We start from the raw sequence: 144,179 nt of genomic DNA on the forward strand, positions 1-144,179 counted from the left end.
AGCCTGAATAAAAAAGCTGTTTGCAATCAGTTACAGCTGAGTGCAACAAAAATTACTTTCTAGGGATCAGAGGAAATTAATGATTGACCAGTGTAACCAGAACATCCCACAGCATGTTGAATATTTAATGCCATGCTACTTCTGCCCAAAACAATCTGAGGTTTGGCATATATCCACCAAAATAGCTCATCGCTAATTAATTTGCCATGTCATTTTGCATAAAATTAGTAATTTATACTAGTCACCATGCACTATAGAGAACTTTTTTCAGTTACAGATTCAATCTCAGTAGTTTCAAAAGCTTGAGGAAATGGTCATTTTTTTATTATTCTTAGAAAAGTGCTTGCACATTGAAAAAGGTATTGCAGTCAGAAGGAAGGATATATCAAAGTTTATAGACCAAATATATTTGAGGTTGTTCAAGGTCAACGAATTTTTCCCTCCACTTGCTTGAAATTATGAGTAATAGAATATGAATAACTGGTACTCCAGCTGAAATGAACTACAGTGATGTGTAACACTATATTTAGCTGTCTTTTAAACTGTTGCAGTCTCATTTAACGGGCTCCAAATTACACCTCCATTCTCCACCATTTTAGAGGGAACATTTAGCCTGAGGTTTTGCAAATTGATTTGAAGAATTTCCAGCAATTATTGCTTGAGATGCAGAAAGAATGAATTCTTTGAAGAAGCACTTAGGGTAAGCATTGCAAGCAGTGGTCTTGAATAAATAAATTTAAAAAAAAAAAGTATTTTCATAAAATTTGGAGTTTGCTTTGTGGGAAAAAGAGTATTACTATATAGAAGTTTGGGTCATTTTCCTAATCTGCTTATTCTCCAAACAGATATTTTTAAGTGTAGTGAAACACCGTTTATTCTGAGCAATTGTGCCATACCAAACCCTAGGAACTGCAGTCCTACAGTCAAAAAACCTAGAGAGTCATTGAAAATTAATATTACTCTGGGAGAGTCTGCAATGAGCAGGAACAGCCTTGTAGCAGAAAAGTCAGAGACTGGCAGATCACTGGTAATGAAATTAATAGCATTGAGCCCAAGGCCATGTTTCTTCATCTTCTGTTTCTCATACTGCCTCTCATTTTTTTCTGTGATAATCTTTAAATGTTTCTTATTCCTAATTAACACTTGTTAACACTTATTTTTTTTCCCCTTTGGCTTCTATTGCTTTTTAAATTCTTTCATATAGTTCTGTTTTCATTCGTGATATCTGTGGCTTCCCTGTTGGCTTATCTCTCAATTCATTTTTTCTGGTTCTCCTTTTACCCTCCCACCTTTACTGTTACCTTGTTCATTTGCTTACTGCATCCTTTCTTTCATTGTGCCACATGTCTGATTTCTCCTTGTTTAACTGCAATGGTTTTCTGTCAGAAAGCGCTTCTGATAGTGCTTTCTAGTTACATGTTAACCATTTGAGTGATGTCTATCCAAGAACTGTTTTTTGCTTTTGCACCAAAAATTGTCCTGCTATGAACTCTGTAGTTCAGTCTGCTCTAAGTACATATTTCAGGGTTGTAGCTGCAGTAAAATGTCAAGCCAGCAACCTGAACAATAGCAGTAATATTATATAGAGTGTGAAGGGTATACACTGAGTCTAAATCTCAGTGCAGTTCAGGATGGTTTTTAGTAACTAGTAATCCACGTGAGGCTTCATCTGTAGTGACTTTACAGAGGATGATGCAATGTACTGTAGTGATATGCTGAAGTTTTTCTAACCTAAACATATGTTACCATGCAAACTCCCAATCTAAGTTATTTTTCAGGGGTGGAATTGCTTTTTCTTACAATGTTATCCCTTCAAGACAGGCAGCAACGATCAACATATTTGAAAACTAGGACTTCTCACACAGAGCAAGTCTTCAGGACAAGGTTATGCAGTTTCTTAGCACATATCTTCTGTCGCTGGACCATTTCTTTCAATAAGGCTAAGCAGTCTCAGCCTTTTCGGGTTTCCTTTGTTGAGGAGTGCCCTGGTGCAGGTGTCAGGGCTGCAGTTCAGGCCGCAGGCCGGGCCCCGGCTGCTGACAGCAGCGCCGAGAGGCCTCGAGCCGCCGGCCCCTCGCAGCACAAAGGCCCGGGGCCCTGCGGCGCTGCCAGGCGGGCACCGGCACACACGGCAGGGCCGAGGGATCGGCAGGGACAGCGACACCTTCGTGCCCTTGGCCTGGGAAGGTTTAAAAGCCCAGCGGATCCTTTGTTAGGGATCCCTCCTCGGAGGCACCGGCTCGGGCTGCTCTGTGCTACTGCGCCGTGAGCAAGCGGCTTTAGGGAACGAGCCGTGCGAGTGTGAGCCGTGGGAAAGGCGGGATGGAGCCGGTGAGAATCCCGGTGTGACTGAGAGTGTGGGGCGTGCGGGGAGGCGAGCGGGAACCCCTCGGGTCACTGGAGCCGCCGCTGTGGAGGGGGATCGGCCCCAGCCGCGGAAGTCTCTGGTCTTGGGAATGTGACCGAGAGAGAGCCTCGTGAATGGTCAGACTGGCAATTTTCCTTAACACCCCCACTACCATCGAGGTAAAAATGTTAGTAGGTCTTAACTTCTAGAAATAGTGATGGTAGCAGATTTATTTATCTATTTATTTTTCCCTCCCCCTGCGAAATCATCATGTAACTGTTCCAAATGGCTGGATGTGATTCTCATTGTGCGAGAAGTTTTTCAGTTGGCAGGATGTCCTGGTTTAAAAGCCATGGGATAACACAAATTCTGCCAAGGTTTGGTTTTAAACAGAATGTTTTTAAGGGACAGTAAATTGTAATGCTCTCATATGAGAATTTGGACAGGGAATATTTATCATTTCGTTTTTTACACTGTTGTAGGAATGTTTTGCACAGGAGTATGGTATTGTGAAGTGCACTGTTACACAGACAGTGACAAAGAAATTTCTTTTAGAACTTGTTATAAGCCTTCTGGTTCAGAATTAAAAAGGAAGAAAAGAAAGAAGGCCTATCTTTATGAGTCAGAGGATGCCAACGACCAGCCATGAGAAAAAGAAATGCAATCACTGCATGAGTTGAGAAGATATATCCACTACCAACAGAGAGAAAATAAATCTGTGCATTAACAAAGAATTTTTTATTTTTTTGTTAATAAAAAGTACAATGTTTTCAGTTGGAAATCAGCAGCGAGTTTCTAATCTCTGAGAAGGAGGTGTAGAATTGCTTTCCATGAGGGTAGGGTAGCTAGAAATAAAGATGAACGCATGAGTTTGATTTATTAGCTCTGGTTGCTTCTTATCTTTAGCAATAAGCTAGTGATCTCTTCAGATCTTCCTATGAAAATAATGTAGAGGTGGCTAGAATTATTCATGTTCCCATTCTCATTATTCTTGGTTATTCACATTTTACCTTAATTCTTACAGTTCACTTTTGGAGAAGATCTCGTCCGTCTCCGTTTTCTTGAAGCTTTAAGACCATGACATAAAATCAATGGACATAACATTCCCTCTAAACTTAATAGCACACTTTACTGTGAGAGGGAAGATGTGTGCTTAAGTCTTTATAAACAATTCCATGGGTGAAGGTATGGGTGTTGACATTGTTGAAATGGGTTTTAATGTCTCTACTGGCTCCAAGCAGCAGGTTTGTTACCGAGCCCCGACAGCTTGACTCCTGAAACAGAACAGTGGGTCTCTACAAGCCTGAGTTTCTGAGCTTTGGGGTAAAATGGCAGGGTCAAGGGGAGATATGTGATAGGTGGGACCTTCCCAGTACCTCAGCTGGTGGGGAAAGGAAGAGGGCACCGTGGGGCCGGGAGTTTGGGATGAAAGGAGGCTGCACCCTCTGAAACGCCGAGAAAACCCCGCGGCGTGTCCTGGTGGGCTCTCTCCCTGTACTCAGTTAAAGGTGTAGGACTCCTCTGTCTCCTTTTTGGACACTGGCTTTTCATAGCCTGATTTTCCGTACTACTTGGATGAGGTAAGAAGCAGTTTGTTTTGTCTTGCTCCATGGCTGAATGCTTAGCAGTGGCAACAGCCTTCTAGTTCCTGATAGTACAGGAAAAGAAAAAAAACCCAGATTTTCATATCTCTATAATAAAATGTCCCTCTACCACAGCTTGAATTGGCAGGACAATGTGATGTTTGGATTTTTTTAAAAGGAGACTTCTTTTTTAAGCTTTGGTTGATTAATTATGTCACAATACGTTATGAGTGCTTTATTCCTGACTAAGCTACATTCTTATGGAGCCATTTTACAAGTTTTACCTGATGTTAAGCATCACTTAACATGTAACTGTTGGGGGTTAAATTGCTTTCTGTAGCCTAAATGTGAGTTTACAAATATTTATCAAGAAGGAAATTTATGTAAACTTTCCTAGTGAGCTGATGCAGTTATAGATTTATGCTGAGCTAATAGAACAGTTTGCAACCTGGGATTTAAATACTAGTACTGCTACTAAATTATTTTTGTTTTATGGAAAAGAACAAATGGAATTAAATCCACCAATATAGATGCCAAATACATATTAATAAAAAGATATTAGAAAAAATATCGTAAATATTCAGACACGAGTGGCATTATAGAATTACTTAGGTTGGAAAAAACATATGACATCATCAAATCCAAGTGTAACTCAGAACTGCCAAGCCCACCACTAAAGCATGTCTCTAAGTACCATGTCCACACATCTTATCTGTAGGTCCTCAGATCATCTTTCAGCCCCTTTTGTAGATGGGTATTTAAATAGGTGGATTAGTGACAAAAAAGAAAATTTGATAGAAAAAGGACATTTATTTTTTAAAAATGTGTATGGAGGAATTTGCACATTAAATATTAAAGAATCATTCATAAAATAACATTTTCTTCTAAAGAGTTATCTTTCTTCACAAAAGATTAAGGCATTAAATCATAATTTAACTGGTCCTGAAAAACAATTCTATTCCTTATCAGTCACTATAGGCTATTTTTTTTTTTTTTGACTTCCTATGTTCTAAAATGCTTGATAGGAATGGTGCAAGATCAGAGCAGCTCTCATGGCTATGAATCTTATATACTACTTATATGCTTCTTTGCCATTCTTTCAGTTGCTGGCATACAAAGATCTGCTGCTGTAGAACTTTCATGGCAATTTCTTGATTTTGGAGTAAGTTACATGTGGCTTTTAAAGAGTAAGAGGGCAGTTTAAAAGCATATCTGCATTTTCAGATACCAAAATTAAATTTACCAGTGAATACTCTAGCTTTAAAGTCCTTTTGCATACTTTAAACTTTTTGCTTGATTGGTTTTTTGTTTGTTAAAGGAAATTATTGTCTTAGAAAAGAAGTGGAATATGTCCATAAAGGAAAAGCCCTGTGTTTCACTCCTATGAGCAATTGAAATCAAAAGTAGGAAGCTATGAAAGGAAATTAAGTCCAATACTAAAATTTTCTCTTATGTCTAATCCTACCCATCCTGTAGTGTAATACTGAAATGTTTAAGTAGATATATATTCAAAGCCTCCATGGTTTATAAAAATAAGTTATATTTAGACAGGTACATTTTCTTCTAAAATGTATTTCCTATTCTCTTGATTTCAATGCATCCAGTGTTTTTAAAATGTCTTTTGTTTATGTTCACTATTGAAAAATGTTTCATATTTTTCTTAGTCTTCCATATGTTTTATATGTACTCACATAGTTCATTTAGACCACAGAATAACTTCAAAGCAAGTATTAATATATCTGAAGAGAGATAACCATAATTATGATTATGAGCTGCCCACAGCTCATAATTATAAGGTGGATCATTCTTTTTTGTTTATATTGCATTGCCCTGTGAAGAATCCATGATTCCCTAAAAAATAACGACGTTCTATAAAGGCAAAAATTGTTTATTTGGAGGAGTATTTATTTTCTTTTCTTTCCTGTTTCTGAGTCTCTAGGATACATTCAGTTCATTGTTTCAGTAGTTTTCCTCTCAAACACAATTATCTTTACTTCTATTTTTGCAAAAATTGAAGATGGCAGGTTGATCAAGGAAAAGTGTTTGTGGGAAAGCAAATCATTATGAATCTACTGAAAAAATACAAAAGTTTGCTTAAGAGTTATAGCTTGCCATAATCAAGTATCAAACAAATACAAAACTACTAATAATATCACTGAAACGTACTTTTGCTTCAGCTATAACTGGGAAAAAATGTTTATAGTCCTTCACCTCAGACAATGGAAATAACAGATGATGGAATGTATCTGACCTCACTTCCTTTGCTACTTCTACCAAGAAGTTTGTGTTCAGAAGAATTGCTTGCTAAGGAAAAGTACTCCCAATTCTGCTAATATTTTATTTTTTTTTTTCTGCCAAATATTTGGTGTAAGATAATTTATAGACATTAATTTAGTATTTGTCTCCAGGCACAGCCAACATTTAGCCTCACAGAGTGTGCAGTATGAAACATAGAATACATAAAAGCATTATAGACACAAGTATGTTACTTATTTTATAACAAAAACATTTTTGGGTTTATTCAGAATATACTCACAGTCCCTATCATGGCTGAAAGTTTGACTCATGATTACTCTTCATCAAAACAACTTAGATCAATTTGCACACTTTTAGTTCAGGAAGGAAGTCACATGAAAATGAAGGCACCAAAGCATAAAATAAGATTCATTAACAAAGGCTCAACACAGAGGTCAAAAAAGCAAAATGGAATCATACACTCTACTGTTCTGTAGAGACAGCCATTGAGAAATTACAATAGAGGCATGATAGAGACGTCACCAAGATGTTTAATCGTTGTATATCTATGTTTATACGTATCTTTAAAGATATACATCTTGACATATAACTTTCAATAAGGCCTCTTAAAAGTCTGGCCCATTTATGACCTGGTAAGAGGAAGGGAAGGAAAGGACTGTCTTGTCCTTAATAGTCCTCAGCACTGATGCTTCCACTGGAAGAAGCACCATGACCGTGCAAAACAGTCTGTGAGGCACTTACAGATCTTTAGTGGCCTTGGCATGTGGAGAGGGTAGATGCATCCCCTACCCGTAGTATTTATCATCATAGTTTAAAAGTCTGGTTTCCAAGACAACTACCTGAGTCTAAAATGGAGAGGTGAAGGAGGTTATAACTTTTGAATCATTCTTTCACCTCAGGCTTGCATGTGTTGCCCTTTGCTCATCTTGACTTGAAACAAGTGTTTGCAGATTAAAGCAATATTAACTAGTCTAAAAACAATGATTTTCCTTTCTTGAAGAAGGAGAAGACAAGACAGGTGCCCAATATTTTTTTTCACTATATACAGTGCTCAAAGTAAAAGAAAAACTGAGGAAAAAATGTGCCTATAAATAACTACACCTAAACTGAAGCAAGATCTTGCTGATCTCAGTGGGAGCACTGAGATACGGAGTCCTGTGTCACATCCAGCATTTAGTTCTGAAAACCTTCCTTCACCTGAGAGACAGCAGTTTCCTCTCATAATTGCAAGATTTCACTTACAAACTCAGCAATGTCTTGCTACTCTGACAGGGAAGACCTCTCAGCTTCCACGTCCATCTGAGCTGTGGGAGTTGTATGACCCTGGGAGATCAATCTTCCCTGAATGGCATGACCCCCAGGCTCCCCATGAGCTCAGAAGTCAGGCGGATCTTGCATTCTGCAATATTTTGTACCAACAGTGGCAGCTGGATCACAGGTCAAGGAGGAAGGTTTCTTCCCCTTTTGTTATTTTCCTTCTTAGCTCCTGTCTGCTACTTTAGCAAGAATCAGTCAGCTAATTTGAAGTAGCTTCCTCTTACTTCTGCAGTAAGCTTTAAAGCTATCCATAGTGCTTAGAATAGTTGAATGGAAGCAGAGATGGAGGAGCCCAGAGAGAGACAGCACTGTTTTTAATGAACCAATGGTGTTTGTAGAACGTAATGAAAAGGTACAGAATAAGCAAGTGATGTCCCAGTAATAATCATATATATATGTATAATAAAGCTATCATTTTCCTTGGAGTGTCAGCCATCCAAAACTTAAATCTGAGTTATGAGGTTATGGTCTAAGTTCATAACTAACTTAATCTAACATTTGGGATTCTATTATAGAATTAATAAGGTGTTTTTAGAAATTATCTTTCTCTCTTGTTTGTTAAGTTGAGGCATTTTCAAATCCATTGCACTTCTGTGAACCTTTTCTTTAATGGCTAACTGCTGAGTTTTTATAAGGTCTAGATTTTGTTCCAGGGATTTATGATTCATATTTATTCTGTCATGTTGTATTTTAGTACTTACTATACAGGAATTGTCATAAATAACAGGGCTAATTATCTGAAGTCATTTTAGAGAGTGTTGTTTGTTGAAATTCCCTGTTTTCTCTAGAGCAGACATCCAACTGTCCTAATTTAAAAAATGAAAAACCACAAAAACCCTCAAAAAAATAAATTTAGAACTGAAACCAGAAGCCTTCTAGAATTAGATGTCATAAATGACAGAATTATGAGGAAATTATTTGCTTGCATCTGAAGGTTTTTGGGTATAATAGTAATCTAAATTTTTAATGGAAAACTTTTCACAGTTGCCCTGTAAGTTGTGAATATTTTCAATGCAAATCAGATTTTCAGCCTCCAGCATCAGTCTAATGATGTAGGTAAGCTGCTGCAGATAATGATCGTCCTATAGGACTTGTATCTGTGTATCAGTAAATAATAACTTTCTATTTGAATGGTTTAGATAATATGTTTAATCAGCTATTGATGGCAAATATAACTTAAATTCGGCTTTGTATTTTCTTTGTTTTCTGTGAAAGCTGTGAATTTTATATTGCAAGAAAAATAATACACATTTCTTAGCGAGGATATCACTGGCTAAAAGTCTTAAGCAAAACCTTGTGGAGCCCCACTGGTTTCAAACAATGTAACTACTGTTTGTTGAAGTCGTTAGAATTAAGAATTGGTATCTTAGGTATATGTCAGGCCTCCTATAGGCCTATGACATTTAGAAGAAGTGTGTTGAAGAAGGTTGTAATGACTGCTAAAATAAAACCTCCAAGTGATAAATGAACAGATTGCTACTGTGAAAGTGTTTAAAGGTTTAGGACTCCTACTGATAAAATCACCAGAGAGAGTATGTAGAAAATTACTCACTTCTCACCTTTAATTGCATTATTTAACTTGAACATTTTCTTCACTGAAGAGAGTGCAAATAATAAAACCTTTTCATTTGCTATGGAAAGTCCTTTACAAATAAAGTATAGGGACTATATAACTTAGGCTTTCTTTATTGAATTAAATAACTGGCCATCTACAATGAAGTTCATGGTGGAAAGGAAAATATAAATTTGGCTAAACCAGCAGAGTGTTAGGACTTTCTCAAATAGAGATGCTGAAGATGTATTCAAGTGGATACAGATGCAAAAATAAGCATTTCCACCAGACAAACAAAGAAGCCTCTTTTAGAGAATGAGCTGTCCAGTTCATTCAAGCACTAGAAGATGGTTCTGCTGAGAAAAGCACTGAAATTCTTAATGCCTTGTTTTGTGCATCATTGATAGTACTGTCTGTACATCAGTTTTATTTTTTTTAATGTTTTATTGAATAATGGAAAATACTTTTAGAAAGGAAGTATTAATTATGAAAGAATATAAAATATTGTTAAGGAAAAGCACATAACAACAGAAAAAATATCTTTCATATATGCCTATAACCTTATTTATATCTTTTATCGTATTGATAATAGACATAAATTGGAGGATATTTTTGAATTGAATGCAATTGCTTCAGAAAAATAAGATTCAGTAATGACATTTTTTAAGCCAGAGGAAACATCAAATGAGCTTGAATGCACTTTTCATTTTTTTTTATTTCCTCCTACGTGTACCTCATGCCATTTTGTAAATATTTTGACACAGGAAATGATGTACCTTACATATAAAAATGTAAAGGTTTCTCTGTGACAAGGTCTATAAAAACACTTGACACACGTGTAGACAAATTAATGTTGCTTATAATTGAGAACATAGCTTAATTTTTCATTTCTTATGGCTATTGCACGGACTTTACTTTTATTTAATAGCTATTCAACATTAACATAAAAAAAAATTGAAAACCAAGAAAAAATCAGAAAAAAAAAATTCTGGCTTTTTAAACTTTTTTGTCAATAACTGCTTTTTGAATCTCAAAGGAGAAACTGATAGAAGTGTACTTTGTGAGGAAGGGGAAATTCTTATTGGATACAGAGGGCAGAAAATGGTTACAAAATGTAACAATATACAGAAAATTCTCCATAGATTGATTAGTCACACTTCTCTGTGCCATAGCTTGCACAGCACAGATTTAGTTTATTTTTTTCTCTATAATTGGAATAAAATGGTGCTCTTAATCTTTCAAGTTATTGCTTCTCAATGTCAACATTTTTTTTTTCCCATTATGTGATGTACAGTTGGTTCCATTTCATGACAAATATTCTTTTTCAGGTCAGAAAAATTTCCAGAGGTGATATTTTCACAGTGAGATATGTTTGTCCATCTAGATAAATGACAGCAGAGTGAAAGTAGAGAATGCTATAGAATTAAATGCAGTTAAAGCGAAATATAGCATCAAAATCTTCATACTATGAATAAAATCAGAAAATGCCAAAAAACCTGAAATCAAAGGGTGCTAATTCTAAAATGGGCAAGATCACACACACCGGTGAAGTGTAACAATTTTATCTTTATTTAGAAAATGGTTTAAATATAAATATTCTTGTCTTATACTTGCTTTCTTTAGTTGAGAGCTCAGTACCTCTTCTGCAGCTTCTGCTAGCCAAGATCCTATGTCCCAAAAGGGATATAAAATTTCTAGGCTTTCTCAGAATTAAAAGTAAGCTAAATATGGAAGCAGTTTATCTTCAAAAATTTTAAGAAATGTATTTTCTAAGAGCATATGTATTATCTAATTTCATTTCATTGTGCTATCTAACTTCACAACCTGGTATGTATGTCCCATGTATCAGTCAGCTTTATCTGTTCCCGTATGTCTAAATTACCAATTCTCTGTAAATTGTCACTACAGGTGGAAAGCAAACTATGTGAGTTGGTAATAGTCTTATAAAGGGATCAGCAGAATTAAATTATTTGAATTTTTATGATTTTATATAGATTTTTGCATATTAATGCATGCAAAGATTTCTTTTTTACGTTCACTGAGAAAAGTTATGTTTTCTACATGGAGCCATCACATTCTGGCATGCTAACAGTCAGCTTGCTGTATTCCTTACTCGACCAGGCACAATGCTTGGGACAATCCAGTGTATTTCTTGTCACAGTACCTGAATGTTATTTCACTCTTTAGAAAGTGTTTATCTCTTAGTCTTTATTTTGAGGACAGCTTAGCTTGTAAGCCAAGATCCCAGATAAATTTAAAAGTCTGGTAGCAAAGCATGTGTCCTCCTCACCCTGATTCCGCCACCAGCTGAGAGCCAGCTCCTATCTCTGCCTATGGAGCTGTGATAGTAAAAGCTTTCACTAATAAATGAGGGTTGTTAGTGGGGCATGATATGTGCAGATTGCTAACTGTAGTTGAGGGTTGGTGTCCAAGTGTGCTGATGAACCCTAACAGGCTTTAATTTGATCTTGATGAGACATTTTAATCTTTTAATGAATTAGTACTGTAACTTATATGCTTGTTATAGGTTTTCCCCCATGCAAATATTAAATTGCTGTTTATATACTTGAAGCAATTATAGATTACCCAGAGCTACCAAGAACAGTGCCTCATTTTCCAGGCTTCTCTGTGTGTTTACAGAGTAAATAATTATTTCTGTCCTTGAAAATTCCTGAAAAAATGAACTATTATATACTATATATATATGAATATTATATCTATATATATATATATGAACTATTTTTAACAGAGGTTCACGACCTTTTCAGCAAATAGTGTTATGTATGAGGAAAGTAATCTTTCAAATGCACACATTCTTTAAAAAATGTGCCAATTGATTTTATCCAGTAGTCTTATTTTCAAAGAAGGCCATTTCAGACAAGTATTGTGCAACTGGAGGGTAAAGAATAGAATGAGACTGTGAATCTTCTCTAGTCACATAGCTTTGGATTTTTCCTACTCAGAGAATATCTGGACACTAAAATGATGGTATAGTTATCTCCACACAGACTGTGAAAACCTTCTTGTATATTCTGGGTGGAATGGAACTACAGAGATGCTTGGATTATGTAAACAGCTTCTTGAAAGACATCAAAGTTTCTGAATGTTTGTAACATGTGGCATATCTTAATAAGGTAACTGGTCATCAGGATCCAAGATCTGAAGCCATTCATACTTTAAAGCACAAGTCACTGATCACACGTTATTCATCTATTTTCACACCTGCACTTGCTTTACCTTACCTTTCGGCTCCTAGTAAGATGGTGAATGCAGATAGCAAAGCCATTGAGAAGTGAGAAAGGGAATTTCTCTCAGCTCTAAGTTGTTCTGCTTCCTTACATTATGTTGTGCCCCATAAGGGAACCAGAAGGAATATAAGGCCGTTTTATGCATGCTGCTTTTGTCACTTGCAAAGGCTCTAACAAATCATGTAATTTCTATAACTGAGTATTTCTGTATTATTCAGTGTAATTGACAGTGCCAGAAACTAGCCCTGAGCAAATGAAATGCAACACAAAATCTGCTGTAAGCAAGTTAATCACAGTCTAAGTGATAGAAAGCTTGCACTTCATTTCTTTTCCAGGATACATTTGTAACAGAAAAATAATTCTCTTTTCTCTCAAAAGACTAGGGAAGCTGTCAGGCGCTTTGGGGCAATCAAAATAAATAGTTTATGCCTCCCGTAAATAAAGATATGAAATGTTTGTATTTGTGAACAAAGGCCAGAGTAACCTCATAAATTTGACATTGTAGGCTTTGACTCATGGGCTTAGACCACTGACAAATGGGTCACTGCCACAACTCTCTGCACTTGCACTTCTCATGAAGGCACTTGCCTTAATATTCTATGCTATATTTTAAGGCTACCTTGCTAGTATCATTTTTGAATATATCTGCTTAAAAGATTCTTCTATTCTTATTGCCTGGAAACATATCTTTTTAATTAATATCTATGTTGCTCAAGATTTTTATTAAGAAGGAAGTCTCTTGGACTTTATACAGTAGTGCCCCTGGGCTTGCTGTTCAAGAAAGTTGTTTAGACACATGATTTTCTGGATATTTCACCATCCTACAATTAGATATTTCATATCCTTGCCAGTCCTTATTTGTTCATCTTTAAACAATGTCTCAGTGCATCTTACAAATATATTTTTCACTTTGAATACCATCCTTTAAATTTCAGAAAATGCAATTAATTGTTCCATTAGGCTAATTTTATTTTGATGGCTATTTTTTTTTTTTTTCCCACAAAGCTGTCCAAAGCCTTTGGTCACTGTGACTCGCTTTTCCTTCAGATCAAAACTTTGAAATGTCATCAGAAATGTAGTTTCCAATGGGAAAGTCAGGAGCCAAGCACATGACAAATAGAAGTCTATGAAAACCATAGTTTCCAGAATTAATATTTGCTATGTATAGACCATGCATATCTTGCTGAGGAGGATGGTAAGAAAACTGAGAGCTTAAAAAAAACCCCTTTGCTAACAAGATATATCACCGTAATTTCCTCTGTGTAAGGCTAACAGCTTTTTCCAAGCAGCAAGCACAATTGCGCTATCATGCAAATCCAAAAGATTTTCTCATAATTTAAAAGCTTGAAAAAACTCAGCTTTTCTAGAGAAAATTAAAACCTAGGGTGGCTGTACGTTTTCTACACTTTTCTATAGTAAGTATTCTACAGCACTTCTTCACTTACATTCACTGACTTTGTTTTCAAAGACTAAGTTCTCTGAATTATACCTGTAGCTGGTCAGACATTTAAACCAAATGAGGTACCTGTTTTCATTATATCATTGCAAATCTTAACTTTTCCAGTTTTCTGTTTTCTGATTATTTTATGTCTATAGCAGAAATAAGGTCATAGTCCTAACTGTTTGTCTTTTATTAGATATTGCTTTCATTTTGAAGCTTTAATGCTCTTTGCTGTATTGAATTTATATAAATAAATATGAATTTGTCACGCTGGTTTAGTGTGGTTTTTTCCTCTATATTTACAAATATTTATCACTTATATTTCATATCCAAAGGTTCAAGGTTGTTTTCCAGAGGAGATCAGTTGTAAACTTACGGATAGATTCATGTTTTCTTCTCTATGTCCTCACTAAAACTATTTTTTCCTTCTTTCTTGCCTGCATAGGACACAACAGTTAACAAAATTTTATGCTTCAGTTTTAATGCTTTACTCTGTGTTTAAACCTATCAGATTACTTCAAACTATAAAGTGAATCAGAATCACTTCTTACAAAAATGCATCTTCCTAAAGCATGTGCACACATAGGCACACATTTTGTGTAGTTGTAAATTGAGGAACAGCTTGAATTTCATCCAGCTGCCTAGACAGTTTAAGTCTTTGGAGCTAAAAGCTGTTTTATTGTTCTGCTCATTATTTTTGTTCTTATTTCTTAATTAATTTTGGTGTACTAATGGCTAGTGTTCCATAATCACTCCTCAATCAGAGAAAAATGGAAAGCTGCTCAAATAAAAAGCATCTCAATTCCAGTTTTTCCATTATGTGACTTAAAATTGACATGCCAACAGCCCTGGTCAGCCCTGCAGCTGCTATACTCTGTAGGTCCATGTAACCACACTGGACTTCATGAACTGCTGCAGAACAGAAGTGCTACATAGTGGCAACAATTAATTTGGACATGGTGTTTACTGTTGTAGTATTTACTTCAATCCAATTTCTGAATTTATTTCTCAATGTTTTTTTCACTTGGATACTCTTTTGTCAGACTTTCCAGAGTTATTAGATAAAATACAAGTTTAATGATGAAGCCATATGTACATGTTCACTATAAGCCTCTTGAAACTGTTGGTGGGAATCTACTGATTTTAGTTCTAAAGTAGTGTTTTTATTTTAAACTGAGAAATAGTCTCATATAAATGTAAAACCAAATTCCTTCTAAAAGTGATGGAGTATCTATCAAATGACAGATTACCAATCAATGGGATATTCCAAACCAAAGTCTGGAGATTGCTTGCTGTATTTATTTCTGGAGTTTGATCAGAATTCATATTTTAATCACCTTCAAGATATGAGAAAATAATAAAATATTTCCAGGTCTGCTGCAACACCCTGAATGAGGATCTAATTAAATTTAATATTTAACTTTTTTTTTTTTTTTCAGCTCAGGGGTGATAGGCACTTTTTTTTTCATTGAATGAGGACATAAATCTTGCCACTGCACTTTGGTGGCAGAAGAGCATAGTAGGCAGACCTGTGCAGGGTTCAGTGAGAAATCCAATCTCAAAGTGATAAAGGCAAATCACTCAACCTGCAGGTCAGGATGCAACAGGAAAGGCTGTAGTTTAGCAAGAGTCTATAAAAGATAAAAGCTCTCTTTGACCACAGGCTACTTACATTGATTGGAATTCACCACAGTCCCAGATAGGTTTAAAAATACATAGTTTAAGTGTAAGTAATTTGAACTATTAGAAGTGATTAACTTTCTACATTTAATATTTTATATCATATTTTTTCCTTCTGCAAGTTTGTTTCCTCTTTTCAGCAGCATGCTTTAATGTGAAGAAAGCTCCATACTTTGTGAACAGAACTCATATTTTTCTCTAAACAGTTGCTTTTTCTTCCTCCCTGGAGTAATATAAAAACATGGGATCTGATTTTACTACTGTACTGCCTTTTTACTCAGACCTTTTATTTGAAAGCTATATTTAACCCTTTAGATTTTATACTTGATATTTTTCTCAATTGCCTGGGGGTTTGTTTCCTCTGTTGAGATTAGAGAATGCTGTAATAAAGCCATCAAAAAATAACTTCTTAACAAAGACAACAATAATTTTGTTCTCAGGCATAAAGAAGACTTGAATTTCAATACTTTTATCATTGCCCTTTAAATTGAACTTAACCTTAAAACATAATTTGATGTCCAGACTATCTGAAATGAAGCTATCAGTGAAATTCTACATTAACTTATATCTATTTTTATCTATATATATATGACTGATTAGAAACTTCATTATTCTGTTACTGAAGTAATGGTTACAGAGTGTGAAGGGGGCTCAGAAAAGTTTTCTTGCTGTTCTCAAAAGCAGTAATGAAAAAAGGAAGTGTTAAATTCAGGCTAAATCAGATAAAAAACAGTAATACAGCAATAAGCACCAAAAATGATAGCTTTGAGTTCAAAAGTTATGTTGTAGCTGATATCTCCCTGCTATTATTCTTCTCCTCTATCTAAGATATTTATTGCTACTAGAACATCATAGTATCAAAATACTTAAAAGATTTTGACAAAGTATTGAATTAAAGAGGCAAATGAAAAAGGCTGGCAGGGATACATATCTCATGAGGAATCCCAAGCAGTTTTATTTTTGAAACTTTCTGTTACTATCTTGCAGTATTGACAGTAGTTCCTTTTACTGAGGTAATTTCTGTATCAAAGAATACATCAAAGCATCACAAAATCTCCGTGAAAATGTTTTCAAAAGGCTGCACACAAAAAGTTGTAATTTCAAATCTTTATTACTTTTAGTCTAAATAACAATGCAAGTTATAGAAATTCACAGATTAGAGAACAGTATCATAATTATAGTTGGCTGAGAGACCAAATAGTCATAGTTAGCAGTAAATTTGGAGGGAAAAAATACTTCTGCAGTTAGAGTTGTTTAATCTTATCCATAAACCCCGCAGCTGTTTGTCTATAGAAAAAACATAGATGAGAGAAAAAAGCTAAATGTATCACTGAGTAAAACTGCAGTATATAATTCAATCTGTGGCTCTCCTTTAGACTGAAATCAAGGACAGTCATGGCAGCTGTACAAAGTCAAGGTTTGCATATGCAGAAAGTTCTTGTTAATTTGCTCTTCTTCATTGTGTTTGCAAAATCTACATTTTCCTTCTGGCATCATGTAATACAAATGGAGGAATTGTGTGTTACCTATTCTCTAATAATTAACTATTGCTCTTGGATATTGCATGAACATTTCCAGTGGTGTCATTCTTCCTGAGGAAGTTAGTACAATCCTCTCCCACTTAGTATAAACTTAGAGAAATATTCCACGTAAGTTCTTCAGGTTCACTCCCAAAGCAGTTGCACTTGGTCCCAAATAGCCTGTTGTGGACAACTTCTAAGCTCTTTCTGGTGGGCTCTGGGATATATATACACACATATATGGTGTTCAACCCAACCAACCATGGTTCAACCCAAGACAGTGACTAAATGCCACACAGCTGCTTTGCTGACTGGCACATTACCACATGTATGACCCCCCACCCAGTGGGATGGGGAGAATAGGGGATAAAAAATCTAAAATTTGTGGATTGAGATAAGAACAGTTTAATAATTTAAATAACAGTTTAATCATTTAAACTGCTACTAGTATTACTACTATGACAACTAATAGTGATAATAATAAAAAGGAGAGGAAAAAAGAGAGGAAAGACAAGAAAAAAATAAGTGATGAGCAATACAATTGCTCACCACCCACTGACTGGTGTCCAGGCTGTCCTCAAGCTGTGACTGACCCTGTTGAGCCCAGTTTATACACTGGACGTGACATTCTACAGAACAGAATATTCCTTTGTGCAGTTCAGGTCAGCTGTCCCAATATTGCATGGAAATGGGAAAGTCCTAGAGTTAGGGTATGGACTATTTAAAAATAACCAGAGCATTTGTGGATTATCAACATTCTTGCATTGAATCCAAAACACAGCATGAAGTTAGTACTTCTACATGAAGCTAGTACTACTAGCTTCTAAGAAGAAGAATAAATTCTATGCCAGGCAAAACCAGGACAGGTGTATACAATTCAGGCACACTCAAGGCTTCTGCAAATGGAGCAGTATGAGACTGGAAAGGTACCAGCATATAGTCCTGATGGCCAGTTGCAGCTAGGACTCAAGGGTGCAATTTTGGTGTGTCTGTTTTGAGGAAATGCTCACTCCCCTCTCCTAACACAAGGCAGCTGTTAGCTAAGACAAAAGGAATTTAGTAAATGGTACAAGGTAAAGTATGTCAAGGTAAGAGACAAACTAACGTTCACAGTGAATGGGAAACAGAGTTGAAAGTTAGCTGTTTTTTATCTTCCTCCTGGGGAAATGATCTTACATCCAGTATTTCATTCTGGGCAGACTGAATAATCTGTGTAGTCATTGACAGGAAACAGTAATATAATAGTAGACATTGCAGTATATTCTGCTTGAAAAATTCAAAGTATTTTCTATTGAGGATATAAATCTAAAGTACCTATCTTTCTTTTCTAATGCCTTAGGTCTAAATATGTTCTGTTTTCCATAGAGAGCATCTATAATTTAAATGATTTACTCTATGCATAAGAGTGTGAATTCTCCAAGTGTTCCTGCTTTTATTTCTCAAAGAAAGCTCTTAGAAAAAAAAGCAACTTAAATATACAGTCATTCAAGATGTGGGTAGAAACTGAAGCAATGCTTCACCTTAAAACTATCAGCATAGAAACACATTTTGAAAGCAACAAAGTGACTGCTGACTATATGAACAATATTGAGATTGCAGTGCAAGATCAGTCACTTCTCGCAGGTCTTCAATATCAAACCAAAGACAGAGTTTGACTGAGATTAAGGTTACCACAAATAACAAGATACAAACATTTGTATTTTCAAGTGGTGACTAAGTCTGTGTGTAGAGGTTATATTTTATATCCACACTATGTTAGAGCACTAGTTTCTTCTGGCGTTGTGCTGCACTCATTTTTCTTGTGACAGTTTTTTTGGGGTACGTGCAAATCCCTCCCCTTATCTATAACACAACACTGCTAATTCTGCAAAATATGCAGATGCTACAATTTCTTGACTTCCAGCTATAAATTCACTAGTAACTGGGGAGAGGGGTGGAATAAGAAAATTATAAGTAGAGCTCTATAAATTGCATCTTGCTATATTATATTTGTTTGTGGTTTTTTGTCCGTTGAACCTTGCCCAGCTCTTTTCTTTCCCCTTTAAAATGGGACTGCATGGATATCTGCTGTTTTCTGAGAATTAATTACAACTCCCATAAAAAGAAGATTGTTTCATCATTAATATACATTAGGATGACTTACTTTACAAAATGTAATTTTTAATTTCTCCTATTCTTTTATCTATGTGTTCATATCTTATTTGAAAGAATGTTCTGAAAATAAGTGGTTAACCATTTCAAAGCATTTTGGAGGAAGAATCCGGAGGATATTGAAGTAAAACAAATGGTGTCAATAATGAACTCTTAGGACTTGAAGCAAAAGTAAAGACCAACTTATCTCCTGCTGCAAGTCTCAAATAGAACCTGATATGATCCACACAAAACCTCCTCTAAACTGGGGATAGATTACCTTGAACAAAAGCTAATAAAATCATTGAACCTAGTTTTAAGCCCTCAGTATTACAAGAGGGAATCTGTGTCCCATTTCTCCTTCATAGTTTACACCACCATGTGAAAAGAGGCAGCTTGGTTTCTAATAGCCAGTGTTTCAATGGACTCTATATTACTTTCTAATCATTTAGGGAGCTGTTGCAATTCCTATTTTGCTCGTTACCCTTACCAAGACACTGTTAGCCCACTGTATGTACACTCTGTAGTAGATGTGTGCTGGTTTTATTAATTGCCTGGGGAACTGATATGTACAGAAAAGCATTTTTTACTAAAATCAATTGTAGCAAATTTCATAGGAACCAGTGAGTGGAGAAAACTAGGACATTTTGTATGCAGGCAATGGTCTTTGCAGTAGAAGATTCTATGCTGAATGGACTTTCATTTTGTGTCTCATTTGTCTTGCAGTACACGTGCAAATGCTGACCTTTTGACAGAGGTATACATATATATTACATGAATATGAGAAAATATGATAAAATTTCTCTTTTAATTTCTTTGCACAAAGCAGTGCTTATAATTGATTTTCTTTTAGGAACACAGTATCGAAAGCATGCATTTGAGTTCTACACACAAACTTTGCAATTGAGCATGTAAAAGACAACATTGCTCAGGAAAATATGGAAGAAAACAATGGCCTCAGGTTTTTGAATTGATTAGGTTTTTTAATATTTATTTTAACTTCTGAGGCAAAAATATTGTGTAGTCTTATAATTAAAAGTAATATGAATTTCTGCTGCATTTTCACCATGAGGTGGTTTGTTATAGTTATTCAAATACAAAGAAAGGCAAGGAGGTGGTGCCTTAAAGACTTCCACATAATTCACAGCCGGTCTGTCGTGTAAAGGAGGGGCTTACCTGACAGGCCAGGTGTTGTGCACAAATCTATATCAAATGTGCAAGGATGTTGCTCATTACTCAGTTTTTATTAATTTCTGCAATGCATTTTTTTAAGCTTTAGGTTTTTAATTTTCTGGGTCATATTTCATCACTGCTTTTACTTTTCCACTTATAAAGTAAAAATTCATTAAGCATTTTTGTCTGTTAATATATATTTTTTCTTTTGTAACTTCATCTGTACTTTTCTATGATTAATAGGCTCTAACCAGTTATTTTTAATAATGAGGTAAATCTTTCCTCTGCCATGTCTGTCTTGTAAAATGGAACACACTAAATTAGGCTTCTTTCTTTGCTAATCATTCATATTCAGCTATTGACATGTAAAGTCCGGGTGGTTGACTTCCTGACTATCCTAGTTCATTTTTTTGAATAGCAATAGTTTGCCTTTTGTCATGTATTTTCTCCATTTGTAAAGGCTTTTGTTATTTATCTGCATTTACTGAATAAGCTTACATATTATGGCACTTAATGAGTTCTACAATCTTTAACAAATTTTTTTTCAAATGCAGCAGTACAGTACCTGTGTAGGAATCCCATAGGTAATTCCATGAATATCTCAAGAAAATTTGATGGAATAGTACTATTTCCCTCATTTATTTACTTCAATGAAGCCATTTTAAATATTAAGTCTGATTAAAATATTCAGAATCTATTGAAAAAAGTAATTAGTGTACTTGAATTTTACATTGATTTTATATTCCAAGGAGATTAAAGGGTGGCATAATTATAATTTAGATGCAGTGCAACAACAATTACATGTCCATTGGTAATAATAATGTGTGGGTGGTTCTTCTGTAAACTTATTTATGGCCTTTTTTGTTGTTTGGTTTTGCATATTTTGTCATTTACGTGATGCTGTGTCTCTTATTCTTTTATACAGAACTCTCAGTACACCTTTAGTATGAAATATGCCATAAATCTAAAGCCATTATTGGCTGTCATGATTTTACAGAGTATTTATCTCTCCTAAGAGACTAAGAAGAGTGTGGCAACAGAAAAATACATCCTATGATAGCAAATTCTGATACCAACAATCACAGTGGTTTCCTTTCCTTTTCATGGGTGAAAAACTTGATGTTGTCTTTGAGGTAATTTGCTTAAGTGCTAAATCACAGTGTACACATTTTCATAAGATACTTCAATAAAAAGTACAGAATGTATTCCATAATCTCTAATATACTTCAAACTTACAACCATGGTGCGATGAGTAGAATTGCATTTTGGGAGTTCTACATCTGGGAACACTGTGTGAAAAGATAATTGCGGGTAAATGGAGCATTTTTGATACCAAAGATAGCCTTAGAATGAGAAAGAATAAAGAGATAGCCTATATTTAGTTTCTTCAAATGAATATTCCATTTTATAATGTAAAATGATGGTGGGAAATTATAGTTTTAAAGTGACTTTGAAAATGTCCTTGATTATGAATTCTGATTTTATTTAAAATTCCAGTGTCAAAAAAGGCTGTTCATATCTTTAAATGTTAATATATAAGAATCTAATTCTATTTTATATTTGTCAGTGTTAAATTACAGAAAATATTCATAATAAACTTCAACAATGAGAAATCATCAAAATGTTCATCACAGAACTTAAACTTTGGTAAAGATAGTTTAAAGATAACTTATTTTGTGTCATAGTCTTTGTTGTTTATTTGCTTTTCTTGTTTTTCCCCTGTGAGATTTCTAAAATGTTTGTTGCTGCTGCCATAAAGATATATAAAAGTATATGAAGTTTAATTCCTAAATGGAGAATGTTGTTTTCCTTTTGATGTGTGAGCCTCCAGATATGCTTTCCATCCTGAGTGGGATTTAGAGCTGTCAAAACACATCTGAAAAAATGAATTTGTTCTCACGTTGAATTTTTATGAAACTATTGGTTTTGAATAATGTAAACACAATCAATAACTTATTTATGGCACATATTAGTGGTGGTCCAGAAGAATTCATAAATACATGAAAAATGGTTTTGCAATACAAATTGTAGATTCTATTCTATTGTTTAATAATTTTTAGAATATAATAGGTAATGTTAAGAATCCACAGATAGAGTTATTGCTATTTTCTGTCCTTTGGGGGAAGAAATTATCATCATAGCTAAAATGCTGTAGATGTAGGGGAATTATCATCATGGCTAAAGTTTGCTGATGCATTTTACAAGCCATTTAGGACAAAGCAGATAATCCTTTAGAACAAACTCTTATCACTTATGACTGCACCAATTGTTTCACATAAATATATTTAGGTTTCTAAAAATCAGGAAAAAGTGTAACTTACTTGAGATAGGTCTTTTAAAAGAATATTTTCTTAGTCATATTTGAATCAAATATGCACAAAACACTATAAAATGATGTATTTTCTAGGAAAAAAAAAAGGAGTCCTAGTCTGCTGTTGTCTTCCTCAATAGGTACAGATGGCATCAGTACTGATGGCAGGCAGAGATGCACTTGTAGAAGCATAAGAGCCTGATCCCTAAACACAAGGAAACCAGTGTCTGTAAATCCTCACACTTTTGCTAAGCTGCTTTGAATGAGGCTTGTCAGTGATTCTTGTACCCTTCAAATAAAGCCTTGACTCAGTTTAGGCTGACAGTATCCTTCGGCATGAGCACATATTCCAGGAAGCCTACAGCTAATGTGAAAATCTTGTTTCCCATTTGTTTTTCAATCACTCAAGCTTGCAGTCAAACAACAGAATTATTTTCAAATGTTTGCTGACCAGGAATATAAAGGTCAAGTAATGTTTAAAGACAGGAAAAACAACTATCTTGTTTTAAATTAATTTGACTGTGACTTATTAACTCTATAAAAAAGTTCATGCAGGAAAGATCTTTTTTTTAAATTATAGAAAATGTTATGAAATAAATATTCTTGTAAGCATATGTCAGTGAAAATTCATGTATGAAAAGTTTTGTCTTCCTTTCTCTGTACCATTTGCAGACTATCTGTATTAGTACAAGAAGTAACATTTAATTCACTGACCTTTTTAATTCATTGCTTTCAGGTTTGTACTTTTTTTTTTTCCTACAGTAAATGTAATGTTATGAAAGTCAGCAGTTCCAGTGGAAACACTGGTGAACTCATTAAGTGCACTGTCAGGTGTTGCCAACCCCAGATGTCAGCCAACTGGATCATGAGAAATAAATAACTCTTTACAGAATTGCAGTCTAACAAATTACACATCTTGGACAAAGCTAAACTAGTATCCTGTGATTTGGTTTGTTACTCACTAGCTGCTAATGTGTGGAACAAATGAGAGGAGCATGTGCCCCTTCTTCAAAGATATAAATCAGATTAATGACTGCCTGACTCCTCGAAGCCTGTTCGACAGGTGTCCATGCAAAATAGAATTTAAATGCAAGAATGAACTCCAATACTATCTTCCTATTTATTTTCTTTTGTATCATTCCTTTCTATAACCAAGATATTTGCAAAAACTGGGATTTCTTACTTACTAATTTCTGCATTCTCTGAAATTTCTGTAGTATTTCCTGTGGATTTTGAGGAGCATCTAAGTGAGAAGTAATACAGAACAATAGCAAAAAGTTCACATGCAGCAACGGCAACAAAGTGGGAGAGGAAAAGAGGTGAGAAAGAGGGAAGGTTTTACTCCCCTTCTTGTGAGTCAGGGTTTTGGAACATAAAAGTGTTGGAAATTCTGCTGTCAGGTATGGATGTAATAAATTTCATTTGATAAGCTTTTAGGACACTTAGAAAATTGCCACCATTATGACTTTTACTACTCTTTTGTGTAGTACATACTTTTTATTTACAACAAACCTATTTCTTCTGAATTCTTTTGAAGGTTAGAATGTGTCTCCTATATTTGTATTTTTATAGTTTTACAGCTAAAGTCTGAATCTTACCTTGACTGACACAGCCCTACCTTAAATGTAATGCAAGAACACTGAGTTTCAGAAAGAGAATGTTTTATATCTACTGTGTGACAGATGAATGTGGATGTTCTTGGCTAGCATGATCTTGTAACAGAGAAAAGCATGAATGGCAGTAAAGTTTCGAACTTTGTAGAAAGGTGAAAGAGTTTATGTTACAAGTAGCCAGATGATTCAGTTAATTTATGAAAAACCTGGCACAGTGTTCTATAATTAAATATTCATGTAGATTGGAGGTATGTCTTACCTTCATGCCTCAGAAGTATGTCTTCTATTGTAGAAACCATTCACATACACTTGGAGAACTGTGATCACACTGAGTTACAGGTGTTGGCAAATTATTTTTCCACAATTTGTTTCCAGAGTTCTGTGGTATTAGTTTCCTTTCCAAACAGAAGAGTTGCAGACCTTCTTTAAAGAGTGTAAAGCACTCAGACATGCAATGTCTTTGAGATAAGAAATTCTTGACGGAGTCAAGTCTGAAACAGATGTTGGTGTGGGCTTTGGCTCAGCCTAACTCGAGAAGTATTGGTGTTAACTATACCCATGACTGCAGCAAGCAGCTTGGGGATGTTAACTGAGAGCTGAACCTCAAAAGCAAAAAAGGGGCCAAGTAGATCTAGAGTAAACAGTTTTGATATAATAAGAAATAAAAAGGATAAAAATAATTAAAATCCTTTAAAAAGAATAATATTAGCAGAAATGTTGAAATAGCTATTAAGAGTGTTATATTCACTTTGCATAAATTGTGATTAATACAAATACTGCTATCCCTCCTATTGACATACCTCACATAGATCTTATCTAGTAGTTCTAGTGTTTGACTGAGTTGTAACTCCAAGTGTTCTTTTGAGAGTTAGGTTTGGAAGGTGCTTAACTATGTACTCTGTTATTTTGTGGTGATTCTTGTTCGAGTGACACCATAGGCTGTTTTTGTCTCAGTGTTGTGAAAATTACAATTATACCTGAAGGTTAAGAATGGAACTTATACATAATGTAAGTGGGGAAAAAAATGCTAATACCGGTTGAAGAATGTAATTTTGACTATTGTTGTTGTAGAATACTTGTAATTTACTTGCAGAGAGCTGGTGAAAAGTACCATAGGTGGGATGGGACAAACCCCAAAAATCTAGGGAATTTTGATCTTTAAATTACATCTAGAATCACGTAAGTCTTTAAAGAAACCATTTCAATTTGTCCATTGACTTATTTATTATAAGGAAATGGAAGCTCTTTCTTATGTGGAAATTAGGATCAATGCATATCAGCATTATTATCTGATCCTTAAGATGTTCCATGTCTTTTGCAGTCTCCCTGTTTTACAATTGATAACCTACTTGCCTTTACCACATATTGTCATGAACTAGTACAGGAAAGTAAAAATATATGTATTTTCACACTTCAACATCAAGGTTAGTTTAACTTTGAGATTGGCATTTATTCTCTGTTGTCTTGGCTTGTATAAGCTTCCTAAATGTTTTTGAAAATATGCTGAAAGTTCATGCAATTTTCTTTACCTTTCTTCTGAGAACACTGCTCTTTAATGGCTGTTTCCCTGACCAGGAAAGTTGTGGAGCTCTAAATCCTTATGTCTAACCCTTGCTGCATCATCTTTTATATGAGTGATGTGATCATAAATACTGTTTTTTTCTTTCTTCCAAATTAGTTAATTTTTTCATTATGTTTCAGTCGACCATCCATCTTTATGAATGACAGAAACAGCCCTTGTACAGTGCAGAAACAACAACTTTTAAACAACTTAATTCAAAATAAATACAATCGATGTGGTGTTAACATGACAAAAATGTTTTCATCTTGGAATTTCAGTTGCAGTAATTTCTTGGAAATACCTAAAGATTTCAAAGCAACTGCTTTGCTTGCAAAGTATGATTTGGGTGAATGTTTTTCAGTAAATCTCATCCCAGATGTTAACAGAGAAAATTTTCATATCTTGGATTTAAACTAGGTGTGTTTTCTTTAAGGATTAAACTGTGTAGTTAATGGTTAATCGAACACGGAGTTTCAGATTTAATACATTGTTTAAGCATTATAACCTTTGAAACTTTACTAAAAATACATTTTTTTGATTATTCCAGTTATCACTGTGATGTGAACTGTTTACATGTTATCTGGTAAAATACAGTTTCAATTAACAGGCAGGCACTAATAGACTGGAGGGGTAAAATAAACTTCCATATTTAATTCATTTTTGTAGCAAATTCTACTGTCTGCCTTGCAGAGAGTGTGCCTTTAGGAGACAGTGTATCTCCTAAAACAAATCATAGAGACTAGAATAAGTAATTTTGTATCCCTGACTGGTTTCTGCAGCCTGTCTCAGAGTAATACACCAGAGTATCTACTCACCGTGCAGAGATGTGAAGTCAGGAAATGCTCAGCACTAGGATGTGTTTAAATTGTTGTTCCTGAGAAGCATTTAGTGACTTCTCTCATGCAGAATCTGGAACCTGGAGTGTCTTACTGATGACAAGCAGCTGTGCATGTTCCTTGAAAGAGCAAAGTAAGTATTTTAAGAAACAGCCATTAAGACAGGTGCTATTCTGATTTATACTTTTGTTGCATTTCAGCAATTCCAGCTTTTAGCTGGGATGTGGGAAACCCAGATTCATAATCTTCTTAACCCTAAGGTTAAAATTTGTACCTTTCAGCTCTGTAGACATATATGGTATCACTCTACTAAGTTTTTCTGCTTAACAAATACTTAAATCTGATTTTGAAATAACCAAATAACCAAAAGAGGGAATTTTTTTTCATCTCTGTTTCAGAAACCCACATTATAAAATAGTTTTCAGAGGAGTTAATTAATTATTTGAATGCTTACATGGTAAACTTCATGAGGTACCAAGAGATTGGCAGTTCTGTCAGTGATGATATAGGAATTAGCATTTTATATTGGATTACAATGTATGAAGGATTTCAGCTGGAGAAATTGAAATTTCGTAACTCAGCAAGCTATTGCATTTTTCTGGTGCAGGACATAATGGTTTTGTTACAGCAGAACTAGGTTCTGGCCATAGAAGACCGACAGAACCTTTAGTATCTACAGCTGTAGCTTTGACTGTTGCAGAGAGTTTAAACATTATTTTGGACACAGACTAATTTATTTGAAAGGAGTTTTAATATTCTAATACTTACAGAGATGGCTGTTTCATTCACATGTAACTTAAGAAAAAATCATGAAATGTATTTAATTAGATTCATTATTGTAAGCAAAAGCATATAAGATTGAAATTCACAAATTAACAACTCACTTTCACCTGCCATCACCTGGTGTTATTGGATAAACCAGTCTCAGTAACACCTTTATCTTTGAAAATCAGTTTTTTTCATATATAGTTGCAGCTCAAGCTTAGCAATGTTGCTTTCAAGTAAACAAAAGATATCAAATGTAAAGTATAGTTTATATAGCTGTGTAATATGTTATATATTATGCTGAATAAAGTTGGTGATGTGTTGATACTTTGTTGTTGTTTTTTTTTTAAATTCACACTTAATTCTTTAGCTTATGTTGTTTCTTTACTCTGCATGTTGTTTTAGCTTTCATTCTTTCTGCTTTATGTATTCCTGTCCTCAGAGATTTTCTCCATATCTTATTCAGCTAGATAAGAAGGGGAAGTACAATTAGGGGTATTGGAGAAATTTTTTTTTTATCTTCAAAATACATGCTGCAAGGCAGGGTTAGTCAACTAGATGGTGTCACCCATTTCAAATATGCCCTGAAGTGAAGACCTTCTGGCCCAAAGAACACTTAAACACTGTATGTATGTAGTTTGTGATTATTGTAACAAGTAAGTTTAATATCTGTTTTTAGTGCAGTGTTGTCCTTACTATCTTTCTTTAAATATACTTGACTTCAAATAAATATGAATTTTTGAATCCTATTAAAAAGATTTAAGACTGGAAAGTTTTACCACACTGTGTACACATGTAACTGCAGGTGAAGAGCCATGAACCTTTTCCTTCTTTTTTAACTGGCTCCAGACATCTCAGGAGGTTCAGCAAGGTTCCCAAAATGAGCAAAGGCACCCTCCTGTTTTGGGTGTGTGCAGTTCAGAGAGACAGCAGCACTCCTCATGATAGTGAAACACAGAGTGAATTCTCATCTTTCTTTTGCTTGGGCTGGTGTGTTTGATCTCTCATGTAGAATTCAAAGCAGATTTTACCCAAATTTTGATATGAAAAAGCATTGTTTGCCATAATTGGTTATTTTAATACAGAAATACAAAATATCTGAGCATTCTTTTGTCAGTTGTATTTAGATCCAAGTATCCTTTCTAATCTGTGGACTGCTATTTGAAGACACTACATAGTGATAAGGCAATACCTCATTATGATGTTAAATATGAAGTTTGGGAATATCTAAGCTGCCAGAAAAATGTCAATATCCTGATGTGACATTCGCAGAGCAGTGTCCTGTTTGAATTACTAAGCAGCTGTTTGCACTGTCCATGACACAGTTTAAAATATTTGACAAAAAGAACTTCAAACTCTTAATAAAAAAAAAAAAAAAATGCACATGTGCCTTATTTAGGAAGTATCGGCATGCAGTAATGAAATTGTTCATATATATTTTAAAATCACCTTTCAAATATCAGTGTCAGAAAGATAATTCTCTCCCTCTCTTCCCACCCCCTGTTCCCCTCTTCTGGAAATGGTAACTGATGTAAAAATGTAATGTCACCCTAATTTGTCATACCACAAATCTCATGAGGTAATATGAAGTGATAAAAGTATAGTCTGTGTATTTTTATGCTATTTTGACATTTTGTCTCAGTGACTGCTATTTTAGAGCAGATCTCTTGCAATTCTTATTGAGCATTATTTTTTTGTTTTTCTGAAAATGACAGTATGATTTCACTTGTTAAGAATTTAATATTTTCTTACAACACCAGATGCATTGCCTTCTGTATGGTGGAAAATCTGTGTGTCTAGTTTCCCCTATATTGATTTGTATCTAAGCCTTTTTCAACACATTTTGCTTTAATTTTTATTATAACAGCTTGCAGTGCAATCAAAAGACATGCTTGTAAGACATTTTTACCCTAATTTGAGACAGTCCAAACAACCCCAGTCAATAAATAACACCAGCTTGGCATGAACTGCAGAATATATGGAGAAAATACGCACCACGGTTTTCATGTTCAGCTTCCAAAAGTATTATGTAAATAGAAAAAAAATAAAATAAACTGTATCATTGGATTGCAAAAACAATAACTTTAACATCCTGCAGTTCTGAAATTAACTGAATTTAATAAAAAGCTTTAACAAGCTTCACAAATCTGAGATCTAAGAACTCTTCCACTTCAAACACATGGGCCTCTAGCACTTGATGTAAAGGGAGAGCTTGTTAGCTGTTGGCAACAGAAGTCCTTTCAGAGCTGCGCCAGTCAACAGGGGACAATTTATGCAGACAAGCATTGTGCATAAGCCTAATGCCACTGGAGGCAAGAGCAAAACACTGTTGTGGCATTATGGTGATCAGCACAGGGCACAACACGATTGACAGAAGTGGTTGCTGAGCAATTATCTGTTTTCATGGGTTTTTCTGGCTTGTAAAATGAGAGAGCATTTGAAGAGATAGTAATATCCTTGTAGTGTGAACTACAGCAAAACAAAACCCTGTTTGACCACGTTAGAATATCACATTGCTTTTATATGTGTTTTCTTCATATTTAGACGTTACCATCAAAAAAATTTTTATGTTTTAGGAAAAACAAGTTTTTCAGCCCAAACACAAATGTAATACAGGATTTCTTTATACATCATCGGACATGAATAACCAGTCAGGCAGCATAAAGCTTATAGCTGAAGGTCGTGGCTAAAACAGAGAAACAGTGACACCAATGTTAATACACTCATATTAAAAGAATAGATTTGAAGTCAGGGTACAACTACTTTTATCATCAAGTGAAAATGCAAAACTTGTATTTATGTTATCAGAGGTAAAGTGGTGAACACTTTTAGTGAAAGGGTGATTATTCATATATCTTGATTTGGAATGTATCTATTTACTGATAAAGCATCCAAACAGTATCCTAAGTTTTAGGTAAAAGCAACCACAAGTGGATATAAATCCCTAGTTTCCTGTCAACAGGTGAGATCTATTTACCAGCCATAACTGGGTTAACTCATGTTATGAGAGGATGATTCACAGTCGTATTTACTTGCTTTCTAAAATCAAACCTGAAGGTATATTCAGTAAAACTAGATAGAATAGCAGGTTGGCATGTTCAGGTTTGCTAGTTTATTCTTCTCTCCCTTAACTACAAATTATATTTTATAGCTTCCCACTAGTATTTTTTATTTTGATAAAACATAATTTTAGAGACCAAATTTCTCATTCATCTGTTGAGTTCATTCTGTATGCTAGATAAACATGTAAGTAACTAGATATAGACAACTCATTTTATTTGTCCTAAGAAAAAAATTATACATTATTGAAATTTTTAATTACTGAGGTTTTAGATAGCTTTTATATAACTTTGTATTTATATATCAAAATTATGTTTTAGCTGTATGGCAAATAAAGAATTCACTGTGATATCCATGGTGCTTTTTCAATAGTGAAGCTCTTCATTGTGTTGAAAAGCCATTGATAGAATTGACTGCTGTTTTCACTACAGGCTTTTTAAATTAATTTAAGAAATGAATGAAAATCTTCATAGGAGAATAGATCATTTAATTAAGTAAAATGTGAACTTACATATTTTGAGTATATATTAAAGCTTGAAAAATACAGACTATGTTGGACACAGAATTGCTGATGATGCCAAGGATATACTTGGATATAAAGCCAAGGATCCAGCAGTTGGATTTTGTTGAAGTATTTCACAATCTGACAGGTTTAAAGTGATTGAAGCAGGCTGGAACCAGACCCCCGATGGATTCAACTGCCTGGCTCCTGTGGGAGGCTCCAAGGACTGGACTTGGACCAAGGGCTGGCAGTGCAAAAGGCTGGGAGCTGGGCTTTTCCACAGGCAGAAACAGGACAAAAGAGCAGTGGGGAATCAGAGGAGAGCAGTGTAGCGTTATCCACTTTTCTTCTCACTCAGGGTTATTTTAAGTTAGAAAGCTTCCTCTCCGTGGTTTGTTGTTTTTTGGGTTTTTTTAATTTGTTTTGGTTTTTTGTTTTTTTTGGTCACAAATTAAAATCTGAGTATAAACTAAACAGGGATTGAGTATTCACAGGGGCTAGAAGACTGAACAGAAGACACATAAATCATGCAAACTGATGGAGAATGGTTCTTTTTGTGAATCCCAATTGGATGTGATACTAGGCTAAAGATTTTTATTAGATGCATCTTTGAAATAACCATTCATGGCCTGAAAACTTTCTAGAATTCTGATAGAGGTAGTGAAATCACTTTCTTTTTCTGCTTAAAATCTAATTTCATTTTTACTGGTGCCAAATGCAGAAATAACTGCCACAGATACATGACAGCAAAGAGGGACCTAGACTATGTGTCTTCCTGATTAGGATGAAAGAAGGAGTTTTGGTTTTAATTTGTGTTTATGTGCTTTGCCTTCAAGAGAAAATGAATAGAACTGTTGATTTTTGAGAGCCAAAAATCTCTCTGCGGATTGGACTCATTGCAAGGCTAGTCTTCCTACTTTGTCCTCTTCACCCTATCTCTGCAGTTTCAGATCTTGTAAAATAATTTTAATGGAAAACATAGCCAAATGCTTCCACAGTTTTGTAGAATAATTGAGTATGGAAGGAAGCTCCAGAATTTTTGTTCAAGCTCAGTGCAGGTCTTATTGAATCAAGTTTTTTACATCCAGGTTCTCTTGATTCTTGAACAGTTTAAGGGTACTTCAAAGCCCCTCTGGGGAAATTGGGAAAACTGATATATATATATATATATATATATATATATATATATATAAACTAGAGCAGTTTTCCCAATAGTGTGTATATATATATATATATATATATATATAGTATATTGTTGCTGCTTATTCTATCTCTATGTAAAAACAAAACAAAAACAAAAACAAAAATAAAACCAAACCAAAACCACTAAAAAACAATCAAACAAAACAAAAAATCAGAAGAGCTTTAAGAAAACCAGAAAATGTGTAGCTTTAAAAATAAAGCTATAATTGAGCAAAGAAATGTGATTAAGCATGAATGTGCCTGTGCATGCTGTTTTGGTAGCTTAATACAGTTGGTATGGGGACAAAGTAAATTCCAGGTTTATACAACCAGCTACATCTGTCTGCTGTTGCTGGGAAAAGGAATGAGGAGAACAGGCTGAGAACATGCATAGTTAAAAGAATTCCTAAACAACATAAACTTTCTATTGCTGTGTACCTGTTAATACCCTGACCACCAGCAAGAGTTTGGTTTGATTGGAGCTTTGTTTTTCCTACAGACATGGTCTTCTGGTGCCTTCTGAAGTTCCCCAAGTCAGAGACACATGGAATGGGCAAAGGGCAGTTAATACTTTGCAAAGCTGTCTGGCTTTCTGAGGGCTCGTTGAAAATAAAAAAATAATAAACTGTAGATACTGATATGTTAAAATTCACTTTGCACTTACTTTATAGTATAACCTGATAACCTGATGATGCCAGCTAGGTTTATTTAATGTTGGGACTTTGTTCAAAGCCACAAAATTGGTAAGCTAGAAGAATAACTTCCTTTAGCAGTTAACAAGAATGTGCACTTTTGCAAAAATGCTTTATAGCAAAAATGATTATGGTTTGGTTTTTTTTAATTTTAAAATTGCCTATGAAGTGTATTTCCTAATTACTTTTAAGTATTTAAAATATATGTACAAAGAAATTAGTTTTTCTAGAGTAATAATTTCAAAGCAATCAAATTGTTTCCTGAAAATTACCCAACAAAAAATGCTAATGCATTCAATGGACTTTTTTTTTACAACTTATGACGGGAAAGTTCTCTTCCTAGGTCTTAGTTGCATAGATGCCGGTCTAATTCTTTTCTGAGGACAAAGACTCCTAATGTAATTTATAGAAAGGCAAAAGAAGTGATGGGTGAGGGATTACTGCCAGAATATCTTTCAGGAAAGGAAATCAAAGTGGGCATTTGGTAACAGCTCCTTAGCTGGGGAGTAAGGCATGTCCTTCCTTTGACTTGCAGGCGATCCTCATCAAGGGCAAATGTATAGTAAAGAAAATTTAGAGTGTCCAAAACGCAGCATGTTTTGCAGTCCCTTTTCCAAGGCAAGTTCTAGGTCAATCAGCCCTGCGTTGCATTCTATCTCTCCTGTCCCTCTGCAGAGGGAGAGCATCCCATGCACACGTGAACAGTGGATGAGGATGAAAGGACTGCCACCCATTCTAGAAATCTGTGTCTCCAGGAACAGCAGGATCATCAATGTTAAATGCTGAAGAAGAGCAATTGGTGATTTTAACTTTTTTACAAACTTACATCATTATTTATGTAAAATGCATAGATATATAAGTTTTTAGAACCTCTTTTGATATCCTCAGTGTGACAAGAAATATCTTCAGACAACACTTCAGTGGAGTGTTCTATACACCAGAAGAAGTTCAAGGGTTGATAAGATACCACATCACACACAGCAGATGAGAAATAAAAAGAATATAAATGACTGCCTGAACTGAAAAAACCCCAAACCTGTTTGATATATCAACTACAATAGCTTTTAAAATAATTTTATGTTAAGTCCACTCTGGTTTGGGGTTAACTTCCTGATTAATACTTGTAAGCTAAAGCAGAGAGGATGAGAAGCCAGCTGGAGAGGTAGTTCTGGGAGTCAGGTAGGCTAATAGCAATGAATGCATCTTTTAGAAGGCCATTCCTTAGCTGTAATAGAGGACTAACAAAAAAGAAATATTTTCAATGATCAGAGACTTTTGAAAACTACAGAAGATGGGCAGTGTGACAGGTATTTTCAGGGAAAAATTTAAATATGTTACCTTTGTTCTTTGTGATTCAATTTCGAATTAGATTTCTTTCACGTTGTATTTTCCTTTCTACTGCTTTTTTAGTAATCTGTTTTTCACAAAAATACTTTTTTTTTCATGTCAGCTGGAATTAGGGAGACAGATGTCAGGTTAGGATATTTACTTCTGCAAGACCTGAACAGTTGTAAGGTGACGTGATCTCTGTAAGAGGGAAAACCAGAGCCGAACTGATGGCACAAGATCTCTCTCAGGAGAATGAAGCCACTGTGCTCTCTTGGATGTATACTGGGGCACAGCAGCTGTGTGTGTACAACCTTAAGCAGAAAGTAAAAAGTATATTGCTATCCCTTAGTTGCCATCTAAATTAGCTGGATTTGCTTTTCATCTGCTGTGCACACCGTTCCCACGGCTCAGCTGGTCTGTCATGTGTTGTTAAACCAGTAAATTATTTATGTACCTAAACCTGCAGGCAATATATTGTACAAAGAAACAAATTTACCCAAGTTAGATTTAATTTTAAAATAATGTAAAGGTCTGGAATTCTTAGCATAAACAAGCTGGTTTTGAGGCTGAGCATTTAGAAAACATCACAAGAACATTGTCACAGATTATTAAAAATTATCCTGTGGACTACTGTGTAGGTTTGCAGAACTCTGAATTGCATTGGATTTTAATTTCATTGCATGCCAATAATTCTGTTGTTCTTTCCAAAAAGATCTGTAAAGAAGAGAAAAAAAATAGTGTTTCATACTAATAACATACTAAGGTACTTATATATTTATAGACTAAGACCTTGTTTAATATTCCTAGGTATGTTGTGGGAGAGATCCCTCTGAATTGCAAGGGAAAAACAAATTTTTTTCCAGTTGAAATGGCACAGTACTCAATAACTTTTAGCATATTCATTACTATGAATAAATGCAGAATGTTCACAAATGAAAAGACATGATTTAAGTCTCAGTCTTCCCTATTGGGGTGTATGTACTTGGCAGATGACTTCCAGACTTCTGTGGCAGCTCCACAACTCTTTGTTATGAGTCTTGCATGTTAATTCAGCATTTGAGAGTACATACAGGAAGAAGAGTCACCCCATTTTTTTTTTTTTTTTCCAACTACTACAAGAGCATTGTCAAAGCAAGTTCAAAGTGATATTTCTATTACTTTTTGTCTTCCTGGACAATATTTCTGTCAGTGTATCACAGAACAATTGAACATAGCCTTTTCCCCAGGCTAAAAATTCCATCATCCAGTGCATATATATATATATATATATATATATATATATATATATACATGTATATACATATACATGTATATGTGTGTGTGTGTATGTATATATATGTTAATTATTTTTTTTTCTCATGTCCTAGGAAGATCAGCTTATCAAACTTACTACTACTTTTGGGAAAACAAAAAAAGATGAGCTAAACATGATTTAAAAACAAAAGAAAATACAAACCTTTTCTACCTTTCAAATATTTCAGAACCAATTATATAGACATTAACTAATTTTTAAAAAAATAAAAAAGCCTTTTGTTTGTTGGCACGGTGGCTGAATAATGTTGTATTTTACATCCTCAAATGACATCAGTACATACAGATATATTTGGGAAATTACCTGATTATCTTGTGCAAATAGAAATTCTTCCATAGCTAGATAGTGTACACATACATAAAATCTAAAAATTATATTAAAAATTTGTCATATAAACTTTTAAAATAATTTTTATCATTCAGTTATTTAAATAACTATTTTTGCACCGAAAGAGGGAGAATAGAACTTAGTACTTAAATTCTCTGGTTTGTTATATTTTATGTTTTCATAGGGTTACTCATTGTCTCTGATCTCTATTCCTAAGGGATTTTTTTACTTGGCAGCTGTCCTCATAATTTTCTGAACTTTATAGTTTGATTTTTGAAATTGGGAAACAATAACCACTAATGCTGTTTTAAATTAAAGATTAATATACATAATGGTATTGGAACATTTTGTAAACTATTCTTCATTTATTTTTGCATGTTTTGTGTATCTTGTTTGATTTATGGCAGGATATGAGTATTGAATTAAAATAATCAGTGAACTTTTTCCAGATATTTTAAACCACTAGATATTCTTTGGATATTTTATTTTTCCTTCAATTGTGCATTAATCAACTTTGAAGATTATTTATTATTAACCCTATAATTCACCTTCTTTTCCTCTGTCTTTAAAATTCTTTGTGGTACACTTCTCTTGAGTAATTTGAAATAGAAGTAACAAGAAACAGATGAAGAACTGTTGTTTATAACTTTCTAGTTTTGTCTTTTGGTCATTTAATATCTGACCAATTGAAAGAGTCTGGGAAACCTTTGCGATAGAGAACTGGTAAACTGATGTACCCAGTTCATTCCACACAGTGACCTGGCTAATGATTTTATAAAAACAAATAAACCCCACCCTGCTGTCAGCCTTTTGAAAAGCAGCTAAATGTTATTCTGTCATTCTTCAGAAAAATATCAAGTTGTCTTCTCACAGAATGCATACTCTCAAATTCAAACTGAATAATTACCTCTGCATGTCTAGTTCTATTTAAATAATAAAAAATATTATATTTTGTTTGATGATTTTGCAAAGGAGAAATATTTTTTTAAAAAAAAAAAAAGTAATACAGAGAATATCACTTTTTTTAGATAGAAACTTCTATTTTGTTGGAGGAAATCTGGGATTTGCCCACGAACTGTTGTTACTAGAGCCTGAGAAGAAGCAGAAATAAAATTATTTCACTACCATCTAGTCAGTGTATGTAATAGATCAAAGATACGTACAGCACCCTTGATGTAATTTCTATCTCAGCTGTATGAATCCAGTGGATTTATCTGCATTTTCTTTCACATTGTAAGATATATACAACTCAGGGACAATTAGTAATAAAGAAACATTAAGTACCAGAAATTAATCTCCTCAATGTTTTTTGGATTTTTTCTTTTTTTTTTTTTTTTGCCTGGAGGGTTGATTTTATGGCTTTAGAGCAATTACTATTTATCATCTCTTGGTTTACGGGAAAGAATTAGAGTTATTAGCTATTAAATTATCCATGAAAATTTGACACTATACTAGACCAAACAAACCCTGGGGCTTGCTGATTTTCCCAGTATGAAACATCTGTGACTTCAGCTAGAGAGAACTTAACATTGTCTAATTAGATTTCTAAGATTTATAAGGCTCAAATGCTCTATTATTAGAAAGCTGAAAATTGGAGCAAAAGTTGAAACTTGCATTTACTGAAGATTATTTAAAAACATTTTTAACAGCTCTGTGTGTTGCTAAATACTACCAGCTTGTAAGCGTTGAAGATTACCAGATAATGTATTATAGTCCATAACAACAGGAGTCCAGGAAAAAAATGTGCTCCCTATGATTGTAGATAAGTCTCACCTTTTGACTACAGTAATTAAAAATACTTTATTTTAAATGCTGTACTAATTATATGCTTATTTTTATATTCCAGTTTAAATATAGTTGATATTCCCTTGTGGTCCGCTGAAGCAAAGAATAGAGTTTGTGTGTTTTCTGTTCTGCAATATTATCACTCATGGATGGTGAGAGATAATCATCAGTCATCAGCATAGAAGAGTGGGTTTTTATTGGCTCTGATTCCACATCTGACAGTGAATTAGCCACTATCTCTTTCTGTGGAATCAATATGGCTTCTTAACATAGTAATTAGATATTTCATTCTATCTTCAATTATTGGATCTAAAAATGGTTCAGAAATTTCAATCTGTTAAAATAAAAATAGCATTATAGTATAATCATTGCTATATTGAAATATAAGAGAACATTATTATGTTTGTAAAGAGCTTGGAAATCAGGAAGGGGAGGAATCAGAATTATTACTTACTCTTAGTTTGTACCTTTTGAATTTGGATTAGAGCAATCTTCAGTTACAGGATCCCTTTCTTATTGAATATGCACAGTAAATACTGCTTGGATAATAAGCAGCTTTTCAATATTTTCTCTTGTCCTAATTGTTCATTGCGTTGTCCCATATATTATTTACTCTGGTCTATTCAGTTCCTGCTGTAAAGAAGAAATGATTCATTTCCTCAAGTGTTCTTCTGCAGTGTGCATCAATATACTATCTGAATTTTTCACAAACACTAATTAATCTTCATTACATCCTTCTGGAGGAGGGGTGGAATTAACCCCAATTTGTAGAAAGGAAACAGAATTACTGAGGGTGAAAGGTCACAGACATCCATAATGTGGGTAACGTTTACTGCTTAGTTTCTGAGTCCTGAGTCTTACATAAGGCTTTCTTTATGGAAAATTTCTATTCATTTCCATTTTTCCTCTGTAAGAAAGAAGCTAGTGGGTTCACTTCACTACATCAGGTAATAGTAATGAAAAATAAAAGAGACTGCAGTAATAATTAAGCATGAGAAATCTGCTCTTCTCAATTGCTGAAGTCAGGAAACTAAACTGTTTCCATAAGATAGAATTCAAGAGTGTGAGCCAGGAAGCCATCCTTTTCTTCTTTTTTTTTTGTGTTTTTTTTATTCGTTCTGTTGTATTTTATGTATTATATTGTTTCCATTTCTATAACAAGTCAGACAGAGGTCCTACAGCAAACAACTCCCTTCATTACTGTGCTTTGATTCTATGGAAGATCTACTTCCAGTGTCCTGGAAAAATTTAATAATTTAAGAAACCGTGTATGTGATCTTGTAGTTAAGATATTCTGTTTTAGCAATGTAGATCAGTTAATTTTTGTGCTGGCAGCCAGAAACTCAGCCTGAGTGCTTGACTTTATGATTTCAATAAGTTACTGCTGATTTCTTTGTATTCATTCCTTGACTTGAGGATGTGTGGAGAAAGGCAAACTATAAAAGGCCCAAAAACTCCAAAAAAGGAATATTTTTTCTTTATAATTTTTTCTTTATAATATTTCATCAGCTTTGTGGTGTACTCAAGAGTCACAGTCCTCTAGTACCAGAATTTTCCAGTATATGGCTCCTCCCTCAGTGGGTGTAGCTGAAAGACTATCATGGGAAGTGTCATTCCTATGGGCTACAGGATTCCTCCTAGCTCTGGGGGATTCTGTATTTGTACTTGTTGGGTGTGGAAGGATTTTTGAAAGGTCTGAAGGCACAAAAATAATGTTTTAATCTTTTGAGAAGTTAAATGAAATATTCCTATCTATGAACATTATTTTTTTAAAAGCATGGGACATAGGTAAATTCTGTAAAAAATTTGCAGGCCAGACAGCATAAATATAAATTAGTTCACATGAAAAACCTTAGCACAGAAATTATCTGCTGAGTTAAAGTCCTTGATTCAAAGCTTAGAGGTCCTAAATTAAATAACATTTTTAGAATAGGCACAATGTTTTATACCTCATTTTTCTGTGGGAAAATTTGTAAGCCTTCATGACTAATTATTTCCAGAAGTTTTAGCTTAAATAAAAGCCTGGCTATATGATATTTTCATACAGAATGAATTATGATAGTAAAGCTTGAGGGAATTGAACTGACAGCCTTACTAAAGGGAATTGTATGATTTTAATGTCAGGTGGTAATTCTGGGTTTGTTTACTATTACAGTAATGAATACTGAAAAATACTACGGAAGTTGTGCAGTTTGCTAACACCGCATCATGAGTCATGCTGATTCTTAAGCTGGAGTTCAGCAGGTCATTTTCTAAAATGTAACCCCATTGCTTAAAGAACTAAGCTTTTTTTTTTACTTACAAAATGCTTTTGCCAAAGTACACTTCCCAAACAGATAGTGATGTACCATTCAGACTGTGTGTACTTTTTTGTAGTATTTTTTATCTACGTCCATCAGCTGAAATAAGTCACATTCTTTGAGCTCAACTGCATGCAGTGGTCTTTGGCACTTAGGACACATTTTTAGTGCATAGGTGTCTTTTTGACTATGTTAGAGGGTACCTGAGAGTGTGGAACACTCAGACTTGTATTTTCAGTTCAGAATTCTGATTCCCATGACGTTTGTAGGCTTGCAAGTCAGAAATAACAAATATAAATGGTATCATTTGCCTTAAAATTTCACACTTTCTAACAACTTTCAGCTACCAGGATTTTGTGAGATTTAGGTGGTTTGACGATAAGCAAGTAAGGATGTCCTAATCTTTCCATTACAAAGCCATTTTTATGTTAATTATAATGATCTGCGATTGCATAGTTGTACACTAATGTTGTGCTATTACCGTCTAGATTTATATGCAAACATCTGTAAAATTACTTTCTTGTTATCCCTCTTTAATGTGATATTAAGTGGCACAATTTAACATAATTTCAAAATCTTGTTGCAAGCTCATAGTCAAGAGTGGTCTATCCTAGGAAGGGGAATTTGAATGGAAGCAGTATTTTCTATTTTCATAAAAAAACTAAGGGCATAAGTGCTAAAGTTCTTTTCCATTTTCACTTCTCTGCTTAGTCTTGATATATCTGCTTTAGAGCAGAAAATATGGCCAAAGTGACTCTGTGTTTGCTTCCACCGCTGCCTCCTTTGCTTGCAGACCTCTCATATGTGAGCTGTGCTGAGCCATGTGTCTGATTTCCCAAATTTTTGTGTCAAATCTCCACAATGAAATATGTCAGTTATGCTTCAGTTGAAGACCTTGAAGAGATGAAGCAATATTTGCATTACATATAGATCTTAAAAGTGATAAATTAAATGAACAGGTGATGCTCTCTGCATGCTGGCATGCAACAGGATATGAGAAGATGTAATAAATACAAGACAATATTAAGTTTTTAAGTTTTACTTTATGAATATGTTTTTAAGGAAATCTATCATCTAAAGCATAGTAACTTGCATTTATTATTTAAAAACTATTTTGCATGATTCCAAGTAAATAACCAAGACATTATTTTAAATTATTTAGTGTAGCCTATTGCACTTAATCCATGTATCCCTTTTAGGATGTGTTAGTTAAACTATTCCTTTTTAAATTGCATATCAAATTTAATTTTAGGAGTAACTGATGTTTTGTTTGATTATAACTGCTAAATTTGTAGCATCTTGATGCTGCCACCTTCAGGCACAGAGGAGGGCAATAGAAAACAAAAAACCAGATCATTTGTTCTAACTAAATCTGAACTTCTGTTTTTCATATTAGGGAATATCCCCCACCACCTTGTTTCTAGATGAAAGCTGCTTCAAGATCTCTAGATTCCCAGCTCATTTACAGAGTGTCTTGAACAAACATGTTTTCAGGCATTTGCTTAACAAAAGAAGTTTCAGAGAAGATTTTGTTTACTCGGGGAAAGTCACTTCCTGGGTAATTTGTGATGTGAATCTCTTGAACAGCATAGGCCTTACTCCTTACTCTTGTGCAACTCAATTAGCAATACTCTCCTCTGTGACAGCTCACCATTACTCCATACTTTCTCTTGCCATACTTTCACAAAATTACTGTTCCACATGAGACTTTTTTTCTCTAAACAACAGCCTGATCCTGATTTTCCTTTGATGAGTTGTGGCTGAGGAAGCTACACATCATATAGAAGCCTAAGTAAACCAGATGGGATGGATCCTATGGTTTGTTCATTCCTTAAAATGTTCCTGTCAATCTGGGGGGCATTCCTTGCCTTTCAAAAGCTAACTCTTGTCCATAACATTTTATTTTATTTGGGTGCCTTTTAATACTTTTCTTCGGAGTAATTTGCACTAGTTTGTTTGGTACAAATGTCATCTTCATGGTCTGCAGTTTTCCAGGTCTTCCTTGGAGTTCTGCTAAAAATTCTCACCTGGTTAATTATTCTCAAAGCCTCTGGTATGGAAACAGTGTTAAGTGAAAATTAACACACTGTCATTAATCGTTAAGGTCTTTTGTCCTTGGGTTCCTTTAGAACTTGAATAAATACTGTCCAAGGTAAGTGATTTGTTACTACTGATTCATGTATTTATTCTGTGATCTCTTCCATTGACCCTTACCTTCACTTTTCTCCTTTCCAAGTTCTCTCTAAAAGGATTTGGCATATATGCAGCTCCCCAGCCTCTGGGTCACCTGAGATGCAAAACATCCATTTAGCTGTTTGTGCTTGTTTTATACCTTAATCCTTTGCTGACCTTAAAGGCATTGTGATGAACTTTCTGCTTCTGATGTGCTTTAAAAAGGATTTATTTCTGGGGGTTGTGCTTTTATACTTTTTCTGCAAACGTTTTAATGGCCTGTCTGATTTGCATTTCTTCACTGGAAGTGTAAGAACTTACGATTGTCCTTTCCTAACCCAGACAAAGCTTCACTTTTTCTTCTGATTTCTCATTGTCATTTTTATCCTTAATTTATATCCATATTAGTTTCATTTTGGGCATTCCTTATTTCTTTGTGGCACTTCTGCAGTTATTCTGAATCTTGAGAATTTTATTCTTGTGCGTGTTCTACAACACCTTTAAAAATTCAGCTTTTAACTTGTATTTTTTTCCTTCTGAATAAGTCCTCACATTTTACTATAGTGTCCTTTTTTTAAATCAAGTATAACCATAATGATTTTATTACTGTTGGTATTTACTTTGGTTTTGTTCCTGCAAGGATATATTGAAATGTGTGCATCATGATTACTGATAAAGAGCATCTGTTCAATAATAACATCCTCTTCTTTCTTACCTGTACACCCTGCCTCCCAGTACTAATGTCCCAATGATTGCCATCCTTTCCTCCAGCCTCTGATCTGATTATTTTATCAATAGCCTTGTTTAAGAACACCTAATCTCATATTATAGTTCTATTTTTCTGTTTCTTAAACTTCACATGTATCATTGCTTCATTCTCCTCTATTTCACTGTCAGTGTATTCTGACAATTATCTGTTGCTTCTTGCTTGAATATTTTCAACGTGTCCTAACCTTTACTTTAGGATACAGAATATTTTGACTTTGTGGTGGTTGAGTACATCATGAGTACAACAAATTTCAGCATATCTTGGTTGAAGAACTTCTAAAATATACACTGGTGTTTCTATTTTTTAACTTTAAAATCTTGATTAACCCTCTTGATATGAAAATTCAGCAACTTGGATTTCATAATAGTTGAAGGGAAGCCTGACCTTCCTGCATGTGCTTCCTCCCTTCCTTCACTTCCTTTCCTTTATCCTTTCTGATAATCTTCATAGTTCTTTTTTCACTGTATCAATCAGAAATACATTTCTACTTTTCATCCTCAATAACATGTCTGTCTTGTCTGGTTTTCTGCATTCTGGAGAAGTTTCAGGAATCCTAGCATTGGGAGCCTCTTTTTAGCTTTCTAAGCGGCTTGACCCAATTTTGCTCTGTAGCTTCTGGTTTATTTTTTTCTGTAATGGACCATGGACCATGGACCGTGACTCCGTGGTTTTCTGGAAACACATTTAGACACATTGTGTAGTCCTGTTCTTTTGTACTCACAGCCATGTCACTGTGCCTTTCTTTGAGAGATTACCAACTAACCTAGAAATGTAAGAGAGGAATTATTCACCCTTGTAACCAGCCACCTCTTTTCCCATGGGTTGCCCAGCTCAGCAAGGCTTTCCTTTCTAGAAGGCACACATGGTAACATTTGAGAAAAACCTGCCACCATTTCCTGTTCCTCTAGAAAGACATTTTCATGTCACAAGACAGCAGCTCCTGGTTTGGAAATGGGACTTTTCCACAGTGCTTTGGAAAGATTTCTTTATTCCTACTATTGTATCTGTGTTTCTTTTCCTTGATATAGGAGGGAAGGTAGTTGCTTTATTTGTCTTGCAGCTGAGGTAATTTGTTACTTTCACTTTAACATTTTGTCCCTTTGGTCTTCCCACAGCTGAACTTGCAGTATTGTCAGCTTCTTTCCGTCTTTTTGCTGACCCATTCAGTTCTAGGGCTTTGCTCACCTTCTTTGCAGAAGTACCCAGAGCCTCAGGTGAAACTGTGATGAAGGGGTCTGGAAAAGAAGGCAAGAGATATTCTTTCAGACTGCCTAAAATATACTTCTGAAACTTCTTTTACTTCTCAGGCACATAAAGACATTTGAACAAAACCAGAGTGTAAATTGGCATGTTATATTTGGGTTCATGAAAGAGAAGTGAGAAAATGACTGCTTTTGAACCTAGTTTTATGCCTTTTTTATCTTCTAGAAATGATTGCAAAAATGCTAAAAGCCAAGAGATGAAGGTATGAGGAAAGTAAGTAAATAAAGGAGTGTAGGATCCAGTTGTTAAAATTATCCAATTCATGACATTTAAAATTCCTTTTATCATGTCTGGCCTTGGGCTTCTGCTGCAGAAGCATTTCAAAATTCACAGTTGCTAAAGTTAGATACTGTTGACATGAAAACACCTTTAGTAGTTTTAACAACATCCCATCCATCTTCTCATATTTTAAATATTTCAAGCTTTTACTTCATAAACCTCTTTAGGGTTTGGGTCATCTGTACTGCTGGGACATTTTCCTTACAGCAAGTTTATCAACAGTTTTTCATCTTTTTTGATGTAGTTCTCAGTCGTTTCATCTTCCTGTCATAAAGACCAGATTTAGGTAAATACTTATGGTAAATACTTAATAATCTAGGCCAAATGTATGGTTATGAGAAAAAGCAAAGAAAAAAGTCTAAACAGAATGATAGGTGTGGAATTTATGCATTCTAAATCTGGATCACACTTTTCTAAACTTTCTCCATCACAATGTTTGAGATATGTAAAAGATAAATCGTGATAAAAGCTTGGAGCATGATGATTATAATTTTATAAACTTCAGACTGTTTATTCCAATGTTTATACAACAACTTGTAACACTATGATGGCAGTTGGCATGTTGTGAGAAGAATTGCTGGTGATCTAAGAAAAACATGCACCTTAATGTTGTTTAACATTTTCTCTTCTTTGGCTGCCATACATGATTCATTTGTTCAACTGCACTGTGATACTGTCTCTCATGTTTTTTTAATAGGGAGTTTTCTTTGGGGTGTACCCCAAAACAAAATTTTAAGGATCAATGATATTAATTAATAAAGCTAAATGTAATAAATATAAAAGGTCATTATTCTGTGGCTTTTGATTTTATTACCCACCATTATTTCAACAGTATGGTTAAATAATAATAAACAGTATCTTCTGTATAAACAGATGTCATCAATTCTTTTAATTTAGATTAGGTGAATTAAGGAGACAATTGTTTTTCCCCCTTTGCATGTCATAGTATTGCTGAATGGCTTTTGTCTTTCTTTCACCTTTTGTTTTTGTGTATTCATTCTTTATATATAATCCTTATGGAGAAAGTTGATAAATTGGTTGTTAACACAAAGTCATTTGTGAAGTTGAATGAGGTTAGATATGTGTCTCTTCAACATGTAGGAAGAATTTAATTAAAATGAAATTAAATTCTAAATTAAACTCAAGTAATAAATGGATGTTATCCAATATAGTAAGTTATTCTTATAAGAAATGAACACTTCCCAATAAACTGATTTTAGGTCTTGAGGCAAGGTTTTTTTAAAAATAATTGCATGAATATCAAATAAAGAAAACTAAGTTTTGGAAGTGTTTAGATTTATTTTTTTGAGTAGTGTAAAGTGCTACAAATAGAGAAAAACGAAATTCTTCTCCTAAATTCTTAGAGAATTACAAAATTTAATATTTCTTGTAAAAGATGGGATTAAATATGGTAGCTATAAAGAAAAAAGACATGGTCCATGTAAGTGGGCAGCTAACTTTGCAATCCATTTACAGAGTAAATGTTTCTTCCAAACATCCCATTATATTTATTTCCAGCCACGTTTTTTTTTTAGAACTAGCTATTAGTCTAAAAGCCATGAAGTATGAAGAGCAAGTAATACATTACATATGTTTTACATATGAATCCTTTTAATGTTAGAATGCGGAGGCAAGAGAGAAGTTGAATTCTAATGCTGTTAGAAGTAATGTAGAAAAGAGTAACTGTGTCATTTCATGGTGAAAAAATATTAAATTTTTACTCTTTTCATAGGAATTTCTTGGGAATTATGGAATCAAGGTGGGAAAACAATACATTTTCTAGAGCTTGTATTTGCTATGAAGTTAGAGCACTTTGCTGAAGTGCTGCAAATACATTTATCTCTTCCAGCCTGAAAGTACTAAAATTATTACACTCTATCTTTGTTCTGCAAGCAAAGACTAATTTACACAGCCTTATTTTATCCTTCAGAAGGGAGTGGAAATATCATTGAAAAAAAACCCCAACATTATGCATTTGAGGTTATTATCATCAGTGTGCTTCAGTTCAGACTGTGAAGTTGAATTTTGCAGAAGGTAGGATGTTCAGGGTAGATTTATTTTCTCTTAATGAAGTGGCATTTAAATTGGTACTTTCTCTTGTTTGCTTTCTGGATAAATGGTATCAGTACAGGGAGGGTCATGTTTGGCATGTTTTAAGCCATATTTTATTTTATGTGAAACATGTTATACTTACATCTTTACATTTGTACTCTGGGAATTGTACATAGAATAAAATAAAAGATCTTGCTGTAAACAACAGAAAGGATTAAAAAAACTTACAAACTGAAAAACATTAGGTAGATTAGGTAAAACATTTTCTTTACCTTTTTTGAGTCTCGAATACTTTATATTGACTGAAAAATGTGGGTAGTTCTCCTCTTAGCTGATACATGTCAGGAACACATTCAGCATTGTGAAAAATATTTTATTACTTTGAGCAACTAACAGCAAAAGTGTATGTGTGTCCAGCTGTCTGAAGATTTTTTTTTCTTCTCTCTGTATAAATAAATATAAAGATTTGGGGACTTTAATAAGATGATATTTTTTATTTTTTCGTGAGGGACCAAACTGTTAGACACCAAGATTTGATGAATTTAAGTCAGGGACTTCCACAACCCATGTTTAATGTCCAAAAATCATGAAAATTATATGAAATCATGAAGCCTTCTCTCTCAACAGACAGAAATTCACTTATTACAAATGTCTGTGACTAGTTAAACTAATGCTTATCAAATAAGGAGATGTAGACTAAAAAAATGACAAAAATTATGCTGCTGCAATCTGTTCCTTGTAAAGAAACAGAAAATCCCATAGAAATCAAAAGTCAAAGTCATGGTTCTCAAGCCTTACTACCTGCTAAACAAAGTGAAAAAAAATTAAATAATTAATATAAGTTGTGGATGCCTCCATCCTCCAAAATTAATTTTTAGGTGGTGTATTTTCTGCATTTTCTTTCTTTTTTCTTTTTTCCCTGTATGATGCAACTAGAATTGTGAAACTTCAGGCTATTTCTGTTCCTCTAATAGTGTATATATAGTACATAATATCTACTCAATTTAGAATATTTACCCAAGATAACATCAGAATTGATATCAATCATCCAAAGACCAGCCCTTAAATTGACAGTTTAACTGATCTCTCCACGGGAAGTATTTTGATGGATTTTATTCAGCTTCAAAGAACATCATGGTAGTTTATAATGACAGACAGTAAAACAAAACCAGTATGCACTAAGATTTCTGTTCTGCTAGAAAAGCTACTTTGGAGATGTACTTTTTGTACTAGTTTTCTTTGATCTGTGATAAATAATGTCAGCTGTATGTTTAAGGTCTAAAACTGAATCCTAATTTTTTATCTCTTGAACAATAGTCTGACTGGAGAAGGTACTAAATACAGAATAGACAAGTTTCAACTGTATATGCCAGAACCAAGACTGTGGTTATCTTTTTAATACAAGATTGATTTATGAAAAATTTCAGTGCCCTCAAACTTTGCAGACTTAATTAATTTCAATGGGTGAACCAGATATCCCTAGTCCTCTTCACTGATAGTTAAGTGTTTAAATGTATGGATGTCTTCAGGTGCCTTGTCCTACTTTCCAGTTAAAACGTACTATTCCCTTGCTCAGATATATATCAGAGAAAGATTTTCCATTAAAAATCAAAGAAAGGGATATGTTTTTAGAGAGAATTATTTGCTGTAACATTAGATGTATTTCCATGCAAGTTCAGAAAATGGACTTGCCACTGGTAAGTGGCAGTGCTGGAAGGATATGAAAGTGCACATGAATCTAAAGGGGATAAAAGAAAAATAAAATTTCTTTGAGCATTATTACTATTTTTAATTCATTGTGTTCACTGCTTAGTGGTGCAACTCCAGATTTCAAACACAAATCTTAAATGAAGATCACTTGCAATCTACAAATGAATACAGGGTGTAAAAGAAGTTCTATAAAATATGAGAAAAGAACTACCTTGTAACCAGAATGAACCTTAAATGAACCTTCATTAAGAATATTAAGCCAGTTCCTAGTAGACACAGGTATTGATCCAGTTAACAGGAAGTGCATAGCTGAACGAAAAGGTCTGACAGAATAAATCCTTTCATGTTGGCACCATGTTGGCACAGAATTTAGGCAATAAAAAAACTCTCAGTATCGGTATCTCCCATGTGTTCTCCCCACCCCCATCCCTAAACACTCTCATTTATGATCAAATCTCCTGGAAAAGCTTTTCAGCATGCATATGGTAACACTGTGCTTTCATTGTAGACTAATTTAGCAGGAAAAAAAATAAAAAGAAGAAAGAGACTCTTACAGCTTTAGGTTGTCTTATGCTTTGAAAACAAGAAATAAAACTTAGTGAGAGAAGGTGCACATAAACCACATTTTTCTATGTATTATAAGTAGTTAAAAAAGATAGAGTGTCTAGATTTTTTTCACCGCTATAAAGCAGGGCAAAACCATCCATTTCAGTGAAACTACACTGCCAAAGTGAGTTTTTTACCAAACATCTTGTTCATCTCTCAGACAATATGCATTTTATTAATCAATCATCCATTGTAAGGACTGAAAGACCATAATATACTATTTATAATGTACTAGTAAACTCCTATTCGTATAGATTGATGGCTCCCTGTATTCTTACAAGTTAGAAGATTAAATAACACTGTTTTTTTAAAATTGCAGCTTTTGTCATAATAATGTGAAATATGCTTTTAGTGTTTTTCTTTTTTGGACTCTCACATTCCTATTTATTTCTCTGATTTCATATTCAATTTCAAAAGAGTATTTTATGTTAAAAATGAGAGATACTTATTTTTAAAGTTTAACTGATGGAATTGTAGGTAAGATGTAGGTACTGGCACTGCAAAGTACATACATTTTCTATACACACCTATCCATATGCACACCTGCATGTACAGTGTAGAATACTGTATACAGGAGAGGCAGACACATATTTTTGTGGAGTATGTACTGAACTCTGGAACTTGGGTGAAAATGAGATTAAAAGGTTTACAGGTGATACACAAAAATAATTCCAAAGTTTGTAAGTCCTATAAAAGGATTTCAAAGGCTTTGGGAATCATGACTCACAAGAGAAAGTAATTATTGTGTTTGCTCCAAATAATGTTTGCTCATATAAAAATGTATTGTGAAAATCTTTAAACGCAATCAACACAAATAGATAGGACACATCCCCACTTTTTTATATTCAAAACCCTGTTTGAACTCAGAAAAAGTAAGTGTAAAACACTGAGAAAGTGTATGATAATGAGTCACTTGTATCTTGTTCTGTCAAACCACCTACATTTCTGATTATTTCTACCAAAATGTTTCAAGGTCAAACATTGTAACTGCATGTTCCAATTAGATAACATACTTGTGCATGAATTATTTTTAACTTTGACTCCAGAATTAATTGTAAGAAAAAGTCACATAGCAATTTACAGGAAAGGCTTTAGAAGTAATTTAAAAGAAAAGAAATTAAACAAAACAGATGTTTTTTGTTTGTTTTCTGTGTTATGGTCCCAAGATTACATTTTCTCTGAGATACATTTTATATCTCTTTATTGCCACTCGTTTTTCAGCTTTTTGGAGGTATTGTCTCAAAATTATATATGCTCAATGTTACTGGAATTCTTATCCAGATGTGGGTGATTTGCAATGTAGATGTAGGTCTTCACAAATCAATTGTGTTTTTGTTACAATTTATAGTAAGCTTGAATTTCCTGGCTTATATTTTTACTTAGAACTGATCAAGATCCTACTTACACAAGAATAATTCCATCCACAGTAAGGTAACTGCAGCCTTCAGTGAATATTTTGTCACTTCAGTTTCTACCAAGAAAAGAGAAAGCTACAAAGTTTTATTTCTATGCATGCTTTTGGTCATTCCACATTGCTGATGTATAATAGTCATAATAATTATGATAGCACATTTGAAATAATTTTAATTTATTCATAGCTAGACATTACTGTCCTCAAAGAAAACTTTCATGTCTAATGAACTCAGCTTGTTTACTTCCCCTTCGCGAACCTCATTTCAATCTCATTTGAAAGTTAAGAAAGTTCTTTCCATTATTTTAGGGAAAATGGGAAAACATTTCTAAAATAAATATTAATAACAGACTTCACTTCTAAAAATATTGATTTTTCTGTCTTCTGTACATTTCAGAGTAAATAGTGTCACACCTGTAAAACAGTGTATAACATTAATGCATAACGTTGAAGGATGACTCATTAACATAATTTAGGCCTAGAGTATGAAATCTACTAGCTTCATGTGTCTGTATATATCATCTACAGATGTTTCATTTATAAATGGAACAGATTTTCTCTTCCTATATGAAGATTTTCACTGAGTCTATTAGCTGTCTAATGATGATTTCAACTAAAATACCGTTGAACAATTCTACTCTTATATCTGTCAGATGAGTCAGTGGCCAACCTTTTTGTCTTCTTGAGAAATGCTTCCATTGATGTGAGGTGTGTGTGAGGTATTTTTGTAGTAGATTAAATTGAGATAAAATACTAAATATCCAAAATACTGCTTGTAGCTCATTAGGGTTGTATATGTAAACTTACATTATATCTGTGTGTCTGTTTTGTAGATAAAGCAATTCCATCTCCTTTCTAAACCTTGAGGTTTTAAGAAGCATTCTGTTTCTTCCAGGAGTAAGCACACAAATACAAGCAATATAAAAATATAATTTAAGATATCATTAACTGTGTGAGGTATCACTAATTGTGTATTTAAGACCGTATGCCACAAGAAAACCATCAGTGAAAGATTATCTGTCTTCACAGCTATCCAAGTATACTGAAAAATACACAACATTATTTCCTAGGGTTTTTCTTCTGAACTGCTAAAATTGTTTTGAGTCACTTCTCTGGCTGATGCTGGATCAGTGCAAATGCTGTAAATAGATCAGTTATTTTTTCTGTGTGCTGAAAAAAATGTAGTGGATCTTCTGTTTGATTAATAAACCATAGTTCACATAATTCATTAAAGGGAGGATGGCAAGATTCAAATTTCCCCTCTGATTCTGATGGAGGTTGTGACCTTGCATAGGCTTTGAAGGTCACTCATCTTTTAAGTGATTTGAATTTTCCTAAGGAGGTAAAAAACACAGGAGAGGGGACCATTCAGTAACTCATTCAGAGGGATGCTAGTCTGTAGGACCTCTGATACCCCTAGCTACTTAAATGATAGTAGGTTCTTTATGCAGCTCACTTTGTGGGTACTTACATTATAGCCATAGCACAGCACTTAAACCCACCTCTTCCTCCACATTAGAATCACAGAAAGATAGGATAATTAAGGCCAGAAGGGGACTTTGAGACACTATTCAAAGCAGGGCTAATGGCAATGTTTGGTCAAGTAGCTCAAGGTCTTTCCCAGAAAGTTTGATTGTATCCAAGAGTGGATGTGGCAAAGCCTCTCAGATACACTGTTCATTCCATGCTTAGGAACCTTTATGGATATATTTTGTTTCCCTTTTTCTATTCATATTTTCCTTTTGTCTTGAACTGCAGAAATTGGACTTCTAGGTATTACTCTGAAGCTTTTTCCCTGAATTTTAAATAAAGGTGATGAGAGTTGCTTTTCAAATCTCATGAAACTCAGACTATTTTTTATTACAAGCTGTATTCCTGCAGTATTTGCTTCTCAGATACTATCCTGTACTTTTCAGATGTTATTTGACATTATTGATTGAAACTAAGAAATATTCTGTATTACTTTGGGCTATTCTCGCTAATTCTGTTCTTTCAAATTGTAACTGTGAGAACCTTCATCCTTTGTGTAACGGAACAGTGGCAGTTTTTACACTGATGATAAAATAAATTCAGAGAGCAAGGGCATGCAAATTTATGAGGGAAAAATACATATTAAAAAAATCACACAAGTGTTACATTATTGCAGTCTATTCTATTAATTGTTGTCTATAGATAAGTAACCTGTATATCAGACAGAAATGGGTTCTGAGAGAAATAATGGACATCTATATCTAGCTTTGAAACATACAATTCATACACAGGAAAATTAAGAAGAATCAATGAGAATATTCTGTTTATGATCCAGGAAGACATTTGTAATTCTTGTTTGGTTTTCACTGGTTAGTGTACTTATCAGAAATATTTTTGGCCAAGGCTGAGCCTTAAGGGGTTGTAAGTTGGTATAAGCAATACCTTGTAGATCTAGGCTGTTTCTGTAACATTGGCACTAGTTATCTTAGAAACAGATTTTCCACTTTTCTTGATAATTCTTTGACATTCTAGTTAGACACAGTGGGTCCTGAGTTTCCCATACCACCTGAGGTAGTACAGACAAGAATATTCTACGCAGGGGAGATAAGCTGACTTTTTAGAAGATGATACCCAGACCAGTTTGTCTCATCACAAGAATAGTGCCTGGAAAACTGCAAAAACACTGAGCTTTAAAGAGAGATTCAACTATGTTGCCAAAAAAAGCCAGAGACACTCTGAGAGATTAAGGTAAAATGTGAAGCTTTTCTTCATCTGAATTTGTAGCATTTAAGTCATCTAGCTTCCACCATCTACAACACACTACACAAACACTGGGGAAAAGATTATACAGCACAATATTGCATGATCTGTCTAATGTTCTGAGTCCCTCTTACTGGAGAAAGCAAGAATTTAGACTACAGCTCATGCAAGTCAATCCAAGTCAGGCTAAGGAATGGGTTGTATTGGTTTTAGAACTACACTGATTTTGGCCAAACACATTAAAAAAGTATATATTCTATTGTCCTGATGAAAACACTAGAATTTTGGAAAAATTCATTTCTTATTTTTAGAATCTTTGCTTAATTAACAATAAATTATAAAAACAGAAATACTTCTATAGGAAAATTAAGAAGGAAAAAAAATATTAAGGACTATGATCAGAGTATCAAATTCCCTGCAAGTATGAAGTTTCTATTCTAGTCTTACACAAGTAAAACTTAAGTATGAGATAATGTTGTACAACAATGAAGTTTATTTACAGTCTTCAGTGATTAAACTGTACTGTGTTGAAACTCTACAGAAGTGACTGATGAGGTAAGTATCTACAATAAAAAATTAAAGGAATTTTACCTAGCTGACGTTCCTACTGCCTACACTTCAATAAAAGATGAGTTAAAAAAAAACTTTCTGGGGCTCAGATCACAGTTGTAGAATTCTCTGGATGAGAAGTTTCTGCAATAATTTTTACTACCTTGACCCTTCCAGCCTCTTGACCAGTTTGAAGAGAGGAAGTCTGTGCAAAGTTAGGTGTTTTTCGTGGGTTAGAGCTTCCATATAAAAAAAAAAAAAGTGAGTTCATTAATTTCGTGACTGCAATTTCAATATGGTTTCTCTGTCTATGCTGAAAATTCATCAGCTGTCCTTCAAACACCCAAGTCACTGCTGAAACTGTATTTTAATTAATTACAGATTTCACAGGAGTCCTTGAAAGTCTTCCTGTTCTCCTTAGCTCATTATTGGTCTTGGTATCTGACACCCCCTACAATACCTGGTATACTTTTATGAACTGGAGATACTTTGTCCCTTAACTATGCCACATCCTTTGGATCATTCCCTTAAATTCCTTTGGAGAAAGATAACTTTTGCTCTGGAAGGAGAGGAATTGTGCATGAAGTCATATTGCATGGGAGTCTTACCAGATTTGTTTTGAGATATAGGAAAAAATATGGCATTTTCTCTGAAGAACTAAAATTGGAGAGGTGTCAGTATTTTTGGTTAGGTTTGTTTGTTTTGAAATTGAAACGGAAGGGAGAAAAGGGTTTTGTTCCTTTTTTGTTCCTTTGTTTTTGCAAGGAAAATTCAGAACTGGGCACATCTGAGATGGTGAGGGTTCTGTATACTCATCCTTTGTTTTTCTTGTCCAGCTAATGTTTGCTACTATCCATCCAGACACCTTTATGGATGAAAATCTTCCAAATCAGGTTTATGCAAATGCATTTCTTTAATTTTGGACAATAGCTCAGATACTTTTATTTTACATTGTGTTTCAAGGTAATTAATTTTAAAACTTATGGGAAATAACTTCAGATGTTATCACTGTGTACATTGAAATCAGAAGGGTTTCTTTTAATTATTATTTTTATTTTTTAATATCCCTCATACTAGCATTTGACTATTGTGAAAAAATTCAACAGACTTTTTTTCAACTCTTATCTACAGGTAGAACCTGATAGCAAGTATTAGACTGTCAGCACATCTCTAAATTTACTTTGATGCAGGCTGGCAGAAGCAATAGGTACAGCAAAACTAATCTTTCCAATAACATATGTCTCCTAGAAAGAGACAGGGCTGTATGTATTAAAAATAGCTTGACTGAAGGAAAAAATATATTGACTAGGATTTTCTTATCTGATATTTACTTCTATGTACCAGCAGCCTACCTTCTTTCTCTCTTTTCTTCTCCCATGAGGAATGAAAAGAGGCCTGTGCTCCTTGTAGATCTCCTTTTTTTTTTTTTAATAGTATAAGTACAGTCTTTTGAAAAGGAAAAAAATAAAAATTCTGCCCCCTTCTAATTTTTGAGATCAAAAAGTGAGCTATACCTAATTTTGAAACAATTTCACTTCTTTCCACCTCACTGTTAACTAGTATCTACCTCCAGAGTAATACGGTGAATATCTCCGTAGAACAAATATTTGACTTACAGCACATTCCTTTTAATAATTTTATTAAATATGTAGTTTAGCTTCCAGTTATTGTCATATCAATTTTTTCTCATTTATTAATATGAATAATGATCTATTTGTGATTGTATTTTTAAATAAGAAAATCTTTCTTAAATATAGAGGAGGAATTTCCTGGATCAGGGGTTTTATTTTAATATGAAATTAGACTTGACTAAAATGGAATTATAAATAAAAGATTGGTTACAATGTAATTATGGAGACAAGTGAAATTTTTGGTTATTAGAAGGACAAAATATTACTATTTAGGAGTCATTCATTCAATTATACTGTTTAATTGTAGAGATCTATACTGTAAGCAGGATGTTCTTGTATGAATGTTTCATGTTCAGATACAGCTCTTCCAGATTTCCATAGCACCCACATCCTGAGCTGGCTGAGTGGGAAGGCATCTGTCTTCTTGATAGTACTTCTGAGATACCCATGTTTCCTCTTAGCTATTGAAAATCTGGAACTCACCCATAGAAGGCAGACAGCTGTTTTCCTCCCCCTGCAGCTCTCTCTGTGCTTCCTCCAAAGTTCAGCAAGCCCGGTTGTATTCCTTTATTTGTCAGATGGCTCTTGCCTGCTCCAGTTATTCCCTCAGTTGAGATTCTCATTTCCATCAAAGCGGAAAATATATTAAGTACTTCAAACTGGCACTTACTCCTTAAAAATTACTTCCAGAATTTGTTTAATTACTTTTGTGTTTTTACATCTATTATATATGCTGCAAATGTTGTTGCTGGTGCAGTTGCTGCTGATTCTGCTTTTTTTTCCTTCTCTGAAGCAATGTAACAAACTTAACAATGACAGGCTACTCCAATTCAGTGACCGCATTAATTCAACTTCTAAAAATGTCTGTGAAGTAGCAAAATATTATTCACATATATAGAGACAAGCACAAGAGAGATAAAGTGACTTGTCATAACATTTGAAGCAGGAAAGAAACAAGCTCTTGTAATATGTTTCTTGTTTTGTGTGGATGGTTTTTAAGCTCAGCTGTCCCCCTTTATCCTGAAGAATTATTCCTATTTTAAAGCAAGTGTCTGTCAGGCACAGACACTTTTTGTGGTTAAACTCCTTTGAGAGGTAAAAATGAAAAGATTTTCTCTCCATTCATGGTTTCTCCAAAGTAGGCTGCATCTCCAAACATGAAAGCAAACTTGGAGAAAATATTTTCTCAGAGTTCAATAAAAAATGTGCCTTTTCCCCCTCTCATCGCTGCACCAATATGTTAATGGATTAGATAAAAATATGGAAAAGCATTATGCAGAATTCAGGGTGAGATTGATTGCAAGTTGAGAATAAAAGCCAACACAGATCTCAATAGGTCATGAGTGTAATTTTCTTAAAATGTCTACTTTTTTTTGCAATCAGTGGAAGCTTCAGTGCAAGTGGTATTCCAGGCTTGTGCATACTTCCAGTGGTCATGGTTGAAATACTTTCCCATGAAATACTTTCCCTGTAAGTGAGGCAGTTCTTGACTGGAGTATCAGGACCGGGGTCAGGTGTTCCTCACGTACGGTATATAGGCACTACACACAACCACCGCACAGTGTGCAATGCACTTAAACTTCTCATCTAGTTAATGGAGGAGAGAACAGACCCTGAAAACCTGAGGTTAGCAGAGGAATTAAGTCTACCCAAATGCTTTCCTTCTCTAATTTACACTTAAGTGATACACTGCTAAGGTGTCTTCCACTGAAAGTAGATGGAGGTAAAAGGAGTTGTCACTCTCTTTTCTGTCTCCATTTAGACATCCCCTGGGACTGCGACAGGCATTTTGTTCACTTCATTTTCATACTAACCTAGCAGCTGGAGCTAGGAGAATAACCTGGCATGGGGACCTGAGCTCTGAATGCTTCATAGCCCAGAGCAGACTGAATCCAAATTGCAAGGGAACACCAAGGAGTGTTCTGGTTAAAAGTATTTCTGTCCTCTTGCTGAAGCTGAGGCAGACAAACAAATTTAAAAGTCAGGAGGAGAACAAGCAATTTCAATCGTGATTCTTACCTAACTCAGCTGGAAAGAGAACAAATATCTGTAGTTCTTTTGGGTTTGTTTTTGTGTATAGCTGTTTAGTTAAATTCAATGGTAGTGTAATGTAGCATTTACCAGAAGGCTGAGTCCAAAGCCTCAAGTTTACCTTTCTGTTAGCTAAGTATCAAAAAACCTCAAGAGCACACAGCCCTGCCTTGCCCTTGTGTACTCCTTTGATAACACATCTTTGATAGCAGGGAACAGCCATCATCAGGGCCCCACCACCCTCTACCTGGTGGAGAGATACAAGGAGATGAACCTGGACATGCTAGCTGATATTTATGAGAGGGTTTCAAATTGAATATTGGACTCTGGCAATGGCCAAGACATGGTTGACTTTTCACAGGATCAACCTAAAACCACCTCATAATTTTTGAGGCTTATGTGACCTGTCTCCAGTAACACCGATTTAAATCTGAGCCAGCAAGCTACAGAACTTGAGTAGTCACTGGCCATCACTGTGTCTCAGATGTGGGACCATCAGGCTTTTTTAATGCAGAATTGCTATAATACTATGGTCATCATCAGCCTCCAGCATTTTTCCACATAAGAACCTGTTTCAATGAATCAGTCCTGGGAGCTGTACAAAACCGAATAAAAAGTTCTGACAGACAAGCCCCAGTTCAATTTAGAGGGACATAGGCAAGCATTCTCATCTGGCCAGCTGTCCTGGTTTCAGCTGGGATGGAGTTAATTTCTTCTCAGTAGCTGTTACAGTGCTTCAGATTCAGAATGATAATGGTGTTGATAACACACTGATCTTTTGGTTTTTTGGTCATTAACGTTTATCATAAATCAAGTACATTTTTTTTCCTGGTCTCATTCTTCCCCAGCAGAGGTACACAAAAGAAACTGTGAGGGAGCATAGCTGGGACAGGTGACCCAAGGGGTGTTTCACACCAGAGAATGTGATGCCCACTATATAAACTGAGGGGTATTACCTGCAAGGTGGTCGATCTGGGTTCTGAAATGGGAGTGTGGTATCAGTCAGATGGCAGTGAGAAATTGTGCATCATTTGCGCTCTTTCCGCTTCTTACTATCATTATTATTCTTTTTATTAGTCATTATTATTGCATTTTCAATTATTAAACTGTTCATATCTCAAAATGCAAGTTTTACTTCAGTTGGTAAAGTTCAGTTTGTGGGGGAAGGAACAGTGGGAAATTGAGCAAGTGGTTGGCTGGTGTTTCATCTCCAGCTGGGCGTAAAACTGTGACACCAGTGATAATTCACTGTGCCTCAACTCTGTGCTGAAGATGCCAAAACTCACTAAATCACAATCAGAAATTATGTCCCAGATTCATTGGAGAAGAAATAAAGGCAACTGAAGAGTCCACATTGTGTTTGCAACTTATGTGGGTTTTAGAAAATATGAGGACTAGACTACAGGATACAATCATGAGGAGTTTTTCTACACAGATTGTCTAGGAATGCTGTTTGGTAGTGTATAGCACAGAAAATTCAGCACAGATAAGTCCCCTATGTTCTGAACACAGTGATTTAGGATAGAATTCAATGATTGTGCCAAGAACTACCTCAGCACTGTGCATTTGGAGTTTGTGAATGAAGCAGAATTCAGTGATCTGAACACCAGGGCTGGATAGGCAAGTTATTTAGCTTGCATCTTTTTACTTGCTTCCCTGGGAGAACTGTGGAATGAGCCTCCAAAATTCAGTGACTATTAAGGATTTTATAAACTGATGTTTGTAAATGAGTTTGTAAAATTTTGTGTGTTTTGAATGTATTTTCTGTTAATTTCTGTAAAAGATAATACAGATTTGATAGCATGAAAATACTTTAGTAAAAATGAATTGTCCCTTCAACTAGATGAAAAAAATATATTTATTTTGGTAGAGAAATTATATATTTAATTGCTTTATTATATTCTCTGTTAAAATACTACCTTCTATATATAGGTGGTAACAACTCTGGCAATCTAGCAGAGATATAATGTGATCTTCTTCACCCACTTGTTCCTTATAACCCTGTGGAAGTGAAACTATAAACAATATTGAAGCATGTTTATAAAATTACATAATGGAGTAAGGAAAATTCCTTATATTCAAGTATTGGGTGTTTTCAAGTCAGTTATTGTGACACTCAAGCATTCTAGTTTCATACATTCCCAGTAAGCAAATTGTCTCCTCAGAAGGCAAATACTAGTGTTTGCACAAAGCCCTTCTGATCTCATTACTTAAGGTACACTGAAAAACACAGTTCTCCTTCTCTCTCCCTCCTCTCCCTTCAGGAGGCTTTAGAGCATGTAAAAGGAGCACTTTCATGGATGTTTTTGGCTCAATTGATGCAGAAATATATTATTAGCTTAGTGTAACTCTCTCAAAATTTTATGAGGCTTCACAGAGTAGTTGAAATGAACATAAGTTTTATGTTCCATACCTAACAGATCATGCAAGTTTCTGACATTATCAGTTGAGGTATGCTTGATCAAGTTCTGGCAGTTGACAAATGATGAGGTATTTTTTCTTCACTGTGATGCATCTGAAAGTCAATAGATTATTAAGGGGACTGGTTCCCATTTTAAAAATACGGAGTGATTATTGTTACGAAAGCTAGATATGTTTAAACAGTAGAAAAAACAATTGTGGAAATTCAGAAAGATATTAAAAAACCAAGTCACATGATGTAAAAAAACATCCTCAGTGCATTTGGTTCTCACACTGGAAGGTATGGTGTCTTCAAAGGTTACTTTTGCATGTTACTACCCATTTTGACTAACATTCTAAAACCTGAAGGCTCTAAAGTATTTTTTCAATAAACATTCTCATCAACTTTACTTTTATTTTATTTTTTTTAGAACTCCTATCCTCAGAAGAGGTAGAGTGGTATCACTGGATCAGAGAAGGAAGAACCTTGAACCTAGTAAGTGAGTTTAGACTAGATTTTTTCCAGAGGGAAGTTTATGCAAATAAAATAGGTCATGGTGTAATTATTTTGTTTATCACAGATCAGTGTGTTTATTTTTCATAAAAATGTTCCTGATTTTTCGATACCTTACATTGGCATTGTGTTTTGGGGTGATAGCTAGCTAGGGAATAAGCTAATCCTGTCCAAGCCAGGTGAGTTGCAAGCTTTAGCAAGCTACACTTCTATACATCCATCCTACTTTTTGAGATCCTGACAGGACAGAATGGTTTATTTGTTTGGTCTGCTCTAGAAGATGAAATAGTTCCCTTTTATAATAGAAATCAGGAAAGTGACACATAGGGAATATTAGGTCATAAGCTGCTATTTGCGTACTAAGATCTTAATTATAGGTAAGAGAAAATTTCTGAAGGGATGTTAATTTCAATTATATGCTCCACTTGGTCCACTTAAGACCCCATTACTTTGTTCACTCAGTTATCCCCATCATGAGGATAAAATTAGGTTGTTCTGTGTTGAAGAAACAAGTGTACTGTCCTAGTTTTCTGTGAGGCAATGGGGAAGACTCAGCCTGTTTTATCATGGAGAGTGTAACAGTGGCAGCACTTCATTCTGTGTTGGAAGTGGAAGTACTCAACACGAAACATGAAACACTGCTCTGTGATCTCATACTCTCCTTACTCTATAACACTGGTTTCCACTAGATGAATGTACACTAAGGTGTGACTTCCTCACAGTACAATAATTGTACAGGACAGAATGTTATTTACTGACACCAAATTTTTCATTGTTGCCTATTTTTATATGCCTATGGTTAGTAAAATACAGTAAAAAAATCCTCCCTCTTTTTAATTTCCCTGGGGTTTAAATGCATAATAATGTAATATGAATTAATATATTTAGATTAGGCTGATTGAAGTTAGAATTTTATTTTTTTTTCAGTCTAGATCTTGGTTTATACTAAACTTCAGCATAAATGACCTTCCCAAATGTATTAAACATTTGAAGGACTGAAAACAAAATTAATTTTGCCTTGAATATCTGACTGCTTGCATGTCAGTGGCAAACATACCTAAGGCAAGTTTATTGTTAAAAAGGAAACTCTTATGCCCTTCAGACAAGGTACCCTCCACTACATGCATTTACATGAAGCAGAGCATCCCATGAGCCTTAGGAAACAGCCAAGGTAATAATCTTAGTTGTCCTGACCAATATACTATTTCTGAATAAAATAGGAACAAGTAGTTAAGGTCTTTTAGTGAATAATATGACCTCCTTCGTGTGCCTTCATAAGGAATGGGCAAGACATATTTAACTTAGTGAGGTACATGGCAATAATGCAGTGAGCCCAGTGTAAGAAATTTTTTTGAGATAATACATTTCCTGAGCATTTTAATCAAGTCTGCAAAATAAAACAATCCTAAGAATTCATTCATAATTTGGTGTTATTTTTCCTTGCTAATATTTTAACATATATAATTATGATGTAATGAATTATGGTTTTAAGAGGATCATATTTGCAACTTTACACATAAGAGATAATATCATCTCCCTGATAAGCAGTTAAATAGATAGCTTTCTTATTAATAGCACAATGATACAGTCAAATGATGGGTAATTTCTATTACCCTTACAAATACATAAGAAGTATATAGATGTGAAAGAAGCGTTGATGTGGAAAATGTTAAAATAACAATTCTTATTAGATGAAAGAATTTAGAAATAACTTGTCAAGAGGGTAATGACCTCAATTAAATTTTATGTGGAATTATAATTGGCATTTTTAATAAAGGAATACCGTTGCAAATTGCATACTTTATACAATATAATAGGGCATCTTATTTCCTCTGGCTCAAATTTATATTAAATAAAAATCTTTGAGATAATCAAGGAAGATTCATAATTTAGAGTTTTGAGAATCTGCTCAGATGATATGTTTCAAATGGTTTCAATACAAATGAGAATTGAGAAAGTTTTCTGATAGTGATCCTTTTTTTCTTTTTACCTAAAAGATGCTGCTATTCAACAGCTTTTCTTGATGTGGTGTGTATTGTTAGATGTAGTCAAGGTTGTAGAACTTTCAAGTCAAATAGAATCTTTTATTATTAATACATCTAATTTGAGTCAAGAAAATTCACTGTGTGTAAAACTATATCATTTCCTGAGAAGGTTCTCAAAATGACCCAGTTTTCATCTTTTGTGCATGTAGCTAAAAGGAAAGTATAATGCCTTACATTATCATTCTGGTCATGTGCTAGTTTCTAACCCCCAAACTAATACTAAAATTATAACTTCAAGGGAGCTGTGCAAATATAATCAATTATGTGTGTTGGTTAGGAGGAGGGGCTGCCTGTGGTGTCCTCCCTCCAAAACACTACTCAATATAAGCTTCTTACTGATTTATATTGTCATGTAGTTTTGTTTATATTCAACCTAGATAGACTTAATAATACTGGAATTGTGCCAGTTTCAAATCTGGGAGAATATTACAAAGAGAAAAGTCATCTTAAACCTTCTCTCAATGTTTCATGTTTCTCCTTACATAACATGGTAGGAGAAGAGTTGCGTTATTAAATGTAGTAGTAGAAGGGATGAGTTTAACTGGTGCAAGAAAAAGCAAAAAATTACGACTACTGAGCTGGGGATGACACAGCGAAAAATGAGCTATAATAGTTGTTAGGAAAGTACTTAATAGAAATTCTAAGCAAAAATAAATGGTGTCTATAGCATTTGCAAATAAGCAGCTGGTACCATTCTCAGTCTACCCCAATTACCTTCTGTTAATCTGGCACATCTTTAAAATGAAACACTGTGCATAATTTTTTATGGTTCAAATACTGCAGACTTTTCTTCAGGCACACCAAGAAAAGCCACTATCACAAGTGACCTGTGTAATTGAATGTGAGTTATTTTAGAAACAGATTTCCACAGAGGGAAGGAGAGCTGTGGCCATGGGGAATCCTCAGCATTTACTTTTTAAATTCTGAGCTGATACATGAATGTAAAAAGAGATAAACTGATATTGTTGAAAAAAAAAAAAAAAGGCCATTCTTTAATGAAAATTGTATCATTTGCATACTGTCATATGTATGTAGATATATTTGTAGATACGCTTGGGATTTCCTGTAACCCAAGGACTAGATGCTGATGTAGTTTTGAAGATGAAATGTTTAATGGATGAAGAGCAGAGCACTGCTCCATCAAAGCACGTTTCAACAGAAAACTCTGGGGAAGGACTGCAGTAACTGCTTCACAGATTAGGTGAAATTTGGACAGCTAAAACCAAAAGCAACCCATAAATCCTGTGTCTCAAGTAGCTTTGGGATAGCCTAAATTGATCTTATATCCACATTTTGGACTACAGTTTTTAATTCACCTAAACTGAAGATCCTTTCAATCCTTGAGGCTAATGCTTAGCTCTCATAAAACACACTTGGGACCCAGTATGATATTGAGAGTTACCTGGCTCAAGAGTGACCTTCTGACTGAGATTAACTCAAGAAAGCCAGTTATAACAAGGATAAAATTTATATCAGCTGAGGTTGCAGCTGAGTATTCAGTTGGTTTACCTTTTTTTCATAAATAGTAATTATTTTTAATTCCTTTACAGAAAAAAGTAATCACATTTCTTAAGGTACTACCAGTGGGATTAGGTTGTGTTTGCAATCCAGAGGTCTGAGCTAATCACCACAATTCACTGGAAAGTGTATTCTTACAGTTTTACAAGGGCAGTTTTGTTTCTTCTTTTTTTTCAAAATTGTCCCCAGAGTCCCATTTGAAGTTTTCATTTATTAAATACAACATTTGAGACTAAATATACACTTTTTGCAGCCTACATTTTTGACAGGTGGGTTTTTTTGCTGTATAAAATTTGCTGAATTCGTCTGGAACAAGCAATCTGTAGAAATCAGTGTTTCTGGAGACAAGGAGTGCAGGAAACTGATACTAGTAAGATACTTTGAAAGTTGTTCTTTTGCTCAGGGAGACTTTTCTCTCAGCAACAGAAAACACTTTGTTTTGTGCAAACACAGAAAAATAAACTGCTGAACAGTACCCTTTAAGTTATTATGTTGTGCTGTTAATTCATAAATATACTTTATTTTATAATCAATTTTTAAAATTTAAAATATCTTACTGAAATATTTACTGAATTATTAATTTTTGAAATTATTTTTATTAATTTTTATCTAGTACATAACTAGACAGATGTTCACCAAAAAGATATGTACTTTATCCATGTCAGCCAATGCTTGTCTACTTGATTTATTGTATTAGAAAATTCATTATTGCATAACATCAATTAGCACAAGGGAAATTAGCACAAGTGGCAATATTCTAAGTAGGAAAAATTAGTTCCTCTCCTATATCACCCTATCATCCCTTTTTGTAGCTCAGTGCATTACTGTTAGGTCTTTTTAATATTTTAAATATGAATAGGAATATGAAGCTTATCATAAAAGCTGTCTTACAGCCTCATGACATACCTGTGATGATGCACTCATGATCAAGTTCCCAAATGGAAAGAACCAAAGGATGGAACCTTTTGGAAGAGACCATTATTTGCTATTACTACATCCTACAGTTTGTGGAGTGTTTGGCAATGAAGCCAGCACTTTCTACTGGTCCAGTAAAAAACTTGTCTGATGATTTTAGTGCTTGAAGCAGTACATGCTGCTGTGACAATTTTGACTATCCAACAAAATCCTGACAGATGTTACTGTAACTGGGAACTTGTGGAAGATGATTTAGCATCATCTAAATGCCAAAATTGCACTTCAAGCTGAGAAAAGACTAAAAATCAGAGGATGAAATTGTAAATCAAAGAATTTCTTATTATCTCATGTTGATCATCACAGTTCAGTTATGATGTAAAAAAATGTTGGGGGAGAGAATGTCTTTTTATGCAAGAAGAGTAACGTACTTGCCTCAGTTTGCATGAAGTTAATCTGATTTCCGAGTGGCTGAAGTGTAGGACCACAGGGTAAGTGCTGTATTATCTCTTAGAACAACGCTGTAACAATGACAATACTGTACTTCTAAAAGAAATATAGTTCTTGCATAATAAATAAACTTCTCTTTCCCACATGGATAAAAAGGCCTTAACTCTTGGCCTTTTCTATAGCTTGTAAACTCTTGACTATTTCATGTCATTGGAGTGTAGATTTTCATTACAAGATTTCTGTTAAACAATACCACTTTCAACCAAAAGAGTGCATAGTGCTGCTGTACCTGGGATTTTTTTTTGCAATACCACCTCACTTAAATTCCTGGTTTTTGGTAAAGTTTTTCTAATTTGATTATATTTATGAAGAAAAGATATGTCAGATACCATACTAAAGTTGTGGTGAAAGTAATTTCAGATTTAGATAGGGCAGAGATAAGTGTAGAGAGTTGATAAGTTAACCAGTACTATAATACACTATGAAAAAATAATTTACAATATTGCTGTTTATATTCCAATAAAATATTGTAATGTATACAATTCCAATTGTTTGTATTACAAATTACAAATTTGTAATACATTGTTTGTATTAAAAATGTTACTAAGGTCAGCTAGATTTTGTCCAATCAGAGAGCACTTAAGTCTGTAAAGAGGTTCTCAGTCAAAACAGAATAGAAAGTGTGGGAGGGAAAGAGTTATTTAAATCTCTTCTCTTATAATTATTTCTAGGATTATTTCAGGCATGAGGAAAGCTAAAGCATCATATTAACATTAGTTATTTCTCACATGGTATCTGAAAGTATCCTTGGGCTGCTCTTTAATAACTCCCCTATTTTGTCTGCATCTCGTAAGCTGTGCTCTGAGGTCTGGTTTGTGATCCTTAAAACAAACCAATGTTAGTGAACCACTCAGGATAGAAGGCAGGTATTAAACTATGCCTTATGGTATTACCTGTCTTCATTGTCTGACATGACTGTCATTGATCTACTGAAACATTCCCACTGTCAAATCTGTGTCTATAAACATGGTAACAGAATTGGTGGTACAAGTTTCCCTACTCTTAATACTGTCTTCCAGTTTCTCAAGGTTCACCTATAAGAATATTCTTGTGGTTTAATTTTCATCCTTATTCTGCCCTGTCTATTCACTAAGTCTGCTTGTAAGTAAGAGCTTTGCTTTTGCTTGTTCCTTGCCTTTAGGAGCTTAAACTGAGATAATTCTCTCTTTTCATCTAATTTTCTAAATAACTATTAGAAAATTTACTTCTTTAGCAGGATGGGCTAGAATTGATGACTTCTATCCCTGGCATTGAAGGACAGTACTGAAAAATCCCTCCTACTCAGTTAGTCATAAGCTGTTTATGTCTTGTTTCACATTAAATGTGTAAAGAAACACCAAATTTCAGAAAATTTAGTTTTTCAATCAATGACATTTTATATATTGTGTCTAATTTAGAATGTCTAAGAAGTATATAAATAAATGGACAGTCCCCTCCCTGAACAACTATAACCAGGAACTAAAAAGTAGAAATTAAAGTTTCCTTCTGTAAGAATGAGTTTGTTTAGTGCCTTGTTTAGTGCCTATGAATAAAGTACTTTTACACTCTGCTCAGCTGGTTCTGAAACTGGTGCAGAGATATCAAGAAAACGATCATATTCATGGAGTCACATATACTAGAGCAAAGCTGAGATTTCCTCCCATGCCTCCTTTCCCTGAAAAAAAAAAAAAAAGCAAACCTGAAAAATTTTATTTTGTTTATAATAGGAGCAATTCTTAGCAAAGTTTTCATAAGTTAATTGGCAGAAGATGCTGACTTATACAGAAACACACATGTGTATATGTATTTCTTTTTAAACATTGTCGTAAACCCATAGACTTGAATGAAACTGCTGACATAAATCCATGTTCAATACTTTGATGAATGAGGAACACAGTACTGTTTTTTATTTATGCTGTGCCATAAAGCCAAGCTCAAATTTAGAAAAGGCAAAAGATGAAAGAGTTTAAAAATAAAAAATACTGTTCTTTAGTCTCTATAGAAGCATAACAAAATATAGTAAGTGGGTTGTTGCTATTGTGTTTTCTCCAACTATTACATAATACATTTTAATTTGTCTTCTTTATCTGAGCTGGTGTCTGCTCACTTACTGAGTGAAGTGTTGAAATAGAAGCAACATTAGGAGATCTAAAGTTTAAAATGCTTTACCTGAAGAAGGCTGTAGCCAGGTGGCACTCAGCCTTTTCTTCCAGGTAACAAGTGGTAGAACAAGAGGACAGGGAAAGTTTAGGCTGGATATTATAGAATTTATTCACTTATTCACTGAAAGAGTTGTCAAGCATTGGAATAGTCTTCCTAGGGAAATGTAAGTTTCACCATCCTGAAAATGTTCAAAGAACACGTAGATGCTTTGCTTAGGGACACTGTTTAGTGGTGCAATTGGCAGTGGTGGGTTAACTGTTGGACTCGATGATCTTAGAGGTTTCTTCCAACCGTGATGATTCTATGATTCTGTCTTTTTTGAATATCATTGCTGTGTTTGACTGAGGCATCTTCAAGATACCCTGGTAAAAATTAGTATGTTCACAAAGGTTAGGAAATAGCTTCAAACTTTAAATCAAATTAAAGCTTTTCATATAGTCTTGTGCTGAGTGAAAAAAAAAACAACCCTCCCAAAAAACAACCCCCCCAAAACTATTCATAAGAGGTTGTGAATTTGGGCATAATCATATTTAGATCGTATTTAGTATGGGATTTTTGCATTATGATCTGCAGGTTTTTTTACAGAAGCCTACATTTCTGAGTCATATTTTTCTATGGATACATATTTTTTGGATATTTGTTTTAAGCTAGATGAGCAAATCTCATCTTTTCTGCCCCCATCATAATTTCTGTATGTTAGTACTAGAGCAGGTATTTTTACATATTGTAGTAACTCTCAAAATAAGTGTTGCCTCTTTGGATACCCTAAAAGATCCATAAATTTCAAAATATGAATCATAAAATAAGTGTATATATACACACACATAGATGCATGAAATTGCACTTGCATGTTTTTCATACCTGAATTCTGTGATACTTGCCAGTTGTTTTGGTTTATGTTCTGCCATAAAACCACTGAAATGATAGACACGTGACATACAGTTTTAAAATGAAAAAGAATAACGCTTTCAGCCATATCTGGGTTTAGACCTGGAGACCCATCAGTAAATTGCAATAAAATGAGTTTATGCACACATCTGTATACACAGCATTTATTTGAAACAATTTCTAGATGAGAAAAAGTGGATAGATTTTGTCAATGCAGTTTTCAACAAAACATTTATTGTAGTTATGCCTCACTGAACACAATAAAAGTATCTGCTGATAGAAAATTAGTAAACATGCAAGTTAAAGCAACTTAATATAGAAAAAAAATTGAACTAAAGAAAGAGTAAGAGCTCACTCTGGACTTTTGTCTTACACTGAAGAGGAGTTAACAAGCAGACTATCCAAACACTTTGATGGTTGATTAATATTTTCATGGAGGATGATACAAGAGCTAGAAGCAAGCTTGTAATGTTTTATAACAGCAGAAATTTCAAGATATTCCTTAATAAGGAACAGGATTAAAATGTTATACAGGGTAAAAGGAATGAGTTGAAGAATTGGACTAATGTATGTGACAAGACAGTTTGTAGTTTAGAGTGCACCCTCATCTGTCTAGGGACATAAATGCAGAATTTTTACAGTGAAATAGGTTTTCAACATATACAAATAAATAAAGAAATGGAAAATGTGTATGTTAAACACTGTCAGGCCATCATGCCACTTTTGGCTATGGAAAAAAAACCCAAAACAATAAACTGCTGACAAAATATTTCTAAGATAAATGGCAAAATGACCAAGCACTTTTTATAACATCTCTTGAATATAACTGTTGGTTTTACCAGATATGAAAGTCTGAACAAGTTTTTTAATAGTGGATGTGAAAATACAAAAATCTGTTTACACCTATGGTACAATTTGGTCTCAGGGTTGTCTGAGGAGATGCCTTCTGTTTTTTTTTCCCCTCCTCTTGTTCCACAGTAACCCCATGTTATAAATATATTTCCTTTCCAAGCTGCAGTTAGAGAACTGCTATCAGTGTCTGACGCCTTCATCCCTGGTTCTCAGTCAGACACTGACTAAAAGTCATTCTGAGTCAGCATGTCAGGAGTGCTCTGACAAAGACTTGAGTAAGTAAAAGTTACACGGAAACTGGGAGACAGGTTTACAATTGCAGCAAATGGATCTTGTGGATATTTGGTACAAGTTTCAAGTGAACTGGAAACAGTGCTGGAAGCAATGAGGAGAGCTGTGAGTGGATAGGCACAGCTTTCAGGCAGCAACAATTTAGATTGAAAGTGAAGACATTCACGTACACAGGGGGGAAAGAGGGCTCATAAGCTCAGACAGAGCAGTGCAGGCATGCTGCTTCCAGACTGAAGCTGTGTGATGCTGTGCTAACTAGGCCAGTGAGAACTGAAGGATCTCAGACAGACACTTGTATGAGTACAAAAATAATTGCCATGTTATGATGCCAACTTCTATAGCCTTCATGTTACATTTTCAAAAGATCAATTCCATGTTTTTTTGCATGGGGGAACTTTTCTATAAATATCCACACTATATTTACTTGACAATAATTAGGCTGCTGATGTAACATAATGTATATTAATAGCAGGGTTTTTTTCCTCAGATTTCCACTCTTCCTTTGCACTTTTACTTGCCTTGTCATATGCTTTCAAGACAGATATTTTTTGCTCTGTATTGGTCTAGTGCTTTCAAAAATAAGGTTTTGATCCATGACTTCAAATCTAAAGTCTTTGCTACTGGGTAAAAAGCACTCAAAAACATGCAGGCATGTAGTCTTCAGTTTAATACTTTGTTATCTTTGCTACAGAATATTTCCTAGTCCAGAATGTAAATGGAATGCTCTTTCATAACTTCCAGTTTTCTAGAAAAAGACTGGTCATTATAAGAAGTATGTTGGTCAGAGGGCAAAAAAAATCCTACAGTTTTTGTAATTTCTTCCTTTTCCCATTTTTCTTACTTTTTCTTAACTATTTACTTTTTTTTTCAGTAGAAATCAAAATATTTACCACTTGTTTTCCTACAAGCAAGACTACATTCTGTATCTTTCAGTTTCAACACTTGCAGATTTTTTTTAAAGATTTTTTTTTCTAAAATCTAATCTTATTTTAGCAATTTATATCACATGTAACAACAAAAACCCTATAGTAAGGAACTAAATCTTGGAATCAGTATCTTCCAATAATCTTGTACTCTTCTCTCTGGATGGTCGCTGACAAATACGTAGTGTGTTTAAGCTCTTAATTTCAAAGTATCATTATATAATATCTCTTATATATCCCCTGAAAATGCCTCAACAGAACTTAATTTTATTTACTTCCTGACAGTACATGCAACAGCTTATTTTTTGTTAATTTCTTAAGATATAAACTCTTAGAATGGAATTGAATCCTTTGCAAAGGACTGCATTTGGGCAATGCAAAGGCATGTGCCTCATCTAAGATTTGAAACAAATGATTTAAACAGGTTTCTAGAGGAGTCATAATTACTATACGAGCTTTCTGCACATAAATGAATGTGATTTAGCTGCATATATTTACTGAGAATGTAATTACTTGCCAATCTATTACTGCTCAGCTTTGCTGAGTCTATTTTTGGAATTAAATCATTATGTGTGATTTTCCTCTCACCACATGGGTCCTATGCTAGGATCTCTATGTCACTGAACTACAGAAGACAGCCCTCTTGTACAAGACCTCTGAAGCAAGATAAATTGGCCACAAGACAGGCTGTACAATAATTGAGGTGATTTTATACATTAATTATGTTTTAAGAAATCCCAAGAAATTTCATGTTTTGATAAATGAAAGATGTATTACTGGATTAAATGTTGTCTCTAAGAGAAGTTTCTTAGAAATCAACATGCCAGAATGATGGAGCAGGAAGAAGATTATATTGGCTCTAAGTAGGGGAAGCCCTTGGCTATGAAATGGGCCATCTGTGTTCTCACCTCAGCCTTCTTTTTTAATTCTTTTGGAGTAACCTATTCACATTCTTAACACGTAAAATGAACATTGATTTCTAAATTTTTTGTCTTTAATTTGAGCTAATTGAGTTTTCAAAATATTTCATGTTTTCATCCTCACTTCCCTTTTTCTTAAGCTATGGAAAGTTTCTGTTTACTTCTGTGTGGCAGTTGGTATATTAGCCCACAAGAGCAAAATTTTCCTCGCTATCAACACTTGCATTTGTTTGATCAACTTAGATTCTCCACAGCTGAAGACATCTTAGGTATCAATAGTCCTATTCCTCCACTGTATCTCGTACAAAACTTTTACCACAGTCTGTCTTCACTCTGATTCATCTTCCTCCTTCCCATAGATTTTCTGATTATCCAGTCTCAATCCTCCCATATTATTTAAACAATGCCATGTTTCTCTCTCTTTTTTTTTTTTTTTTCCTTCCAACTGACTGGGAAAACACATTTTCTTCTTTTCTTTTTTCCAATTTCAGAAACTATGTGAAATTAATGCATTCATTAGCTTCAGAAATTTAGTGAAAGGGAAACACTACATCTTGTCTAATTCCTTAATTCTGCTGTGAACAAGACATAAATTATTACTTAAAGCTTTAGTTTTTATTTGGGCAGCTGCCTAAATATGATTGGCAAAAGCATGCATGTTTAATTTAACTGCAATATGCCATTCGGGATGTGCCCCAAACAATTTCTTAGCATTTGCCTTGAGAAGTTAAAGTCCAGATATCTGAAAGCTACTGATAACTTCTAACCAAACGAATAAATCTATTTTTATGAATTTTCTCTGCATATGAATTGCTAAAGGAAAGTACAGCAATTCCAGTTGATGTCTGCTATAAACGAATAGTTAGTGACTGAATTATTCACAGTCCAGTAGGATATCCTCGAAAAGTCTTCATTAACTAACGCTTTTCTCCAATAGAATAACTTAAACTCTGTTTGGAGTGTTGCATAATCAAAATGGATTCTGGTAGTTCCTGACTAGGTACATACCCGAGCCCTTTTATTTTTCAGTATTTCAAAAATGTAATACGAGAAAGACGTATGACAAGATGTATGTAAAGTGATTAAACACACCTCTGAGATGAAAATGATAATCAGTGTTACATTTTGATGTCAAGTGAACTTTGACATAGGAAGTGTTAGGGTTGATGAAGAAAAATTAACAGTTTGGAGATGAGGGTAGAACAGTTAAGAATTGTGAATTCAAAATCCATTGATCTCCCATAGTGATTTTTTTTTTTTTTTTTTTTTTTTTTAATAGCTGCTGATTTAGACTGCTAAATTAATGTGTATGACTTTTAGTCGATTTTCTACCGGTACAGAGACTTTGATTTTATAACTTTTTTCTTGGCTTACTCAAGGTGTTGATGTGTGACAATGTTCTCTTGATTAGAATGATGACTGAGAGTACTTCAGCAAGAAACAGTGCTTTGTGGGAATGAAGAAATAATAATATATGCATGCATCTTATAATAGATGGATATGAGAAGGAGGGAGACTTATTTTCTGAAGCTGTGAAAGGGTTTGGGTTTTGGTTTTTAATGATGCCTGATCGTTGGAAAAGTCAAGTGTCAGCCATTCCAGTGCCAATGGTTGCTTCTGTCTGGTAAGGCTGTGCCTTTCACTTTCCTTTTTGGTTGTAAATAATGAGAATGTGTGGAATATGCTATAGCCTATCATTATGTCCTGAGGGCCCAAATGTACTGTAAGATTAGAAAAGCCATTCAATGGGTATTTTTATCAGCATAGTCACCTTAGAGGACTCTAAAATGAGTATTCATTGCTTGGTTTTCATTTGCTTTGGTCCTTTGTTTTCTTTCCTTGTCACTATTCATAAGCCTCTGGGAGGAGTTTGCTGGCTGCCTGCTGGCTCTGAAAGTCCCATAATAAGAGCTCAGGGAATTCCTCACCGCTCGGGCAGTGAGCACACTGTGAGCTACTGCGGCTGAGCTCAGTGCTGCTCAGTGTTTATGAGCTGGAGCTGCTCACATTGCTGTCTGCCTGACACCCCTGGAGCAAAGAATAGCAGTCAAAGCGCGGGGATAGGGGAGGCTGCTTCACATTGGGCCAAATGACAACTGCTTCTCGAGGTTTTGGAATGTGCTTATGTTTTAGAGGATGTGAACAGTGCCTTTTGAACTCATTGCCAATTGTATATGCAATGCTGCTTTTGATGTAAGTCAAATAGCTGTCATTTCTCAAACAGAATGCAGAGTAATCTTTACCCCTGTCTCTGAGTATTTACAGGTCCCAGTTTTATTCTCTGTTATGATTCTTTTCATATAGATGCCAATATTGTGACAGTACTTTACAAATAAGGTCAGAAAAATATTTATTCTGATTAGTATTTCTTTGTCAGTTTTAGATATACATTTAGTTTTTCTGTGTTTGGCACATGACATGAAAACAAACACTCTAAAGTATTCCAGATGAGGAGAATTAATATCAGCTATATTTAAATATATAAAGTGGAGCCATTGGATTGGCTACATGTGCATTCTATAACTGTATTCTTTTATATCCTCTTACCTCAGAATTTAGTCTGCCTTTTTCTGAATGCTGCAAAGAAACTATATCCTCAGAAACTGTCACTAAGAAAAATTACCTGAGGGCATTCTGCTTTTCTGCTTAAGCTTTATTTTTTCATTTATTTCTATTAACAATCATTAAGGAATTTAATAATTATAAGCCTCATTAGCATTTTAATGAGACCAGTGGCCATTGCTAAGTGTAATTAAATTAGTTTTATTGTATGATATTTTGAAGCTGTGATTAAATTAAGTTTTACTGTGCTTTGAAGACCAAACCTGTAGAGATCACTCTTCAGTAACGGTCTTGTTAACTTGTGAGGAGTCTGCAAAATAGACATAGCCAGGAAAAAAAGGCAAAATATTCCCTACTGAAGTTAATCACAAAAATTGAGAAATTAAATGTTCCTTCTGCCATCATCTCTAAGATTAACAATATATTCTTAGTGACAATAGTAGCCTGTTAAATACCATTAATTGTAAGTAGCTTTGTAAAATCTATTTTTATTTTTTCAAAATAACATCTCAGTGATTGAGCAAATTGTTCTTTATAAATCAGGGAGAGAGTCTTACAATTCTTGATCAGACAAAACTTCCATTGAGTTCAAATGGAATTTCACCCCATTACGAACAGCAGGGTGTGTAAAAGAAAATTATTATTGGTGTTTGTTGAAGGTATAGTTTTAGAGAAATAAGTTAATTGGGTAGTGAGGAGAGACAGTGAGAAGAGAAGAGATGCTTCAGTCACAATCAGTTAAATTCCTATGATATGTCCATTAAAATCCTATGAAAAGACACACAAACATAAGATTAGGCATACATCAGTCCATGTCCAACCTCTGTGAAATCTTTAATGGAGTGCACTGAACTAGAACAGGATAAACACTCTGTAAACACTGGAAGGTAGTTTGTCTGTTCTCACACATTTATCAGGTAACAACTGCTGTCTGCCTTCCAGATTCTCATCTTCTCTTATTATCATGATTGTACTGGAATATGCTGCCCCATTTAGCTGGATTTCAATAAGCATAAAGTTTGTTAAAAAGTAAGTTACCATGAAATAGAGTCTGTAACTCTTAAGGACCATTCCTTATGGAGGAGCCAAATTCAGGGTCCCCACTAGTTTAATAGTTTTTGTTAGAATTATGTCCCCTCTGCCAGTAGTGATTGCTTCACATTAAAAAAAACAAACCAAACCAAAAATCCCAAAAACCAACCAAACAACAAAAAAACAAACCCAAAACTTCTTTGCAGTGTTAATATGTTAGTTCAAATAGCAGCAGATAGGGATTAAAATCTAAATGTTCATTTCTTTATAATCAGTAAGGGTTCAGTATAGCCAAAAGGTTACAGTTCTAGGGCTTTTCTTTTTTTTTTTTTTTTTTTATTTTGATTCATTAATAAGCACTTTATTTTTATTTGATTTTTCTCTTGCAAAGCTGAGAATGTGAAGGGATTTGGGTCATCCACATGCATATGTTAGTGGACATCAAGACAGTGATTAGAATAGTGTGGATAGAGGAATCCTGAACCAAGTTGTTATCAGATCAAATGACTGCAAACTGTAGAAAGCTGTAGCAGGAAAGTGACCAAAGCAAAACTGTCCTAATTTGTAATACTGGAAAGTTGTTGCCACTTTCAGTCTCAGATTTGCTTTCCTAAATCAGGTGTATTACATATCTGTTGGTAGTTTAATTTATCTGTATTTAAAGAACTATTTAGCATCTTTAAATCCATTTATGTTGTGATAGCTGACAGTATCTAAACCGCACAGGAGTTCTGCCAGTAAGGCAAATGACTGACTAAATCACAGATCAAACTCAAAAACAGTTGCAAATTGTGAGACAGCCTTCAGCTTAGATATATGAGTCCTGCTTACATGAAAATACTTATTTGTGAATAGTCTCACACATTTAGAAAGTTTTATGCAGGCCTGGACGAAAGATTTATGTGGTATGCACTTGCAAGCCAAAATCCTAATTCTTTTTCTGTGTCTCTTCTCTTAATGTGCCCTGAAGCTAGTCAGGCTTGTGCATTTGAGAAGTGCTTCAGCATTCAGCTCACATATAAAGGATAAAACACAGTGTTCTATTTTTAGCTACATTGTAACTCCTGATGAGCTGCAGTTCATCAAAATTAGGGGTACTTCGGTGAGTCTTTTTATCACTAGACTGTTCCAGCAGTATTTTTATAATAAGTAATAGTTCATAGTATATAAAACCACTAAATGTCCTTGGTACCTGTGAGAAGAATATGGCAGATGCAAAGTTTTTGCGTTGAGAGAAAAAGACTGGATAATTTGTTATTCGTCTCTGACACTGTAATGTTGTTCCCAGAAAGGTATTATCTAGATATTTCTGTGGTTTTTAATGGCATGAGAAGCCATCTTCCCTTTCTTTGGGAGATGTGTCCACAAGCCATCCATCAGCACTGAGGGCAATGGGAGTTCCAGACATTGCAAAGTCCAGGCATTCCCTGTAGAACATATTTTTCTTTTTCCTTTCTTTACACATAGTACAGAGTTTAGGAGTTTTGTTCCTGCGAAGTTCATTCAGTGTATTCAGGTACCTGAAGAGGGAACGATCTCAGCTCCTGCTTGCAATTGTTTGCTCTTAGACCTTGTTTTAACTGATACTGCTGGTATTACAGAATGAAGTTTTGAAGTACCCTCAAAAGCATAAAAAGATAGTTGTATTTTCTGATGAGCTGCTTGACAGAGATTGTAAGCATGAATTTGACAGGATAGCTATTTGTATACCACACAAAGCACATGTTTTACTTGGGGGAATTGTATGGTTTTACTGTAATTATTAGAACCTATTGACTGTCTTCCATTATGTTAATGTTTCCAAATTAAGCAATATGAAACAATTTTCTGCCATCCTGTATCTCAGAAGCCTAGGCATATTATTTGCAACTTTTACTGCAAGTCTAGACACCTCTGTGAATAAAAACTAATAATTTACTTCATTGTAAGTTTCTCTTCTGATTGTAATCAATGAACCTTGCACTATGGAATAATAATGAGGTAACAAATGAGGAAATAACCCTTCTGAGGTGGGGAAAGGGTGATGATAAAAGCCACAATGTACATTCAATTGACTTCTTAAACAATAATACTTTTGCCCTTTCTTTTGAAGGCTGGGTACTTTCAGATAATCATAAGTTGTTTGTAGCTATGGCCACTTCAAAAATGAAGAATAATTTTAATGATGAGCCATTATCATAATTGCTTCAGCATATCCTGAACTAGTTAAGAGACTTAATTTCTGGCCATGTAGTACTTTATTGGCTTTTGATATACTGTGTCATCTGTTCAATTTGTGGGAAACTATCAAAGGTGAATAACTGAATGCTAGGGGTGGAAAAACCAAACATTTCCACCAGTTATTTCCAAGATCAGCTGCAGTGAAGTTGCCCTGATTTTACTTCTTCTAAATTTACTTCAGGAATACGAGTATATTCTGATTTCAGATTTGGTTCTAATCCCTTTTAGGGTAATTCCTGCCACTCACAATTCCTATTTTTAGATTTTTATTTTATTGTCATATTTTGTGTTGTTTAATCCATTCTTAAAAACTTCCAGTTGATTCTATGTCTTTTACATCCTTTCCTATCTTATTATCTGATTGTTGAAGATATGGTTTTAGAGAAATAAATTAATTGGGTAGTGAGGAGAGACAGTGAGAAGAGGAAAAGAGATGCTTCAGTCACAATCAGTTAAATTCCTATGATCTGTCCATTAAAATCTTTTACTTCTGTTTCTTCTTCTTCTCTTATATTTGTTCTTTTCCTTACCACCGTCATGTTTTAATTTTATGCTGTTTATGTCTCTTTTGTTATGTTTTTTTTTTCTATTTTTGCATACATTTCCTATTTGCTATCATTTGGTATTTCATATAAGAACAAAGGTCACAGACATAATTATGAGATGTAAAGGTGGCTTTATATTTCTGTGTGGCCCTCTGTACTTGGAAAGTTAAAGTAGAAACACTCAAGGGGGGGGGGGGGGTGTGTTATGTTTATAGTTTCTAAATGCATGTATAAACACATGCACCACTATTTTTATATTGCTTTTGACAAGGGAAAGAAATACCTAAACTTCTTCAAGTTTAGATATCCAAGAGGATAGGAAATAAATGTGTTGGTAGATTTGTGGATGTACAAGTTTGTAATTCCCCACCAGTTTTTCTTAAAGAAGAAAGGTAATGAAAATATTTGAGCATTCTGAGCCCTTTCTATCAGGAATTTCAAATCTGAGAGTTTGCTGACATATCAGGAAAACTAGGATTCCTTAATTTTTTTTTCCAAAAGTGCTCATTGGCACAGAGCAAAGGTCATACTCAGAATGCAGGGAATATCCATATTCTTGGTTTAGAAGATGTAGTAGTAGAAATGTTTATTTATATATTTGTTCATTTATTTATTTATTTATTAAACAAGTTAGTTAGATACCACTTTCTTCCTTGATTTCTTTTTGAGTGATAATTGTGGTATTTTTGTTCACTTTGTTTTTATTTTGCTACTTTATTTTATACATCATTTTATTTACTATTTTATTTTATACCTCATCCTTGAGACTGATTTATGTGTTTGAACTGCAATGCTCTATCCCAATCCAAAGTGTGTTAGGTTTGACAGAAAATCTACCACCCAACTGAATGGAAAAGGCTGAGCCACAGAGACAAACAGGACATATTTTGCTGCATTAGTGGATATTAGCTCATATGGCTTGGATAGGAGACATGTTTCCCTTAGTTGCTTGTTCCCTTAGTGTTTGAGATAAAAAGATAGGCACTTTCAGAAAACTAAAAACAAAACCAAACAAAACAAACTAAACACATGTACAAAACCCCCACCCAAGCAATGGAACAAAACTTCAAACAAATAAAACCAAACATGTTAAGGAGAAGGTCTGTGTGTTCACAAATATCTGTATTTGAACAGTATTTGATTTATATTTGTTTTGATTTGATTTATATTTGATTTCATTTGATTTATATTTGATTTATATTTTGATTTGTATTTGATTTATATCAGTTGTAGCCCATAAGAGGCCTGAATCCTGAAAATACAGAAAACATTCCCTGCTGAGAAAGCATTCGCACGTTGAGGTGGGTGTGCTTAGAAACACAATATCAAGTCAGGGAGTCTAGGTACCTATACATGAGAGAAGATTCAGATTTAGCTGACATGTGTTGCAAGGAGGCCACCACAGACCCTGTCTCTGTATTCTGTCCCATGGTTTATGTTACAGAAATAGGACTGAAGGAGTTTGCTGCCTTTACATTCTGTGGGCATACTGAGCTGAAAAGGTGAACACAAAAGGGTGATTATTTTCTCAGGTCCGTAGTGCACCACGGAGTGTGTGCAGGGCCACCGCTACCACCACAGCTTGGTCATTTTATGGGTGCAGCAGGCTGCTTTGCTAACCTTTAGCAATATGGGTGGGGGCAAAGCTGTTCACTCAACTCAGGCAAAGGCACTGAGCACTGTACATACAGCCTGTATTTACCAGGTCTCTAAGTCCTGAGAAAGGCTCTGAATCCTACTGTCAGCACAGGAATGTTCTGAAGAAGTTCTAGGAAATGGCTGGATTTTATTATTCTTTTAGAAACAAATATAATATATTAATGGGGTTATCATAGGTGTGAATAGGCACTTCTGGACAGGAAACGATTTTGCTTAATTGTACTAAATCAAAAGCAATTTTCTGTTTTCTTTGTTGAGTCACGTTAGCAGACTTGTTGGTTTTTACATTGCTTTATCATGCACTGAGAAGAATTAAAGCAGAATACAAGACTGATGTTGGTTTGCTTTTGTTAAGACACTGAATATTAATGATTCTAAACTATATTGCTTAGGAGAAAGTCTTAATAGAGAAAGCAGACTTACAAGAATGCTAGACTTTTTACCAAACAGATGAATTCACCCTGATTCTGATGTTTCCGGAGTTGTTTTGAAAATGGCCTCCCCTACATTCAATTTGGACAGTGACAGATAGAAATTCTTTAAGCATAATAGAATTTTTTTTTTTTTTTTTTTTTTTAAGAAAAGCACTGGGAGGATATAGGATTTATTTTTTTTCAATTTTCACACTCAGGAAGTTTAGAAGAACTACCGTTTTTTGACACCACAGCATCATAGAATGGCCTGGGTTGGAAGGTTGGTTTGTTTGGATGAGATCTTATAAAGATCATCTTCTGTTAGATGATGTTGCTCATCTGATCGTGCATCTGTCTTCTTGATAGGTATCTTAAGTAGGCCCTTCACATTTAGAAAGAAAAAACATACATGGACTCTGCTTACTATGATTAATTTGAAAGATCTGGGTATTTTGAAGATTTACCTGGAAATCATGTAATAATTTGATATATTCCTAAAGAAAAGATTCAGTGAGCATAAATGCAATGCTTTCTAGTAAGGTTCTAAGCCTTTACTAGTGATCACACTTGGACAGCATTCATATGTCCGATTCCCTAATCCCTGAGGATTCACAGGCTAAATCTCCTGAAGAGGTGTAGCCACAGTCAAACCATGAGGTTAAATAACCATTAATACGTATGAAATCTGGTAAGGACACCTTTTGAGGTACACCTGACAAGGAGTGCACACTGTTTGTTTCAGTGCAATGCTCAGAGAGGACACTGAAACAACTAATCAGTATGGTTCAGATAGGATACAGTCAGGAGCTGTAACCTGCCTTTTGCTGAATTAATCCACTGCTGCTACATCTTGATAAAAATCCGTGCTTCTGAACGCCACTGTTTCAGTGCACGTGATGTGCAGCAGAGCAATTTTTTTTTAGCTTACCACAATCCTTTCTGTTCTTTGACAAAACTGATGGGGCAGTTACCTCCTAACCTACTGATGTGAGAGCAGTTGGTTGACGTCTTGTAACTGAGTCCAGGATTAGAAACCTAAATTGAATTAATCTCCAGACATGACCTCTGTTTTTAAGAAGCTGATGTTCACTAGAAAAGCTCCTTAAAAACTTTCATTCTTTGAACATAAAAGTTGCTTTCAAGTTAATAATTAAGGCATTTAAAAATAAAGGAGCAGAATGTATTTGATCTAGCTTTTCATATTTTCTAAGTATGCCAAATAAGAGTGCCTTGAATAAAGCTGCTGAATTCAAAAGGTTATGAGTGTGAAATAAAATAGTGCCATCTGGTTTAGAGGAGGAATTCATGCAAGGTAACACTCAGCCAGAATTACTCTGACAACACAGACCAAAAGTTAGAGACTATATTGTTCATATATTTCCTTTTATAAAATAATACTTCTAAAACTTAATAAATATTTTACCTATTAAAAGACAGTGGCAATAATAATTCATGTTTTTCTCCCAAGATTTGCTAATATTTTTGTAGAAATTAGAGAAGGAAAAATATGAGGGGGAAAAATGAGAGAGCAGAAGGAATTCTTAATTTATGATAAAAATTCTTTTGAGTGTGAATAAAGACATTTTTTTCAGAAAAGCCTTTGTCAAAGCCAGTGTAATTTGCAGAATTTAAAAAGAATTGTTTACACTTTGGATAAATGCAAATACAACATTCAGGAAAATTACCTTTGCATTACTTACTTCACTAATTATCTCCAAAGCACCTCTAAAGCATACAATATAATTTCAAATCATGTTAAATGGACAAAAATTGCAAAGTACTTTTCTAAATTTCAGGTGCTAGAACTAACATCTTTGGCATATCTTTATTTACTAAAACTGTGCATATGTCTTGAAACTTTCTCATTACAATAATCACTTCATGAATTGTTCATTTGCTAACCCAAGTATTTTTTTTTCCATTTTCTCTCTCTTCAGTCTCTCTCTCTAATACACAAACTACATACTGGTTTTCTAAAGCAAAATTATTACTTTTATTATATGTAAGGGAAGTTGATAAGAATGCAAATAGAGAGTATTTCCATATAATAACAACAAAGTCCCTAGAACTGATTCTTCACTTTTCTCTGTAAGCAAAGCCTTCAACTAATATTATTTCATGTCCAGTCAGAGTATGATTGCATAGTGGTTATTAATGGCTACAGTGGACAACTGAGGCATTATAAAAGCTCTATTCAGTCTCAGAAAATATTGAGAGTATCACATTTTTGCATGCATATTAACAGCTTAGTGGTAGTGTTTATTTACTATTGATTCTTCTATTCAACTTCTATTCATTTCATCAACATTCACTGTAATGGGAGATTTTCATGATAGATGTAGGAACTTGTGTTACTATAGATGCAGTCACTAATCTTATCTGCACCGTTAAAAAATAATCATCAGTATCCTTTATTCTTTGAATGGAAACATCACTGAACCGTTTTACCAGCAGTGTTTAATTTTTGAAGGTAAACACAGGTAATTTTTACAACCACAAAGATTTTGAAATAAGTCTGTTTGGAGTAGTGTATATAAGAATTAAAAAAAAAAAACTCCCAGAAAATACTTACAATGTGAAAAAACATAAATGTTAAAAACATAAATCCTTCTCTGCTAATGGACAGAGTATGCAATATAGCATCTTTTGTAAAATAAAGGAACATTCACTGGAACTGATATGAAGTAACATTTATATAAACTACTTTAGGAAACATACACGAGTTTATTGGTTTGGGGTTTTTTTGTTTGTGTTTTTTTCATTAAATCTGACTGGGAGAGCAATCTTTATTGAATTTTCTGATTGTAATGGGATATCAGCAAGTGAGATAAGATCAATTTCCTAGAAAATGCATAATGTAGTAATCCAATTTCTCTGAATACTTCAGGAAAAGGAAAGTTAAACACAGTTGTGTAAGTGATATTGACAAGGAAGCAAAACCTCAGCCTTTTTTTTTTTTTCCTCTTTTTTTGGGGGGGGGGGGGAGGAGGTGGAATACAAATAGAAGTCAGTCTGTTTCCTTAACTTACAAGAGTATAGTATATGTAAATGAACAAGGATCTATTTGTGGACAAAGTTAAGTGTGTGCCTTGTCTAAAATAAGTCAAAGCCTATATCAAAATCATCATCATAAGAAGCTTTCCACATTGCTGAATGCAGTTCCTTAGTGTTGTCTATGCATCAAGCTTCTGCTAATTCCCCTATTGGTAGCTCCAATGACATCTGAAACCACAGCCTTCCTACATCCAAATCAAAAGAAATGAATGTGATGAGCAATGCTAAACTTTCCCTGCCATTATTGTAATTCTTTCCCAACAATAAATTTTCACTTTGTTTAATTGTAAGCTATACTTCTCATTATTGTCTCAATTTTCTCAGCAAAGCATCTGGAGATAGCCATTAATGTTATTACTTTGGTAATTATTGAGTTAAATAACTGCAGAAAAACAATAGCACATAACTGTTTATTATTATAGTTCTGCTGCTATTACACTCCTGTCTGCTATATAACAACAAAAAAGAACTTGACAGTGTAAATACCCAGGTGACAAAAAAGTTGCTAAAAGAATTATGAATAGAGTAAGGATTTAATAAGTATACTTTTATTTTTCCTTTTTTATTTTATAAATTGTTTGATATTCAGTAATACATGCAGGAAAAAAAAAGCCAACTAGAAAAAGCATGATGAAAATAGAATTTAGAAAGTAATAAAAAGATGTGAGAGGGAAAAAAAAGGAGAAAAAAATGTAAGTTTGGACAGAAAGGCTGTTCCAGATCATTGTTCAAAATTTAGAGTTAGTGCAATATCAAAGGAAAAATCATTGTCTCATAATAGCCTGGTAACTGCAAAGCAATCTCTGCAGCTGCTGCTGCTGGTTGCACTCCACAGCTGATTTCTACAAGAGTACTTTTCCCAAAAGACTGGGAAAACTGTTACTCTGCTACAGAAACAGGCTTACAATACTAAAATGCTTATTACACCACTAACAACTCTTTTCAATATTAAGCCATTGCAAAGCCCATCTAGCATAAAGTCTCACATTTATTTATTTGTGGGGTGCCTTTTTTTTTGTTTGTGTGGGTTTGTTGGGGTTTTTTTGTGCAGGAAGCCTCAGAAGGATTTCAGCTGAGCAGAGCCAAGGGGAGAGAGATCAAATAGGCATTAAGGGACAGGCTGGTGAGTTTGGAGCAAATGCAGGACAGAGGGAGAGAAGGAGGCGAGTAGGAGGTGCTGATCGGGGCTGATGAAGCACTCCTGGGAAGGGCAGTTCCCAGCACAGCTCGGGACAGTCCTAAGGCCAGCAGGTCACTTTGGGGGTTTGCTCTCTTAGTTGGAGGAGGTTTGAGCTACTGTGGAGAGCTTGGGGTTTTGTTCAATTTTTTTAGATGAGGTCTACTACATTCTGAAAACAAATGAAGCAAAGTAGTAACGTTTCTTAGGAAAACAGGCAGATGATATAGTTACAGTTCATCAATGTTCTGTGAAGATGGCTGCAAAATAGAGGGGAATCTCAACTAGCAGAGAAGAAAAGAGAAATTTAGAAAAGGGATTGGAAGACATATGCACCAGATTCTCCTCATTGAAGAACTGTAAGAATAGGTGTTTGTGACCAAAGAGGAAAAAAACCCAAACCCTCAATAAGCCCTCATGTTCCCTCCTGTAAAGTCAGCTAAAAACACCAGGGCAACACACCTTGTGGCCTAGTAGAAGATGTCCTGTTAGCATCGAAGTATTTCCAAGGTGTAGAGTAGCAGAAGAGTAAAGAAAACCTCTGTGATTCTGGAGCTAGAGAGGTGTGGGCCTGGCTGATAAATCCCAGTGCTTTATTAAGCTTAGTAATACAAATTCTGGATAAGAGGTAGGTTTGCATCCTCCCTCATTTTACCCTGTCTTCCTGTACTAGTCCTGGCAGAGGGGAAGATACTGCTTTTCCAAACTGCAGAAGATCTTGACAAAAAAGTGTGCTGGCAAGTAAGGCATGCCAAGTACAAATGGCTCAAGACAGGAGCATTCTGAACACATTCTTGGCTTTGTGCAGTCTGAGGCTGCTGATGGAGATTTCACTGAAGTGTTGGGCATGGCAAAGAGAGGAAGTCAGTGTGATGAGAAAGGTAAGGTGCTCTTAAGTTGTGCTTTCTGCCATAGTGAGTAACTGTTTGCAAGCTTGTTCTGTTAAGCAAACAGATGTTTTGGGAATAGCAAATAACTGTAAATGAGAAGGAGCATAGGCAGATGTGCTGCCAGGTGAACTACAGAAGCTAAAGGTGATGTTTCTGCAACTTGTGCTGGGCTATTCTGTACAATATTCTTAAAATCATAGACGTAGATGTGAATAAGTGGTGTGAGGAGAGCCCTTCCCCAGCTGGGCAGCTCTATGGAACAGTTCCCTTCTCCTGGTTTAGCCAGCTCTGAGCCTTTACAAGTAGATGAAGCATAGGGAGCCTTGCTGCTCTTGATTCTTGAACTGCGAGTCTTACCATGCTTTCTTTTATACTTGCACTGCATTAAGCTGTGCCCTGTTACATTGATCCTTCTTTCCAGCTGAAACCTACACTAGCCCGTTTTTTTCTGTTTTTGCTTAACTCTTTAATTCTCCTATATTTTTTAGTTTTTCATACATTTTGGTGTCTGTCTCTGAGTACTTTCGCTTACTGTTTATTTCTGCTTCTGCCTCTCCTTCCAGTTCCATCTGTTTAATTTCCCGTCTACTCCCATTTTCCCACATCTCATCTTCTTGTCTTACCTCATTCTATTCTTATTATGTATCTCTCAGTGAGAGTTTGTTAAGGTGAGAAGAAAAAGAATGACACACTTTGCCAGTTCCCTTCTTAAAGGTCTTCTAATTACTAGCAAACCAGTTGTACTTGCTGAAACAAATTACTAAACCATGCTTTCTCCTGTGACTCACTTGCAATTCACTTTTGTATGAAATGTTAGACTGGTTTATGATATAGTCAAGCCTAAGCAAAGAAATCTCTTTGGAAGCTTGCAAGAATTCTTATTTTTAACAGGAAGTGATGGTCTTGGTGGGCAGAATTTCCAACTGCAAGTATTCCTCTGGAAACTTCAGAATAAGCAGATGTCTCAGTCTGGGAAAAGCCACTTGGCCAACAAATATTTGCCTGTTGGGAGAAGGGTGGAGAAAAACCTGAGACTGTGAATTAGAAAGCTAACTGTAAACTGGGTGTTTTTTAAAAGGCAGCTTAAGCGATAAAATTAAATACCAATTAATATTGATGTCTATGACTTTGGAAGTTATTAAAAACAAGTGGGGGGCACAGAAAGCTGGGTCACACTGATTAGTCTTCCTGTAAGAAATTTTGTTTCAGGCACTTTAAAAAGAAAAATCCACTTTCCAAAGGCATAGGAACTCTTCTGTAAGTGTCAGATAGATGAGAAGTGAAAGAGAAATTTCTTTATATGTTCTTTTTTGATGCTTCTAAAAGATGAACTTTCTTCTTCAGACTCCTATTTTCCACTAATTATTGCTAACTATACCACTGCTTCTTGTAACCCTGTTTTAAATGGCATACTATAGATTTCTAACCTACACAGTAGATTTATATTTTTTCAGAAGTATTATCTAATTGTCAATACTTAAAAGCTTTCTTTTAAAGTAGTGGTGGGCTGCTTTGTTTTTTTGTTTTTTTGTTTTTAAACAAGTGGGGGAAGGGTTTCTGTGAGAAGCTGCCAGACGCTTCCCCTGAATCTTATAGAGCCAATACTAATCAGCTCCAAGATGGATCTGCTGAGGGAGGAGTGAGAATATAAGAAGGAGCTGTGCAGAAGGAGGGACGGGAGGTGCTGCAGGTACCAGAGCAGAGATTCCCCTGCAGCCTGCGGTCAAGACCACGGTGAGACAGCTGTGCCTCTGCAGCACACAGAGGTCAGGACTGGAGCAGACATCCTCCTGTAGCCTGTGGTGGAACCCTCACCAGAGCAGGGGATGCCTGAAGGAGTCTGTGGGAAGCCCATGCTGGAGCAGGCTCTTGACAAACCTTTCGGTCCATGGAGAGAACCCGCATTGGAGCAGGCTTCTGGCAGGACTTGTGACATGCTTGGGGCTTATCTTGGACCCTTCTTCCTGAAGGACTGCACTCCATAGAAGAGATCTATGCCAGAGCAGTTCCTGAAGAACTGCAGCCTGTGGGGAGAATTCATGTTGGAGTAGTTCATAGAGGATTGTTCCCCATGGGAGGGACCCCACAATGGATTGAGGGAAGAGTGTGAGGAGTCCTCCCCCTGAGGAGGAAGCAGTGAGAGAGACAATACGTGACCTTATCTTGTCCCATGAGAATTTCATTCTGTTTTCTTTTTCCTGTCCAGCTGAGGAAGGAGGTGATAGAGCAGCTCTGGTGGGCACGTGGCACCCAGCCAGTGTCAACCCACCACGAGCACTTTAATGGCTCCTGACTTTAAGACTGAACAGGTTCTTTTAATTTACAGTCTTTGAAGTCTTGTTCTCTGAAGACTCTTTCTCCTTCTGGGAATGTATTACTTGTTAAAAGGTTCAACCCCAGGGAAAAAACAAGCAGTAAACTTGGTCCTTACTGTAGTTCATACACTCTCCATAGCAGAGGAATACAAAGTAGATGGTGGTTTAGGGGAGAGCAAGGGGGAGAAGAAAAGGAAGGAGGTGAACTGTGTTGTGGTATATTATGATGTGTTTACTGGTGTAGGTGACTTCTAGATTTTATTTGTACCACATTCTAACCAAAGACAAAAAATCCTACCCAAAGACAAGCTGTCCTCCCTCCAAAAAATGAAAAGACTCCAAACAAAAGACCTCAAAACTAGGAACATCCCAACACAGGGTGATAATATCAATACTAGTGGGTGTGCATGCCACTGCTGGTTTCAGTTCCTGCATCTTCATGATTCTGTGCAGTGCAGCATGATAGGATGATCTTGCAAAATGATAATACATCTGCCTTAGTGATGTGATGGGCATGCAGTAATGTAAGCTTTGTCCCTGAAGTGCAGGATTTGTTGGGCCAGGTACAGTTCTGTAGTGAGATTTTTGTGCTAATATATGACTTGGGAGACAATAACCTTCAGGACCTCACTTCTCTGCAGTTTTCTATATTGTACAAGGGATGTGCTTGCAGTTCCAAGCCTTTTTCTAGATAATAGTTTGTTTAAAAAGTTATGGTTTTCTGTCAATTTTACTTGGTTTTGTTTGTTTAGTTTTAGTTGCTCCCATTTACCAATGTATATATTTTCAGAAATACACAAGTGTTTACCCAGTCATTTCAGGTTCTTGCTGTCCCTGTCTCTGAGCTTTTGTGAATGAACTCTGATTGAGGGACTGTATTAAATGAGTAGATGTAAAATATGATTGAAGCACGAGGCTTGTATTGAGTCAGAAATAGAGTGAAGTTTTCCTTTCAGTGTTCTATCACATTGGAATTCATGTACTGTTGCTGATATAAATGTGATAAATTGCCTATGAATAATAAAAAAAAGTTTCACCTCTTTGATTCACTGTATAAAAACAGACTTCCATAGAACTCTTTCAATTACTCTTATCTGCTTTTACTACTGCTTTTTAGATATAGTTCATCCTTAAATGTTCCTTAAAGCAGTATTTTTTTCTGCTTTTGTTCTGAAGTGTACTCATACAATTGTTATGGAAAAGGATCTCCCAACAGTATTAAATACCTCTTCAGATTAAATGTGAATTAACATACCATTGATTAACAACTTTGAATTGATATGAATGTACTTATGCTTATTCTGCATGATTTTGTGTGTAAGTTTTTACAGCAAGTTATGCTCACAAATAGGTTGCTGGTCAAGAGGTACTGCCAGTAGCAGACATGAAGAAAGGAACTGATTATTCTGTGGTTAATTCTTGTCTTTTACAGTGTGTTTCAGGGCTGTCAGAATAGAGTGCTGTGTGCACTTTGGTATCTCGAGCCCTGTCAGCCCTTTATAATTACCAGTCACTGGCAGACACTTCTTCCTGCTCCGGTTTCTCTTGTGCTGGCTCTACCTAGCACAGTGAGCTGAAACTGAGGCATTTTGTAGCACATTTAAGCTAAAGTGGAAGGTGTACTTGGCAGGTAGGATGTTTCTCAGTGTGCTCACTTGCTGTAATCTGAAGATTTGCATCTTCCCTGGGTGAGAAAAGTCTTGCTGTTCATGTGGTCGGTGTGGGATTCAGGCCTGTTAAAATAAGATACAATGAGATTTTTTAAAATTAGATTCCCAATGGGCAAGTTAGTTAAAAGGCCAATAAATTATAAAAGTCAATAAATAGTTTTGGAATAGTCAGGATGAGGTTCCTTTGAAAGTTTCTTCTCATCTCCATGTCATCTCACCCTTCCTCAGTCAGCAAGTGGAGTGTCAATCAATTTTCCTCTTCAGTTTGGCCAAATCTCATAGATATGTTCAGATTTTTCACTTTAGCTTCTTTCTTTATGTGGTTTCTATCCTGGAAATAGTCTGGCCTTTTAATTATAATAAACATTGTTTCAGTCTCTTGCAAATGTATTTATCTGTCTATTAGAGCAATGCATCATTTCCATTTGCCTTGCCAGTCAGTAACTACTTGCTGCGTCTGTACCAGGACGCTGCAGGTCTTACATTGCACTGGGCATTACACATGATGTGGTATGTGAGCAATTTGTGATATGACTATTCAAAAAGAATAAAATGTAGCTCATTACTTGACTGGATATGCTAATAATTAATTGCTGACACCTGATCTCTTCATTCTTCAAAGCAGACAGACCTCCAATAGTCACGCAGTTTCTGTTGCACATTGTCATTAGTTGTGAAAAGCAATTATTTTGGAGGACATGGATTTAAAAAATAAGAGTAAATTCTTACAGTTCAGCCTGTAATTTCCCATAGTTTGGTTTGTATTTCTTACTGGATGAAATGTTATTTTCTGTTTGGAGGAAACTGACCAATTTTATTTTTTAGAGTAGTATTTATTGTTTTTTTTTCTTTGTTTTTGTCACTAGTAAGTTACAGCAATCAAATATACAGATCTGCTGTAGATTTTTACATAGCATTGAAAATTAAATTCTTACTCTGAAGTTATATATTTGATTTTGTTCTTAAAAGTTATTTTTTGGTTATGCTTTCACCTTGCCTTCCACCTGACTAGAAACAGCCATCCAAATCTGCTTATTTAATTTAAAAAAACAACAAAAGGGAGGAAAACACCTAAGGAACAAAATATGCTGATGACTACCTTTTCTCTTTAAACAGAAAGTTCTATAAAATTTATGAAAAATAATTTCAAAAATGAAGTAAATAGAGCACTTTTGATTGTTTTTGGTCAGATATCCTCAACTTATCAAGCAACTTTTCAATGAGTTTTCCATTCTGTTTGGTTTTGGTTTGTTTTTTTTTTCTTAAAGGGGAAAGGAAGCTGGAAATGTGCTGGTACTATTAATTTTGCAAAGTTTAAACAATAGTGAATTACAGGTTAGGAGCTGTGGGGTTTGAGGCTTTCGTTTTACAGCTCTACACAGAATTGTCCCTCTTCAGCATAGTTGTGTTATGTAATGACAAAACAGCCCATGTGATTATCTGAACCGCACAATTTGAGTGGCTGTCACATGTTGATATGAGACTGAATTCAAGCTTACCTTTGAGAAAATCCTAATTGCTATTGATGGCTAATGTTCCTCTAGCACCTCTGTGTAATTTTTTGTTATTTTAAAGATTGTCTAGGCTTTTTATTAGACTGTAATGGAATAAGCCAGTGTGGCACACATTCTAGTTTCCTAATCCTAGTTTAACCATTATCCTACTTTACCATCTATATTATGTATCAGGCCCTTTTAAATATTTATATATATATATATATAATTTAATTTTTTAATTAATATTTTAATTTTTCCATTATTTAATGGAAGTAGGAAATGAGCATAACCAAAGAATTCTGTTGCAGGTATTACTAATATCATGGAGAACTAAGGCTATCCTTTCTTAACTCATACATTGAATTACACCTGGCTCTTGATTCACAGCTGTGGTTAACTCTTTTAAGTGAGAATATTAAAAACAAACAAACAGAACCAAGCTTTGAGACAGAAACAGTTTATCTTGCATTCTGGCATATCAACATGTTCCAGAACATCCCCTGTTTTAATGACCTAACAAATCTGGAAACAGGGATCTTTAGATTGTCCAAGTTTTATGATGTAAATGAAAACTACTGAGTAATATTGGAAAAAAAAACACAACATGTGACATGTATGATGTGATTTGTTACATATTATGTGTTTTTCAACCTGTACAAAAAATAAAAGATGACTTCATGTCTTCTATGTTTAAGAAGACTACTTTTACATAATATTAGCATTTAAAATATACAAAATGTGATTTCACTTTGGAATTTGTTTCTAGCTTTTCTTGTAGTGAAAGATATAAGAAAATAGAAGAGTTTTATTTCATTGCTGAACTATTTCTGACTTTTATTTAATCTTATCATGCAACCTTCCTGACACTTGCCCAAAGTTCTTCTGCTTCAAACTTGGTTGCTGTCTTTTATTTAAAGGTCTCCTGGTATAATTTACTTTTTCCCTGTTTTAATCTGGAGGCCACATGAAGTGAAACCTGCAGTTCTGCCTTAAATAATTTCTTGATAAACCTGCAAATAAGATTTCTGTTGCAGGATATCTGTGTCTCACATTTAGTATTAAATCTCAGCTTTTATGTAATATGAAATATGCAAAATGCTTGTAGGATTTAGAACAAAACATCATTCTTCTTAAAGAATCATAGAATTTTCCTATGGAGAAGGGGGAAATGGAACAATAGCTGAAACTGTGATGTTTTTATGAGCGAAAATAGGTATTTACTTTGAAGTATCATAATCTGGAGTGACAACATTTTATCTTCATATTGCTCCTACAGTTGTAGGATCTCAATAGCTAAGGGCACATTGACATGTTTTATTCATTCTACTTTGGCATGTAAGGAGTCACATTAAGAATTCAGAGATGACTTCTAATTTAGAAAGCATCTGTGGACTTAATTACTTTCATGAATCCTAAAGACCTGATATTGTCCATATGTAATACAACTGATGTTTTTTTTTATTTCACTTGAAATTGATATTTGGAACGGAAGGGAAAATACAAGTAGGATTACCTGTAAGATTGAACAAATCATATGAAAAATGCTTTTTGATTTGGCTTTCTGTTTATTTGTTCCTTCTGTTGCAAACACCTTTTTTATGTCAAAATTAGAATATATCATTGTAGGAAACTATTTTTATGCTATTTAATCACTTAGCTGATATATGAGAATGAGCATCGTCAATGTGATCAAATTTAATTTTTTCTCAGATCTGATACATTTGATAAATCCAGTGGAATAAGTGCTAATCTGGAGATACCATTATATTGGTTTCAATGTATTAAAAAGTCAGAAGAGTTATATCTAATGCCTATCCTGGCATGTATCTGGTCCTATTTATTTTGCCAGTTATAAGTGAACGTGTCCATATTGTAATAATTTGTGTTGGCTGCTGGAGTATTAGAATGTATTAGGGCATATTTTTCATTCCATTATATTTGGTTTGTGCATGTTCTGAATATTTTTCTATGGTCCCAAGGCAGAATTTGTTAGCTCATTCTGTGACAGTGTCTCCATAAAGACATAAATTCCACTTGTCCTGTGTTTGTGAGTCTTAATTAGTGTGGGGAGGAGAGGGTGGAGAGACATAGACCTTATTGTGGGTATATTTCTTATTTATAGTATGAAAAGATTCTTATTATCTTTTGCAATTCAAAGTTTATTCTATATTAAATTAATATATTTTTGTTGTTTTGACTTCTTAACAGGCAATAACTTCGAACTGTAGTTTCATGCTTTTGTTGAGAACATAGATTCTACTGCCAGGAAGTAATAGTAAGTGCTTAGGTGTTATAATTTCTTTTTAATGAAGAAATTCTCCTTTTAAGTGTTTGATGTTTACCTTAAATGTGTTCCAGGAAGCCATTATTGCCACCCACTATATTGCCTATGCTGAAATATGCAAGTAGGTTCTCTCAGTGGATCAGAAGGCTCTTGCTTAGAATATTTACTTATCTTTCACAAGAATGAAAACCCAACTGGAGTAAAGGCTTCTGCTTCAGTTTGCTATAGTTCTCAGTGTTATGCATGGGCATAATTGTGTTTATGAAATAATTTTTTTCATGTTATTAAAATTATTAGAAACTGAAGTGGAAGAGTTACTATACCTTTAAAGAGAATTTTATTATATTTTATATATATATTATACATTATTATATATTATATTTGAATGAATAACAGGAGACCAGAAAAGCAGAAAATTAATGTTTAGACAGAGAACAAGTCAGTGTTCTGAAAAGTACAAAAGTAGTTCACAATAGGCTATTTTTAGGTTATTGCTTTGGGTTTTTGCAGCCAGGGTTAAAAATAAGCGACTGTATGCCATCAACAATAATTTAGAAAAAAGACTTCATTGTCTTTCATAAAGACACTGCTCTTCTTAATAGCTTTTAACAGTCTCCATGCAAAACAACACAATTGGAAATTGCCGTCCACATTAAGGCTTTATGTCCTTTGTAAATGAATTTTGAATGCATACCTGTTGTAAGAAAGAATATAAAAGTAAATTTATATCAGTTGTTGTGTTTAGTACCAAGGGATTGATTTGGGAAGCTTATATCTTTTATTAGCTTCCAGTTTGCCTTCAGTTTTCATTAGGTACCGAGTAAGGATTGTTGGAGGGAGACAGGCAGTCTTGCACTCAGAAGCAGAGTGTGCTGCTGCTAGAGGGCTTCTCTGACCTCAGGAGATCATTGCTTGGGGCAATGTCTGATCGAGATCAGAGGAGTAAGCCCTGTAGTATTTCCAGGGGTCTGTAACAATCAGTGTCATTAGAAAGCTTTGTTAAGAGTAGTTTTGGTTGTTTCTGAATATAATATTAGGTCTCCACCTCTTTTCCTAAATTCATCTCTACCTGTGAGTTCTCAATTACAATTAAACAGTCTTCCACCTCTACAAGCTGTGGTACAACAAACTGAGATCTAATTAAATCCTTTAACAAAGAGATACTCTGAGTATTCTTAAATCAACTTACCTCCAGTGATTTTTTGTGTATGTACAAGATGAAACAAATGTTGAATAATTTTTCACTATTCTTTTAAGTAAAGAGGGATAGTTGGTGATCTTGAAGGGAGAATCAGCTTTAATTTGCAATATGAAGATCTTGGGCTGGGTAGGATGCAGCATTTTAGGAAGCACTTTATAACTTTTCCTTGGTCAATTTCTTTTCATAGGGCTTGTTTTTTAGAGCTTTTTGTTTGCTGTTAGTGGTCTGATACACTTGAAAGCAGCAGAACTTTTGAAGGATTATGTATAAATATTTACATAAAGGCAAACTGCATATCTCCTGATCATCATAAAATTGTTTCCTTTTTTTTCTGATGACAGTCTTCTATGTGGAAAAAAATCTACATCACATAATGCTATTTTTTGAAGTATGCTGGGGGTGCTCAGGTTTGGAGTTCTTGTTTTTGAGGTTTTTTAAATTGAAACGACACTGGGGGTGGAGGAACAGTTAAGTGTCTTCCAAAGAAAACTTAGGATTTGATTTCTAGACAAATTAAGTGGGAAAAATTAGGCGTTCATTTTAAAGCTTTGTGGCAAACTGCTTTGTTGGTTTGGTTTTATTTTTGCACAATATCTGCCTTTATTTTTTACTGGTCAATCTGTTTGTCCCCACATGCTGTGATACTATTGAGCCAACACATACAATTTGTTTCTCAACTAAGCAGCGAAGAAATGTCAAAGAAGGTAGTATGAGCTAGAAGTACACATGATATTTTGTTCCAGCAGAGGGGCAAACAAATTTTAAACCTTCACAGTAGTTGCTTAAGAGACAGTATTTGATCTTGCAAAGAAGGCTCTATTTTCTGCTTAATCACTTGAACTTCTATCAATTGGCTAAAAAAGAGAGGAGTCCATTGCTATCACAAATATAATACTGAAATGTTTGTTTTATTACCAGTAAAGAATTCATTTAAAAAAAAAAATATCCTATTATGCTTTAATATTTTTGGTGGCTTTTCGGGAATATATTCCAATGTTTGACACATAGTGCAAAATAATAGGTGGTGAATAAATAATGAAGCTATTCTGTCTACTTCTTTTACCAATTCTAATTACACCTGGAGGCCCATGTGTACTTTGCCCTGAAAATTCAGCTATTCTAACACATGTTGTTTAAAAAGACCATTAGAGAATTGCTCCACAGATTAAGAGTATACTTTTATTTATGTTTTCTGTGTCCAGCCATATTTCTTGCCTTTGTAGAAATACCCTATGGCTTGAAGGAGGGAAAGAACAGCAGGCAGCCCACTATCTGGGCATGTCTATAGATGACCATTCTTATGACTCATTGTTCCACTGGAGAAGACTTATTACTAGATGGGATATTGTATTTCCAGTACGTTACACAAAACTAAGTAGTTGGTTTTGATTGAAGTAGTAGCCTTATATTTAAATATGAAGGGAAAGCAGTAGACTATGATGTAATCTAAGTCTCTAAAATCAGGTTAAGTGCCTTCTTGGTAGTTTGATCAGTAAAAGACCTAAAAAACCCAAAAAAATTAGTAAGAAAAATAACTATATTCCCTGGAAAGGGAAACATTAAAGTTCAGAATTTGGATAGACACATCATTTGAAAGGATATAATTTATCATTACTTCAATAAGTTAGTAGAATTAATTAATCCTTTTTATTTAATCTTGCATCTCCTGTGCTTTGAAGTTCTGTCCATTCTGATAATTCTAATAACTGTTATCATTTCCCTTTTTTTAGTATTGTTGTCCACTTCTCAGTTCTGTTTGTCAAGGTTTGTTTTTTGGGTTTTGTTTGCTCATCCTGAGTCAGGATGGAGAAATAACTTTAGTAGGATTTTTTTTGTTTCTTTGTATTTTTAAAAGTACTGATTTGTTTACCAATAAGAAATTACAAAGATTGCTTCAAGGATGAAGATCTACTAATATGGAAGTCATGGTGTTGACGTGAATGTGCTTCTTATATCTCAAAAATATTAGGAAACTGAATAATCCATTAGATGTTTCCAGAGTGCTTTTTTCCTCTATCTGCCAGAGTAACCCATGCATTGTGCTCCTACAAAAGCCTACCTGATACAGGTAGACCCAGAGTACAGCAACCTGAGTCCTTAATTAGAATGCCACTACATTTAAATAAACATTCTTCAATTGCAGTAAATTTTGAGTAATTTTTGAGACCATTTTTTAATTTTATTTTCAGATATAAAGTAATTGGTGTACTCTAATTCACATAGATGAAGGTTTTGTAAAACAGTAACTGAAAAAGATTCTGTAATGCTATTCAACCTTTGAGCTTTGAGATAAGAGTGTGATGCTTTTGGATTTGGTGAGTTTAGCCCTTTTTTGCATAAGGAAGCATTGTTGGCATGTAATCAAAATGATAATGACTGTCTGGGAAACATGCTTTCAAGGGTTACTTCCACAAATGAGTCATAAGTAAAAGCTCTTCATCTAGCCCAGAACACATTAAGCTGGAAGAACAAACAAAAATCTTGTTGGTAGATCAAAGAAAATACCAGCATAAAAGATACTCTTAGAAGATCAGTTGGTCTAAATATCAGAATTGTAGTAATGTCTTTCTGTCTTATTCTCCTCTGGTTTATCACTTTCATGTATACCTTGATTATTTTAGCTGCTGGCATAGTTTCCTTCAAAAAGCTGCTCATTTGCTGCAACTTTAATGGGACAGAGAGCAAAGTGTTAGCAGTCTTAGGAGAAGTGAGTTCATGTTCTAATGGGAATAAAATTTTTAGCCGGTTGTCTTGTACTTTGTTCAGCTAACTCTAGAAAAGTAAATTAAATGAGGACTGCGTCTGGAATGTATAAAACATACTTGGGTGAACCTATCTGTCCATCTAGAGGCAGCCAGATAAGACATATGATAGCTGCAGAAAGTGAGATAATATCTTCCTGTCTACTGAGAGTGTATTTTTGCAGATCATTCACAACATAAATTCTTGTATGATTGCTAACTTAAAATTTTTCAGATATAGGTGCTTCTAGATTACATAGTGACCATGTATGTCCTGAAGACTGAATCAGATTTGTTGGCCATTCTGTCTTTTTACTTCTTTGCTTTAAAACTGGACTTCTTTCAAGTAGGGAGTGAATGAGATGAATTGTCCTTGCAGCTTGTTCTTCTGTAAGCCTTTTTCACTTTTCATTTGACTGAAAGGAGGTCCACTCTACCAGCACAGTAGTCCACCATGTAAACCCTTTGTACCTTTTGGTGTTCTGATGATACACATGTTTAACTAGCGATGCAGCTGCTTTCTGCATGTGGCTAGCTTCCAGCCCCTTCGTTAGGAAGAAATGCCCTATGTAAGAGGACAATTTACTCTGTAAGTAAACAAATAAGCTTTGGTTGTTACAGCTGACCTTCTGGTCACATAAGAGATGAAGGCTCAGGCTTGAAGTTTGCATGTGCCTCTGGGGGTCTCTGTGTCTAGGTCTTGGCTAAAGCTGAGCAGTCAGTCACTCTGCTAACAAGGGAACCTTTTCCTAATTAAGGAAAATCCGATGTTCTGTCACAGGGAAATCTGTGGCAAATATACTGAAGTGAAATATAATAACTTGTCTTTTTGTCTTCAAATAAAGTGGAATTAAGCTACTAAAGAGCTTATATATAGCAGTAAAAGAAATTTTGATAGGTCACTTAGAGTTGTAGTAGAGATACAGAAGGATAAAAGAGCACTGGTCACTAAATAAGGTATGTAAATAATAATGAAGTCATATTTTGAATGTTCTTAACTGATAGTTTTATACATAAAAGCAATTTACTATTACAAATCAGCTCATTCTGGTTTGCATAAAATATCTTCCCCTTGTCACAGAAAGGAAGACTGGAATATATAAATAATTGGAAATTTTCAAAAGACATTGTTTTGGGAAGGGCAACATGTTGTACCAACAAAGCCACTGCTGGCTGCAAATTTGAATGGGACACAAATGTATTGCATTCATAATATTAGCTATAAAATTTGAAATTAATATCAGTTTCTGCTTCCATTACCATGTGCTGATTAGCATAAAAGAAACTTTGCCCTAAGAGCTCTGAGGTAATTAACACAAAATTCAAACCCAGAGAACATTTCCAAATCAGAAAAGGCTCTAAATGAAAATGACTGTTGGGAAAGCACTGAGGCAAGAATGATATATATTTTCTGATATATACTTGCCAGGCATCTACTTTAGGCCAAATTGCATGGAGGGGGAGAAGATAATTTGCTGGGCAAGGCAGACCTTTGATTCCCTGCACATGACTATTACCACAGGAAAAAAAAAATTAAAACATTATTTCAGATTGCTGTAGTAAAAATGCATAAAAAATGCTGTTTCCCTTCTGGAAGCCCTTTGTTATCAAGTGACAATTTTGGGAATCATGCTACAGTGTGTTAGTTGTCATTTCTAATGCTCGGCTATTAGCCACAATGTTGAGTTAGATGATGAAATTTTAATCTCTTCAGATCATCTGACAGTGCTTTCCCTAAAGCATCCCAGGAGTTGTCTGTAAACAAGTCTACACTTTTCCAGCCTTTTTCTGAGTCGGGAATACTTTTGTGACCTTAATCTGGTGGAGTGTGTTTTACCTTTTAGCATGTGTCAAATGGATGGAGAAGTGTATGAAATCAGGGGATCAGAAAACCTAGTTGGCTTTTGATGATGTGTAGTACAAAACATGAGATCCAAAGCACAAAACAGTGTTTTTGCCTGCACTTGGTCTGCACCAAGGTCCTTTACTTCAATAGGAAGAACAAGTAGTCACTAGCTACTGACTGATTGATGATTGATTGATTTGAAAAACTAGCCCAATAGCTTAACTTCTTAGAAACAATTTGCAGCTCTCTCCAGTGTTAGTAAAAGGACTGCTTATGAAGCCTTCAGGTGTAGGGGACTTTCTTGTTCATTGTATGTCATTTTAAAGGTAACCTCAGCAAATATCCAATATGCAGTTCCAATGATTAGCATTAAATACAGCATATTTCAAAATAAATCATTATAATGCTGCATCAGCATTTCAAAGTGTCCTCATGATTACTAGTGCCACAGAGGGGAGAATAAAGTTTGGAGGAGGTAATTAGAATGACCTTGCATTACTGAGCTGGTGAGCTGTACTGGATTTTGTCCACAAGTAATGGAGTTTTTCATAAGATGCTGCTTATCAACAGCTTGTGCACGCAGATATCCATGAAAGTTAATGTGAATACCTACATGTGAATGTAAATTGCAAACCAAGTGTGCCTTATATTTTCCAAAAGCATTATAGTTTTAGCTGAGCTAATTTAAGAAGTCTTTTTTTCTTATTGCTATTAAAATTGTTAGCAAACTAAAAAATATTTCTAGAATATTCCTTAATTACTGGTATTGACAGTGTTTTTTTTTATATTGACAGTGGTTTGCACCAGGCAATCTACCTTCTCTATCAGTTAATACAGTGTTTGAGGATACACTGCAGCAGTGTATGCCTAGTTTAATATAATTTACTTGAAAACTTCCTTAGAGGCACACTAGATATTAGGTTATCTTTGAAATACATTATTTATTAATACAAATAATCTCCAAATGCTTGTTTGTTTCTTTGCATTTTGGCTTTAGAGCTAAGAATTGTGTCTTAAGACAAATATTAGAAAAGTAGAATACAGACGGTCTTCTGAAACAGATATAGAGGAACAGAAGTTTTCAATGAACATCAAATTGTGGGTTTTTTTCCAGTATTTCTGTCACTTACCCGTACTGTAATTATGGTAAATGAGGCTGAACTCACTGTAAAATGGTCTACTTAAAATAATCTGAGTTGTTTTTTGGCAGCGTTGGAACACAAATATTTAACTTTTGCGACTTTTGCATAATGAGTGCTTCAAGTGTGGAAGTGAGAGATCATCAATGCACTGCCTATTATATGATTTTATAGTACAGTTGTTTAGATCCATGAGTTTCAATATTTTTTATGTTGTCTAATAAGCTCTTTCTGAGGTGATGGAGACCCATGTTGACCAAATAAATTTAAAATACTATACCAGTGGAAAAACCAACTTCCAGTGCAAAAGAACAGGAGTTACCAAGAAAATAAAGCAGCTTCAGGGAGGGAAAAGGTACTTGTCAAGTAAAGGGGTAAAGGTTTCAGGAGACAAAGATATTGCTAAAGGTAGGATTTTCACCCAAGTATGGAATTCAGTGGAGGGTTTATGTGAAAAGCTGATAATTGAGGCACTGTTAGCAGTTTCCCTGCTTACCAAAACATTGAATTGGAAAGATTTCTTTACAAAGGATTTCTCTGCTGTCTGAGGATGATAATCAGTTGTAATGTCCAAATTTAACAAAGTTCCACTGATGCAATTAAAAACCAAAAATATACCCTATGTTCTTTCCATAATAAGCTAAGCTAAATATGAAGCCTACTGAAAATGAGGTCCAAGTCACACAGTGATTTTTTTCCTGTGCAGCTAAGGTATACAGGGAAGGGAACAGATTAACAAACAGCTAGATTTTCTTTTGCAAATATTGAGAAAATGTCTAATTTTGACAGTCTTCTGATTTTATGCTGGATGCAATGTTAACTTGAAATTTGTCATCCAGTTTAAAAGATTTAAGGGCTTACTGGAAAAAAATTACAAACATACCTCACATATTGTAGAATTAAATGTGTCATTTTCAGATAAGTGAAAAGTAATATGTGGGTATTTGATAATTGAACTCTTACAAGTTTCATTACACATCCACTGGAGATATCTTTGTTTCATCTATCTTATTGGTCAATGGGTTTGCTGAACAGGAAAATTTATCATTTGTACATCTCTGATCTAAAACCAATTTATGCAGAGAGTGATGTTTACAATACAGAAAATTGAGGCCTTTTTTCAAAGTTGTCGAGAAAATATTGTGAATGTGGTTTTGACACTTTAAGTGGGCACATCTAGGCTTTCAAGAGATGTACAGAGCAATCTGTTTCTTGGTCCTTATTGTAAACAAGTTAGCATTATGGTTTGTCAGGGCAGTGGCTTTAAACAGACCAAGATCATCTGAAGATAATAGTAGAGTCTGTAGGAGCCACTTCTGTTAGCAATTATCATTTCCTAACTGTAAATTATCATTTTCATATTTATTCTTATATTTATAGCTATTCTATTGTAGCTATTCTATTATAGTTGCTGTTGCCCACGACTAGTTATAACATCAGTTTATATGATCAGGGAGGCTCAACCAGCAAAATTGTGCTTAAATGGCGTCAATGGTGACTTGAACCCCTGCTGAAATGTTCCTGGGTCTATCTCCCTGCTTCCAGATTTGTTGTATTGGACACTACAAAAACACTAGATTCAGACTTATGTGAAGTCTAGTGGATTAATTCAGAGATTTGTGATGAAAGAAATGTCAGAATTTATATACATTTGATTTAATTATTTAGGTTTTTGTAGAAGGTATGAACGAAGGCTAATTCCCCAAAACAACAAATTCATTTTTTCTTGTGTGTATATAGACTTCTAATTTACTCAACACCAAAAAACTACAGAAGTTATTTGTTTCTCCTATCTATATGTAGCTTTTCCTTAAAATTGAGTCTGAAGTATAACAGTGACTGAAATCTGAATTGATGACTGAAATCTGAATTGAGGTTCTTTAAAATCATTTCAGTTATCTAGGCTGCCTGGGGTTCTAGTACCTGAAGGAAACTAAAATAGGATATATGGATATTCTTCAGTGGGAGACAGGTTGCAAATCAGATACCTGTACCTCTAACAAAAGACAGAAATGTTTTAACCTGTTATACTGTAACACAAGTATTACAAAGGTTATTAGTAGAAATACAATGTAAATTTCTTTCAGATGTTTTGTACTTCAAGTATTCTTTTTAAATTTATATTTTCTTCTAGATTATGAATCAGCTTGAATTAGAGTATTGCCCTTTAAAATCAGGAAAAGATTTTTCTTGATATTTAAGCTTTAAAAATCATCTGCATTCTGTGCTTGTGCATTCCCATGTTCATGTTTATTACACAAGATTAAATAAGTGCATCCTTTTGTCATATTGTTTGACACATTCAAGGATTTTCAACAATCATTTCACTTGACTGTACTTTGAAGCATGTCTTGCAATGTAGCATATTCAAACAAGCATGAGAAGAAATGCTTTCCAGAGCAATTCAGAACTACATTTAGATGAGAAAACGAAGTGGTATAATATAGTGCAGTGTTGTTTCTCGTGGGAGAGGAGTTTTTTCTAAATCTGTTGAAGTGTTCTGGGAATCTGAGGTTAACTGTATAAACCAGTAGAAATGATTCAAGGAGCAATGAGGTACACTTTCATAAATAATTGTCACAGCTTTAAATTATTTTACAAAAATTCCCTAAGGAGTTGTATTGTTCTTCATAGTTCTAATGTTGAAGTGATCCTTTCTGTGGAAAGATTTATAGGTATAGATCAATTAGACTTTTCCTTCATATTTCTGCTTGTTTCAGATAAAAGATTTCAACTTTTTTTCTGATTGTCTCAAAAGGTTCCAAGCTTGCATGAAAATATAAAAAGGTATTAGAATTTATGACTTTGTATAGTATCTTAGTTTTCTCTTTCTTGCATTCATTCTCTCTTCTTTTTTATGTCTTTGGTTTCTCCAGTTCACATTTATACTTGTGAGGGGACTTCAGATTATACTACTACAGATTGCTACTTGGGGAATATTACTCCAAGACTTACAGAGGGTATCTCAACCCAACCCAGAGGTTTCTTCTTCCACTTAAATATTTCAGCTATGCAGCAGTCCTGTTGCTTGAAAGCCTCTGGGATTTACAGAAGGATAATCTTCCCTGTTAGAGAAATTGCACGGGGAAAAAAAAAAAATGGGATATGAAAATATTCAGTATTTCCTATACGATAATTAGGATTTTCAGAGGTTCTCTCCTCTGACATCAAAGCAGACTCCACATACTAGAAGTCAATTATTACACTATCAAGAATAGTTTTTGGAATCATACACAAAGCTTGCAGGACTGTATTATATCTTAGAATGTGTGATGCTTTGGAAGCCAAGGTAAACTTGGGAATTTTCTTCATTGAACGGCTCTCCTTATGTGATTCACTGAATAGATGGTACAGATTTTCAGATCACTTCGTTAAAATTTAAATGGACTTGAAAACCACTATATTTGACTAAAATATGTTTTGTGCTAAGCTCGTTAAAGTAAGAACAGGTAAGTATAACCATGGAGGTGTTACTAAATTCCAAGTATTCAAAGTGAGAACAGTCGGCATCTAAATTATTGAGCTGTCATGTTAAATGAAGCTGAATATTTTTAAGTGATTCACATGCAGATTGTTAAAAAAGACACAGACTGCATTATCAAACAGGGCTCATTACTTTTCAAAATTAAGGGAAAAATAAGACCTCATTTTTGGAACTTATTTGTACAGATAAGTACAAATAGAATAAGTTCTATTTTTCTGACAATAGAATAAGTTCTGTAGAAACATTTTTTAAAGAGCATTTTCATGCTTTTCATATATTGTTATTCATAATTTCATTAGTCATTAATCTGCATTGATATAGTTCTTAATATTACTGCAATATGTAAAAGCATAATTTTTTGCAAAATAAAACCTGTAAATACCTCGTTGATTGTTCTTTTTGATGAAGAACAATAGTTCTTATAATAGTTAATAATGCTGACAAGTCTTTATGTAGGTAAAATAGGCTCACTACATAGAGTTGAATGCAGCTCTTTCCATCTTAGAGCTATTGTGCCAGACTTTCTGCAGGGCAGCTTTTATACTTATGGATTTTCTCAATGTGAAGACTGAGTCTAAAAATAAAGAATTTGAGTGAAGTGACACAAGCACAGAAAATATTTTCATATAGGAGGGTGGCTGGTGATGTATACTTGGTCATGCAAGTTGCTTCAGACTTCTGCTAATGACAAATTGGGGGAATTTTATTGCTGTAATATATAGCTCTTCTGTACCATGTATCATCAACAGGGGGAGGGAGGACAGGGAGAAATCTTCATCAAATTGAAAAAAAAATAATTGAAATTATCTGAAGTTATGCTAAACAGAGGTCTGCCTCAATGTCTGTGGTGATGAGTATTTCCACCTGATGTGGAGTGATCTAGACATACAACATTATTTCCTAAAACTGTCATTCTTGTAACTGCTGGCCTTGGTGTTTGAAGTATTTCAAAATGCAGTTGTGTGAAGGCTTTTACATTTTTTTTTCCTCCTCCCCAGTTCTTCACTTTTTCTAGCCAAATATAATAAACATTGATTCACCTTATAAATAAGTATATAATAGTAATCTGGTTTTAGAGGCTTGGATCTATATGTACCACTGTGGATGCAGACACATGGTCAGACATTAATAGCCAAATGAGCTGCAGCACTTAGCCTGCTGTAGTAGATGTTGTGGATGTTACTGAGAGAGGCTTCTGTTGGACAGAAAAGTGAATTTCAGAATACATTTGGTCAGAAATGTCTGATAAGTTTGAACTGGCACAGTTCTTGTTATGCTGTGAAACTAATGGTGTTTGATTCCATTCTTGTGCTTTGTTATCAGTCTTGCTTCAGGCAAATCACTTCCGCTCTGTGTTTGTTTGGCTCTGTAAAACACCACTACTCACTACTTCCTTTGAACTCTGGTAAGTTTGAGGCAATACAAGGTTTTCTATGAACCTTCAATCTCTGTTTGGAGTTTTTGTTATGAAACTCCCCTTACCCTACTTTGTTATATGCAGCCTGCTCTTTTAGGGAGATTGGGGATGTTCCCAAGAGTGTTGCTTGTAGAAAGTGCTGCATGGCAATACCTGAATTAAACCTGAAGTTCTCAAAATGCAAGGAAAGGGTTTTTTGTTGTTTTTTTTAATACAATAGCAAGCAGGGACTTTGCCTCAGGGGGAATGAATTATTCTGGGAACTCGCATGGTGTTATTATCACAGGGGATACTAGTAATTGCTCACTAAGTAAATGTGATTTTTGGGGACTGTTTCCAGCCACCAGAACAGATTATTATCATATTATTATTAGTAGTAGTATTAGTATTAGTATTAGTGTTAGTATTAGTATTAGTATTATTATCAGATATTAGTATCAAATAATGGCAGCAAGTTAAATGGGAGCCTATAAGTGTGCTTGGGAAAAAAAAAAAAGATCAGATTCTAAATTTGGATCATGTCCAAAAGTTTTTTTTCAGGTGTAAAATTTATTGCATTAAGAAACTGCTCTTACTTTATGTTGCCTTGTGCCAGGGTTCCCCCACCATGTGTGTGCACAAACATATATGCAAAAATGTGCCAGTTCTAAATTTAATATTTAAGTCCTTTATTTGGGGTAATGTACTCCTGGTTTGCTGCCAAATTTCACTCCCAAAAAAATAGACACATAATTTTATACCTAGAAAACACCAAATTTAGTTTCTCATTGTGATATTACTCATTATTCCCTTAACCTCAGGGAATTCTGAGATGAATTATGGTTCATTTTAAGAGTAGGCACATAGACTGAAGTAAGGCCTTGGGATGGCAGAGGCTTGGTTTAGTCTCTTTTTGGTACTGATTTAAAGGCCACTGGTATTGTATTACTGGTAATACAATCAAATTACTCACGTGATCTCTGCTCCCTTTGAGAGCATTTGTACTTTTGAAATTAAGTGCCATAAAGTGTAAGCATTTCTTTCTAGTGCGTGCAAGATAAGCTTATTAACAGCTTTATATGTGAATCTGTGGAGCTTTAGCAAGACTTCTCAGGGCTAGCTATAGGGTCTGTGACATCCAAAAAGGAAGGGGTATTTTCCTTTTTGATAAAGCACACCAGTATTTTGTGTAGGGAAAAGCAGCTGTTCTGTGAGGTGTAATAAATGTTCGTTTGTTTACCACTTTGTTAGCCTCAATTTCTGCACAGCTAAATTATCAGGGTAAATTAGACATATTGTTGTAACTCAGGAAAACCAAGCAGTAAACTCTTTACCTGTGAAATTACCTGTAGTGTGCTTTCTGTTAGCACAAATTAAGAGCCACAAGAAGTGGCTTGTTGCTTATTGCAATTGCAATTCGAGCTTATTGCTCATATTTAAGCCTTGGCTTTCTGTGAGATTTGGTCTCTGCGGATGGCAGGCAGAAGGAAATGGCTCACCTGAGCAAGCCAGAGCTCAACACTGTCCTCCAGCAGGGTGGGATAAGCTGTTCCAAGGCCACAGTTCAACAGCAGACTGAATCTGGCTTTAGGGCTCCCGCTTCTAATCAAGAATGTTGCAGCTACATGATGGTAAGCAATGATCCGGTACAAACATATTCTGCTACCTCAACAGTTTTCTGGGAATTTTGACAAGTCAACATTATTGTTAGGCTTTATGCCAGATTGACTATTATCTGCTCTACTATAGCTTCATGTAACCAGGGCAGAGCATAAAGCTATCACAGACGCTATATTGTCTGCACCATCTAATTTGAGGGGAAAATGTGGTTGTGTTCTCACGTCTGATACAAATCAAATCTGTATTGCAGTGCACAGCTCCAGAATGAATGGTTATGGAACTATAGCTTGAGAACACACTTTTTGGACTGCTGTCTCCTGGCTAGGAGTAGGATGAACATATATCTTTGCAGAAGACCTTGAGCACTTCAGACACATGCATATGTACATGGTATGAAAGCATGGGGATAACACAATCTTGTGGAAATCTGAGTGGGACGGAGTGAGTGCTGCCTGGGGTTCATTTTAATTAATTGCCTTTTAACCTGTGCTCTTTCTGTATTCATCATGCCACTTTACATACATGTCATATGCATAAAGTCACAAAGATAGGTAAACATTAGAATGAAAATATGGTTATTTATTTCTTTAGAGTTTGGGAATTAATATTCTGAAACTGTTGGGATCCTCTGTTACTAATGAACTATTAGGAAAAGGCAACTTTTATGTTGCAGAATATTTTTTATATCAATGTAGCATGAAAATATTTGGATAATACCATGAAAATCAGCACACAGAAAATTCTTACCTTTGGCTGTGACTTATGCTTGATCTAAAAGACAGTGTGCTTTCCCTTCTGTTAACACTCAATTTATTCCTGCTTGTGTTGCAGACAACAATACAGCTGTAATGCAGTGTTGTGTTTTCTGTCTGAAGTGATACATGCCTGTATAACATGTCAGGCTGAGAAATTTTTAAAATATCAAATTGAGTAAAACATAAACTGCCTAGTTTTTCTCAGGAAGTGATGAAATTTACAGTGCAATGTAAGTTACTGAATGATGAAGACTTCTGCTTCAGACTGTATACAAAGGAGGTAATAGTGGTGACTGACTAAATCCTGTAAAGAGGATTTGTTGAAGTAAATATGTGTGGTAAGGCCATGAGTTTAGCATTCTTTAGAAATGTTCTATGGAAAATGCTATTAAAATCTTAATTTATGGTTTAGATTTATAATTTCTCTGGAGTACCACATCACTGTAGGCAGTGATGTCCAGATTTTGGAGAGATTAAGAGCATCCATCTCTCCCTAGCAATTCTGAAACTCTGAGACATCAGATATGCTTTCAGCTTTAACAGCATAATATCCCATGACCCCCCCGCCCTTTTTATTTTTTTCAAATCTGGTGTCTGATGTAATTTTTCCACTTTTTCCTTTCCTCTGTGCATAACCATGGTTTATTTGCAGTTTAATCTTTTTTCTTTCCACGGTTCACTCTATCCTAATTTAGGGGACAGGGATGTAAGAAGAATGGCAGCAAATGGGGAACTGAACAGTTATGACACCTCCTGAATGGCCGGTGGAAATTATAGAGATGGATTTCTTCAGGCTTCCAGCAGTCATTTTCATTATCTTGCTGCTCTTGCCTTGAATTCTCCTAAACTGAAACAGGAACAACACATCTAAATACTATAAAATGATAAGCAGGTGTAAAATGCACTTGCATGCACCCATGCATGTGCATGGTCCATGTAAATACCCCCCCACACATCTGTATATATAAATTTATTTTCCTCCCTTGTTTGGGACTCCATTGCTATCATCATGCATGTGCTTTAGCACTGATAATCATGCAAATTGTAAAACCACTGAACTTCTTTTTTCTCACATAACATAAATTTATTTAGTTCTTATTTATAATAAATACCAGCTGCATTCTGCTTGTAAATTTTAACCAAAATTAATATATTATGCATAACAGTGTATTGGCAGAAAAAGAAAACAGTTCATACTTTTATGTGACAGGTCTAGCTATTTGCAGTCTGTTAAAAATTGGAAAGATATCTGTATCCCTTCTATGTATTTGGAATAGAAACTGTTTTATTTTGACTGAAAGGTGCCAGACTAGTACATGTATTTCTGATTTCCCTTGTGTATATAGTGAAGTGCAAATTACACCAAATTACAGACTGTTCTGGGTTGGAAGGGGCCCATTGAGTCCAACTCAAGTGAATGGCCTGTGCAAGGTTTGACTCCACATAGCCTGGGCATTATTAGCACCATGCTCTGACCAACTGAGCTCATCTGAAGATCAAAGCAAGAGTCATCTTTAATATTGATGGTGTTAAGGTTTCATGATGAAGTATGGGAGCTTCCAAAAACTGTGCTGTAAAGTTGAGTATAACTTAAATATTCTTTTCCTTTTCAGTTTTTACTTCATGTTACAAGTAGTTGCTTTTTTAGTGGCAAACTGTGAATGAAACAGGAATTTCTTTTCAGACACCCACTGTGAAGGTACACTTTCAATGGTGGGTGGGTTTTTATATATTAACAAAAACACTGTCTAGCAAAGTTATATGTATAGAAGTATAGGATGACATTTTTCTTGGCAATGTCTCCATTCCATTTCAAAACCAGAGTAGAAAAAACTTAGTTTGACAGCTATCAAGAAATATGTTTATGGTAAATTTGGACTTAACTATACCCTTCAATAAGTAATCTTGAGTACTTTGCAAAATAGATAATATTCTTAGTGGGAAACAGGAGGAAAATACACTATTAAAAGAGGAAAAAGGCTTCCACTGAAAATAACAGTAAAAAGGATTTTGTCCATTTATTGTATATCATTAGAGCAAGCGAACATGAATGTCTCATGTTTGCATTAATGAAAGTAATATTGGGAGAAATGAAATATATGACAAAGCAGCATGTATCAATGAATCTTGCTTCCTGGTTCCAACAGTATTTACTCTGAACTTTGAGGTTCAATGGTATTCAACATAATGAAGCTATTTGCTTCATCTTTTTCAACATTAATCAGTGGGGAAAATAGGAAGGCTTTGATATATTGCAAACATATCTGCATCCATCTACCAGCAACCTTTATAGTCTTATCCCATTGTACCTGTTTCAAACAAGTTCTAATATAACCAAGATAAAATGTATTTTGCATGTACATGTATAATTCATTTGTACAGTAGACAGATGCCAGCATTTTTAGCTGAGTTTTGAACAGTAACCATGTTCAGATGTGGTGTTTGAAGACACTGCAAATTTACATCAATAGGTTTTCTTCTCAAATATATGCTTTCTGTAATTTCAGAACTTGAGCATCCCTAATCTTTTGATACTTTTGTGTGGAATTCTAAGCACATGATATTATTTACATTGTGCTTTAGTCTAATATAGGCTATATTGCTAATAACATTATTGTTGAAAACAGTATTCCTGCTGAACCTTGTATAAGTAGCAGACTGAACATATATATAGTATTTTAATCAAATATTTTTCTTGTATGTTGTGCTGTTTTTTTTTTTTTGTTTTTTTTTTATTTTGCTGGTGTTGAATGAACAGGAGTGGTATTTGAAATAATGCATGTACAAACTAAACTACTATTTTAGTATTTACTCTTACCTTTGGTTATTTACTAATAATGCTATCTTGACAGATTGTGCTTTTAAATATAAAACAAACAAGATTTTGTTTGGATACTAAATGTACTCTGACATTTCTGTACTATTAGAGTGTTCTGCCTTCTACTGTCTGCATTTTATGCCAGATAGTTTCTCATTTGGAACCTAAAAATACTACTCTGCAATGTTTTTCTGTAGAAAAACTCAGATCCTGTAATTGGACTTGATTCAAAAAGCCTTGGGTCTTGTGAGAGAAGCATAATGTGTGATATTGCTTTGTTTATCCTTATTGGTCAGTGTGTTATCGAGGTCCTGAGGCTTGTTATTCTTAATGTTGGAAGATATTTTGTTATAGGTTGTTTTTTCTTAAGAAAAATCCTCCATTGTGACAATGCAGAGTGCTGTAAATACTGACTAGAAGTCCAGCCTCAGATAATTTCCAGGTGTGAGAATTGTGATCTGAACCATATTAAAAATGAGAAGTTTTAAGACTATCAGTAGCTCAAAACAGAATAGAAAAATAGGTAAAACTTGAATGTCTCAATTACAGTCATGAAATGTGTAATGTATGAAGTTATCTGATACTAGTAGTAAAATCTGTTACTCTTAGACCATCATTTTCCCAGATTTTCTTTCAAATATATCTTTTAAGGATGTGTTTAAATACATGTGTATGTTCTGGTTTTCTGTTTGTTTGGATTTTGTTTTGGTTTGGTTTTTTTTTTCGGCAGGGGGAACGATTGTGGTTTTTGTTGTTGTGTTTTGGACTTTTTTCTGTTTTAATGCAGCTATCTTTTGTTGCCTTAATTGGAGGGTTTTTGAATAAATGCTGACTCTTACACAGAAGTACTCCAAGCTGACAAAAAGTACAATTGTTTCCAAATTATTCTTTTATCCTTAGGAAAATGTCTTCAGATTTGTTTTTGTATTATTGTATATATTAAACTTGATGCTAGTGTGAGTCAGATTAGTGCAAAGTGTATTATGAGATAGAGATTAATGTACTATATCCATGCACTTTGAGATGTTTTTAACAAATACACAGATAAGGCAGCTTTTGCTTCAGTTGCAGTTGTTTCTCCTGAAACAGTTGCATTTTAGTGCTATTTCTAACAAAGCTACATCTGCTTTATATTCAGAGTGTTCAGAAATACCAGCAAAATTGCTTTTGGTAATCCTCTAAAATACTGATGCTTGTGCTAAACCCCCGTCTGTTTGTTTACTGGAGATTCATCAGGCCAGGTACAGATGCTGGTTCTACAAGATCTTCCCTAGAGTGGAGTTTTAATTAAAACAACTCTTTTTACCCCAGCTGTCAGTGCAACCCATATGAAAAGCAGAAAGCTTGTTTTTAGAGAAGAGTTGAATGTTTAGCTTGTTCCAAAGTCTATAACCACAAAATGAAGCACTGAATTCCCTACTTCTCTGAATTCTTTTCTCCCTTCCTATTTAGTTCAGACTTTGAGTATAGAAGTCGCTCTAGAACTTTCTAAAGCTTGCTTTATTCATATATGTTTCATAATGCACTTTGATTCTATTCAACTGGAAAATATTTTTCAGGATTTTTTTAAAGTTTGTTTTAATCTAACCCCTACTTTACAGATAGCTGAAGTTGTACGGCATCTCCTACAACAATTTTTTGGTTTTTACCTCTTGCCCTATGGAGTAATATCTCTATTAGATCCAAATATTCTAATTCTTATTGAGACAAATCTTCCTTCAAGCTGGAAGGTATTTGAATATTGACTTAAAAATGCACCACAAAAAGTGGAAAATGGCTTGAGAAAAAAAAAAAAAAAGAAAACAGAAACCCCCCTGTTTTCTACATTATGCACATTGAATTCTCATTCATCTGCCCTCAGTATTACCTCATGGAGAGACCTTAGCTGAAATGTGTCTTGCGATCCAAACCAGACAGTTCTGCTTTAATCCCAGCTGGCAACAGAGCACCACCCATCTGCTTGCCCATTCCTCTTCCTCACCATGATGGGAGGGGAAATTGAAGTAGGATTGGAAGAGTGAGAAGTTGTGGGTTGAGATAAAGATAGTTTAATAGGGAAAGCAAAATCTGCACACACAAGCAAAGCAGAACAAAGCTTTCATTCCATCCTTCCCATTGGCAGGCAGGTGTTCAGCCATCCCCAGGAAAGCAGGGCTTCGCTATGCATAGCATTGACTTGAGAAGGCAAATGGCATCATTCCAAATGTCCCACTTTGCTCCTTCTTCTGGACCTTTATATGCTGAGCAGGAGGCCAGAGGGTATAAAATATCCCATTGGTCAGGGAAGTCAGTTGTACTGGTTCTTTCTTCTCCCAACTTCCTGTGTACCTTCAGTCTTATCTCTAATGGGGTGATTAAAAAAATCAGAAAATATTTTTGACACTAAGCACCTCTCTTTAATAATATATTTATATTTTATTTTTATTAACAGTGGTTTTAGGACAAGTCCAAAATAGAGATCTGTCCTAGCTATTAGGATGAAAATTAAATCCACCCCAGCTACAATCAGCATATAAACCTAGGTAGCCCAAATTCCTAAAATCCTTCATTTCCCGAGTCCTATCTGATCTTCTGCTCCTCCTGCTAATGCCAGCCTTCTGTTTGTTCATTTCTAGCAGTTAGGTACAACATGTGAACTTGTCCTCAAAAATGTTTACCACAAAAATGGTTTGCTGCAATGCTACCAAATATCTGTGTTCCCTGACGTCTTTCAACTGCTTTTACTGTTTTTGCCTTCAGTTTCTTCAATTTGAAAAGATGTGTATGAGACAATTTCTAGTTACCACGATTAATTATGTCCACTTCAAAAGTTACGGACTTTAAATTGTTTCTACTTGTTTCTGCTTCACCATCAGTTTTTATGCTTTGACTGTATACTGTGGTCTAACACATTTTCTCTTTTTTTTTTTTTTGGGGGGGGGGAGGGGGAGGTGGGGCATGGTGGTGAGGTTAGTGGTAAAGTTAGTTAGAAAAATCCTCCTCCCAAATGTTTCATTCTATTTTACTCACTCATACCTGTCCTTCTGTATTAGCGATGAATCTGTAGTTCCTTTGTGTAAGTGCTGTTCCAGGAATCCTTGTGTCTGCTGTCTGCCTTTGGTCTTTTTACGAGAGATGAATGGGAGTTGTGTGTGTCATCTGTAAATGCTTTTCTACTCCTGTGCTTAGTTGCTTTATGGCACTGAGTTGGCAGGTACCTCAAAAACCATGCTAAGCATATTTTCAGATTAATTATTTATTTTATTATTCCTGTCTATAATAGCTGTGCTGAGATATTATGTCCTTATGAGTCCACAAGGCTTAATGCAAAGGAAGAAAGACAGCAGGGCAGAACTGCTGCAGCTGTTGCACTGTCTTAGACTGCCGTAGAACCACACCTTGTGTTCAGCACTGTGTTCTAACATTGAACAGTGATCTGGTCTGAAATACCAAGCTGGGGGTTTTTGTGGGTTTGTTTTTATTTGAATATGTTGTAAGCTGGATAATGAAACTCATGTATAGCTGTAGCAGATGAGAGAACACAATGGTGCAGCACTGAAGATTGGTTTGCAGTATCTGAAAGCCAAAATATTGTAGAAAAACTGGTTCTGCCTTTCTTTTGAAAAGGAAGACAAAGAAGACTGATGGACTTGGCAGTTCTCAGTGAGGTTTTGTTTTCCATCCTACTTGACAAACCTACGCAGTGTTTGATCCCTACATGTGGTCACGGCCCAGCGTCTCGCCGTATTGACCCTCATCCAATTGGCCTCTGCCTGGCGTTCATAGTCCTAGAAAAGAGCATGATTGTTGTCATCTAGTGATCTAGGAACGTCTTCCTTTGTGCAGGGGGACTGTTTTCAGTCCTTGTCTTTCATCATATGCTCTTCATTTGATAATTCACATGAAGAATGGATTTGCAATCGCTGTGCTTGTGCCAGTTACTTGAAAAATCCTGAAAACACAGCTGGAAAAGAGTCCCAAGCTCCCAAGCATGTCCAGCGCTTATATTCCTAAGTAAGTTTTCATGGATAGAACTTGACATCCTGCAGACCCCTGGTCACCCAAAAATGCCAGGAATTGTGCTCTCTGACATCTCCAAAGGAATATTGTAATGGATTGTTCATGTGGTACTTGTGTGCTCTCCCAGTTCCTTCTATAACTGACCAATTTTTTGGCATCTTCAAAATTAGAAAATTAATTTCTTATGCAATGCAGCTGCATTTATCTAATGTGTAGGAATTACAGTATTGTATTCAAACTTATCTCTTTCGGTTTGGTTCCTGAGTAGCTATGCTGAGAGTCATTCTGTAGATGCTTAACATAATTTCAAGAAAAAGTGGGTTTTTTAAAAAATTTTTAGCTTTCAATTTCAGAGTAATATATTTTTCAGCTCTTCTGTACTTGTTGAATAGAACCAGTGTTTGTACAATGCTCATAAAACAATTTATGCAGATGAACTTGCAAGAAAATTCCTGAATATTTTTTGGTTAGGGAGCTTCTTTTTTTCCCCCATAAGCAAATACCATTTGTAATTTTTTATTTTTATTTTCAAAGCAAGATTCATACACTAGAGACATAGGGCAATGCACTTTCACCTGTACACTTTAGCAGCTTAGCATGATTCCTAATGTAAGAATGTAGCAGAGGTTCTGATCCCTCTTAAGTACTGCCCAGTGTGTATTATTTCAGATTTTAAATAACAAAGGTAGTTTAATTACTTATTAAAAACATTTTAAACTGCCTGATTAATTCCCTTTATGAAGAAATTCTCTAAAATTATTTCTCATCGAACCAAAAATGCAGTAATTATTTGCTGCAGACTATAAAGTAATCACTAGAGAAGGTTCCTCAGTAGGCATTATCTAAAAGGAAGCTACTTGGTTATTCTTTACATAAGCTTTTTTTAGCACAGAATCTTCAAGATTTCTAAAGCATTGTCTTTGCTGTGGGGACCAGACTCTCTGAACAGAGACACTGCAAACTCTAAGGTATAAGAGCTGATGTGGTCATTTTTCTTCACTTCTGGGTGTGTTCTCCTCTAGAGCAACTTGGGGAAAAAAATAAATATGGACCAGGAGTTCTTGGAATCAGAGCTAGGAATGCGTGGCATTTTTAATGTGTTCTGGTTGTCTGATGACTTCAGGGAACAATTTTGCCTTCAATATCCATTTTGAAATTATTAAATTACTTTATTATTGAAGACTGCTCTTTCCCTTTAGTTACAGGCAGTAACATATGCTGCAGTAAGTCCAGATCCTATCCACATCTCTAAAACTCCTTAGAAATATTTTCACAGCACCGTCAGGGTCTTACCCCTGCACTTTCTAAATTCCTGACAGCATGTTTAGCTAATTCCCTTACCACTCCTCAGCCAGGTAGGTGAGGGAAAACATATTCTGAAGCTCCTTAGGGATCCTGCAAGCTAACTGGCAACCTAAGCACCAGAGCTAACTCTCAAGCTGTTCCTCAGTTGAGTCTTCCTGTTCAACTGGTGATGGGGGAAATTCAATATCATAAATATTCAGTATTTATTAAAAATGAGGTGAAATGTTCTAAACAGCTGTGGAGAAGTTCAGATAGAGTGACTTTAGAAGCTTCACTTCCACAGGTTAAATATTCCAACTCTAAAATAGCGTATAATAAAGCCCATATTTTTTCAACTCAGTCTTTATAATACTAGGTAGGCCATGAGTGTGGCTATATATATATATATATATATATATATATATATATACATACACACACACACATTTTAGTCTACCACTACAGCAGTCACCAAGTTACATCATGTGTATGTTTTAGAGACAAGGTTTCACTTCAGAAGAGCAATGAAGAGCTTTGAAAGGAGATTTTAGTCCACTCTAATCAGTATTTTGCTCACATGGCTACCTGTCCTAAAATTAACCTCAAGCATTTTTATCATTACAAAGGGGTCTTAAAACTTAACAGTAGTGAGGAATCAGAAGTGTTGCATGAATATTGTTGTAGAACATAATAATTAAAAGAAGGTAGCATGTATTTATTGGCAGTGCGTTTAAAAGAAACTGATTGCTGCTTCATTCTTGAGGGAATGTTGGAGGGTTCAGCTTCTATTAAAACTGTATGGCATAGCAGACCTGTCATCCAAGTCCTGGAAGGGTGTATTGATTCACATGAACCAGGGGCTGCGTCACCTCTGTTAGTTCTGTCTGTGTGTTCAGGCCCACTTAAGTACCTGGACACTCAACAGTGGTTGGTTTAATCTCTGCCACTGAAATAATTCCAGCAATGTTTCACTGGGACATTGGGGATTGGCACCAGCTCTGAAGTAGAATGTATCAAAGAAAAGATGGGATGCTGGCTGCTACCAGCTCACTGTCAGGCTGTAGTGGGACTGCAACTTGGTCCAAGTTTTATGTGTGAAATTCATTTACAGGTCTGGATTTGTCTGTCTCTGTCAGGTAGAATGTTGTAGAATAAAAAAACCTAAGCATACAACAAAACCAAACCCAACCTCACTGACTCTTCCCCACAAAAGCCAAAGTTTAGCAATTCATACACGTATCATCAAACTGGGATTCTAATAGTTCATAAGCCTATGAAGGTACAACTCCCCATCACCCTGAGCTCCCACATGGCAGAGGTCTCCTTCCCTCACAGGACATGTGGAACACAAACACAGCTCCTCTTCCAAAGCTGAGATTTCCCCTGTTTACAGGTACCTCGTGTTGGAGGTGAATGCTTTTTGAGTGCTGGAGTTGTCCCTACAATGCACATGCTGGTGAGGAAGCACCCAAACCTTCTCATATGCAGATAGGGGGGCGATGAATGCACCTGTATTTTGGTGCACCCCATGTTGTCACTCCTTCTGCTGGCTGTTGTCCCAGTGCCTGAGGGAAAAGGAGAGTCTAAGTGGAAGTCACAGTGTCAGTGATTTCTGTCTTTGACTGACTTTTTCTTCTAATAAGTTATTTTTCTTTGTTCCTACAAGTACAAATATTAATTATCATTTGGTATTTTTAGAAACACTTCCTTAAAACCTTAGTTTCCTGGTTGATATTTAATCTGACATTACATGATACATAATCTGACATACAATGATACATAATCTGACATCATGACATCATGGGCTATGGACTTCTCTAGTGTTATAATTTTTGGGCAAATGAGCTGATAGGCAGTTCTAGATGATCTTTTCACATGCTCTTTGTGCTGACATCCCTGCTACATCGGCTGCTGTTACCCTGACCACATGGATGCTTGCATAGTGGAAAACTGTGATTTTTATTAACCAAATTTCAGGGAACAGACTGAACTAAAAAGGATAACAGCAAAGGTAGGTGAGGAAGGGTGCAGAGCAAGACGTCTGTTCTTTTAGCAGTGGAGGTACTTTAGACCACTTTCTCTCTCTCTTTTTTTTTTCTTTTTTTTTTTTTTTTAACTTTACTGTGCCCTGAGGCCCAAGTCATCTTTTGGTCTTGGTTTTATATACTGCTGTCTGTCTACCTTTGCAATTTTTTTTTTTTTTTTTTTTAAACTTGCAACTTATTTAAATAGTAATTTAATTAGCTCTAGCCATTTTTCTTAGCCCTATTTGGTCACTTTGAAACTTTTTTTTATATGAAGTTGTAGTAAGTAAGACAACTGAAAGGATGCTTCTTACTATCCAAGAGGCCTTTGAGAATAATAAGCTCCTTGTTTTCAGTCTTCTAATAGGCTTTCAGCCTGTTTGTCTTTTTTTTTGTTTTAGTAGAGAAAACCCTGCATTCTTTGTTAAAAATAATAATAAAAAAGACAACTTTGCATAATATTTATTTCATTAAAATGAAAAAAAATGTAGTCATTTTTAATATTGTTTTAAAAGTAACCTTCTAGAAATTTTGGCATTTTGGGGGAGGTAGGAGAGAAGACAATAAAAAGCTTGTTGCATAGAAACAAATGACTGAGTTAGGTTAGTTAATTTAACTCTCCAGTGGACCTGAGTATTTAATGTTTATAATGTGTCAGAGTATTCTGAAGACTGAAATCTTGAAGGTCTCAGCTGACATTTATCTCATTCCTATATATCTTCATGAAGGCACCTGTTTTTATGTTGCTGTCTCTCTGTCAGTAGGAGGAAGGCAGTGAACCCCAAATCTGCAGGTTTTCTCATAGAAAATCACTGGAATGTATAATAGGGTGGCCTGAGGTATTTGTTATGGAGAAGTTGTTTCTGTTCAGTTAAGAGCCTTCAGCAAGAAGTGCTGGTCTGTGGAAGGAGAGAGGATGCCAATGTTTTTTATACACTCCCATTGGTCCTTAAGCTGTCATCTCCACCTGAGCTGAAATAATCGGTTGTGAAGTTGTATTTTTCTGTGTTAATTCGAGCTGGAAAATGCTTTCAGAAGTCTTCTAGCAATTGCCTCTCTACTACCCCACCCAATTAAAAAAGGGATACCTTCAGAAAATAATAACTCATTAGCACCACATTAATTCATTGTAGTTTGGGGAAGTTCTGAGCTATTTTACTTAGTGAAATCATCTTTTTGAAGAGATCCAGTTAGTACTAGGAAGGAATAGAACAAGGTTAGGTTTGGCAAAGAAGTAGGAAATGAATAGCAGAAGAGGAATCAAAGGAGGAGGGAAAATGTACTCTTTTTTTTTTTTTACTATTAAATTGCATGTATGTGTTTAGTAACTTCCAGGGAGCTAAAGTCAATCAAAGTACTTACTAGTACTTATGTAGTAGAAATATCACAAGGCAGATTTGTGTGGTGCAAAGAAGAGATGAGATTAGGTAATTGAGGTGCTACTGTTATGATGTCATTTGTCTTCTTGTCCTCATCTTGCTTTCCTCATCAAAAAGACTGAAACAGATTTGCCTAAAAATTATTGAGTTGTATCACCTAGTTTTAAAAAAAAAAAAAATTAAGAAAAAAAATTAATAATGGAGCAGTTATTATGTAAGTTATGCACATTTAATCCAAAGCAAACCTTTCAAAGAGGCCAAATGCTTCCTTTTGCTTTGTTTCTATTTTATCCTAATTTTTCCTGAAAAAACTAGTTTACTAGGGATCAATGATTTAACTCGTCTAGAATATTGCAGGATATATTCTCCTTAAGGCTGTTATCCTAATGCTGCCACCTTCAAGATTTCTGTCCATCATCCAAATTAAATATGGTAATATGATGTCGTGATGAAAACATGGTTGAAGATATCCCTGCTTTTGGGGTGGGGAGGGTGGACAAGATGATATTTAAAGGTCCCTCCTAACCCTTACTGTTCTGTGATTCTAAACACACTATTAATTCCCCAGCCTTGTAAAAACAACAAATGTAAGGATGGTCTGTTGTGTTTGGTGAAAGGAGGATTAAATTAATTTTTTTATAAGATTAGGGTACAAGTTTAAAAGTAAGTAGATCTAAAAATTAGTTCAGTTTCATGTGCTGTATATCTTGATCTTCATCCTCCTCTCAATTCACCAAATGTATGGAACATGGGTAAACTACCAACCATTTTACATAGTATTTGTGCCTAAGTAACAGAAAGCTTAGTTAATACAAAATATTTGAGACGTGATTAACCATCAGACCTCTGTATGTGAAGTGTGAGTGGTTTTTGGGGGGGAAGAGGGTGCTTCAAGGGAAAATGGACTTAATTTTTTCATTCCGTTTTTTGTGGAGTTCAGCAAATCTGTCAAGCTCTGAAACAAGCAGACATTCCACAGTCTTTTAAAATGTTGTTTAATTAATATATTTAAATAATAACTCTCCTCCTCTCCTCCCCACAGCTAAATATTTCTGGAAATGTGCTGGAGCATCTTTATTTTGTTCAGGAATGTGTGAAGGCTGATAGTTGCATAAAAAACTTCAAAATTAAGTTTAGAAGAGTTTATAAGAACCTTGAGGAGAAACAAAAAAAGTTAAAACCGAAATATGCCCAGTCTTAAAGAAGACAATAAAAGATAAATGAAATGGTATCAAAATCTTCCTAGGAGTTACATGTATGCACATAGCTGTAGTACACAATAAACCAGAAAATAACAATCAGATTACTAAATTAAAATTTATATCTAAATAGCAGTAACTGAATTTAATTATGTGTTTAGATGTAGCTTTCAGTAGGGCCTGTCATAAATTGCAATTTCTTTACTAAGTAAAATGGGACGTTTTTTAATATATTTGAAAAAGTAAGCCTAGATTTGACAACAAAGTATTTAAGCAAAAAGTACTAATAAACTGTCAATCACCGATGTAACTGGAAAGTTTTCCAATACCTATTTTTCATCTGAAATATACCTGCTCACATTAGTTTTCATCTATTCCTATCCCACCTCAATATTTTGCTTTTATCAATTTAATTTCACAAGAATTTCACAAAAATACCAGTTTTGCAAAAGATTTGGAGGACATACATTATTATTATTTTGTGAGGTTATGGTATTGAGATTGTAGATAAATCATAGCTGATATGCACAATCTTTGACTGTTTTACTAGTTACAGTGGTGGGGTTTTTGTTTTATTTTTATTCCTTCTGTGACATAAGTAAAAATAAAAAAACCACTGAAGTATTTCTACCCAGCCTTTTCCAGCCACTTGAAGTGACTCTTTACATTTACAGTTCCTGATAAGCCTCATTAAGACATTTTTGGTCCCAATGCCCCTGTACTTCTTCAGGGACTTAGTGTAGTATTTTAAAATGCTCTGAGTTTTTCCACTTCTATGCAATTTCTGATCATTCATTGAGCACAAGCGGAGTCACATTGCCCCCAGCAGGGAGAACGCAGAACACAACTTCATTCCTTTTTATCACGCTTAAAGCACAATGCTCGATTCAAGTAGTGTGTATTCCATATATATATATATATTTGCTAATATATAACGGTAATTTATTAACAACAAATCTGAATTTACCATGTTTTAATAAAGAAATTTATTTTTTTCTTATCCTTTTATAACTTGATTAGTATGCACAGCAGTGGTTCACATAATATAAAAACCCCGACATATTTTGCTTTCTAAAATCTATTTTCAAGGCTGGTCAGATGTTTTCATGGAGATTTTTAAGACTTATTTTGATAAGAATATGCAAGATTCCTTTTTGCCACGATGGCCGGAGTACTTTTGACATAATAAAAAAATAAATCATAAGGTTTGCTGGTTTGTTTTTAATAAAGTGATTTGTTCTATATAAGGAAGCAAAAATATCCTGATAGGGTATCATTTAGTAAAGAACTGTGGACATGATTTAGTTCACTTATGATTTTTGGTATTGCTGAATACACTCAGTGCTGTGTGTAGAAATCCTGTTCAGAATCACTGTGCCTTAATTAAAAGAATACTTTTAAGAACTACATGATGCATGGCATGATTTTTCTTGATTATCTTTTATTTTCATCATTTCTCTTTAAAATAGTTCATGTAGATAAATCCTCTGACACACCACTTAACATATAAGTTATGTCCCATTTTAAACCTTAGTAAGGAAGTTAATGCCAAATATTGAAAGACTGTCACTTTAAATTATAACATTTATTAAAGCTTGTGTATCTTTCTTGGACTTCAATAAATTAAAGATACTTCATGTCTGATAAGATATTTGAGATTAAATGTTCCTTTCTATGAACGCTAGAATTGTTACAGCTGTAAGTAGGATCTTGAAGACTTCTCAGGTAACAACTTAGATCTAAAAGTTTATTTTACTATAGTTGGTCTGTTTCATGTCAGGGTGAGGTTGATTTTTGTCTTGTTTGTGTTAACAGAGAGGAACATAGCTAAAAAAGACTGCTGACTTTATACATTTGAAAAATTTGATGACACTTTCTTTCTGACTGCCTATAGTCATTGTTATTTAGTAGGTATTTCAAAGTTAGCACAGTGCTGGGATTTGTGCCTGATGTGTCTCTTGCCATTTTATTGCTATAAGACTTGGGAAAGGAAATCATAGTTTCAACATCTTCTGTTGGTACGTCTCTGGGACAGCAATGAGACAGAAAAGTTCTTGTAGCTAAAAGTACTTGTAAATCTTATTGCTGGGTAGTTTGTGCATGAACTCTTCCATTCTAATATGGCATGTGGTCTGTCAGAGTATGTGCTAACCCAACGCCTGTTTTTCCTTGAAAAAAAGCCTAATCCACATTGTGTTCAGTTAGAATTTATTACAGTGGGTTTATGCAGGACATGTTCAAAAAGTAAAAGTAATATCTCATTCTGAATCTCTGTTTCACAAGATCTCAGTAGCTTTCTTAGCCCTTGCCAAAATGAAGAATTTTAATTGCTTCACACAAGGGTTAAAAGACAACGTGATTGGAAAGATGTGAAGCTGGTTTGGAATGGTTTGTTTTGGTGGCTAATCCAGACGAGTGATTTGTTATAAAATTTGTTGCAAATTGCACTGTAATGACCATGGGAAAATATGGGAATCAGATAATTTTTAAGTCTTGAAGTTTCACACTCAGCACAAACAAATAATTGAATGACAGGACTGTAATATAGTGTCTGCAAATTATTGGCAAGGAACTCAGTTTCCGTAGTATTCCTCCTGTTCTTTCAAAAACTGTGAGCTAATCTCACTTTATACTTTGGTCCTTGCCAGCATACAAGTATTTGAATTCGAGTTTGTAGTGCTCCTTTGAACTTGTGTTTTGTGAAACAGTAAGAATACACATTTAAAAGAGAAAATTGTATCATAAAAATATTTAATATTTAAATGTTTATCTTTTTTCTGTGGTTGAGTGTTTCTACAACCATATTTAAAAGTGACTTAAGTGAGCTCAGTTGCTGATATAAAAGACACTGATTGCTCCAAGTTTCTACGCAGCCACACAAGACCAAATTATACACAGACCATTACAGTTAGGGGCAACTTATTTAAAACTTAATTTCTACAGTTACTGACTAAGCAGAAGTTTCAAGGAGGTTTAACTAGAGGCATTATGCAATGCAAAAATAGAAATTGCTTCTGCGCAGATGCAATAAGCAAAAACATATTAGAGAGTCCTGAACTGCAAATTGGAAAATTTTTAATCTACTACTTGTCCATTTTTTTTTAATAGTATCTGGAAATTATACTGAAAAAGCCCCCACAATTTAGATGTATTTTACTGATTTGTATATGCTAAAAAAAAATCAGAAGACCCAATTTAAATTCTGGTATTTTTCTGTCCTCCTAAGTAAATAGAGAAAAATAAACCTAAATAAAATAATTATAAATAGGCCTAATAGAGAGCCTAAATTGATGCACTGCATCAAGCAGCTGAACCTTTCTGTTTGACCTATTATGATAAATCAATTATTTGAGCAGAGATTCTGAAATACAGAAAATCTGATCTCATAATACATTCCCAAGAATAGTAATTTCCGAGTATTGAGGAGGGGGCATCACTCTAGATAATGCATGATATCTAAAACAATTTGAAAAAAAAAAAAAAGAGAGAAAAAATTAAAAAAATTAATGTCCATTTTCAAAATATTAGTCTAGAAAATACACTGATCTGTAAATATGTGTGGATCATGAAGTGTTTGACACGAAAGTTTAATAACTGAAATGTGGGTAAAATATTTTTGAGACACTAAAATATAGTGGGGAAAAAATAGGGTTAATGGCATGCTGAGGTACCAAATATTAGGAAGTAGTTAACCATTCTAATTGGGGGAGACAAATAAGAAAACAGGAAGCCCAAAGAGGTTTCTGTCCTGGAGATTGCTGTCATGCAAAGAAGTAAACAGAAATGATTGAAATGTGTTTATCCTAACTTAGGAGATGGTATAGTTGACCTCTCAATATGTGCTTTACATATGGTTGCAAAAATGAGAATACCTGTTATTTGGCCCTGAAAAGGTTGGTATCTTTGAACTTTGTTCTTTTCTCAGAACTGGCACAAAATGTTTTAGAAAATGCTGAATTGGGTAAATAGCTCAGGTCAGATTTGGGCATGTAATTCTTATATATTTTATTTAAATGAAATACTTGATGATTCCTTTGTTTTTCACAACTGTGGTTCGGTTGTGGTACTTAAAAGTATTTTTGTTCAGAAATGAAATGTCCTGAAGCAAGAAGTAATGCAACTTCAGTATGCATACTTGAATTCTCAAAAATTATGCAGAGCCTTAATATCTCTGATAGCAATCATGTACTGCAACTCAGTTATTAAAATATTAAAAACAATTCTGACAAATTACCCACTTTGGGGAATAATTGGGCAAAAACATGTTTCAATCATAGTTTGAGAGCAATGTCTTTACAAGACAATCTCCTGTACCTTCTAGATTGGCCTATTCCATTACATTCCTTAGCACGTAGTCTTTACAACTCCTTGATTTTCAAATGTTGAAAAAAACAAACCCCTGAACCTGATGAAAATTTTAGAGATGCCTATATGCGCCATATTTTTAAAACCATAAAAAAATCCAAACAAACCAAAGCTAGAGCAAAACTCAAATAGCCCTCTACGTTCTTTTCTTTGAAAGCTAATCAAAGTTATTAATAATTTATCAGTAAGTGTTCTAACAATTTTAAAATTTATTTTCTGTATGTCTGTGATAACACATATGTTGTCTAACTATATTGGCTTTATGCACTTCACTGTCCAGATTGCTTGTCCTAATAAATACAACTTGACACCAAAAAAAGTTCAGTAATAGGTGGTTGGATCTGTGTAATAATAAATAATGACTTTTGTAAGTTTTTTCTTGTTCATGAATGCTAAGCAAGGAATCAGATTTTTGCCAGACTGATCCTCCAACGTGGCCATTCATCGCTTATGTTCTCACTTAGTTGCAAGGCCTCTTACCGGGCTGGGTGGGGCAGAGTATTCTACATAAACCTTCAGTGTCTTATGTACAACTCCTTAAGGAAATAAGTTTTACTTTGTGTAGCAGTATTTTAAAAGGATTTATGTAAAATTAAGTCGTAGCTAAAAATTGAAGTCTTGACTTTCCTTGCTGAATCATAGGTATGTCTTCATTTTTAATGACTCTCAACATTGGTGAAACTGCTTTCTGATTTCACTGAATGTAAGTAGGTTTGGCTGTTAAATAGAATCAGGAAAATATTTTTGCTATAGAGTTAAGCAAGAACAACTTTTTAAAAATTAACTTAAAAAAGTATTGGTTGACAGAAATCTAATATATTCCACCTTGTGGAATCTAGAAGGGAAACGAGAGGACAAAATACTGAAGTATATATTATTTATTGTGAATCAATGATATTAAATGAAAAAGAGGTCATCTCAAATTTTCCACCCTGTTCATTCCCCCAGGCAAACATGTAGTGAAAGCTGAGTAGTTTTCTTGATTTTTATCCAATTTCTTGATTTTACGTGGAACTACAGATTCTGAATATTTCTGAGACCTTAGAGGCTTCATTTAACATTGAAGGATTTTAAAGTTTTATGGATATCAGAACAATATTCACAGATAAAATTTAATATGCTGTCCAGGTTTATTTGTACAAGATAAAAGTATAAAATATTGCTAGTGGTGAGGGACTAATTTTAAACATCTAATGAGCATCATCCTAAAATATTAGCCTGAAACTGACTACTCACTTGAAAAATATGGATCTAATTTAAACAGTGGTTTTAATGGTAATAACAATTGTATAATAAAATCCTGAAGTTCAGCTGTATTTAATAATATGGTTTTTTAAATTTTTTTCTTTCTTTCTTTCTTTCATGTCTCTCTTTACTCCTCCAATATTCTTTCTCTGTCACCATTTCTGGTAAAGATTAGGAATAAAAGGGTACTTCTAAAAACTATTTTCTAAAATAAATTGTCCAGAAATTCAGCTGTTTTGTTATAATGAGGGAACAGAAGAAAAACTTGATTTACTTAAACTGATGCTTAAGCTGCATTGAATCTCAAGCAAACCTGAATTTTTTTATTTGGCACAAGACAATGAGAATACCCTGTGCAGGATGTTGCATTTGTCAGTCTTCTGTAGCCAGTGGGTAACTCCTCACACCAGACAGAGCTGGGGAGTAATGTGGTTATGATGAGAGAAAAGGAAGACCACGTTGTTGCTGAATTCAGCGAGTGAAACATTGAGTTAAATCAAAACAACACGGGTTTATTCCACATTAAATTTTGTCTCATGGGGATGTACTGAAACTTTGGGTTTGCTTCTGTGGATATCTCTATGTGCAGAAAGAAGTGGTGCAGGGGGATTTTAATAAACCTAGAGCATAGGTAGTGAGTTAAATAATACATTCAAACCCTTGTTTTGTTTTCCTATGTAGTTAAAAGACTACACAGAGAATAGATAGCCCAATGTACTAGCTTTTTCCTGGTAATCTAAATAAATAAATGCTTAGCAAATATTAGTTTGTTCCTCCAGCACAGCAGTGCTTTTGTATGACATTTGGTTAGATTTTTCCCCTTGTATCCAAGCAAGTCTCTCTCTTTTCTAAGCTTTCAAGAAGCTGTTTGATTTGGCTTTGCTTTTACTATACTTCTGAAATATTATTTAAGGACAGAGCTAAATCTATGTTATATCATAACAGATCTTTAATGACCATGCATTTTGCATCTATTTTAAGTCACTCAAATAGAGTATCAGTAAAAATACATAAAATATTTATTAGCTTCTTTTCCACTAGCTGTATTTCACAGCAGTGGTGATTTGCCTGATTAAGAGATTAGTCTCTCAGAAAAATATATTTGAATGAGAATGAACTCCAAATGCTCAGTGGTACCAAGTAGATTATTTTCTATGTGATGGAGGTGGTTCTAATTATTTGCACTTACTTTCATTGCTGTGTTGTATATTACTTTTTCAGTTCCTGTATTATTGACAAAATGTGCTTCCGTGGTGGCAAAAAGAAAGTTATATTACCAAGAGAGGAGCAGAGATGCAGACCAAATGGAGAGGTATTACAGGGATTTTAAAGGATCAGATGAGTTATATGCTAGTTCCTGAAATGAAAGTGTCTACAGACATGGTGGCAGCATATACATGGAGAATTATAAGTCATCTTCCAAAGTGCTGTGAAATCTAGAACAAAAATCCAGCCTTTTTAATGCAGAAAACTTGATACAACTTCATTATTTTCCATGATCAGTAACTAGGTGCTTTCTTACGTTGCCAGTTGTTTCAATAATCCCAAAGAGTATTGCTGCACTTGGGGTTTTTTTAATACCACAATATTGTTCACAGTGGATGGTGTGAGTCACAGATAGCCCAGGGAAGCCTGAAAAGCACCTGCAGAGCTCTCAGGTCTCTGGACCAAAACTGGTGTGTTGGTTGGATCCATGCAAAATGGTTTTACCAATGCCGTGTGGCATCAAATTAGTAACCATAATTTATATTTGTGTCTCAGTTGTCCTAGGAAGACCTCTGCTAGAATTTATTTAAATTTGCATCATCTTTTATTTCCTTGGGATGATATATGGAGATATAACACACCTTCCTTCTTTCATAACTCTTGAATTAGATTTTTTAACTTAATCCTGGGAAGCATTCTCTATCTTAGATCTTCTGCATGGTGGAAACTTCTGAAGGAAAAATCTTTCTTTTCTTACAACACCCCTTGACTCTGAACTCCAGCAGCAGCCAAACAATAATCTTCTTATTTACAGAATAGCATGGTGTAGGATTTCCTGTGAGAGCAGAATTAATATGAAGCAAGTTAACATTGAGTCAGTATTTTACAAGCTGTGTGTGTGGCAGAAGCAGCATGCAAAGTGTTTAAGATATCAGCTGTCTTCCTGCACCAAAACTGAATAGCAATGTCAGAACAGCCCTCTGCCTACACTAATGACAAGCAGGAATATGCTTTCATAGCCATTGTAGGAAGAAAATACAGAGAAAAGCTTGGGAAATGTGATGTTAATATCAGGTAGTACAGTGCTGCCAAAGTAAAAATTCTTGCTGAATCTATCAGTTATAGTACAGCCTCTACAAGTTGCAGTACAGCCTCTGTAGTGTAGTGGAAACCTTCAGGTGTTGTACAAAATGCAGTTACCTGCCTAATGTTGTTATCTAGTGTAAAGTAGACTGTTGGTACACTACACTATGCAAACCTACTGAAAATGACTGTGTCTAGTCTCTCCAAGCCATTGGGTCTATATGACTATGGTGGTTTAAAACCCAGCTGGAAAATCAAACCTACTGAAGCTGCTCCATTTCCAGCACCCCCTTCCAATAATGGAGGAAACACTAGGAGGGATTAGAAGTGAGAATAACAATTTACTGGAAATAGCAATAACCACACTGAAATTTATAAAAAGGAGTGTACAACAGAGAGATAAACTTTTCTACCTGCAAACGAGGTATTCACTACTGAAGGTACCCCCAGGCAGCACTTGATGTGGTTGCCAGCAAAGACACAAACTGGTGACAATAGAACTTGCACAGCTTAGCTTTTTCCCTCACCTCCCAGCCTGGAAGGAAAAAATGAAGGAAAGCAAGGATATAACAAAAACATGGAAGCTAATTCATCTGAGCAAGGGGTTGTGATGCCAAAATGCCAACTGTGGTGATCCCAGTGCCAGGGCTGTCTCTTGGGGGCGGTGGCACAGCGGGGCTCTCTCCAACACAGCCCTGACTCCTGGTCCCACATACTCCCTGCCAGGAGCCAGGCAGCAAAATGGCAAACTTCATTTCCAGCTGTGGCTTCTTCCTTCCGAGACCATATCCCCAGCCATGGTGGGGATGGTATCAGACAGACAGCGCTCCACCCTCTTTCTCTGTAACCATGACAATGACTTACTCTAGGAGCAGGAAAGCATTACAAAATAGAGCTGTGAGAAAATGCATTGCTCTGGCATCAGGCCCAACGTGTCCCAAAATCCTTCAGCTGGCTGTCCAGCTTTGTGCAGAAGGAGGGGTTGGGGAAGCATTTATGTGTCTCTCGCTGACTTGTTGAGGCATTTTTCGTATCTGTCCTTCCTTTATCCTTGACTTCTTTTTCTTTTATTCTGAATGTTCGGTACTGTGCCTGATGGATGAAGGTGTTATTTTTTAATTTGATCAGTATTCTATATCAAATAGTGTTTACCGTAAAATATACTGAGACTGAATGTCTAATTAGTTGAAGTTGAATCTCAGAAGCTTGACGAGGAAGACACCATGTTTTTCTAGTGTTGCCTATGTAGTTCTGCATTTAAAATGCCTCTTTCTTTCACTGCCCCTTTCATATTTTCTGTCTTTTATTTTCCCTTAAAGCAAGACCAATAATTATTTAAAGGGCTTTAAAAACAACAGAAAATATGTGGTTATGTGTTGCTTGCTGTGCTCATTTTTTGCTTTTGTATAGTTGTGACATGGCAAGATTAATACAAGTGTAAGTCAATGTATACAACTAACTCAATTTTCTATGCATAAAGGAATCTAAATTAAAATGGCAGCTTGTAAACTCAATACAGCATGTGACAAGTTGACAAATGGTAAATAAAGCCTAGCAAAAAAAGACAATTAATTTCAAGTCTGCAAATTTGTTCAAGTAGTTGATCTGGCAAACAAAGTTGTCTAATCCTCAGAAAATAAGAGATTAATCAGAAAATTACCCAGATAAATATAACTTATCCCTGATCAGTTTGGAGGAGGAAAATATGTGTACTGTTACTCTAAGAAAACTTGTTAAATATTTGAATTTGCAATTTCTTTTTGGAGAGTTTCAGATTAAAAAATATTCCACGTTTTCTTAATTGATTTAGGATGAATACTTAGAATTGCTAGCTAATCCTCCATTCCTTGAAATTTAATTCTTAAATTAGAAGAGTAATGTCTAGACCTTCTTGTCCACTGAGGCATAGTAATGAGCACTTAAGATCAAACCCCTTTTCTTTATACAGTAAATGTCTACATATGTGGTTTTCAACCACTTAGATTTATATTCTGTTTTGATCTTCAGCTATTTCAGTTTGCTTGACAGAGCACAAGCACACCATAAGTACAGTATGGGAAGCATTCCTCTCGTTTATTACTGTAGCTGACTTTGCAGTTGCTTTTCCTTTTGGGAATTCTTCTTCAAAGCACTGTAAATATTTATTCAAAGAGTGATCTTGTGTGACACCTATTTCTTTGGACGTGTAACCATAAGAAATTATGTTAATTTATTCTTTTCAAAAAGACATGATATAACTTGGAAAATTAGGGGCAGAGGGGAAGACCCTGTATTTTTTAGAAATACATGAATTGTTGAAATACCACTTTGGTGAAAATCTATTTGTGCATTTTTTTAAAATTTACAAAGCAAGTGTATATCTATATTTTGAAAAGTAGTGCCTGAAAAATTTTGTTTTCTAGTTCTGCAATGTATAATTTTTTTTTTCCTATTTAAATACAATATGATGATTCTTTCTAATATAAAGTTAGGTGATGGATGCAAATCAGTTGCAGATGTTAAGCCATGTACTATTACTGCTGGTAATTGGTAGAAGAAATGCTTCCCCTTAATGTTTTAAATATTATATGGCAGCTTCTGCCTTGATGAACTCCAAGGCATAAAAGTATCAGACAAATATTAGATATTAAGTGTAGACATAAATTACATTTAGTGGGGTTTTTGTAGCTTAGAAATTATGGGGTTTGTGTATGTCATGCAGACTGAGTTTTCTAGAAGCTCCATTTAGTTTTAAACTACTCTGAGTAGCAAAGTTTATGGGAGGTGAGAAGAAATACGCACAGGAAAGCCTGAAAAAGCAAACAAAACCCTCATCAAAATCTACAACCAAACATACACCCACATCCTCAATATATAATGTTTATGAAGTGGTGCATTTAGGTAAGCAATACTAATGCATATGATGCTTAAAATAAAAATATAAAAGCTCTGAGTTATGTATTTTGAATTTCAACCTTGTTTTCAAATATAAAATTGCAAGGGACGTAATGAGAAATTTAGATTCATGATTGGACGATTATCTGACTAGGTTTGAGAATAAATACAGCATTCAAAGTATTACAGTAATTTCCAACTTCATCATGTGAAGATGCTCTATGACAATGGGCTTTGGATTATCTTCATTTTACATGTTTTTCTTCTTTCCTGTTTCTGACAAATGTTAATAAAAGGTAGCCCCTGAGAGGTTATAACTTGATGTACAATTGTTAAGGAACAGTCCTGTTGTACACGTTATGTTCTGAAACAATGGCTAGTGCCTAGTGCTCCCCTTCAATTCACTGTTAGGTGTTTTGGTATTAATGCTGCTATTCAGTAAAATAAGTATTTATTTTATATGACGCTCTTTAGAATTACCAAGTGCTCAAACATCTCAATAGCTGTCATTATTAAAAAGCTTTGGTTTATTCTCAGTCATAATTACCATACATGTCTCATCTTCACTTATCCATTTTACTTTAAATTTCAATTTCGGAGTTGGTGTCTGCTGCTCGAGACTCCTGGGTTGTGCTGTGTCCAGAAGCCGAGTGATTCCAATGAGACACTTTCATAAATGGAGAGCTGCCATGCTAGAGGCAATACCAGCCAGCTGCATATGCTTTTCGTCTAAATCAAACCTTTTAAACACTGGCCGGGGGAAAAATTATAAATATTCCTCTATGGCTCGCCAACAGGAAGAAATGGCAGGTACAGATTTCTGACATTGGCTTGCTCTGATGCTGTTTTCGTGCGTGTCAGCAGGTGGCGATGGAAGGCAGGGTAGGAGCCAGAGAAAGTCACAAACGAAAGGAAAAGATAGTCCTTGTAAAGAATCTGCTTTGCTTGTGCTGTATGAGGCTTTGTTCTTCGGTGCATCTTTAGGTTAGGTTGTAAAATTAGTTTTATTTTATTTTATTAGAGAATTGTTCATTTCTCTTTTGCAGCTCATGACTAATGTATTTCTGTAAAATGCAAATTGTCACAGATGCAATGGTTTTGTGACAAATATGAAAATAATATGCAGGCAACCTTGGTAAAATATTAGAGTGGTATATGCGTTTATGAGCAGAATAGTTCAAGTAATAGGGAGAGTGAACTCATTCCTGTGATGCTTGCCACAAATCCATTTAGAAATTGTACAGGAAAACCACCACCACAATTCCTTCCTAGACTGAGGAAGGATTTACACAGTAAAAATAACAGAGTAGCACTGCCATCTAGGGATTAATTTTCTTAGTGCTCTGTCACTATTCTTCCTCTGGGTGTGGGCAGCATGTGAAAAATGAGCAATGCTTTTAAAGTCGTTTTGCCAACAAGTAACACTCCTGCCTTATGTGCTGCTTTGGAATGATATATGCTGGAAAGCATCAGTTCCATTTAGGAAAGGATGAAGCACTTAATTTCTTCTAAATCTTGTCTTCATTTTCTCTCTTTTTTTTTTTTTGACCAGAGGCATCTCAGGAAGTCATTAAGTAGGGGAGGTGGATTTTGGGACGCTGTTGGTACAATTGAATTGTTGGTACAATACAATTCCTTTCCTATTTTATAAAAATATACCTTTTTAGTCCTGCTCTTTTGTAAACCTTAAGTGGAAACCCCAGCTGTGGTCCCATCCCCTTCAAACTTTGTATGAGGTTAATGGAAATTAATCAAATAGGAGAAAAATAGTCTTCCCTCTTTTTTTTAAGATCAGTGGTATTGCATGGGAATTCAGTGTCAAGTGTGAGCTTGGGGAATGTGAACACAGAGGTGAGAGTTGAGTGGTATGTAAGGTTTAATGGCAGGATATGTATATATCATTAGGGTTTGGTTGTTTGGGGTTTTTTGTTCTGGTAAAATTATAAATGCAGTGATGAGATTTATAGGCAATATAAAACCCTAATTTATGATTGCCATAAATTAATACCTGAAAAAGTATTTTTCTTTCTTTATACTGAAATTCATTATATTTTGCTATAGTTGTTTCTGTGCTTTATTTGCTTGAAGTGCATTGCTTACAAACGAGGTATATTTCTTGTGGAGACTGTGGCTTGCTCACTAATCACGTCAAGCCTGACAGTGCACGTGGGTACCTACTTTTATCTCCTGTTTTTCAAATGGTGGAAGTCTCAAAACATAGAAGATAAGAAGTGGGATTTACTGAGAATTAAGAGGTGATTTTTGTGTTCTGTAATTTGAACAGGTCTACATTGGCCTAGCAAATAATCCTAGATAGTTCACTGTGTCAGCAGTTTTAGCCTCAGTCACGCTGTCTCAGATACTAATTCTTGCAGTCTGTCAGCTAACAGCCATCAAATTGCCAACACTTTCCAGGAGGAGAGGAGTTCTCCAGAAATGAAGACAAGGGTTTGTACAACCCAATGAAGGAACCATTCTTACATGCAGTTCATTTTCTCCCACTGGAGAGAATTACATGTTCTGCTTCCCTGGGATGAAATATACTTTAAAATTAATAATTTTTAGTAATACTTAATTTTTCCCCTCTTTTAATTTCTTCTGATATAGATTTCTTGTGGATTTTTTCCAGACTTTTAGCAAAAGTCAGCAGCTGGCCAAAATGCTGTTGGATACCTATAGATGGTCACAACCTGACACTTCATGTCACTTGTTTTGCTAAGAAAACTTCTATGTTATTTGTGAGCACATGTGAGCTCACAAACCACTGGAGACACAAATAATACAAAAGTATGTTATTTTCCAAATATTTTTCCTGGACACTTGAGGGTGCTGTGGACAGTCTGATGTAAATGTCTACGTAGAAATCAAAACATTTTTTTGAAGAGATGTGAAGATGATAAAGCTATTAAGTGAAGATAAAGAATTTTGGACATCTATAATGAAAATAAAATAATGCAGACTTTTAAAGACACTTGCTAATTTTTAGTTCTTTAGCAAAAAAGAAAAATTGTTATATGCAAGCTTTTTTTTTACTCAGGGATTTAGTAAGTACTTGAATGACTGTGCATCACCTTTCAATTATTATATCAATTACCATGTCATATTTTGAGAGGAGTTAAATACACCAATTCTTACCCCACAGCTTATACTTTAAAGAATTGTTAAAAACCCAGCTGCACATTAACCACACTTCTCATGAAACACGTGTTATCTACTTTAGCACTCTTGACCTTATCATATGGTAATTTTCTAGCTTTTAAGAAGTAATTTTTGAGATTTTCAGAGGTACTCCCAGTTTCTTCCTAAGATGCTTTTGCTGTCTTAAGTAGTCTTTAAATGATTTACTTCTAGTACTTTCCCTTTATATTTTATATGTTGATTGCTTGCTGAACTCTTGCCTTGATGCGTGAATAGTAAACGAAGATATAAAAAGCTTTAAACTCAATTTGAATCAGCTTCTAAAGTCAGACTATTTTATCTGGTAAATACAAGTTTCCTTATCTTTACTGCTACATAAATTAAAGAGAACAGTTAATGAAAATAAAAATAACTCAAATATTTTACTACTTAACTTTACTACTTGAGAAAGCTTTGCATTACCAATGATTTCATTGAAAATTGTTCTTCAGTTTACTTGGATGGTTTATATATGAGCCTTTTCCTAGATAAACAAAAAATGTGCATTTCTTTTTCATGCTCTACCAACCTTATCATCTTTGTGATTAATTGTTTTTAAGGTTTTGAAAAAATTTGAAGAAGACATCTCAGCCTTTAAAAAATAGAACATAAACAACAGCAAAACTTTCACTGAGGTGGTTCATATTTAGAATTTTAACATGTTTAAAAGCTCTTATTACTGCTTTCTTTAAATTTTTCTTATATGAGGTTTACAACTTGAACTCTTACATTGGATAGCAATATTTTCAATAAGCCCAGTTAGTGGTAGCATTTTTAGTGAGCCAAATTAGAACCTTATAATCATAAAAATTATATAGGTTGAAAGGAACCTAAGGTTATTGTTTGGACAAAAGGGTTAAAAGCAGGAGGATGATGGATTGTCTTAAGTGGCCTTACAGCTGAACATGCTGAGGCCTGGAGAATAAAAGGGAAGGAAAACTCATATTATGCCTACTGTTGTTTATCCTCTTGTTTTGAGAAGCGGAATCTCTGTCTGGAGATAACACAGGTGCTTGCAGAGACTTGGAGGCACTCTCACAGATGTGCTTGAGCTCCCTGTCTTGGGAGAGAGACCAGAGCTCAGGGCTCATGAAAGCACAAGGAGGTCACAGCATGGAGCTAAAGTACGTGTGTGTGGACCCTCAATAAATGGGTGCAGACAGAAGTCCTGCCGTGTGCCGGGATGGACTGAGCCTGACAAGGCCTCTGCTCCTGCCTGTGTGTCTCCACTTGGGTGTTGCTCCAGGATCCCCTGCGCAGTGAGGTAATGAAATTTACTGTTTGCATTTCAGCAGTGGTTTGTGGTTGCTCAGGTTGCATGCCCATGTCAGCTACACAGGCAACCTCATGCTCATAGTGGGGCCAGTTGGGTCAAGTTGTTCAAGGCTTTGCACAACTGGATTTTTGAATGTCTCCTAGGGTGGATGTTGCAGAGTTATCTTTTAGCTCCTGTTCCATGTATAACTGCCCTCCCTGTGAATAAGCTATTTACCATATTCTAACGTGTCCAATGCCTCTCACACTTCTGCTATGCATTTGAGAGGTGTTTCATTTAATCTTCACTATGTAGTTGTAAACATCAACAGGCTTTCCCCTTGGAGAAGTTTGAACAACTATGTTTCTCTTGGCTTCTTTGCTCTTGACTGTTTTGGTAGCTTTCAGTTGGATTTCCTCCATTTTGTCTGTCTTAACACTGGAGACTCCAAAACTGGTCATACTACACACTTAATAATGACCAATTAGAGAGTGAGTTTATTTAAAAAACAAACAAACACAAACCCCACAACTAACAACAAAATCATTGTTTGAAATAACCACATAAAGCAAGAACCACTCTTGTGCTATAAACATTATTTAATAAAGACCAATAAATTACAATAAGTGCCACCTTGGTAAGATTAGGACTTCTGTGAGAGAAGGTTGTTTGAAAAGTTATCTGGTACAGATTTAAAGTGACTTCCAAGCAATTCAAGACATGTAGCAAGAATGGTTAGAAAGATTAGAAAGTTTCATTATAGAATATACTTTTAGTTCAGCTACTGAACTTAGTTTTGTGTCTTCCATCTAATACAAGATGCTTCAGTCAGTGTTTTGGTATTTGTCAACATACTTTTGAATTGTCCACTATGAATTGAATTGTCCAAGAACTTCAAAAGCCTTTTTAAAAGTATAGTTTAAATTTGTTACCTAATAAGTCAAATTGGATTTGAGATGACCAATAAAAGATTTCAATCAATATATAAGTATTGCTCAGTATTTATAGGTGACTAATGTTGAGAAATTGGCAGGCACACATTGCAGGGATTGTTGCCATAATTTCTCCTCAGTTACTACTTGCAATATTACTATCCAGCCTGTTCCTGTGCCAAATAATTATGATTGCTCTGAGTTCCTCTATCTAACATGTATCCTACTCCCAATTTCTTTTTCTAAATAGTGTCCTTTCTTGCAGTGTAGTTAATCACTCATGATAATCCATCCTCCCAGACACTGCTATTTCCATTTCTGATGGGAATGACAAATGTGATTTTTGCCCTGCATGTAGCGCTTTGCAATGCTTTGTTCTTCTGGCCAGCTGTTTCTCCCTTTACATCCCTGGCTCATCAGCTGGCTTCTACTTGCAGCTGACCTCCCATCGTTATTCACATCATGGCACCAGTGAACACATCTGATTGTTCCATGGTCTACTTGTTACATTTCTTCGTTTTCCTTTAAGGCATTTTCTCACTCAGCATGGATACTTGGAAGGAGTTTTCTGTAAATATCCTCAGGTGCTCTATTGTTTCTGAATTGCCCTTTCAAAACTTGGTTTTGGGATGCTTGAAGAACGATGGTAGTTGTTAGGTGTGTGTCTCATAAAACCTATAGTTCTTGGTTATGAAAGAGATCTCCTCCTCTTTCTAATCTGATCCAACAACTACACATCCTAAACTGCATCAGAGTCAGTTTAGAGTGTCTAATTGCTTCAAGGGATTGTGCTTGTTGACAGAATAAAACTGCTACGAAGAATATTTGGGAACAGCTCCATGCATCTTTCTTTGGAGGAAGTGTATATTTTACCTATTGACTATATGGGAAGTCATGGTAAACCACCTGTCTAAATGGGTGCTAAAGGTATGATGTGTTCTCCAGTGTTAGTACTGATATTTATATTGTTTCTTGTTTTATTAAGGATCTCTTAGCATTATGCCCAGTCAGTTCTTACTGTGCAACAAGGGGAAATTTAGTCATCCTACCCATCTGATTTGCTTGAATTGCCCATATTAAATTTTAGATACAATTCTGTAGAATAGCCTGGTACTTAGTGTAAAACTATATACAGGAAAAGTGTATATACAGTTCTAGATAGTGTAAGAAACATTAGTGAAAGGTGGAAAAGAAAATTGGCAGAACCATAAAAAGTGAATGTAGGAGCTCACAGATAAAGCCATTTAGAGATGGAGAGTTAAAAACACGGCAAAAAGTGTGAAATACATGGCCCATTCAAAGTATGGAGTAATACGTAAAAAGTGGAATCATTTATTTAAAGTGTTGCTCATGCAAAACAGCTGTAGCCCAATATTCTTTAAAGGTCTGAGTAAAAATGTTGCATGTAGTCTCAAAGGATAGAAACAAATGGACTTCAAAAGTGCATGCTTTCTTTGGATCTGATGTATTTCAATGGAGGTAAAGGAAGGTGCTAACTGCATAGTTCTTTCTTTTTTTGATTTTCAACTGACATTTGTATTTAATGTTTTTTTATGATGCAGTGGGCTTAACAGAATTTTGTTAAAGAAATTCACTGAAGGTATGATCTGTTTTATGGCTGCATCCCTTGACCATAAAGGCTCAAGGAACAGGTATTAGGTCCAATGCATCTTGCAGATATTAGTGTCTGAAAAATTCTTGAATAGCTTGGCTAGGTTTTTGGAGATCAGACATTACCCCACTGTAGTGGCAGTTTTCCCTTAGAGACACTGTCTGCTAAGTGCTCTGGATGTGAATTTTGCAGCTGTATTTAAAATTGTTTTCTAATCCTTTTTTTTTTTCCATTTTTGTAAAATTATATTGTAAAGGAAAGTGTCTAAGTAGTAGTTTAGATAAAAAAAGAATTCTCTCATCTCCCTCACATCCCTAAATCTTCCCCATAAGCACGATTAAGTGTTTGTGTCAGTGTTTTTTTCATTAAATGTATCATTCACTTTAAGAATAAAGAAACAAACAACTGCCAAAACCCTCATCACCTCCAAAAGCAGTTATCACATTTAGCCACAGTAAAAAATATTAGAATTATTTGCATTTATTGGGGGACTTCTAGACAAATGCTATCCCACAGCTGATCAAAATTAGCTGAAAATTGTCTATTATAAAACAGAACTTCCATTTTTACTGCATGTGAATTATGATTTTTAACAACTAACATATGAAAAGACAGATCTAGAAAAAATACTAAATCAGTATATTTAGAGGTTTTTTTAAAATACTAATGAACAGTCCACTCTTTTTTTTTTCTTGAGTAAACTACAATTTGCCACTTTACAATTTAATGAAATATTTCTGATTTTTACAGAAACCTAACAAAGTAGGGTTTCCTTTACTACATCTATTAAATCTGATCTTGTTCTTCGCCTTACACACCTTATTTTGCGTAAGACTCCTTAGTTCTCCTCTAAGAACTAGCTTATTCTTTTTGTACTTGTGTTCCTCTCCTGAAGTACAGAAATCTTCATACTTATAGAATTCTTTGTTGCTAATTATCAGTCTGTCATTTCTGCCATTCATACTTCATGCATGTGCAAGATCACATACTGTTTTGGGTCATCAACTCAGCACTCATGTAGCTTGACTTCAGACGTTTCTAGCTTTACTATAGGTGTAGTCCGAGGGAGTAAATGCAAAAAGAAAGACCCTAATGTTTGGGAGGGGTTTATGCATAGTTTTGTTGCTGAGTAGTTCTCCATTCTCTAATGGATGGGTGTTTCTGTGCAGCTGAGAATTTTCTGTCACAAGAAAGGGATCAGAAGAGCTTTTGGGTTAATGCAAGCTCAGGTTCCAGAGCCTGGTGAAACCCTCTCAAGCTACACAGCTGAATACTCCTTCCCAGTCCATTTTGGCTCTTCACTGTAACACTGTTCCATCTGTGCTGTTTGCATAGTTCTTCTTTGCATTGTTCTTCTGATTTCCCCCTTTAGAACTCCTCATTCCTTCCATAAGAATGCTTTTTAAATTGTGTTTAGGATTGACAGCTGTAGCATGCCTTCATGCTCTTTCTGAGAAAAGCACCTATCAGAGAGGAACATAACTCATGCTCACGGGAACATCATCTGAGGTTTCCAATTGAATAAAAAAAAGAATGCACCAAAAAGAAAAATTACTGCTCAAAAAACACTGAAAACTTTTCACGTTGTGCAGCAAACGTGCTGGAAATGTCTGTAGTTTCAGCAGGAAAGAAAATTGTTGCAAGATATTTGGGAAAATAATGAATTGAATTCCAAGAAATAGGACAGGTTATTGACTACTTAATATTATTAAATCCATCACACTGTCTTTACCTAACTTTTCAATTAAGTGAGGATTTTATAAAATGTTGACTGGTGTTTCTGGGAATATACAAATCTCTAGCTGCTGTTGCAGAGTTCAAGAAAGGAGGCTGATGTGCCCTAAAACAGCAGCTTACAAGAGGAGTGGAATCATTGGTGATTTTTATTTCTTTTCAAAAGGCAAAATGTTATTTCCGGACCAACTCTTAACAGGAATTTTATAAAAGAAGAAGCATTGTGCATGTCCACTGGTAGTTCACTTATAGAAACACCATGTTTTGTAGTCCTTTGTTACTGTGTTATTGTCCATAGAAGTCCCTGACAGCCACTCAACAGAAAGTGTGACAATACAAAGGAGGAAATAAAGAGACAAATAACTGTATTAAATTTGTCTAGCCTTTAAATAAAGTTGCTATTTTCCCCACAATCTGTCACAAAGTAATTGTTTTGCTATCTAGCTGTAGCAAATTTTAACAGCAAGAAACTCACTATTTAAAGAGCTTTAAAATTTCATATTTTATCTCATTCAACAGTAATCTTTCAAATTCTGTTCCTTTATTCTGCTAATACCACCGGCTGAATTGCTAGGAGTGTATTATTTCCCATTTGGGTTGATGTTCAGTGCTGAAGAAAGCTGTAGTTGCAACATGCTCAGTTTTTGGTTTTGTGGCATTCTTAGTACAATATTCTTGAATAAGTTTCACATTGGCTCAGCTCTCTGAGACAATTTTTCTGTGAAGGAAGGAGAGAATAAAAGGTCTGCATGTTTATGTACAGGGCTGCGTTGAAAAGCTAACTTTCCCGCATGTAAGTTTGAAAATTTCTGGGGTTTTGTGTTTTGTTTTGGGATTTGTTTGTTTGTTTGTTTAAAGCCTATGGATAGGCTTATATTTCCTTTACCTGGGAAATTCACAATTTTCTGGAGTAAAATTACAAGTGGAAAAACTCTGGACCTGTGGCACATGTCTGAGGCAATATACTACTTTCTTTCTCCATACAGTTACAGTAAGACAATAACTACCATTAAACCTCTTATACTTTCAAGTTCTAAAATAAGTTATATTGTCTGACATATGTACCATGGTATACATATTTATGTTCACCTGGAAAAAAGTTTTAATAAAGCTATATTGTAATGTGGTCATTTGTCTATTGATGGAAAGTATAAACATTACCCTCAGTTCTTGGCTAAATATTTGTAATACCTTTTCTACTATTTTATGCACTTGTAAAAGAAACACTTAGACATCTATCTTACACACTGCATTTTTCTTTTTTTGAGTTTTACAATCAGTATATCTTTAAAAAAATAAATCTCTGATTTCTAAGTTAGCTCTCAGAATTATTAGAATTATATTGAGCTAAGTGACTTTTACTATTTTTAAATTTTTCTTAATTATTTCTAGTTTCTGTAGAGAATGAATAATTCATTTTGCTAAACAATAAGATTTTTGGCACAATTTTATATACCATTATACAGTTATCTTATTTATAAAGCAATTAAATAACCATGGTATCTGTAATATGTTTCTCATTAAACATTCACATGATGAAGGATAAAATACGAAAAGAAAATTAAGTATTTCAGCTTTGCTTTTTTTATTTGATGCAGTTGTATCTGTCTGTATTTTCAAAGTCATCAATGTGCCCTTTATAATGAAGACTAAAACCTGTTGAAGCCACTGAATTTGTATTAAGACAAATTATACCATGGTTAATCATTAGAAAGATTTGGGGTTTTCTTTAGACATTGCGAGTTTCATAATTTCATTTTTCAAATCCATACCTTTTTCATCATTAGGTATGAATTACTGTCTCAGTAACAAAATTTATATTAAGATTTCAACCTCTTCTTCCTCCCTGTTGGAGGAATGGCTTCTTTTAAATACTTGAAGTTAGTTCCCCGAGAACTGAATAAGGTTCTGAAATGTGCTGTTCATAAATGTAGAAAGGCATTTTTTCTGCTGGGAGTGTGTAGAACTCAGTTCCTTGGAGTTTTTGTTCTTTTACATTAAATCAAAATCTGATCTTAGGTGCTTTATGTGGGGAATTCTGTACTGAATTTTTTCTGAGAAATGTATTTTAAGCAAATCACCTAGCATTACTTGCAGAAGGGGATGACCTACCTGTCTTTGGGTCAGAAGGGGGCAGAAGAGACTAAGCCAAGTTCTGAGATAACATTTACAACCAAAATCGGAGAAATTTACATTCTACGATAATATCAGGATGAGGTTTAAAACTCCTAATCAAAAGTGATAACCTTATACTTTTTCTTCGTGGTTCAGGAAGATAGCCAACATGCTGTAGCCTTTATATGTCAAATTAGATACAGATGCCCTTTGCTGAAAAAAAACCAATTTTTATCCAGATTTATTTTAGCAATCTGCAGGAGTTTATTTTTCAACTTAATTAGAGAAAAAAAGCCCCGAATTATCAGTAAGACATAATTTACTTACACGTTAACCTTGCTAGGATGTACATTCTGGTAATGTTTAGCTGCTCTGTTAGGTGATTGTTCATAGAGTTTATGCTTAGGCAGTTTATATTTTGAACATGCATGTGTAATGTAGCTATGAAACCTTAGGCAAAATATGCTGCAGTATCATCCCTTCAAGGTGACTTTCTTTCACGCTTTGGTGCTTCTTACATTTCCATTCGTCTATGTGCCATATCTCGCTTCATATCCAGCTGGATTACACAGAAATTGATAGCGATTTTTAAGATAGAGCCAAAACTCCCAGGAGATCATCTTTATGCAAATCACATACTCGAGAGGAGTGAATAGATGCTTAGAATAAAGGAAAAGTGGATAATTACCTGTTGGGTGGTAAATAATCATATGCCTAAAAGAAGACAGAAAAATAAGTACTGTGTGTGTTTGTCTTTGATATTTTTGCCTTTGCTATAATTTGGGATTCTTGGTATAGTGCTTAATATTTAAAGAAAAGATGTCATTTTACAGACAGAAGAATTTAATTTAGTTATATTTTCCTTGCTCTAATGCACATCCTTCATTCCTTTCTCAATCTGTTTGTATATTATATCTCTGTAAAAGTGCTTTTTTGTTTGGGGTGGTGGTGGTGGTTGGTTATGTTTTTTAAGAGAAAGATATATATTTCAAACTTAAAACAGTATGAGACTGGAAAATCCTGCTGGTCAGATGAGCATCATTCTGGCTTGTTGCATTTTTTTTCCATTGGTGGGGGTATTTTTTGGGGTTGCTTTGTTTGGTTTGTTTTGGGGTTTTTTTAAGAAGCAGACCCAGACACAAAAGATTTAATTTTGAAAGCTTATGAAAAAAACTAATTTTTTATCAAACTATAAATGCTATGTATACGCACGGACTCTACTGCTAATGATGAAAGGAAAACTATTAAAATTACTTTTAAAAAATTCCCTCATAAAGTGACTGCAAGGGGTTTTGTGTACATAAATTGTAATTGTGTGTAATATTTAATTGATAGAATTTATAATTTGAGGCAGGTGAGGCATTTTTAAATAGGTGCTTTGGAGTAAATGCATACATTTTATCCTAAAAGAAAACACTTGTTATTTGCACTGACCTTTCTTCAAGCGTCATGTGCATTTATGGGAGGAATAGCAGTATTAGAAGGAGCAAGAAGTGAAATGTTTAATAGAAGTTGACTGATTTTAGTAGTTCATAGTGAAAAATATGGGTTTGAGTAATGAAAAAAATGTAACATTTCCCATATCTCTGTCCATATGCCTAATGCATGTGTGTATGCATATATTCTTAGTTTGGTTACTTAGATTTTAGAAGGGTTATTCTTATGCTTTAAACTAAGAAATCAATTCTTTAGAGAATCAGAACCCTTCTACTACTTAGAGAAGCTTGTTTAGAAAGTATTTGTGAAAACCATCTTCAGTCATCTGTGTAAGTTCTAAACGAGTTTTGGAAGCTGTAAAGATTTTGCTGTGGCGTTTTTTTACTGTTTGTTTTTATGTTACTATTTCTAGTTGCTTTTTGTTACTTCTGTTTGCTTAATGACAACTACAAACTTGTCAAATATCTAGCTAATATGAATTCATTATTATGCTAACCAGCTTACTAAATTATACAGATTCTTCTTGTGATGTGTTGGAAGAGTAGATGCATAAAGGGAAAAAATATATTATTAATAAAGATAAACTAAATTTTTTCTTTAGAGTATATGTTAAAATATTTCCTCCCCTAAAATAATTGTAAGTCTCTGCTGATAACTGATTTAATCCTGGCTTCCAAGGTAGATAAGGTTCCTCTTGACAGGTTTCACAACCCACTAATAATTAAGTTAATGATCTTTTCAGTTCTCAGACAAACAAACTTTTTTTTTCCATTTGTAAAGACTATTACAGAATCACAGAATGGTTGAGGTTGGCAGGGATGTCTGGAGGTTTTCTGTTTCTACACCTCTCAGGCAGAGCAATCTAGGGCAGGTTGCTCAGGACCGTGCCCAGATGGCCTTTGAGTATCTCCAGTGATGGAGAATCCACAAGCCTTTTGCTGAGGGCTGTGTTCCAGTACTCAGGATGATAAAATCTACCTCTATATTCAGAGGGGCTCTCCAGTGTTCCAGTTTGACCCAGTTGCCTTGGTCCTGTCACTGGGCATGACTAAAAAGACCTTGGCTCTGTTCTCTTTACGACATTTCTTCAAGTATTTATACAGAATGATGTGATACCACTGACCCTTCATTTTTCAGACAGAAGCACCAACTCTCTCAGCTTTCCTGAAACATCTTTAGAGGTCTGTGAAAGTCTCTCAATAATCTCAGTTGCCCTTTGCTGTACTATGCCAGTAGCTCCACATCCTTCTTGTGACCTGGAGCCTAGAAGTGGACCCAGCATTTGGGAAGTGGTCTGAATAGAGAGGAAAGCTCATTTCCCTTGACCCCTTGGCAGTACCTTGCTTCATGCAGCCCAGGATCTTATTTACCTTCTTTTAGGCAAGGGCACATTGCTGCTTCATGTTTAACCTGTCCAGGGGGCCCAACAATATGTATCTACAGCTTTAAGTGAATTTGTTTTTCTTAGATATTTTTCCTCAAATGCAGTTAAGACTTACCAGAAATTTTTCTTTGGGGGGAAAAAAAATAAAATTTGGAATTAGTTTAAACCTGCCAAATTGTATCTTTTGTGATTCATGACTCCTTGCTGTTGTATTTTGTCTTTACAGTATTTCTGGTTTTGTACTGAAATGCTAATTAGATTATTGTGTCAGATATTATGCAAAGTTCAGGTTTTCTTTCATATGGATTAATATAATTTTAAAAAAAAATATTAAATGCAGTACTGTATCGTTTTGGCAAGATATCAGAAACAGTGCTTATTAATATTTTAGAACAGTTCCCAGAGCAGAAAGAGTAGATACGACTGCCATAAAAATCGAGCAGATTCCATAAAACATTAGTGTGTGGAATCCTAGCTCATATTGATAAACACTTTACAGATAATTACGTTCTACTGATCTGCTGTTCAGTGTGAAGGTGCTAATAGGGCACAACCCAAGTACACTTCCAGGTGTATGACAGTGACAAAATTGTTGACAGAAAAGACAATTGAGACTAT

Source organism: Poecile atricapillus, chromosome 4 (genome assembly GCF_030490865.1).
Source record: "Poecile atricapillus isolate bPoeAtr1 chromosome 4, bPoeAtr1.hap1, whole genome shotgun sequence".
Taxonomy (NCBI): domain Eukaryota; kingdom Metazoa; phylum Chordata; class Aves; order Passeriformes; family Paridae; genus Poecile; species Poecile atricapillus.